The 137,065-nt window shown below is 45.4% G+C and overlaps 14 protein-coding genes and 1 long non-coding RNA gene across 33 annotated transcripts in view; 9 read left to right on the top strand and 6 right to left on the bottom strand.

Annotated features, from left to right (window-relative positions):
- Positions 1–1,969: 1,969 nt before the first annotated feature.
- On the top strand, positions 1,970–43,026 carry thrb (thyroid hormone receptor beta). 10 transcript variants are annotated; one of them, XM_067255515.1, is made up of 14 exons: positions 1,970–2,458; positions 3,204–3,338; positions 23,451–23,518; positions 28,726–28,778; positions 28,964–29,102; positions 29,323–29,513; positions 29,692–29,742; positions 36,123–36,223; positions 36,646–36,793; positions 37,099–37,304; positions 38,047–38,133; positions 38,779–38,925; positions 39,029–39,287; positions 40,422–43,026. In XM_067255515.1, the coding sequence occupies exons 6-14, from the start codon at positions 29,504–29,506 to the stop codon at positions 40,661–40,663; spliced, it is 1,251 nt and encodes a 416-aa protein (XP_067111616.1). In that variant the 5' UTR covers positions 1,970–2,458; positions 3,204–3,338; positions 23,451–23,518; positions 28,726–28,778; positions 28,964–29,102; positions 29,323–29,503; the 3' UTR covers positions 40,664–43,026. The 10 variants fall into 10 exon arrangements, with proteins under 10 accessions (XP_067111616.1, XP_067111612.1, XP_067111622.1 ...); XM_067255511.1 differs by having other exon boundaries at positions 29,034–29,102; XM_067255521.1 differs by having other exon boundaries at positions 29,034–29,102; positions 38,107–38,133.
- Positions 15,449–29,324, bottom strand: LOC136961980 (uncharacterized). The gene is made up of 3 exons (XR_010878882.1): positions 28,951–29,324; positions 17,563–17,779; positions 15,449–17,039 (listed from the first exon to the last, which is right to left on the bottom strand). It is a non-coding gene; the product is annotated as an uncharacterized lncRNA (long non-coding RNA).
- Positions 43,027–43,205: 179 nt separating the features above from the next.
- utp23 (UTP23 small subunit processome component) lies at positions 43,206–44,849 on the bottom strand. Its single transcript, XM_067255522.1, has 3 exons — positions 44,487–44,849; positions 44,185–44,359; positions 43,206–44,033 (listed from the first exon to the last, which is right to left on the bottom strand). Exons 1-3 carry the CDS (start codon positions 44,672–44,674, stop codon positions 43,632–43,634), a joined length of 765 nt encoding a protein of 254 aa, XP_067111623.1. The 5' UTR covers positions 44,675–44,849; the 3' UTR covers positions 43,206–43,631.
- A 594-nt stretch (positions 44,850–45,443) lies between these two features.
- Positions 45,444–52,209, top strand: rnf5 (ring finger protein 5). Its single transcript, XM_067255348.1, has 6 exons — positions 45,444–45,705; positions 48,292–48,310; positions 48,922–49,034; positions 49,209–49,263; positions 49,466–49,577; positions 49,767–52,209. The coding sequence occupies exons 1-6, from the start codon at positions 45,497–45,499 to the stop codon at positions 49,886–49,888; spliced, it is 630 nt and encodes a 209-aa protein (XP_067111449.1). The 5' UTR covers positions 45,444–45,496; the 3' UTR covers positions 49,889–52,209.
- A 130-nt stretch (positions 52,210–52,339) lies between these two features.
- slc44a4 (solute carrier family 44 member 4) lies at positions 52,340–64,374 on the bottom strand. 3 transcript variants are annotated; one of them, XR_010878876.1, is made up of 23 exons: positions 64,194–64,374; positions 60,853–60,901; positions 60,038–60,111; positions 59,090–59,168; positions 58,841–58,940; positions 58,321–58,446; positions 58,166–58,226; positions 57,702–57,822; positions 57,106–57,189; positions 56,762–56,874; positions 56,514–56,630; positions 56,204–56,303; positions 55,902–55,994; positions 55,613–55,715; positions 55,138–55,397; positions 54,887–54,981; positions 54,435–54,538; positions 54,270–54,343; positions 54,005–54,075; positions 53,698–53,792; positions 53,497–53,581; positions 53,160–53,326; positions 52,340–53,035 (listed from the first exon to the last, which is right to left on the bottom strand). XR_010878876.1 is itself a non-coding variant. In XM_067255345.1 (22 exons), exons 1-22 carry the CDS (start codon positions 64,225–64,227, stop codon positions 53,214–53,216), a joined length of 2,151 nt encoding a protein of 716 aa, XP_067111446.1. In that variant the 5' UTR covers positions 64,228–64,373; the 3' UTR covers positions 52,340–53,213. The 3 variants fall into 3 exon arrangements, 2 of the variants coding, with proteins under 2 accessions (XP_067111446.1, XP_067111447.1); XM_067255345.1 differs by having other exon boundaries at positions 52,340–53,326; positions 64,194–64,373; XM_067255346.1 differs by lacking the exons at positions 59,090–59,168; positions 60,853–60,901; positions 64,194–64,374 and having other exon boundaries at positions 52,340–53,326; positions 60,038–60,094.
- Positions 64,375–64,681: 307 nt separating this feature from the next.
- On the bottom strand, positions 64,682–73,921 carry ehmt2 (euchromatic histone-lysine N-methyltransferase 2). 2 transcript variants are annotated; one of them, XM_067255509.1, is made up of 28 exons: positions 73,880–73,921; positions 73,444–73,510; positions 73,156–73,323; positions 72,674–72,930; positions 72,502–72,580; positions 72,306–72,382; positions 72,073–72,213; positions 71,885–71,944; positions 71,622–71,772; positions 71,368–71,472; positions 71,019–71,155; positions 70,693–70,836; positions 70,119–70,441; positions 69,704–69,940; positions 69,448–69,530; positions 69,247–69,353; positions 68,950–69,072; positions 68,572–68,673; positions 68,052–68,156; positions 67,695–67,849; positions 67,216–67,383; positions 66,932–67,076; positions 66,724–66,801; positions 66,408–66,523; positions 66,086–66,172; positions 65,896–65,974; positions 65,583–65,758; positions 64,682–65,302 (listed from the first exon to the last, which is right to left on the bottom strand). In XM_067255509.1, the coding sequence occupies exons 1-28, from the start codon at positions 73,919–73,921 to the stop codon at positions 65,122–65,124; spliced, it is 3,693 nt and encodes a 1,230-aa protein (XP_067111610.1). In that variant the 3' UTR covers positions 64,682–65,121. The 2 variants fall into 2 exon arrangements, with proteins under 2 accessions (XP_067111610.1, XP_067111611.1); XM_067255510.1 differs by having other exon boundaries at positions 71,622–71,742; positions 73,880–73,914.
- Positions 73,922–74,111: 190 nt separating this feature from the next.
- On the top strand, positions 74,112–77,295 carry LOC136962479 (zinc finger and BTB domain-containing protein 12-like). Its single transcript, XM_067256266.1, has 5 exons — positions 74,112–74,222; positions 74,755–74,997; positions 75,415–75,609; positions 75,942–76,088; positions 76,216–77,295. The coding sequence occupies exons 2-5, from the start codon at positions 74,794–74,796 to the stop codon at positions 77,293–77,295; spliced, it is 1,626 nt and encodes a 541-aa protein (XP_067112367.1). The 5' UTR covers positions 74,112–74,222; positions 74,755–74,793.
- A 500-nt stretch (positions 77,296–77,795) lies between these two features.
- On the bottom strand, positions 77,796–80,664 carry nelfe (negative elongation factor complex member E). The gene is made up of 11 exons (XM_067255966.1): positions 80,626–80,664; positions 80,237–80,322; positions 80,021–80,090; positions 79,743–79,888; positions 79,569–79,643; positions 79,382–79,419; positions 79,011–79,270; positions 78,607–78,751; positions 78,434–78,488; positions 78,235–78,337; positions 77,796–78,105 (listed from the first exon to the last, which is right to left on the bottom strand). Exons 2-11 carry the CDS (start codon positions 80,309–80,311, stop codon positions 78,032–78,034), a joined length of 1,041 nt encoding a protein of 346 aa, XP_067112067.1. The 5' UTR covers positions 80,312–80,322; positions 80,626–80,664; the 3' UTR covers positions 77,796–78,031.
- Positions 80,665–80,910: 246 nt separating this feature from the next.
- Positions 80,911–92,015, top strand: skic2 (SKI2 subunit of superkiller complex). Its single transcript, XM_067255587.1, is given in 35 exon segments — positions 80,911–80,961; positions 81,367–81,488; positions 81,726–81,847; positions 82,105–82,222; positions 82,639–82,753; positions 82,930–83,004; positions 83,111–83,164; positions 83,278–83,435; positions 83,575–83,742; positions 83,998–84,143; positions 84,288–84,434; positions 84,644–84,728; positions 84,834–84,940; positions 85,140–85,286; positions 85,397–85,493; positions 85,748–85,960; positions 86,408–86,518; positions 86,628–86,739; positions 86,857–86,975; positions 87,218–87,349; positions 87,560–87,697; positions 87,814–87,918; positions 88,015–88,150; positions 88,249–88,375; positions 88,553–88,763; positions 89,323–89,349; positions 89,351–89,434; positions 89,769–89,810; positions 89,813–89,893; positions 89,895–89,990; positions 90,723–90,863; positions 91,487–91,495; positions 91,498–91,536; positions 91,538–91,615; positions 91,617–92,015. Coding segments are annotated over 35 exon segments (3,750 nt in total). The 5' UTR covers positions 80,911–80,948; the 3' UTR covers positions 91,692–92,015.
- Positions 92,016–92,242: 227 nt separating this feature from the next.
- On the top strand, positions 92,243–97,544 carry prrt1 (proline-rich transmembrane protein 1). Of its 2 annotated transcripts, none has more exons than XM_067256557.1 (4): positions 92,243–92,509; positions 94,508–94,869; positions 95,273–95,458; positions 96,445–97,544. In XM_067256557.1, the coding sequence occupies exons 1-4, from the start codon at positions 92,491–92,493 to the stop codon at positions 96,619–96,621; spliced, it is 744 nt and encodes a 247-aa protein (XP_067112658.1). In that variant the 5' UTR covers positions 92,243–92,490; the 3' UTR covers positions 96,622–97,544. The 2 variants fall into 2 exon arrangements, with proteins under 2 accessions (XP_067112658.1, XP_067112659.1); XM_067256558.1 differs by having other exon boundaries at positions 92,243–92,461.
- A 2,320-nt stretch (positions 97,545–99,864) lies between these two features.
- Positions 99,865–104,858, bottom strand: tmem268 (transmembrane protein 268). Of its 5 annotated transcripts, none has more exons than XM_067256502.1 (11): positions 104,840–104,858; positions 103,584–103,643; positions 103,020–103,130; positions 102,593–102,701; positions 102,237–102,331; positions 102,020–102,127; positions 101,665–101,817; positions 101,375–101,485; positions 101,002–101,094; positions 100,445–100,660; positions 99,865–100,202 (listed from the first exon to the last, which is right to left on the bottom strand). In XM_067256502.1, the coding sequence occupies exons 3-11, from the start codon at positions 103,044–103,046 to the stop codon at positions 100,032–100,034; spliced, it is 1,083 nt and encodes a 360-aa protein (XP_067112603.1). In that variant the 5' UTR covers positions 103,047–103,130; positions 103,584–103,643; positions 104,840–104,858; the 3' UTR covers positions 99,865–100,031. The 5 variants fall into 5 exon arrangements, with proteins under 5 accessions (XP_067112603.1, XP_067112602.1, XP_067112601.1 ...); XM_067256501.1 differs by lacking the exon at positions 104,840–104,858 and adding an exon at positions 104,411–104,511; XM_067256500.1 differs by lacking the exon at positions 104,840–104,858 and having other exon boundaries at positions 103,584–103,911.
- A 2,177-nt stretch (positions 104,859–107,035) lies between these two features.
- neu1 (neuraminidase 1) lies at positions 107,036–111,100 on the top strand. Its single transcript, XM_067255877.1, has 6 exons — positions 107,036–107,259; positions 107,829–108,018; positions 108,139–108,401; positions 108,748–108,930; positions 109,308–109,527; positions 109,693–111,100. The coding sequence occupies exons 1-6, from the start codon at positions 107,161–107,163 to the stop codon at positions 109,911–109,913; spliced, it is 1,176 nt and encodes a 391-aa protein (XP_067111978.1). The 5' UTR covers positions 107,036–107,160; the 3' UTR covers positions 109,914–111,100.
- Positions 111,101–111,359: 259 nt separating this feature from the next.
- prrc2a (proline-rich coiled-coil 2A) lies at positions 111,360–125,645 on the top strand. Of its 2 annotated transcripts, XM_067255444.1 has the most exons (17): positions 111,360–111,699; positions 113,736–113,887; positions 115,046–115,223; positions 115,849–115,948; positions 116,095–116,176; positions 116,333–116,476; positions 116,664–116,935; positions 117,416–117,501; positions 117,666–117,814; positions 118,448–118,550; positions 118,675–118,861; positions 119,078–119,170; positions 119,388–119,937; positions 120,071–120,327; positions 121,074–121,365; positions 121,502–121,715; positions 121,852–125,645. In XM_067255444.1, the coding sequence occupies exons 2-17, from the start codon at positions 113,773–113,775 to the stop codon at positions 124,910–124,912; spliced, it is 5,883 nt and encodes a 1,960-aa protein (XP_067111545.1). In that variant the 5' UTR covers positions 111,360–111,699; positions 113,736–113,772; the 3' UTR covers positions 124,913–125,645. The 2 variants fall into 2 exon arrangements, with proteins under 2 accessions (XP_067111545.1, XP_067111546.1); XM_067255445.1 differs by lacking the exon at positions 119,078–119,170.
- A 2,169-nt stretch (positions 125,646–127,814) lies between these two features.
- Positions 127,815–130,451, top strand: csnk2b (casein kinase 2, beta polypeptide). The gene is made up of 7 exons (XM_067256474.1): positions 127,815–127,954; positions 128,492–128,572; positions 128,797–128,899; positions 129,121–129,236; positions 129,322–129,397; positions 129,804–129,993; positions 130,211–130,451. The coding sequence occupies exons 2-7, from the start codon at positions 128,501–128,503 to the stop codon at positions 130,299–130,301; spliced, it is 648 nt and encodes a 215-aa protein (XP_067112575.1). The 5' UTR covers positions 127,815–127,954; positions 128,492–128,500; the 3' UTR covers positions 130,302–130,451.
- Positions 130,452–136,141: 5,690 nt separating this feature from the next.
- Positions 136,142–137,065, top strand: part of spaca4l (sperm acrosome associated 4 like) — a 6,087-nt gene continuing 5,163 nt past the window's right edge. Inside the window, exon 1 of the mRNA XM_067255837.1 lies at positions 136,142–136,282. Within this exon, the coding sequence (XP_067111938.1) occupies positions 136,231–136,282 (52 nt within the window). The 5' untranslated portion in view covers positions 136,142–136,230. The remainder of the gene's footprint in view (positions 136,283–137,065) is intronic.

Below are 137,065 nucleotides of genomic sequence, written 5' to 3' on the forward strand. Positions count from 1 at the left end.
ATATTTTATCATCACTAGGTTAACTGACATTGAAGCAAAATTAATTCCCACGTACATAAACTCGTCCCCAGAGATGTTCTGCCGTACACATTTGGGAGATATGAAAAGGCAACAGAACAATCAGGGATGGACAGAAAGTCCTCGAGCCACAGAACAATTACAAGGACACTTTAACCCTGACTTCATTACTTCCTCTTCTTTCCACACCTTTCCGTCCAGGCCACCAAGGCCCTGAACAATGCATAAAGAACCCAGTAACCTGTAGCTGTTGTCATGACAATAATTGACATTAGTGCACTTATGAAGAACAATGTGTTTGAGAGGATGTTTACGGATATAATTTTCACTGCCTTATGTGTGCATTTTGTTCTTAGAATGAAGTGGTTGGGTCTCCATGCTGATGTGTTATGGGGGTCGTAATCTTCAATATGACACTCAACCCATAGGAGTGTCAAGCAGAAATCATTCAATATTTTGTTTGTACGGTTGAATGGTAAGAAGGCAGTTAATCATTAGAAGTGCCCCAAATGCTTGATCCTTGCTCAAGCCAACATTATATTGACTGAGGCCTCTTTTCTCCGTCTATATCTGCATAAAACCTGATCAACTGTGACCAATAATTTCTCATGAAATTCCTGAAAGGAGTCGATTATGCAGCTCACCAAGACACAGAAAACCATAATTTCAGAGACATTCAGTTGATGTCAAGCGTATAAATCTTTAATGATGGGAGGCAGTGATGCATAATGAGTCATTTTTGTCAGCGCACTTAGCTAAGATCACATGACCTGCAAGACTGAAATGACCTGCTATGCCCGTAAAAATAGTTCATAGTGGATCAGGTGGTAAGTATGCAAAACATATTGTACAGCAATATCTGTAGTAGGAAAACAGGTAGGCTATGTTACTCGTATGGGAAATTATCGTGCACCCCCGCAAGAATAGAGTTTTTGTCTTTGGCCTGACTGCAGCCCTTGGGTTAACTTCAAAATCATTTTCCCTATTTCTGTTCCCTTTGAAACCCTGTTTTGTGTACTCCTTGGCAACCTTTGCACTACTAAGGCCGGACATACCGAGGAACTGACTGTCATGGTATTACACTACACAAGACATCCAAAGATTAGACTGATTAGTCAAATTAGGAGATGGAACTAAATACGAGTGAGGGGTAGCCATGCCAATGCAGCCCTGGTCTCTGGCCTTCTAGATATTCTTGGGCCAGCCTGAACAGAGGGGGGCGGGGCAAAGAGGTAGCAGCAGATGTGATTGGCTGTGTGGCAGAAGTTGCTAGTGATGGGTCGACCAGGAAGTTGACCCAGTTTGACCTCCAGGCATCTGATCTTCATGTGCATCTCCAGCTTCCTCCTTACTAGGGACACCTGAGTTTTAGGCTACTGCCTGGTCCAGTTGGATCCCGTTCATTAGCTTAATAGTACTGACCCAAGCACACAGTCTCTGCACATGGAACAGGCTTGCAATCCTTCTCACTCCTCTCCTGGGCTGAGAGAAGGCGGTGGAGGAAGAAGTTGATTGGTTGAAAACCCTGTGAGTTCAGGAGAGGTAAGCCAGTTTTGTATACCAGGAACATGGTCAAAGTGGTCATGATGAATAGGCTATATCATGATATAGGGTTAGGGGTGAGGTGGTCAAGGTGTGAGAGGAATGTGATTTGGGGCTTCTCCGAGTGACAGTTCCGACCTCTCACCTGTTAAGGAGGACTTGTTATGACCTTGCAAAATCTCCAGATTTGTCACTATAGGGAAGGTGAATCGCTAAATCGTCAACAACTAGACAATAACGAACGTTTTACGTTTAAATTGAAGCTGTAAAATCAATCAATCAGCCTGTGGGGCCTAATTGGTCTCGGCAGAAAAGCGTGAAAGGCTCAACTGCGGTGCATAAGCGACAAGTGCAGAAGAAACTTAAAATTATCAATTTTATCAACGGGGAAATATCACCAAGGGATCGGATTTAAAAAAACATTGTTATAGTTATTTATTACACTGAGGAAGCTTGTTTTTTTGTTGTTGTTTTTTTTTAAACTAAATCTTGGGTGAGACCCTTACATCTCTCTGGTCCCCCCGCCACCGCGGGGCTGCGGAGGCGTTTCTTAGGCGTCTCTTACTGCTTTCATGTGTTAAACTCAATACTTGGTCACATAGGCAGTCCCAACTAATTCACAAATAGGCCTACGCATTTTATTTCAAGTGCTCTCTGATTCCCCACAGCGATCAATACAGGGGCTGCAGTTCTGTGTTTTTTTTTCGAATCCATGTTGAAGTTTTTGCTCTCAGACTTGATCGCATTACCGCTGGTTGGGTCATTTCAGGCCAGTGCACGCGTTGCATCCAGAATCTCCGTGCTCCGAGGACCAAGCTGAGAGAATCCAACTGAAGACGGAATGCATTGGCATTGTGTGAGAAAATAATATTTGCGGACAAACTGCGTGGCCTATGTGGTATGTTGCCTTTTCTCATTTGAAACATGTGATAAAAGCACTCACGAACACTTGCAGTCGCCTACATGACGACGTATCAAGTCGACACTGACAGCAATTTACAGTCAATGAGGAATAGTATTCTACTGCTACTGTCTTTCTCAACTTTCTCACTGGTGTAGTTTGTCGAAATGAATTAATAAAACGCGAGCATACGTGGACACAATATTTTTGAGTCATTTCATGGCTTAAACTTGACGTCAGATTTGTAGGCTACATTAGGCTGTCTGGTTGATTTGTTACTTCATACCTAAGCTATCCACATTGTATGGATTTAGGCTACAGTAGTCAGTGTCAGCCAAATATTTCAAAGCGCTTAGGCTTTCTACTACGTCAATATTTACAAAAGGCTCGAAAATGTAGGTTATTTAGAATGCGTGTACACCTTTTGAAATAGGGTACACCACATCTGAAACCAAAAATAATAGGCTACACAGTCTCAAATACCATGCAAGGCAGGCTGGATGCATGACATGTCTGGTCAAGTATTTACATTATAAGCGGTGCATCCATGGAAATGGAAGCGGGAGTATTATGTGCATTGAGAGAATGTTCCCTGAAATGTTGTAGGCTACACATTGAAACCAATTGAAGCCATGATAACAACAACAAAAATCGGTACGATCTTAACGAGAAATGTAGGCTACTGTCCCTCGTGTGTTGCCGTAGATTGAATGTCTAATGTATCAGAATTTTCCGCGATCAGATTCTGCCGTTCTGGTGGGGGTATCTGAGGTCAATGCCTTCCTGCATGCCTGCCTGCCTGCCCAACGATGCCTTGTGAAAATTGAAGTCAATGTTTGCGATAATGTGGAAACACTACTGCAACTGATCTGATATTGTAAGTAAACAGAGTATTAGAAAACATATTTTTGTTGCTGTATAATTTACAAACGTAAAAACTTTACCAGCTTGCTGCGAAATAAACCTGTTTTAAAGCTTGGCTGTTTGCATTTTAGATAGCTGATGATTGCATAAATGATTCAAGTTTTTTTTCTTTCGAAATAATAACTGTTCGGTACAGTATCATGACTTATTTTTAGCTCAGTAGTTGCAGTCGTAGCCACAGAACACATGCAGCCACAATCGTGTGTGCCACGAAACCAAAGAGGATAGATAATGAACATTGATTGTATATATGCAATGATTACACCAGTCTCGTTCTGTGATGTAATTTATAATATTTTGTTGGACATTATTTGACGTAGGCTATTGACTAAATACATTTCCATGACATTTGATAAGAAGACTATATTTCCAAATCTGTGCATTCGATTCCGAGGTGGAGCCTGATCGTTTACAGAGTTTACGATTAGCCTGTTCTGATATCCCACATTCTGCAACATTTTAAAGGCAGGGTAGGCAATGTTTTTGAGAAGCACTTTTTGTCATATTCGCCAAAAGTAACTTCACTTCTTGATTGCAACCAATATATATAAAGGTTTGACGGTAATATGAAATATTTCATTCCGACATTTGTGGGCGTTGCAATACTGTAATAAACAAGACCAATCATTAAGGGGTACCCTGACTAGTGATTGGACTGGCTTAGCCTGGGACACACTGGTTGCGATCTGCTTCGAAGCGCCGCCTTTTTTCTTTCGGCGCCCATGTTACTAAATGGGACCGGCCACACTGGCTGCAAAGCCCATTGCCTGCCATCTGCAGCAATCGCGAGACGTTTGCGAAATCGCCTGCAGTATGATAAAATACACAATATTAGTTGATATATTTGAATAAAAAAACATGTTATTAAGATTGTACTTAATTAATAGTAGACTACAGTGAACATTTGTAAAGTTGTAGACTTTATAATTATTTGGTGGTTACCCTGGTGAAAACGAATGAAAATAAACTGATCTGTTGAGCCAACATGCCAGTAGTTGTTTTGTTTGTTTGAGAGAAATTAGTTGTTAGGCGTTGCACGCAACACACACGCGTGCAGATATAGCCTACCGAGAGAGAACCCCCAAGTCGATTTCTAAAATCATCGAGAAATTCAAGGAGATGGACGACATCAAATTAATTCTCGAAGTTGAAAAGCACAGGGAGTTGTATGACCCCCAGCACCAATTTGACAAGGACAACGTAGATAAGGATCAATGCTGGTATATAGCCAATGCCATGTTTATGTACCATATCAGCGTAAAGGAAAGCTCAGAGTAGCTGAAAGGATTGGTGACCGGTGCGGAGAAATCCGTGCCTGGTGTGAACAGCTTTGAGCCAGTCGTAGCCGATCGTGGCGCTGCACGGCGCTTCCAGGCAGGCGCTGCACTGCGCTTCCATGTGTGTCCGAGGCGTTACCTCTCTGTCTACCCACCCTACTTACCTGCGCGCACTCTGCCCTGCACTCAATGCGAGTCTGTAGTTTTGTGGGAGTGGTTTTGAAGGGAGGGGGTGGTATATTTTGTGTCAAATAGAAGCTAAAATAGTTAGCTTCGCAAAACTTCCTTACCCTGCCTTTAAGAAGGCATAGATTACTTTTCAGTTTGTTTTCATCTTTGGGGTCAAATATAGGCCATATTTCTATGAATGCCAATATTGTGCAGTAGGCTACTGTAAGACAACAAAATATAGGACAAAATGCTAAATATTCATGAACTTCATGTTGAGACAATGCATCAGTGTAAGACTTTGATTAGGTGGACCTACAGTGTTCATCACTATATTATGGTTCATTGCTCAAACTGCTAACTCAAATCTTAAGACTTAACTTACTATCTCAATGCAATAGTGCACATATCCAATTGGAGTTCCATAAAACAAAGTAGATTTTATCTTAGTTCATTTGTATCTTTAGAATTCCTTTGAAATTCACAAAAATTGCACTGACACAGTGGTTTTATTCATAATAGTAAGATGGTTGAGATCAAGGGTAAATTCCAGACAGGAATCTCATTAGGAAATATGTCCTCTATTTAACACTTGCCTTTCAACATAATATTATTGTATACAGCATACTGTAGGAGAGGAACAATGTTCCACACATAAGCCTAAAGGGGTTTTCCCAATTTCTAATGCTTACCAACGGTTTGCCTCCCAATTTAGTTAAATTTGAAAGGTTAAGTTTTGGGTAGGCCACTGGGAAGGGTTAACAGCACTACTTGCCTGATCGCAATATTATTATTATTAAAATACCTTAATATACTTTTTTGTTGTATGTATTATACAGAGGGAGGACCTATGATATAAATTTTTTGGTATACATACTAAATGGTATTAAATCAGTTGGTGTGATCTGCTTTGACTAGAAATGATCTACGCTGTTAATATTGGCACCAGGCAACGACACAGCTTAGAACAGTGGTCTCGGACTGTGTACATGCGGCCTAGATATTCATTTAGCAGACACTTTCATCCAAAAGTGTACAAACACTCAATCCATAAGTTATACAGCGATGCAGGAGTGGAACCTTCAGAGGGTGTGAGACTCGAACCCAAAACATATTGTACACAATGCGCTGCAAAATATAACAATTTCCTTGGGCTTAGTGCCATTATAATATAGTGCACTGTGGGATAACCCCTTATCTGAGCCACCCAGGAGACACCTTATCAAACTCTTTTAATTAGTTTAATTGGTTAATTCAGTCAACATCATCAGACTTTTTATGAGGCCGGGTGTAGTAAGCTTGCCTGAGGTATCAAACTTTGCCCTTTAAAACCGTGTGCATTATGTCAAGAGTCAGTTCAGTTTATGCTTCAGTGAGAAAATCAATAAGGAAACATTCATCTTTATGAATGTGTGACTAAAGGGTGGAGGATTATTGGATGATTTATGTTTACATGCAGGGTTTTAGTGGGTTGTCACTTGTTTAAGGTCTGGCGTGTCAGAGACCTGGTCCCTCGAAGCAGACAATAATTAGGCTATCTGTTTCTTTTACTTTCTGATTGTAGTTGTGGGGATGAAAGGAAGGGTTTGCAGGAGATGTTCATTTTCCTGTGAATTAATTTGTGCTTTTTCTGCTCCAGACTATATTATAAAAAATATATATAATTTACAAACCCAAAGAGTCCTTTTATTTCCCTGTGGGTGGTTTTTCTGTGAATCACGTGTTTCCTCAAGCAGCTGGCTTTCCCATAAAGCAAAGTAAAATATGGATAACAGTTCAAGGTTAAAATTATTCCACTAGTTTGAAGTTAAGAGTTTTGCCAAATAAGTATGCTTATTTAGATGTATCAAAGTAAAAATATCAAACTGCATTTACCTTAAGTTCGGGCAAATATACTGTGTGGGAAAGAGAAGAATGACTCTCTAGGCCTATGCTATACCCCTTGCAGTATTGCAGTAACCCATACTCACTCAATGGGTGCCCTTTCCAAACTAGTCGATGTCTAATGTTTGGATATCTGTCAATGATCTCTACATTTTGATCTACCAGGTCAGTTACTGAGTATCACTACAGTCTTCATAAGTCTGTCACAAACACACAGTTCATACTTGTTGATGACGTTAAACCATTTTCTAAAATGGCTGGATTGCCAGTGAAAGAAGGAGCTGATGTGTCACCTTTCTGGTCAAGAGTAACCGTGGTTGTTTTTTGAGACCAACAGCATGTTAACCTTTGACCTTTTAAAGTGTTACAAAGTCCATATAGAAACTCTTATGCCCCTACTCTTATTAAGATGCATACAGTTTATATTATGTCTTCTGATGGGTTCGGTTAGCCTGAGAACAATGTAAATGTTGCTGTAGCAGATTGGTCTGGTCACCCTCCCATTCAAAAAGATTTCCCTCTGTCATGAAAGTGCTAGAACAATCACCATCATTTAAATAAAGGGGGTGGGTTTTGATGCGATGACTGTACAGAGGAGCGTCGTAAGAGGGATTAAGTAAAGGAATTTAAGATGAACAAGATATAATCTTGAGCAGATTTGTAGTTGTGTCATATTGTTACTTCCTCAATAAGAAGACTACAGTACAGCAGCATTGGATAATGAAGGGTTTAAGAAAAAACACTTTGCTGTTTTTGTAAAACATTTAAGCCATATGTGAAGATAAGTGATGTGGCCTTTGCATTGAATATCTTAACACATTTTTAAAGTGGCTTGTATTATTCATGAAGTAGCCGATTCATTAGTATTGGGAAATAACATGTGGATCACTCCTGCCAGAATTGTATTAATTGTCCATTTCAGCAGAATTAAGACCTATTAGAACTGCAGTGTTTGCTGACGTAGCCCCCCCCCCTCCTGTTCTGAGAGTGGTTACTATTTTTTTTTAAAACATGCCTGTAGGGTAATTTATGAATGTTGTAGCAAAAAAATATTTTGTCCAGAAAGCAAACATGTTGTTACAGGTTGGATCTTATTGGCATGTGAAGATGAACCCACAGAATAGCCCAGAAGACTGTTCAGTCTTCTCTCTCCGAAAGGGGTTTGGATGCCATGCAACGAGCTTTGGTTTGGCAAAATATGATGCTAAAAGAATTGATGTTTGTGTTGTAAAGAAGAACGGCAATTTGACATGAATGAACAGGGGATATGGAAACATCTCTGTTTGTGTTCTTTCCAGAACTAAAGGGCAGCTTGTTAGAGGTCCCATCTACCCAACTGAAACAAAATAATTTGCAGTCATTTAACCCAACCTGTGTTCACAGAAGCTTGCTCTGTTGGGTTTAATAGATGTTTCAAGCCCATACCTGAAAAAAGGCAGAGATTCAGTAAATTTAGCGAAACTAAGACACAACCCTTCAAAACTTAATTCTTCTCGTGTAAACAAAAAGGGTAAAGGTCTTTTTTCTGCTGTAAAACTGTTGAAAACAAAACTGATTACTCATTCTTCTTCTCGTCTGTCTGTTTACTGTCCTCGTCCATTCTACGTGCCCTGTTTGGAGTTCTGCAGTTCAGTTTTCTGTTGTTGAAATCCTAAACCCCACGCTTCATTGAGTCAGAGCCATATCTCATCTGATCATAGCCCGGTGCACCACAGGATTCTCGAAGTTGTTTGACCAGCTAGGTATGCACCACGCAGCTGTCAGAAACAACTGCTCAGCACACTTGCTCTCACATTCACGTTTAGCGAGTGTAGCTCTCTACTTCGCCAATGTTCAATGTTGGAAGCAACTTCAGCAATATTTGGCTGTGCGCTCTATGAGATGAATGTATTGTTTGTCCCCAGTAAGAACATTTGTACTTTGGGAAACTTTTGTAGACCTAATGCTTTCAGGGTAGAGTTTAATACCTTCATGTGCTTGTAACTGAAGTAATCAAAGCTTACCTTTTCAGACCTAAGGAGTATAACTTTCAGGAAAACTGAAAATGTTACTTGCAACAGTGCCTACGACATGTTCAGCTTTAAATGGTTTGTGTGGCTGTGTAGAATGCTTGGATATTACATTATTTAATGTAGTACAGGCTTCCATTTGACAGTCAGTTTTTTCTACAATGCTAATCTGCTGTTTTCCATACACTCCCACACTCTTGCTTAGAAGAAAAACATTCAGCTCTTTTTTTCTCTCTGTATCTAGCCTCTGTCTTACTCTATCTTTCTTTACTCATTTTCCTTCTCAGCTTTTTTGCATAAAGCGCAAAGGATTGGTGTATTACCATATTTGAAATTTCTCTGAAATGAAAACAAAAGACTGTTTTGAAACAGATTTATTAACGTAGGACTTTGGAAACATTTGCAAACTAGCAGCATGCTGCTCTCCATTTAAAAGTCTCCATCAGTCTTTCACAGCCTTCACATTTTCAGACACACCATGACTGATGTATGGGAAGATGAGGAAAGGTTTTGTGTTGAGATCCCAACTACACTGGAGGCCCAGGGACTCCAGAGGCTTGTTTACCCAGAAGTTTGTTGCAGTCTCCCAGGGAGAAAGCAATGTTTGTGTGTCTGTAGATAGAAGGCCACATCAAGCTAATTTAATTTGAAGAGAATCCGAGCAATTAAATGATAAACCCAAATCTGATGAAAATGGCTCGGATGAAAACATGTTTTTGTTCGAAGCACAAGGGGTTAGACTGAAGCTTTTGGTGCCTCTGGCTCTTTCCCCAAACCCAAGCCTAAACTGTGTCCCTTGTGAGATCTTAGACTGACCACAAGCAGATATTAATATTTAGTTCTTCAGCTAATCTTTTTGAAAATAAAGTTTTGAACCCGTCCCGTAGTAGACGCTTCAGAGCCGAGCCCATTGTAATGTGAATGAATTATTTTCGGAATTTTTGTTGTTGTTGGAAAATAAAACATATGTCAGACATTACAGCAGAAGCTAGTGCTGTTGGAGAAAACAGCTTTTTGAGAGAACCTGTTAAGAGTGATCTTAACATGGTCTGGTCATGGTAACATTTGCTAGACAGTGTAAACCAAAACAGTAGGGTATCTCTTTAAAAAACGTAGTGATCAAAATCAATAGAAGTCAATTGTACATCACTCAGAGATTTCTGTTGGCCATTACTGATTAAACTTCACTGCTCTATGCTTTGGTCAAGCATTTGTCAGTGAATGTGGAGGTCAGTTTTTCCGTTTACATCTTAAATTGCTGCACAGCAATCATTGAAACATCAGCTTTGTGGGTTGCTGAAGTTTTCATTCAAACGCAACACCGGAATCACCCCATCTCCACGGGGATAATGACAGTCAGGCCTTGCAGTCCTGATAGATGATCAGAGCAGTCCAGATCAGAAGACAATGACAATGCAGAGATATCATTTGAATTTGTATGATTAATGGATTCTGCTTTGTGTGCTGTTCTTGCCAGAGGTCATTTATATCCCCAGTATTTGCAAAATGTTGTACATTTACGTCCACATACAGTACAGGAACGAAGACCCATTTGTGTTAAAAGAAGTTCTGTTTCTTGTTTACTCCACTCCCTCACTTTTCACCTGAGCCTGTTGAACGGCAGCTGTTTGGGTAGATGTTTGGCATGTTGTTGACAAGAGGTGGTAGGGCACGTAACTCCTCATTTGAAAGACATCTCTGTTCTTTAGGAGAGTCTGATAGTGGCTCTGTAATTAATGCACCTCCTCCTTTTGTACTCCCTGCTCAAGTTGCAAAGGTCACATCAAACAGCAGGTTAAAATGCCTATTAGCTGCTGTTTGTCAATCCTCAACTGTACAGCTGCAGTTTAACAATGCCATGTAAACAGATAAGCGTACTAATATGACTGAACATTCTGAAGTTCAATGTAATTGTTCTAGGTTATAGTCGACCCCTTTAGCTTTTGTTTGCACAGCTATCAGAGTTCAAAGTTCCCAGAAATAATTAAACCTACATGTTTTGACAAGACTTGCAGTTGTGCAAGTTTTTAGGAGTTATGTGCAATACCTTGAATAAGCAAAGCACTGTTTGTCAACATAATCAGATCCAACATCACCAGAGCTAAGCCTAGGACTACATGACAGTACAGAAGAAGTACACAGCCTTCCTCTGTTGAAGGATGTGAATGCCTTACCATCAACTTTCAGCAGCACCAATCTCTCATTATCACTCATAGACAAGAGGTTGCAGGCCGTTGGCATGCCCCAAGAGTACGTACATATAACTACAACTGCATGGCTGTATGTGTTCCAAGCTTCAGACAGGGACCCTGGTGTGGTGGTGGGACAGACTAATGCTACCTGCGAGGGGCTTAACAGCACACAGAGGCTGCTGTTGCACTGTGTTTACTGGAAGAGGGGAAGAGGGGACAAGGCTGAATTATTGAGAGAGAGAGAGAGAGAGAGAGAGATGTAAAAGCCTTCATCTTCACTTTTCTGCCCCTGCATCTCTATGGTGCACTCTTAGTGGGAGGTCAGTCAGGGTAAGGGAGCTATGATTGCCTCTGTTGAAATAAGATGAGAAATAAGATTGGCAAAAATAAACAAATGAAAGAACTTTGCACTAGATTTGTAAAAGTGGCACTGAATTGTATCATTCCAAAAGGCTATATTTGGACACATGCTACTGTAGTTATGCTATGGTTTCCCTAAACAGCGAGAATAGTGTTTTGGAATAAAATGTTTCAGTCAAGTTAAAATAGCCTGTGATAGGACTTACTTGGAGTTTGCCACAAAAGGATAGGTCTCTGAGCATTCAGGTGTCCTGTGCTGTGGTGTGCTGTTATCGGGAACATAGTGTCTGGCATTTTCACTTTTGGGACATTATAAATCTTGCTTACATCAGTGTGACATTTGTGTACCAGTGTGTTGAACTATGAGGGGTCCTTAGATTGAGTGGTTGCTGTAGTTACCCCGGCTGGCATCATGCCTTCACCTTTAAGAAAGGCTCGCAGCCCCTGGCTGGTGGTGTGTCTCATTACGTAAGAGCCTGGCTGATCGTCCAAAGCATTGTGGCCCCTGCCCTGTCCCCTGCCCTGTCCCCTGCCCTGTCCCCTGCCCTGTCCCCTGCCCTGTCCCCTGCCCTGTCCCCTGCCCTGTCCTCTGCCCTGTCCCCTGCCCTGTCCCCTGCCCTGTCCCCTGCCCTGTCCCCTGCCCTGTCCCCTGCCCTGTCCCCTGCCCTGTCCCCTGCCCTGTCCCCTGCCAACATGCACTGGACGTGTCTTCACCTCTTGCTTCACAGGGCCCTCTGGACATGGCTATGTTTGCAAAACACTCTCTCAGGCTCAATTTCTCTCTCAATTCCAGTTTATTGTCTTACAGGATACGCAAGTATACAAGTAAAATGAAAAGCTTTGTGCCGCTGAGCTACCTACAGTGCAGTTATAACAATAAAAGATAAAATATTAATAATTAAAATAAAACTATATTAGACACAATACTCACTGACCAATGTAATGAAACAGAGAGGGTAGGCAGTTGCAAGGTGGTAATAATAAGTGCAAATGTGCAAAAAGTCTATGCTGGGCAGTGCAGTACTCAGACTGTAAAGTCGTGATGTGCAGGAAGGAGGTGGGGGGGTAATAACAGTCTGTTTCAGAAGGGAGGTGGGGGGGGGGGTAGTTATCTGTTCAGGAGTCTGATGGCCTGGAGATAGAAGCTGTCCTGTAGTCGAATTGTTCTGGAACTAATGCTGCGGTGCCGCTTGCCAGATGGTAGCACTGTGAACAGTTCGTGGTTGGGGTGGTTGGGGTCGCCGATGATCTTCCTGGCCTTTGACAGGCACCGCCTGGTGTAGATGTCTTGTAGGGAGGGAAGTTCACCTCATGTGATGCGCTGCGCTGACCGCATCACCCTCTGAAGTGCTTTGCGGTTCAGCTCAGTGCAGTTTCCATACCAGGCAGGGATGCAACCAGTCAGGACGTTTTCTATGGTGCAGCTGTAGAAGGACTTTAGGATGCCGGGACTCATGCCGAACTTCGTGGAAGATGCCCCGTTGGGGCCTTTTTCACCACATGTTAGGTGTGTGTGTGGCCCATGTCAGGTCCTCTGCGTTGTGAACACCGAAGAACTGTAAGCTGGTTACCCTCTCCACTGCCGCTCTGTGGATGGTGATGGGGGCGTGCTCCCCCCTCTGCTTCCTGAAGCCCACGATCAGCTGCTTGGTTTTGCTGACGTTTAGGAAAGGTCGTTCTCCTGGCACCAGTGGGTCAGGGTGTCGAGCTCCCCTCTGTAGGCTGGCTCGTCGTCACTGGAGATCAGGCCTATCACCGTCGTATCGTCAGCAAACTTGATGACCATGTTGTTGGAGTGTTGCGTGGCCGTGCAGTGGTGGGTGTACAGGGAGTTCAGGAGGGGACTCAGCACACAGCCTTGTGGGGCCCCCGTATTTAGAGTCAGTGTGGTAGAGGTGGTGTTTCCTGTCGCACTCACACACAGTTCCCACCTCTACGTCTTTCTCTTAATCGCAGCCTCTCTCTCTCTCTCTCTTAGTCGAACGATGACCATCTGCTGTGCTCTCTGTAATATTGCCTCAGCAATTTCTGTCTGTCTCTATCCTCTCTATCCCTCTCTGTTCCTCTCCTTTTTGCTCTCCCACTTTCACAAATGTTTTCTCTCCCCTCCCTACTTTTTTTGACTGTTTCCTCTAATAGTGGAATGATCTGAAATAGCTGCTTCTCTACCATGTTTTTGTCTGCAACTTTGCTTTTAACCAACCAGCACCAACCCCGCCCCCCCCCTCCCCCCAACCCCCCGGGTCCAGAAATCCAGACGGACTGGCCCATACAAAAGGATTACTGGTCCTGTGAGTCTACTCAGAATGCATTTTGAAGGGCCTTGTTTCCTGTGTGACCAAATGTGTCTGGGTTTATGACAGACAATCTGCCTAGGTTTTTTTTTCTAAACCACGGGACTGGGGATTGGTCGGTTTGAAAGTAATCATTTAACTCGTGTTGGTTATTTTACTTGAATGGTATTAGTACGGAACAGCATAAGTCTTCTACCTTCTTTTAAGATTTGTGAATAATGACATACTGTGGTGTCCAGGCTGATTAGCAGACATAGCCTATGTTTTTGAATATAGCTGTTCCATGTGGGTACTATTTTTGTGACCTCAATCTACAGCATATTATACATGCAAATGGTTCCTGTGCTATCTCTTTGAAATGCCTGTTTTGCTTGGATCATTCCTTAGCAGGGCTCTCAAGACTCACGCATTTGCCGTGAGACTCTCGCATTTCAACCAGCTCACACGCTCTCACGCAACACCTTGTATTTCTCACGCTGAGAAATCCTTTCACTTGTTCCGCTATATACAATTAATGGATGAGGCACAGGCATACAGAGGTAAGTTTTCTGCCGAGTTAACAGCTGTCTTGAGTTATACAGAGTTAAATGCCACAGGCATGGTATTGGTGATGTAATGACAGGTATGATAATGTCACGCCAAACTTTTGATAAAACTTGAGAGCCCTTCCTTAGCTGTATAACCTTTTCAGCCAGATGAATGTGTAGTCCTGGCTTCCAAACGCAACAGCGTATACCATTTTAGGAGAATTATACAGATTGTTGAGAAAATTCTCATGACAGCTGATTCCTTTGTTTTTCTCTTATCTGCTAATGAAGTCCCTAAGGCAGGCATGCTGTACTACTGCTATGTTAGAGCGCTCCACTACTTAGTAGTCTTATCCAAAATGGGTTATAATGTTTCAATGCCTCAGTACTTTCTAAACCAATTAAAAAATGCAATGAAGCCATTTATGTCCATTTACAGTTTCTACTGTGATTAACAACCTGTTGTATTGCCACAATTTTGTTTTAGAGTCACCTATACTTGAGTTCTTTTAAATCCTGAGATAATTGTTAGTTCAAGAATTGGACAGCTCAACCTTAATAATATTGACCTTCGAAATGTCACAATACCCAGTGTGTATGTAATAAATGTAGTCACTGAGGGGGTAGTGTTATCTGACTCTTGTGGTGGGCCTCAAGGGGTACAGACGGCCAGAGGCCAGGAAACGAATGCACTGGCAAGATATATTAGTGGTTATTAACTTTGGTCACCCAGATTTCCTCTCAGGTGCACTATTGTATTCCGCAATTCTATAAGCAATTTTATAAGTAGATGCTACCACGAGTAGGATCTTCCCATGAGCGGGTACAGGTACTGCACAGAAAAGCAACACAGGAAAAGCAGTCCTGTCTGTACACAGAGACCACCTTCTTGTTCTCCAGCTGTGCATGCAGCTTCAGCTGGACCTGCCTCCCTGGTCTAGGTTCATGCAGACAGAGTGCACACACCTGAATGAGCACACCACAGGCTGCTATGGCCCACAGAAGGAAGGGGAGAGAGGGAGAGGGGCAGAGCACAGGGAACATGGGGCAAGGGGAGAGAGGGAGAGGGGCAGAGCACAGGGAACATGGGGCAAGGGGAGAGAGGGAGAGGGGCAGAGCACAGGGAACATGGGACAAGGGGAGAGAGGGAGAGGGGCAGAGCACAGGGAACATGGGACAAGGGGAGAGAGGGAGAGGGGCAGAGCACAGGGAACATGGGGCAAGGGGAGAGAGGGAGAGGGGCAGAGCACAGGGAACATGGGACAAGGGGAGAGAGGGAGAGGGGCAGAGCACAGGGAACATGGGGCAAGGGGACAGAGGGAGAGGGGCAGAGCACAGGGAACATGGGACAAGGGGAGAGAGGGAGAGGGGCAGAGCACAGGGAACATGGGACAAGGGGAGAGAGGGAGAGGGGCAGAGCACAGGGAACATGGGACAAGGGGAGAGAGGGAGAGGGGCAGAGCACAGGGAACATGGGACAAGGGGAGAGAGGGAGAGGGGCAGAGCACAGGGAACATGGGACATCAGCAGGCCCAACAACATGAGGCATCTCAGCACAGTGTGTCCTGGCTGGCTGAAAGTACCAATTGGGCCAGATGAAACCGAGCCCTGTCTGCAGCTGTTGTGGAAGCATGCTGCTCTCTTCCTCTATGGCATGGCCTAGATTCACCAAATTGGATGCACTCACTTAGACCAACTGCATGTTATTTTTAAGGTTGCCTTTTTTTTAAAGATTCCAACGTTTTGAACGATCGCTAAATCCCAAACATTTATTGAGATTTTCTCTGGGTTCCTCAGGGAGGGGTTAGGACTCATTATTTTTGAGGTTGCCGTCTCCGCTAGCGCTCTTCCGCAGGGACAGCACAGCACAGGGGGGAAATGACAGGCTGATGATTATCCTCACATATAATCTCAGTCTCATTTTACTGCATTAGAAGTTGCCCCGAACCAGAAACGCTCCTTGTAAATTCTGACCCTGAGATGTCTCTGAAGACATAACCCTGAACCATGATGGCAAACCCCCAGTAGGAGACTGCCTGGGTGCATGCCTTGTTTGCACAACTTATTTATTGATACATGTTTGTATATCTGGGGCCAGTAAAGGTTTACTTACTGCACATGTTCAACAAGTAAGAAGTGTTGTAGGATTTAATTATTGCCGGTGCGGTATTAATACGGGATTACATCTGAGATGTGGGTAAAGGTAAGTGTACATGAGCTGAAACATAAGCTCCTTAGTTAAATAAACGATAAAAAGAACTAGTCTCGCAGTACTGGCTCTGGAGTACTCTTAGTGGACAGGGAACATGTTCCTGATGTTAAAGGAACGTTTATTTGGATTCCTGTCCAGCTATGGTTGTACTCTGATTCGGCCTGTTTGAGATCACTGGAGTGGAATGTCAACAGTGACCCTGCTGGTCATTTCACATGTGATTATTGTTTGATTCTCCTTTTGTTTGCTTTGGAGAAAGGGGACTGGAAAATACTCAGCCCAGATATTTAGAGTCTTCTCTGACCTTGCAATGTTCTCTGACCTGCAGGGTATTGGGAAAACAACTGTGATCTTCAGTTTGAGTATAGCAAGTAAGACTATTATACATTTGATACAGTTTATCAAATGTATAATGTAATATGTGCCTGTTATCATACATATTGTCGAAATTAAAGCATATATGAGAGCAAAACACATTTTTACATATCTAGCTTCCAATTTAGGCTAGCATTGCACAATTTTCCTTATTAAACACACATTGTTCTAGATTTGAGTAGACAAAAAACTTCATCCACAAACTCCCCCCTCTTTTTTTCTCGTGCTGGCCAGTGCCAAGGGTTGTCTAAAAAACAAAAACTCAAGTAAAAAAGACTAGATTGTAGATACAGTACATGGAAAAAACATTTTGGCGTCGCCCAAAAAAATGTGTTCTGCTCCAAAAGTTGGATTTCCTTCAAGCACAAGAGAGACAGAGGAGAAGAGAGGGGGGGGAGTGAGGGCTGAGAAGGAGGGGTGAACGAAGTAGTGTGTGAATGAGGGAGATAGACAAGCATCTTGTTAAAGTGTTCTTCTGAACGCTTAGGTCCCGAAGGCGACAGTGTCACACTCCAACCACGCAGACCCGGGCCAGACAAGTCATTTGGCGGGCGAGAGGGTAAAATGGAACAGGCTGTCTTTTCCTTTAAGCTAAACCATGGCACAGGAAGCTTTCTAATAACATGGTAGAGTTCATTGCTTTTAACGTGAGTATTTCTATTCTGGTTTCATGGTCTTAATTTCTGCCTCTGGATTTTTGGGACCAGTTTCCACCATCTATTTTCCCTTGAGATGTAGCTGTAGAAATGCCTATAAATGTAGAACTTTCATGTTTTTATTGTTGTCTGACCTCAACAGCCTTGATGATGTCAACAATAGTGTGTGTAAACATGTTTGGGTTCTCTTCAAGAATATAATGTTTTGGAATAAAATACTCACTTGTCTTCCATGTACAGCATTGGTAAGTAAGCCTTTTTCACATTCATGGTGTCTGGTTTATGTTGTTCAAGTTGTCTGTTCTTGAACAAAAAGTACCAGAGGAAGCCACATGGTAAAAGTGTACAAGCCCCAGTGTTGATTGAGAGCCAGCGGCATGATGGGAATCAGCTTTGGATCTCTTTCCTACAGCTCAGAAGGCCCCTCTGTGTACAAAGAGCTGCAAAAAGAATGCAGAGTGAAAGACAGGCATTCAAAGTTAAACACAAAACACAATATTTATGCTTCTAATTGGTATGATTATTTTGTTTTATTTCATTTGGGTGTCTCCTAGCAGCTACAGGGACTCTCGGGAAAACAATGGATCTGTGTATTGGCATACAGGTTGGGGCTGTGTCTGGCTTGGGTTTCATGTCTGTCTGAGGCCAAGATTTAGAGTCGAACATGCTCTATCTCTTGTAACATATAATATAGAGATAGCGCTTCCATTCCTTTGCCTAGCTTCATGCTTACATACTTAACATCGTTAAAGTTTCTCAAACGTTAGTTAGGTTATATGTGTGACAGACCCCAGGTGTTGGTTTTTGTGGCATGTGGCAGTGTATTGCACTCTAAACGCCAGTGCTGTGTGGGTGGTTCCAAGTAGTAACAATTTGCTAGCTGCCATGAAGCCAAACCTCAGGATGCATCCATCACATCTGTGCTCATCTTGCTCTGGTGTGAAGTGAACAGTCCTCGGTGGATGCTAGAGTGCTCCTCAAGCAGAGTCAACACTGGAACAGAATTATTACCGAGCCGCAAATAGAATAATTTCCCTTTGTTGTCTGTTCATTTAGTTTGTTATTGGTCAGGCCAATTGGCCATCTCCAGCTCCCCTGTATTGATGTGCTGATCAGCTGGGCTTAACTGGGTTGACAGCTGCTTTGTTTGTGCTCTGTCCCATCCCATGAGCACCATGTGCCCTTCATGTTCCTGTGTTCCTGCTTCTTTTCCCTCCCATATCTTAGTCCCAGTTGAAACTATGGTCTCAACAGAATGTGTATGGCAGCACCAGTTTGTCCCTGGAGTCACAGGAATGCTGGCTTGACTATGATATTATAAAGGTTCATGACACGGGTCTGTCAAGCTGTCTGTACTTGCAAAACGCAAGGGTTCACGAGAGCGCAAAGTTACGCTTTTACTGTATCTCTACTGTCTGACTTGAGCTATCCCACTTCATTCATTTGTAATGTTACCAAGCTAGTGACAAACCTGTTAATCATTGGTAAATACTTTTCACACAAACATAATGGACTCATTGGTTAGACCTAGGTTCACTGTTTTGAGGTACACAGGCCTACTTGTGTTTCTCTACTTGGAAACCGTTTACTGAAAACTTGAAGTGGATCTAATCCAGCTCTTTCCTCTCTTGCATTGCTGGCCTTGTAGTCCAGGCTTGACTAATGTACTGTACTGAGGGACAGTGAAATCATTATCCAATGGGTTGGTGGGTCCAGCTGTGAGGAGGAGATGAATCTGGAACTCTCACTTGAATCATGAGCCAGAGACAGAACTGTCAGCTTGCCAAATCTTTATGGTTCCAGAATTCAAAGAATTCAGCCAGTGGTTTAGGACTGATGTGACATCAGATTGTTGATTAGTTTTTTCCATGTAGGTGGAACTCTGGCAGTCCAGAGAGAGAGAGAGATAGAGACAGTGTACTCTGTACTGTAGCTATGACTGTTGTTGTTGTTTTGCATAAGATTGGCAAGCTTCCAAGCCAGCTAGCGTTCAGCTAACATAGTGTCCAGTTTTTTCTTCAGTAGACAAATACGGGTTGGTTATAGAGAGAATCCTATGGTGCCAGATTTCGCTGACCTATTTGCAATTTGGCAGCTGGTTGCATTCTCTCTTTTGAGACTTATGTAAAGGAGCGGTTTTAAGTTCTCCGTTTTTCAGCATGTGACTTGTCTCAGCCATTGGAGTTGAAGTGAACCTCTCTAGCTCTGCAGGGCCATGCTTGCAATAGTAATTCTTTCATGTATAATGTTTCTGAGTGATAGTATGTTTTTATTTGGTTGCATTCTTAGTTTTTTCTCACTTAGGATCTGAGTACTTCCTGTGCATCTGCCAAGAAACGTCCCCTTCGCCACTGGCCCTGCCGCGGCCCGCCTTGGGGGCCTTGGCCTGCCCCTCTGACTGTCTGTCTGGCCTGCCGTTTGTCTGCCTGTCTGTCTGCTTAACTGGCTGGCTGTCAGCCCTGTCTGTCTGGCCTGCCGTTTGTCTGCCTGTCTGTCTGCTTAACTGGCTGGCTGTCAGCCCTGTCTGTATGCCGGTCTGTCTGTCTGCCTGTCTATCTGCTCAACTGGCTGGTTGTCTGCCCTGCTCATGTGGCTGTCTGCCTGTCTGTCAGTCCCACTGTCTGCCTGTCTGTCTTTCCAGGTGAACCTCTCCCTCATACTGTTCACAATTGTCTGTGGAGCTCAGGTGTGTGGTGTGTACCTAACGGAATTGAAAACACAGGCCGCCCATGGTCTTAGACTGTCTGAATTTTGTCACTGTTTATGTACTTGGCTGTTAGGCTGTAACCCTCAGAAAATCATGGAAAATCATACGCGTTGTGTATTTTTGGACTTGTTAAAATAGACTGGTTAGGTTTTTATTAGTTTTTATTACATTTTGATTGAAGGAATGTATGAATATTGAATCATTCAAAGAGTATCGGTTGCAACAATATCCGTAGTTTCACTGGTTGATTGCCCTTTAAACAAATGCTCTTAAATGAATGCTATTTAAACAATTCGCTCTCTGAAACTCCCCTTATTTGTATGACAGTGATGACACACCGGGCGGGGCTTAGTGTTGTGAGAGGCAGACGGGGCATCAAGGGGTTGTACTGTTCTGCTGTAGTTAGCAGCTTCGGATGTTGGGTAACTGCACCTTGCCAGTATGAGCCTGACACCTGGTGACATACGCTGTGTCTGAATACCTTCCCTACAGGGGTCCCTAGGTCTGGTGGACACTGGAGACAGGTCTTCAAAGACACACTTTCTCGGCGTTGCACAACCACACACACACACACCCATTCGAGAAACACACAGTGGCAGCTCCATCATTAGTAGTCTGTGTCAGTTGCATGCAAAGAACTGGCCCAGGCACAGAGGCGTTGGGTGCCAGACAGTGTTTTGAGAGGGGATTGTGTGGGGGGGAATAGTTGGCACAACAGACAAGGTCAACCACAACAATGCCGTGGGTCAGCCACATGTGACATGACCATGGCATTCGCGGTCACACCCCTGCAATGAAGAGGGCCAATATCTCAGGAGTACACTAGACAGTACACTAGGAACTAGTGACTAGCCTACAGAAAGGCTGATGTCTGAGTTGACCAAATAACTCATGTTGGCGTACACATAAATGTGGATAGGTCCCATGAAACCAAATGGGAAGCATGTGATTGGCCAGAATTAGCACTGTGTCAAACACAACCGGATGATACGGAGAACAGCCAGCCTTGACTTTTTCCTTCCAGTGCTGCTAGGACGGCACCATGTGAAGGCTAAATGCAGAACCACCTGCTTTGTTACAGATGTGCAAAGAGAGGATGTCGTGATGTACAAACCAAGAAACCTGCTGACGCTGGCAGATTTCATTTCTCTATCCCCCCCCCCCAACCCCCCTTTTTCCGGCAGTCCACCCCCCCCCCCCACACACACACACACACATTATTTTTACCACTCCAAACAGCTTACTGCAGTATCCTAAAAGGCCCTGCGCGTGTCCTGAGTTGTCCTCTACTACCCAGCATGCAGTGCAGTGATCTGATGTCAGAGCTGGATGGGTGCACAGTGGTGATGAGGGAGAGGGAGGGTTGGATTGGGGGTGGGCTGGCAGACGGTCTGATGAGGATGCTGCCCTTTTTTCTCGTCCTCCCCCCTCCCACCACCACCACCAACCTACCCTGTTGCCGCCGGTTTGAAAATTAATCTTTCTCCCCTTCTGTCTGAAATTGTGTTGATGTGGATGAAAAGGTAAAAAAAAAAAAAAGAAGACTATCCTAGATGTTGCAGAGCAGTGTTTCAGAGATTGTGTTGTCCTCATCTGACCCACTCTCACAGCACTGGCAAACAGAGTGGCATGGAAGGGAGGGGGAGAGGGAGGGTTGGAGCGAGGCGCGAGCGAGGGAGGGAGGGATGAGTGTGTGGGCGGGATGAGGGGAAAACGGGATCATGCCTTTTAGACGATTCTCTTCGCTTTCTTCTGTCCAATGCCCCCGTGTAGGGTGTACTCCACACATGACTGCTTCTCCCAGCACTTTCTCTTGAGATCATTTCTGGAGCTTAGTGTCATAGGTTCCTCGACATATACGCCTCGTCAACCTCCCCCTCCCACTGCACACACACACACACACACACACACACACATCGTCAATCAGGACAAACATCACTCATTTATCCAACTGCTTTACATTAGGTTAAATGCTACTTTATACCGTGCCAGCATATACACAGGGTAAAACACTACATCCCATGTTGTGAAATGTCACCCAATGGAAATTCAACTCGGAGGTAGAGAATCAATCAAAAATGAATTTAAAAAACGCAGCCCACCTCCTGTAAGTTAGCTGAAGTGTTGTAGTGTCTGCAGTGACTGGTTTGCCTTTTATTTTTTCTGGGTGTCATTTTTCAAGCAGCCATTTTGTATCGCATCAGACAAATGTAAGCATGCTCTGCTGTTGAGATCTGCGGGGTAACAAGGCAGAGACAGACTAGCTGTGTCTGATTTATATAACCATAACACCACTCACATCTGGGGCACAAAAAGGGACCAGCTCTCTGGATCAGACCTGCAGACACAAGGCATGTTTGGCATTCAATCACTGGCCTGAAGCATAGACACACCCTGCTCGACAAAGGCATAACTACATTAAGACATGAAATCCGGGAAGTTATTTCCCCCTGCCTGTTATGAGATAGGATCAGGACACTTACTTTGGTGTCCTTTCATGTTATATTTTACAAGTTTGTCCCTACTGGTGCCTTTTGCATGGGTTGGCATGACCAGAACCACAAAAGCTGGCTTTCTAGAGGATTTTTTGAATATGGGTCAAGATGTTCTCAGATTGTCCTCAGACTAGGACAAATTTGTTTTCCCTTTGTTTGGTCATTAGCTCCTTGAATTGGTGAATTTCACTGTTGCATTCATAAAGATTACTTGCTCTTTGAGAAATAAATGTTTCACTACAAACATGGCCTATATTCTTGACTAATAACAAATGTTTCTCTTTCTCTCTGTCACTTTGTCTTTCTTACCCATACATTTTTATCTGGCACTCCCTCTGCATATCTTATTTGCAATACTTTATACTTAAGTGAGGGAGAGAAGGAGGAAGAGATATACAGGGAAAGGGAGACATAAGGAAGAATGAACACCCCCATTAGTCTTGTTGTTTAGTCTCATTACAAGTAATTACTGTTTGTCCATGAGCAATTTACTAGTCTGACCTGCCTCAGAATTGATGGTTGAAACTAATACTTTCCTTTTCTCTCTGTTGTACTTGCTCACATATAAACATGGACGTTCATCATTAGGCTCGCCTTGTGCAGCAAGAAAAGGTTTAGACATAGCTGTAAAACAGAAGGAAACTGTTGAAAGGGCTATTAGATCCTCTTTTCTTATCTGGTGAAGTATTTATTTGTTGTTGCCAGAGGTCAACGTGAGTAGAGAAGCTGCTTTGAATGTCTTTTATATGAAAACTGCAAATTTTCCATCTATCTATCTATGTTTTGAGATTTTACAGCTTGATGACGTGCCGCATGCCACATGTTTTCACCCTGGGACTGACGCATTTCGAGATGCTGGTGTGACAGATTTGGTTCATTAATACTGACGGGAACCTCTTCTTGTTGCAGGTTTGCGTCCGGAGGGAGCTTTATGGCGCCTCGAACCTGCCTGCTGTGAGACTTCACAGCTCCCTCCAGTAAGAATGGCCCTTTGTTACTCAAATTCACACAGCCTGTGTCCAGCACCTCACATCATACCCTACTCTGCCAAAAAAAAAAATTGTTGAGGAGAGCAAAGCATATTAGAGTACAAATAGAACAGATCACAGTAGAGTAGACGGTAGTGGATTACACCATAGCACAGTAGAACAAGAGTAGAGCATCGTGGAGTAGAGCATAGTAGAGTATAGAAGAACATTGTAGAGTCATGCATTGTGGAGCAAAGCTGGACAGAGCATAGAGTAGAGTAGAGCTACTAAAATGTATCCCCTTTACTGGCCCCTGTACACACAAATACTTACACAGACACACAAACCGACGTGCCCAGGCATGCAGACTCACACAGACACTCCAGAAAAGAAAGTCCACAGAAACACACACCTTATTACTTACTGTCACACAACATTGATTACATATATTCATTTCTGCTAGTTAGTCTTCCTCTAAATGTAATTAGAGCCAGGCTTGGGTAATAGCAGAGCATAAATCTGTCTGTGGTTTATGCTGTTAGAAAGAAGAATGTTTTTTAGGTGATAGTGTTGAATTTGTGGAAGATCAGACGGGTCGATATAAACTAATGACAGAACTGGCTGGCTCCCTAGATTTGAGCCTCTAAAAAACTAGTCGAGCAGATTCCTTCTACAGACGTTGCTTTGGTAGCTTCATGGAAAACGTTCTCTTGGCTTGGGCAATAGCTTGGCTCCTAGTATGTTATTATTTTTTCTGGGTCATTTAGATAAGATTAGGTCATTTAGATAGCGGTCAGGTTCATCACAACTCATGATTCAAGGCCTAAATCTATCTCACAAGAGATATCATCTTATGAATTCTGCAAAGCACAACAGGAACATTGAATGTGGGCTTTTACAAAACAAAAAAGCACTGCCTCTATATCTCCAATGAGATTTTCGGATGCGGCTATGTCTAGATGTTGGCTGAGCAACTAAATGTAATGTGATAAGGGTAGGACAGTCTACTCTACAAAGTCAAATCGTTGATTCTTTCATCAGCTGAATTATTTTTGATGAAAACACCATCTGCCACCATACTGTGATCTCTGTTGCCATGATGATGTGTCCTTACTACACTGTGCGTTTGATCCAACTCTGTATATTAAGTGTCAGAGAACGATTTCAGCCCAGTAGATCATATTTGTAAGATGGAGCTCGACTCTTATCAAAAGGACATCTGAAAACAGGGTGCACAGAGGGCAGGCCTCCGAGAGTGAAAACATAACCACCGGTTGGCACGGTATCGTAGATGCGTCATGCACTGTGACATTTCCACAAGCTGAGTACGTTGGAGAGTGTGAAGGCTGTGAAAAGTGGGCAACCTCACCTAAAAATAACATGTTCACCCAGTGTGTCTTATTGACTTGTGAACGTAGTCCAGGGTGAGCATGTGTGAGTTCATGTGAGATCTGTGGCGTGTTTCCACTGTTTGCTAATTGGTTGATTTCCACAGCATTATGCATTCAACTTTCAGAAGTGTCGTATTTATTCATTGAGCCGGAATAGAGTACCACAAACAACCAGTGCATTGTCTTAAATGTGCTCCTGAAAAAAAGCTTTTGATTCTCGTGCTGTTCTATTGTCCTAAACATCCTTTGATGTTTGCAAAAGCCTTCCATAGGGTGGAAGCGATGGACAAATATTCCAGCTGACATCTAAAACTGCTCTGGGGAGGTTCTTAGTGTCTCTGCATCCTGATGGGTAGAGTTCATTGGTAGAGCATTGGACTGTAGATCAAGAGGTCCCAGGTTCAAATGTCACTATATTCCTTTGGATAGGGGCGTCTGCTAAATGATTACATTATTATTATTATTATTATTAATAATGATATAATTATCATTATTATTATTATCTGGAGATATTTATAGCCCAGTTTCCCAGGCGTGGATTAAGCCTAGTCCTAGCCTAAAACCGTTTTTCAATGGAAATCTTCATAGAATGTTTCTCTCGCTTTTAGGACCAGTTGTAATCCATGTCTGGGGAACTGGGTGTGTCTGGGTGGGCCTTAGTGTCTATAGTGTAATGTTAATCGAGCAAGTAAGAATATTCTGTCATCATTTTTAAACCCACTGTACTGAAGCTTCATCCTACGTAGGGTTACCAACAAGCTCACCAAGAAGAGCCCATGCACACACCATCTCAGTGGTGTGTGCTATCTCCAAACATCTTGTGACTTCTTGGATTTCTCATTTATAATGCATTAGCTAACCTGGCATAGACCTGGCACAGGAGAACCCTTGTGTTCTCTGCTGCGTTCCACGGGGACTGGGGAAGGTCAAGGTAAAGTTCTGGCCTGTAAATAATGCAGCAGTTCCATACTTTATCGTTCTATAGAGCTTCGCTGACATCTTTTTATAAAGTCAAGTTCTTTCCCCCTAAAGGTCTTCTCCATTAAGAGTTCAAACAAGACTGTGTGAGACAGTTAGTGCACTTTTCTACAGGCAAGAGTGAAAAAAGAGGGGCTTATTGGAGTGAGTGCAATTCAACCCATTATGTTGTGGGCTCTATTCTGAACATTAGGCTGTATTGTGGTCCAATAATGCTGTGTGTTTGGCAAATAGGTCAGATCTCTATGTAACGGCTTGTTTGTAGAACAGCTTCTCTAGTTGACTGGCACAAGGGATTGAGTGCCTAGTACGATTCTTAATTCCAGTAAAAAACGGTAATTGTCTGTATTAGGTTTTGCTGAACTGAATATGAAGGATGTGGTTAGTACTGTCTGGTAGAAGAGGAAATACACCTTGGCTGTCTTTCAGAGCACCCCTCCTCTTCTGAACCCAGCACACTGTGTGCTTTTCTGTGTGTGTGATATAGTATTGCCTTACGCAACTGGACCTTTCCTTGGTGTTAGAGGGTGGGGCGCAGTGGAACGTTTTGAAGTCAGCGTTGAACCAGGCAGCGGAACAGGAAGTTGGCTCTGGACAAAGGCAGGGGAAGTGTGTGTCTGAAGAGGGTTGGGGGGGGGCTGTCAGGAAGCAGGGGGTCTGAGAGGACGAGGGTAAGTATGGATGCGCTAACGAGAGCGTAGGCCTGAACGTGTCTGTACTCATAGGTAGCATCAGGACAGCCCGAGATGATTCGGCTGCTTTCCAGCGCCATTGTTTACTGTAGCTTGCTGTCGTCATCGAAGCTCTCCCCCCGTGAAGACATTTCCAAATGAGTTCATCTTTATTTGCCCCAGGCTCCTTCAGAAAAAAATCTTACATGAAAGTAATCTTGTATCTCAGCGAGGAGAGGAGCGTGACTACACACGGTACGTGATCTTGAACAGCCCTTTTCCCTCCCCCCAACGAGGCTGTGCCATTCAGCGGAGCAGACCCAAAGATACACAAAGCCTCTTGGTATATTACCTGCCCTCTTCCCGACTCCCTCAAAGTAAAACACGGATTTTGAAGTGTAGAATGACACACCAATCTGCCTAACCCTGTCCTTTGTTAAATGGAGTTTGACAACATTTCTGCACCCCCTCTCCCCTTTCCGCCTCCTCTCTCACTGTCTAGATCTGGATCAAGTGTATTTACTCTCCAGCCAACAGTTCTCTGATCTTATCTGTTACTCATACACGTGTAAAGGTTTTAAAACGGATTTACTTACAGGACACAGTCTTTAATAGTGTCATTCAGTAAAGAGTTTAATGGCGACTCCTGTATCAACAACTACTTGTATCATTCTAATTTGGACTATCATTTGAATTTTGGGATATGAACACCACATTTGTTTATCTATTGCATCAGGAACAGATTCTTAATTTTGTTAGCCATAAATTCCCATGATTAATGCCTTATGCAAGAGCAGCGTAACTGTTTGCTGGCTCGCCACTTTGAAGGAGCTCTGACATGAGCGTTGCACCCCAAAAAATGTATTACTCAATAACTGTCATTTAGGAATGGTGTAGGCCTATATCATGTGGAACAGATGCTGGGTCACATGGACAAGACGTCTCAAAAAAGAAGAGAAAGCACAGTTTAGAAATGAGGCTCTTTGTGTTAAGAGATGTTTTCAATGCTCCTCTCTTATTCCCTCTCTGGAACTGCAGGGTGACTTCAAGCATCACTAAGTGAATTTAGTTTGTTCCGTAATGTGCTGAGATGAAAAATGGAAATTCACCAAAGCGCTCAAACCAAGAGATTTCTCTCTAAAACAAAAATGTTGTGGACAGGGAGAACTTTGCACACTGGCCCAGATTGAACAGTGGTTGACATCAATCTGATTGTTGGAGATTTTAAAAAGTTACACAAAGTATATGTTGCAGTTGTGTGTGTAACCGACGACATCCCATATTGGTCTCGCTGTTCCCAAGGTTAAAATGAGTGAGATTGTTCATAGACCCTTTAAATATGACAGTGCAGTTCTAGGGATGCAAGCTCATTCATTTAGCAACCATTTTGGTGAGATTTTTAAACTTGTTTCTTTTTAACTCTGCGTCCTTGAGCTGCGGGGCTAGGATGTGGGCCTTCCCAGCTGTCAGTACTTAGCTGGCCAATATGCATTTATTCCCATCATATATTTCAAACAAGCTGTAGAGGGTAGTAAGTGGACGTTTCAAGGGCAGTAAGACAAGTCGGGATAAAGAGAGCTAAAAAACGTGGCATGGCTCCAGGTTATGCTGTTGAGAAACCAAAAACAAACATGGAGTCTTTAACCTGCTATGAGTTTGGATTTGATTGTTCCTGCCATTTGCTCAATTTTCAGCTTGGTGTGACACTTCTAGTGATCTCATTCGTTTAGGAATTATATAATTCTCCTGCAGGTAAATGTGATATATACATGATATAGGCCTACACCATTCCTAAATTACAGTTATTGAGTAATATATTTTTGTAAAGCACATTTCCTTGTGAGGCAAATACAGTGAACGAATTGTCACCCTGCAAAGTATCACAGATAACATAGAAATATACTGCCTTGTACAGTAACTATTGTAAGTTTAGAGCAAAATGGCTTTTTGGTTCTCTTTTTTGCCGTATGAAAGGCTATTCCATTCACGGCCACTAGGTGTCCTTGTCAACATATTTTATAGCCAAATCCTCAGAATTTACCCCATCCTGCTGGAGTGAACACAACATCATAAACTGTTACGTCATCTTCCCACTGATACTCACTACACAATCCACAAAAACATGTACATGGAAGGAAGTTGTGGAGATAATGAAAACATTCTCTATCTTTTCCAGGCTAACATGTTTTAAATATCCCCTCTCTGGACAGCGAAATTCAGCACACAGAGGTGAGGAAATTTGTCATATATTTACCTATGTGTAATTCTTCAGCATTACACATGGTGCTGTCCGCCTTTTATATCAACAAGCTTTAGTTTTCCTTTTATTTGTTATTGTCCTCTTTACACAGGCCATGTCAAAAGTGTATGTCAAAAAAGCTGTGCTATTAAAGTACTTTACATGATCGTTGCAGTGAACATCTCTTCTTGCTCCCTTCCGCTCCCTTCCTTGTTGAATCCTTCCCGTCTCCCGCGTCTCCACAGACCGGTATCCCCATGTCTGTGGATACTCAGAGGATGAAGCGTAGACCTTAAACCCCAGCAGTATGTCAGGTAAGCATCCTTTGGGGCCTTCATGTGTCACCTACTAACAGACCTGGCAGATTCATGAATAATATTAAAGATGGCTCAGGAAATAACACATTTACTTTCAAGTTGTTTTTAAGTTAATTCAATTGACTTGAGGTCTCTAAAGTCAAAAGAGTCCCAAAAAATGTATCTTTTGACAGTGACAAGTACTGTCAAGTCTTGATGTTTGGCATATATCCTTCAGCAGCTGACGGATACCAGACTGACTGTGACTGGAATGGGTTCAGTAATTGACACACAGCCAGCGCTTGTACAGTATTGTTTTACCCACAGCAGTTCTGTATGTACTGCATGCAGTAACGAAGTCAACAACAGCCCACAGTCAGAAACCCTGCTCTTCTATACCAGCTCTCTAACTCCATGTGATGTCTCCATGTGTGTATTATTATCAAAATGATCATTTTGTCCATGTGAGTTTAATTGCCTAGACAATTGCAATGATGACGTGTTGTTGTGAACATTGAAAGAGATTCAACTGATGTCATGTGATTCTATTATGAAGTATGTTACCCAGAAGAACGTTTTTTATTAAGTGCCTCTCTGTTCATTTTAGACCAAGCAGACAATTGCACCCAGCACTGGAAACATGAGGTCATGCAAAATGGTAATATTCACCCTTCCTCTTAATTTCACTGTTTCTTAACTCAGGTTTGGGCTTTACACTAAAAGTGTGTTGATGTGGGATGGAGGGAGGATTTCGCCTGTTTGAAATACACATTTTGGTCAGGATTATCATTATTCTCAGGGAGGGTGGCAATTCTGTTGAATGATTTGTCCAGACAGTTGAACGAGTTGTGACTTGGACATGTCAACTTTTGAACACATGATACTTGCTGCAAGCTATTTTTACCACCCTATTTGAATAACTCATATCTGTGTCACTTTATGAATGTGCAGGGTCGTGTCTCTATGCAGATATTAAAACCCTATCGTTCTCACACGCAATCATTGAGCCCCATCCTCTCTGTTTATCAGTATCTCTATGTAAATATATGGGCATGGTCACACAAGGTCCTTCTCTTTCTTTTTCTCTTTTTGTTGTTCTTAGTTTTGTTTGTCTTTACGCACACACACAATACTACAACTGTTTGCTTGCTTTTTTTACTGTAACTGCCAAATGTTGGACTTTTTTGGGGGCTTCATTCCCACATCCAGTCAGTCAATTTAGGTACAGAATAATGTCATTCCAACAGAGCTTTTACTCCCAATTATAAAGGTTGACCTGGGGGGATTTCACCACTAAAACAGATTTGACAGATGGGTCAGAGATAATTCCTCTCAATCAACAAGCTCAGTAGGCTAACACTCATACTTACGATTGCTAATTTGCTCCATCTCACAATATTTCAGATTTAAGAGGATTATGATGGCAGCACATTCCAAGAAATGTCATTATGTCTTAGTATCTTTAGTGTATGTTTTCCCAGATGTCTGCTTACATTTAGTCATTCCCGATTCCCTAACCGCTCAGCCACCTGACTCCACTTTAGGGGTACATTATTATGCGTCCGTATTGCTTCCAGTGGGGGTGGGGGGGGTGGGGGTGGGGGGGGGGGGTGGGGGGGGGGGGGTGGGGGGGGGGGGTCATGACCAAGGATGTCTCCTGGCCAACACAATCTGCATAGGGAGAATCGGACTGATTGTGGCCTAGGTCGAGGGCGCCAACCCAGACCTACTCACACATTAACTTTCACCTACTACAGATATCACCACCCCCCCACCCCCATCCAACGCCTTCACCTGCTTGTTTCCCCAGGGTGGCTGGCGGGTCTGTGTCCAGCGCCTACCATGGCTGCAGGTCCAGATGCTGCTTGTCTACCCCCCCCCCCACTCCCCATTGCAAGTCACGTGTTTTTGTAAATGTTGTTGTGCTTATGTGCTGAGGTTTTTGTCTGTTCCCACACTGTACTCCTCTAGGAGCATTGTCTGGGTGTTGCCTTTTTCTCTCCTCCTCTCTCCTCATGTTATGCTGTAACTTTCTAGTCTCGTCCTGTCGACCCCCTTGTCATGTTTGTGTATTAGAAACTGCAAGTGGCAGCTCGGATCTAAGATGGATTCGAGAGACCGCAGATAGAGTGCGGCTAGTTTGGTAAACGTCCTGTCTACCCCCTTGTCATGTTTGTGTATTAGAAACTACAAGTGGCAGCTCGGATCTAAGATGGATTCGAGAGACCGCAGATAGAGTGCGGCTAGTTTGGTTTGTTAAACGTTTTAGATCAACACTTGTATTATTGTTTTTGTTGATTTTATGTAAAGCACTTTGAGCTGCAATTCTTGTATGAAAAGTGCTATATAAATAAAGTCTTACTTACTTACTTACACCGCCGTTGTGTATGTAGTCCAAATATTGAGGGATCCTTAGGGGCGCGAAAATAAACAATAATAATAATAATATATGTGAGAGAACAAAGGTTGTGCTCTTGCCGAAGGCAAGCACACCCAATAAAGTATATTGCATATTACGCACTTTGGAATATTAATTCCTGTAACTACAGGATCAAAACATCTGATCACCGGAAAGTCACTGAAAACACAGTAATATACCTGTGATGGTATCAAAGACATTGACACAACCACTAAAAGCCATAATAAGATTGGTCTTTAAGTCACGGGTGTCTCCTGGTGACTATTATTTTCCCCTGAGATCACCCTGATCTTTAAGGGGAAGATGCCCCAAGCCACTGTCCTCCTCAGGTAACTCCTTGTAGCTGGGGACATCTGGCTCAGGCCATCATGTCATTCCAGGCCCTGTCCCAGGCTAGAGAGATTTCTGCCTTCTGAAAACTGAACATGACCGGCTTTGAACCCCCAAGACCTTAAGTGATCAATCAAGCAGGGAATAAATATGTGGCAAAAGCCTTCATCGGGTCTAAATGGGAGGGAATGGCTCAGAGTGAGGCAGAATGCTGTATTCTACACGGGGAAACTAGATAAAGGAGAGCCAGCAACTGATGCTTTGTTAAACGAGGGATGATTATAAGGGCCAGGCTAAAAGTCCATATAAGGAACCAATGTAGTATTACGGCATCGGATCCATTGACCTGCTTGATCGTAGACAAGATATTTCCCCATGGATCAAGATTGGAATTTTATTAGGGATTGGCACATTTGGTTAAAAACCTTTCAACATTGGAAATAATATTTTGAACATTGACAGAGTGACCTCAACAAAAAAGACCCCGCTTTGGGTGAGTTTACATTTATAGGGGTCAAGAGGGGGATGTTTGCTTTTTTGGATATAAGTGATTTTTGTGTTTAAGAACAAAGGCATAATTTTTGTTTTAAAGCATTGCATGAATTAATAGTACTGTGAGATAATTAGCAACTTGATATGTCGAGCATATCAAGTTGCATATCAAGATGGTGTTTGTAGACACTATTTAGAATCTAGTGGTAAGCCAGGCAGTAAAGACTGAGTTTGGCATCATTGTTTGAATTGGAAATAAGAGTTAAGTAATTAATTGACCTGTCAGGCACATTGACTCATAAATCTCCTGACACAAATATTATCTTGGATATACATTTGATCAAATTGGATGAAACATATTTGCGCAAAGGAGGGAGTTTGAGAATATATTTTCGTTCACAAAGACCTGGGGGGTATTCCAGAAAGCAGGTTATGCAACATAACCGGGTAAGTTAACCCACCAGCTGATTCACAATGTTGCAGCAACTTACTGGCAATGTTGCTACAACGCTGGGTGTCAGCTGGGGAGTCAACTTACCCGGGTATGTCACATAACCTGCTTTCTGGAATACCCCCCTGACCATCCTTAATGATTACTTGTATACAAATATAAAGGCAACGAGGGTTGAGAGAAGGAAGACACATCTGGACTCATCTTTTTAAATGTATTTTTTCATTGTAAGCAAAACAGTTGTAAAATATTACTTAGTTGTATTGAAAGGAAGTCAGAAATGCGCAAGTGGCTTAATGAATGTACAATACAATATAAAGATAAAGAAGGGAGGATGTGGCAACGCAGATATTCTAACACCAGGCCAATTTAAAAGAACAGATTGCACAGTATTATCTTTGAGATGTTGTGTCTGATGTATAGTAAGAGGCAGTTTGTCTCTTAAATCCTCCAAGGCTACAACAACCAGATTAGATTATGGTGAGGACATCACCTCATTTTAAAAGTTAAACTGGTATCAGGAGCCCTTTACAAGCAGATTTGCCTCAAACGGCCTTGCTATTAACAGCTGCTCCGTGTTGATCGTGTTACTGTCTTATCCACAGTGTCTGATCTTGTAGAATACTTTTGTGTGAGGCCACCTTTTGTTACCAAATTCCAAATACCCATTTGAAATTGACCGCAACATATTTATAAAAGCAATGCATCGCTCTGTGGTATATCTCAGTTTATTTGTCGAAACAGATGTTGGTACCTACACATATGTAAACCATGTTAGGTACAAGCTTCATAAAAGGCCCTGCATCTAGGTTTAGTATATACAGACTATTTGTACTTTAATCCTGAAACATAATAGATACATTTAAATTCGTTTTTTTTTGTTTAACTCTCCCATAAGGCTTATCCTATGAATCATCATCAATATGGCAGAAGAAAGATTAACAGAAAATGTTGAACATTTTAACAGATTAGACAATTTAGTCAAATGTATTCTAGTAGGCTAGTTGTACAATTTTAAGTGTTGTCAGTGTATTTTAAACTAATTTTAAACTTTTTAAACTAGTTCACACTTAGTTAACTATAGTATCACATGTTTAATACTTTAGTGTTGTTAACCAGTCTGATACAATAGTAGTTAGGTGCTGTTGCTGACATGGTGAGATATGTTGATATCAGGTTGAAAAAGGTATTCGTAATAGTAATTAGTTGTGTTGTCCAGGTGTAATGTATCATTTCTTTTAAATGTCCTTTTATTCACAATTAGGTTGGTAGTTTCATTAAAAACATCTGGTTATGCAGCTTACACAGACATTATACTTCACTCATGAAGTTGTAATAAAATATTGCATCTTACAAAAGATACATTTACATTTAAAGATACATACTTAGAATAATGCAAAAAGCTTTGAGTTTGAGAACTTGCTTGTTTTGTTTTTTGCTTGAATGGAGAGACCACAGGAAGTCTTACATTGTCATATCTTTCTTACATGGTGGTGGGATATTACTACAGTAAAGATCCATATTGTAATGTCAAATAAAAAGACCTTAAGGATCTAATTAGGTGCTTGGACTAGGTTCACAGCCAGACCGCCAAATATTGATTACTGCACTGTCCAGACTGTTGTAAGTACCTCAATCTTCCCCAAAATGTTTTAGGGATTGATTTTCTATTCTTTCCTCATTATATTTGCTTGGGCGACACTTTAGATGGCAGTAAGGTACATTACGCAAAAGCTTTAATCTATGACATCGCCTTTGTCTGTTCCACTTCTAGGATTGGCAGTGTCAGATTAGAACCTCACAGTACATCCTCATAAATCTCTTTCCTAATTCGACGGTGTGGTGGCGGGTGGAGCAGTAACTAGGGGTGGGCCGAGGACTCACTATATAAGGGTCCATTCTCCAACATAAGGGCTGCCTCTGTAAACCCAAGTTTCTTTGTATTGAACGTTTTATTTATATTTTACTTTGTGTTACAGCATCGATTTAGCCTTTTGTTAACGCCTAACCTTAATTCCAAAGTGTTGAAGATTTATTTGGGTTGAATAGTTCTGGAAGTCCCATTTTATTTAGCCTTTCTTTACCTTTTTTATGTGGGTGCCTTTCGCATAACTTTGCGTAATGAATTACTCCATGTCTGACATGTATGAGATGCCCCATGGCGGAGGGGGGGGATACTCGGTTCCCGGTGGGGGAGAGTACTGTATGTACGGAGGTGAGGGGCCAGGGTTCAGTCACTGTGAGCCCCAGACAATGCACCATCCACCCTGCATGGAGTCGGCTTGGCCACCTAGCCAGCCATACAGCTGCTCTTATCAAGGGGGGGGGGCTGTGTTCAAAAGTGAGTTCTGCAGCATGGAGATCCCCGTCAGTCACTACCACCAGCCTGACTACTTTTCTGAAAACAAGCCTGACTTCTCCCACATGCAATGGATTCAAGGGCCACACAAGAAAGGTATGGCTGGCCAATAGTTTGATATTCGAGGTCGAGATGCACTTAGATGCAATGTTTGATGGCATGTCTCATTTAGATTTTGTGTGATAGAAGAAAGTTATCGTTCAGTGTAAGGAATTTGTTCCTTGTGAACTGAATGAATGCCCATGGCTCCATTGCCTTTTTTTCAGTTCAATATCTTTAAAGCTGTTTAGTTATTTTGGGTTCTGTGTCACTTAATTTATATTCACTAAACCATTAATAGCCTGTGTAGTTTGACATTTAACTGTGTTTTTCTTCTTAAATGTTCACTGTCAGTTCCAATTATATCACTGACATATTTGACTTAATCTTAAAACCTTTAATCCGGTACTTAAGGTGTTTGTTGTGGCATGAATGAGGACCTAAAGACCTGTTGAATCTTCTTTTGCAAAGTTACATGTTGAGGCTGGGGAGGGGGCGGGGGGGAGGTATTGATTGATGGAGTTGGTGAAGCAGTCTACAGACAAGAGGAACAGAAGGCGGGTCAAGTGAGCACTTGTCTTGGACATGCTCTCGAATGATATTGATCATGTATTGACCCCATGGCCTAGAGGCCAAGGCCAGGACTCCCTCTCTGCACTTGTGTTCGTTCTTCCGCTCATTAATTCTATGAATTGTGACGTTCTCTTCTGCTGTAGTGGGGTCCATGTGTGAATGAAGTCAGCTGGAATTTATGAGTTTGTCTTGCTGAGGTAATGAATCCTAAAGGTATCTTGAGTCAACATTCCACACAGTGGAGACAATTCTAGTTCAAATTCAATCACTTATTTCCCCCCCCCAAATTTCGCCTGTTTTTTTAACCTGGTTTTTCTAATAACAAGTTATATTTTTTGGGCTAATTTACATTTTTATAAATGTCCTTTTGTTTAGGGTACATACCGAGTTATCTGGACAAGGATGAGCTTTGTGTAGTGTGTGGAGACAAAGCTACAGGATATCACTATCGCTGTATCACCTGTGAAGGTTGCAAGGTAAAGTTGACACTGGTCGTGAACTCTAATATCAGTGTTTCCCCTACAATTATATTAGGGGGGTGCCCCCCCAACGGCACCCCCCGCCCCCCCTGGAAAGTCAAGTAAAAAAATAAATATCTATATATATTTTTTAATATATATATATAGCGCTCGATCACAAAATAAGTCATTTAATGTTACCTTTCCTATAAAACAGGTATATAGCTTGCTCTTTTATTAAACAAACTACATGGCCTTATGTTATTTATCTTATTTACACGACAGCATGTAATTTCTGTCTCTACATGGTCTCCGTAACCCTAAAGCTGTTAACTTGGGGGAAACACTGGATATGTTTTACATGAGTTACAAAGGTCAAATGTAGTTGATAAAAATACATGAATAGAAAAATAAATGGTGATTGTGACAATTTGTCGCAGGGCTTCTTCCGACGGACAATCCAGAAGAATCTCAACCCTACATATGCATGTAAGTACGAGGGAAAATGCATAATCGACAAAGTGACCAGGAACCAGTGCCAGGAGTGTCGCTTCAAGAAGTGCATTGCAGTTGGCATGGCAACTGACTGTAAGTATTTTGCTGACTAAAAAAGCCTTTTCAGAGGAACACTGTAATTTTCCACAGCCAGGCTCCAGTTCCATTATGACATTACAGATTATCGTTATGTATTACTATATATAGTCCTTTTGTCTTTCTGAAGTGTGTGAAATTAGTTAACTTACTTTCTTGCAAATTATTTTTTTGAATACCCCTTGATGATACATTCCACCCCTCCCTTTTCTCATGCCTTTTCCCTCCCCCTCTGACTACGGATCCGTCAATTCCTGCCTCGTGCCCTCCCCTTCCCCTCCCCCTCTCCCTCCCCCCCCCAGTGGTGCTGGATGACGGTAAGCGACTGGCCAAGCGGAAGCTAATCGAGGAGAACAGGGAGCGTCGTCGGAAAGAGGAGCTGCAGAAGACAGTGTGGGACCGCCTTGAGCCCACGCAGGAGGAGTGGGACCTGATTCGCATGGTCACTGAGGCCCACATGGCAACAAATGCCCAGGGCAACCACTGGAAACAGAAGCGAAAATTTTTGGTGAGACGTCTCCTCCCTGACACGGCGTCCGAGTCTGTGCACATTCCCTGAATCCCACCCCTCCCCTCTGCCCGTCCATCCCTACCCACCCCAACCATATTCCCCAATGTTAATATCTCCATGTTTTTTGTATCTCCTTGTAGAGTGGGGAGAATTAGCTGGACGCTGGGAAAAGTGTGTTCGACGCAGCAGCACTAATTTAGAACGGAACATCTATTCTGTTACTTTCTTCCTTTAAGCAATGTCTTTAATCAGCAAAAGAAAACTACTAATAACTGCTTTTTTCATGTTCTGTTTGTGTCTGTAGACGTTTAGTTTCACATCTCACTCTTTACTAATTTTGTTTCTTTTTTACATCAAGTTTAATTAAAGTTTGTCTCAGCTTAACTATGCCGAGTTTTCATGGTGAGACGACAGATGAAACCAACTCAGTTCTCAAAAGCTGTTGAAAGCTTTGAAGTTACATACAAACGTTTTATAAACATGTATGACTATTTAATATAATTCTGTTATTAATTTAAACCTTGATGCAGAATAAAAACTGTTTATCTGCCAATGTAACCACTCTGAAAAAAGTTCAACTTGGGTTAAGTCTTGCCATGGAAACTCAACCTGCATTTCTGTTTTCATCTGGTTTCCTCTGCACCTCTTTCATCTGTCTTTAAACTTGTTTTGTTTTTTTTAGTTGGCTTGACATGGGTTCTTCATTGAAACTTCACAATTCCTGTTGATTGTCCAACAGGTCGAGGAAGCAATGCTACTTAATGAAATAACATGTAATTTATTCTATACCTCTGACCAGAGTGCAGTGGGGGTGAAGGAAACTAAGGTAAGAAACATACTGAGTTTATCATGTGATGCTAAAACCACACCTGCTATCTGTTAGTGATAGTGTAACATGCAGTATTGTATTATACTAAGTGTTGTGTTTTCGTAGCTCTCCGCCAGCTGGGACAGATTGACGGTGTACACAGGAGGAAAACTCCTAAGAAATTGCTATGCACAGTGTTTCACCTGCCTATTAATTCAAAGCCAAAGTGACACAAGTTGACAGGCTCTGTATAATTTTTTTCTCAATATTCTCAATATATTTCTCAATATTGGCTTCTTTGCTTTTAACACTCTAAGGTCTGTTTTAGCTTCTGTCTGATCAGAAGGGATCACATGAGTGTTTGACCCTAGATTTATGTAGCCGTCAACTGAAATGAGAAATTATGGCATAAATTCACTCACAATCATCCCACATTTAAGGATCCTCCTTCCCCGTCTCTCCCCTGAATCACATTCAGAGTGGCTGCCATACAGTTTGTTTTATGTCATGCTGTTACTTGTACCGTTTCACCGTTCTCACGCTTAGAGGAGGAGGAGAATGTGTTGTGTGTGTGTGTGCTGTCTTTTTTTGTTCATCATTTTACTGAATGTCACTATTGGACACCTGTTCACACACTGACCCAGTTCCTCCTTGTCGTTTCAGCCAGAGGACATTGGTCAAGGACCCATCATAAATGCACCTGAGGGAAGCAAAGTGGATATAGAAGCCTTCAGTCAGTTTACTAAAATTATCACCCCCGCCATCACCCGTGTGGTGGACTTTGCCAAAAAGCTGCCTATGTTCTGTGAGGTAAATATTTGTATATTTAGGTATAGGTATATACTTTTTCCGTGTACGGTACCAGTCCAGCCATTCAGCCTTAACTGTTGACTCTCTATGTTATGTGAATTAGCTGCCTTGTGAAGACCAGATCATCCTGTTAAAAGGCTGTTGCATGGAGATCATGTCGCTGCGGGCCGCCGTGCGCTACGACCCCGAGAGTGAGACGCTCACACTGAACGGAGAAATGGCCGTCACCCGTGGCCAGCTGAAGAACGGGGGCCTGGGAGTGGTCTCAGATGCCATCTTTGACCTTGGAGTGTCACTATCCTCCTTCAATCTGGATGACTCGGAGGTGGCTCTTCTGCAAGCTGTCATCCTCCTGTCATCCGGTAAGTCTCGGCCAAGAGCTCCATCAACTGTAATCTGGCAACCTTGCTTTTTTCTTTGCTGTGGAAAGTTTTATAGGTTTATACAGTAGGTCTCGAAAACACACCAATCACAGGATGTGTTATGGTCACAAAATTATCCCTAAAGGTACAATTGGTATGACTATTTCAGTGTATATAATGTACATAAACATGTTGTGTAAGCTAATGGGGTGCTGTTTCTCATATTTGAATCTATTTTATAATGTTACCAATTGGAGCTTTAAGCCTTTAACTTACTTACGTGGTAGTCAGGTGGCTGAGCGGTTAGGGAATCGGGCTAGTAATCAGAAGGTTGCTGGTTCGAGCAAAAATTAAGTTGTGTCCTTGGGCAAGGCACTTCACCCTACTTGCCTTGGGGGAATGTCCCTGTACTTACTGTAAGTCGCTCTGGATAAGAGCGACTGCTAAATGATTAAATGTAAATGGTAGTTGACAGTAGTTCTGCCTCATACATTTTTGTCTCAGATCACAAGGCATCCAAAAAGAAAAACATATTTCCCAAATTAAATGTTGAATTAAGGTGATTACAAATGGGGCTTGTCGTGCTGTGATGAGCAATTAAACCCTCTGGGGGCTTAATTGGTCTACTGGCCCATTTTTATGTGACAAATCAAAGCCAGTACCAGTCAATACTGCTAATCACTTCCATCCATAGTCGGTTTAAAGCACACTACACTAATATTTCAAACTATCATTGTACAGTATAGCTTTTCTAAAGACCAAGGAATTGAAATCACCAAAGGCCTGTTGTGAAGCCACTGTGAAAATCAATAACTTTATTCTGACCATATTAGCCTAGACATTGTCTGTGAAGACATTGATCTCTCCTCATGCCTCTTATGGCTTATTACTATCAAATCAATTGCAAATGTGATTACATCTGTTGGTCATTCTAATAAGCCAATCCAGTAGAGAGCATTTGGCCTTCATTTAGCTTGCTTTTACAACTATAATGTATTCAATATGGGATTTAGTCTCAGTTTAAATTATGATTATTGATATATTTCGTACATCTGTCTTCTGACAATGTTAGTTCAGTTTTAAAACCACAAACAGCCCAGTCAGACATTCTAACAATTGTCTGTCTGTCCTCAGATCGGCCAGGTCTGACAAGTGTGGAACGGATCGAGCGCTGTCAGGAGGAGTTCCTCCTGGCTTTTGAACATTACATCAACTACCGCAAACACAAGGTGGCCCACTTCTGGCCCAAGCTGCTGATGAAGGTGACAGACCTGAGGATGATCGGAGCATGCCACGCCAGCCGTTTCCTGCACATGAAGGTGGAATGTCCCACCGAGTTGTTCCCTCCACTCTTCCTGGAGGTGTTTGAGGACTGACCTGTGTGTGTGTGTGTGTGTGTGTGTGTCAATGTGTGTGTGTGTGCCTGTGAGAGCATGGATGGAGGGAACAGCTGCACGTCTCAATACAGTGAACTTCTATTAGCACTACTGAGTGTCACTTCATTCCATAGTTTAGGAGTACCTCTTGGCCTAATCTAGAATGGAACCATTCCTTACGATGCGGGTACATGTGAATAGAATTTGGGGTCTCTGTTTTTAAGATGTCCTCTCTCAGTTACAATTTGTGTTTGTTTTGTTTTAATTGTACAGTGGCTTATTGTTGATAATATTGACTCGATGTTGACAGCACTTATTTGGTCACAGGAACCATACAAATGTTGTTTCCTTTTGTATTCCGTTTAAAATGGACAGACTTCAACCTGACAGTCTAGTCTAGGACAGACAGGACATGTGGATTTGCCAGTTCACCTGTTTAGACCTGGTAGTAAGTAACACTACTCAAAAACTGTGCTTGCACTGTACCGAGCCTCAAGCATTTCTTTACAATTTGCCAGGCATGGAACAGATCATCCACTGACAATCACAACTCAAGGTTTGTTTCTCAGCTTGTCCCTCACACGGATGCAGGAATTAAGACAATCCTTTTAATGTTGTGTCTGTTTTGTGAGTGATGCCACACAGTGCCAAAACATTGTTCATCATACCTAATTATTGGGTCCTTAATTGGAAGGTCCCGGATGCATCTTTCAAACTGTCTCGTCTGTAGAAATGTGTTTTTCTGCCATTATAATACACTCACTATGTGACAAGAAATGTGTGTTTTAGTCCCACGAGCTGCAACACCTAGATGTGGTTTATGTCATGGAGCTAGTGTTGGGCTGGTGGGGGCCCAGGAACTCACTGACATGGGACATTTGCAAGTGGGATTCAAAAGCAATGTTGCCCAAATAAAATCACATGCAGTCAGCAGACTACAGTAAGGAAGCTATCGGGTAAAAACTAACCGTTTAGTTTGTGTTTCTTTTGTTGTTTTTCTATAAAACTTAGTATGATGTTATTTGCAAAATGACAAAAATGATAGGCTTTGTGTAAATGTATGTATTTGAACTCTTCTAGCTTCATACTACTCCTTAAAGCAGCTTGTGTTTTCTTTGAAGTGATGCCTTTAATTAAGCAATAGATTTGCTGCAGTTTTTGAATGACCAGGACCTCATACACCACACAAACCGTTTCTACTCAAAAGCAAATGCACAGACAATCAGAGAGCGAGAGAGAGAATAGCAGGGTCCAAGAGAACTCACTGGGCCAGTACTTTCAGTATAGATGAGTGTAACAGGTGACTTAACTCCTTCTGGAGGTTTGTTTTACAACAAAACACAGGGACAATCATGTGAATTTAGCACATATGTATGTGTATTCTAACAGTAAACAAGTTTTACCAAGCCTGCACATGTTCTATACATTAACTGAGGTAAAGGTCCATTTGTAGCAGAACATAACAGTTAAATATTGGATAACAATAAAGTTCAAGCAATTCCATTATGAACAACTGAACAAGGTGAGCTCCACAGCTTTACCTGGATTTAGGATCGTCTTTCAGAAAATGTCACCTATTTTGAAAAAATGCATCTTACTAATGTGACCATGTGGTACTTTCTCTCATAAGAAAGTTAAAGTTAGTTTGCATACACACCAATAACAAAGGTTGCACCATAGAAAAGCTATTTTACAGTACAAAGGAAAAAGGATGTATATTTTCAGACTACAGGATTTTTTACATATATTGTGCATATTATGATTATTTTATTGTTTTACATAAAAAAATAAAGATGTCTTTCTCTGAAATGAATTTTGAAACAACATTGTAGAGTCAGGCATACCAATCCATACCAATGTTTGTCCACAAGGGTATACTGAGCATAGAACTGTACTGTTAGTGCAAAACAGATACTACATCTGGATGGTTAGTGTTAATGAAGAGATTAATAAAACAAACTCCAATATGTAAGTATATACAAACAAAACAACACACCATAAAAATAACACAATCGTAAGTGTTGTCATGTCTGCCAGACCATTGTTTGTGATGTAGTAATTGTCCTTGATCATTATATTTGGATAACAGTCATGTAAAGAAAGGGGGTGTATGGGCATATGTTTTGAGGTTGAATCAGTGGCTGGAATTATGTGGTTTCCTAGCAAATATGTATTATTGCACATGGCTTTCATGCCAGAGCATTGCCTACATTTCATGTTTAGAAAGCGCTATAGCTTGGGTACCCTGGAAAAATAAGAAGTTGCACTTACAGAGATCATTTATTGATACTTTGGTCCTCATGAATATGTTTGCACTTAATGTGAATGGGCTCTTAAGAATAAAGATGGTTTGGGGAAATGTCTTCAGTTTTTGTCGTTGTTGCTGAAACCCCTCCCTTATTTTTTTTATCATGATGCATCGTCACCAGAGATCAATCTGGGACCAACATGACTTGTATGTAAATGTAACACCACACCCTGCTGGTTGAAAATGACAATGTCAGGACCCAACGTGACTTAACATACAGAGAAGAAACATAAGAATTTTACATTAGCTTACAGGGATGCTACTGACTCACATCTTTATTAACAATTGGTTACATTTCTGACTTGCTCTCATAGGCTCTCTTTTCCTTCAATGGATTACAGTCAAAATACTTATATTTCAATGTGAAAAATCACTGCTGCACATTTAAAGGTACAATACTTTAAATTCACATGGGTTTAATAGCAATAATCTAAGGATTTAAAATGAAAGGGAGGAAACCATCTAACACTTCTCCAGGTAGATACATGATACTGATGTCATGTTTATTTGAACAGCTTCACATATTTTCCTTCTAGTGAACATGAACCATATTTTGCAGAACAGGGGTTACACAACAGTATAATATGTATTTCTGTGGCTTGTGTACACACACACAACTGTGAAGTCTCGTTTTTTTTTTTTTTTTTACTTTCCAGACCACTAAGGATTTGGAACAGGGTTAACCGATAACCCCTCTCCTCCGGCTGACTTGCGTCTACGATTCCTGGTGCGTTTCTTCTCCTCGCCATCAGTCTTCCTCATATTCAGCGGCTGTGTGGGCAGCTTCTTCTTCTTCTTCTTCAGGCAGCTGAGAGGGTTAGGGTTCGAAATTTTCCTCTTCCTCTTCTTGCCACGCCGCTCCCCGTCCTGCCCGATGCCCACTTCCTCCTTCAGGCTGCGGATGCTCTGCTGCTGGGCTGGGGTGACCAGCTCCCCAAGCTGCACAGCCTGGACGTGGTTTAGGGATGCCTGGCTGGGCTTGTCAAGCACTATAGTGTTGAGGATAATATAGAGGAGAGGTACACCTGGGATCTTCTTTAAGCCTTCTGTTACTGCACGGTCCTAGAAATGAGATAGATGCTCGTAAGGGAAATCATCCAATGCACACATGCTTTATAGCTAGGTGGCACTATTGCCTACAAACAAGAAAACAAGAAATACCAAGCTGGTATACCAAATACCAGCTCTGGTGTGGTTAAACAACAGCACTTACCTGGGTGGCAACAAAGTAATGGTGAGGATTGGCCTCTTCCAGCATGGACAGCAGGCACTCTGAAGCTAGCACTGGGTTCTTGAAGTGCTTGCAGTTTCGGACCTGAAACCGTTGCAATATGAGTTTGGCTCCGTAAAGCTCTTTGCCGAGTGATTCCAGTTCCTTCATTGCGCAACTGTAGAGAAACATACAAATGCTCAATGCATACAACGTTGGACAGTACATTTAAAGCTAATCCTATGTAGTGAATGTATCTTTACTCTCCGTTTTGTTAGTGAGGATTTTGTAAACTAGCTACTTACTTCGTTGTACAAAGTTGCACTTCTCCCATTAAATACTTTGGCATTTGCTCTTTAATCTGAATCTTGTTTCTTAATGCTGCTTGACAGAATGTCCCATCGATGAGAATTTGAAAAGGCTCCCGAAAACTGAAGTTGAATTTATGGAAGCTAATTGTTTTCTTTGCTTGCTTTTGCCGTTTAATCTTCATTTTGATTTATTTAATAGTGTCCACCTCAGAATTGAAGATGTCCGTAAAATTACTAATGCAAGATGGAAATCTTGCATTCATATGTTTAATAACTTACAGTTTATTGTCCGTTTCTACACATTACGTGATAAATGTGAAATAAGGTAAGTACCAGCGTGGAGACAGGAGGATAAATAACACGAGAACGATATCGTGTTACATTAATCGTGACCGTGTAGAATGTTGTCGTTAGGAAGAAATGTTCCACGCAGCTTTACAAATTCAACCATCCTGGCCAGAATTAAAAGAATAAGAGAATATATTGACAACCAAGATAACGTTTAATTAAATAGTTACAGAAATATAATATTATTAACAATTGTACAGTTGAAAGGGAAACGTTTTTCAGCCTCCAAATTGGCCACATGGATATGAATGGGCCTACATGTTTAAACATTAAATATATAATATAATTGTGATTACTCAATTAAAGTGTTAGATTATCGTAAAAGTGTTTAGCACTAGCATTCCCTATGCATATCTAAAATCCAATATCAAGCTTAGAGTGTTTGTAATGATGTTGTATCATTATCAATGATACAACATTTAATGAACATGTGTGCGTTACATGCATGTATGTTTAATAGTTACATAAGTCATTACAATTATTAAGCTATATTATTTAATAAGAACGCTTTCTGTATAAACAGTCTGCTTCCTCCCCTCGCTCCAGCCTGATGTTTCTTCTACGGAAACGGAAGTGGTGGTTTTCAGGTACAGTCAGCAGTCAAGCTTCGAGCTCACGCCCGCCTGGTAGTGGCTTATTACTTTCAGTAAACAACTATGGCAGCCGCAGATCCCCGGTCCTCGAGTGACGGAGGACCTGCCAGCAGGGGAGGGTTCCCGGCCGAGGACAACAGTAATGAGGGCGACGGTCCCGGAGGTAGCGGTGGAGAGGGGGAACGCGAACGAGATCGTGCCACGTTTGAATGCAACATTTGTTTGGACACAGCAAGGGACGCTGTCATCAGTTTATGCGGCCACTTGTTCTGGTACGAGGCGGGGTAGACCTAGCTGACTAAATAACCATAAAATGTCATGTTTTGCAGAACGAGCCAGCGCTAACTACAGTGCACGGCGAAATGACGCCCTACCGAATTAGCTAGTTTGCGTGAATGTCAGGCACATATCAGTGTACTGTAACATGACTTTCCCATATGTCATAAATGATTAGCTAGGTCCCATACAGACAAACGTACTAGGTTAGCAACTAAGGCCAGTTCACACTGCCCATACAAACACCAACAACAGGGTTATATTGGTTTGGTGTGATATATCTGTTGGCGTTTGTTGAGGCAGTGTGAAAAGTATAGTGAGGAGGTCTTCTTTATTATCCCCGTGGGGAAATGTGTTAGCAATATTTCCAAACATTCACCCAACAACAGCCAACAGTACCAGAGTGTTTGTAATGTTTGGTGTTCATTTGGTGTTTGTTGGACATGACTAGCTTGCTTGGAGTGGGGGTTTGTTTACAGATTTGCTGCTGAGCTATTCGGGTGCTAGCTAGTGTGACATCCGTAATGAATTTGGCATTCATGCCTTTTTTTTTTACCGAATTTACCGATTCAGACCTTAACACAATCGTTATAGCATGGTTATACCTTATTGCCATTCGACCCAATATCGTTTTTACGAGATGTAGCCTATCATTGGACCCGCTCTCAAAGGATGTGTGTGTCTGTGTGCGCGCGCCCGTGCGTGCGTGCATGTCAATTCACGTTATGATGCGCGTCCAGTCCATAGTGGAAGAGTAAGAATAGAAGCAAAATATCCTCAATAGCAAAGTCGTTGTCTGCTCATCGCATATGATGATTCTCATCTGCTCCATGCAGTGTGATACTTAAACAGATGTTTATGTGCATCCAGTTGAATTGTAATTGTAAACTATATTTGGCATAAAACAAATAGAAAGTCAGTATTGGACTGTCTGGCATTGTCTGCTGTCTGTTTTGGTTCGATGTCAGCACAGTCCCTACATGAACTAGGCCTACCAATCCGACAAGCACCTGTCCAAACACCAAATTTGAACAACATAATGTGTAGGGGTGGGAATCGTTTGGTACCTCACAATTCGACTTGTATCGATTCTTGGGGTCACAAATCGATAAATCAATTCAATCAATTGCTAGAAGACTAAATCGCGATTCAAATGTGAATCGATTTTTTCCCCCACCCCTAATAATGTGTGAGGCAGGTGTCTCAGCCACCTGGAGTCAGGTGGCTGAGCGGTGAGGGAATCGGGCTAGTAATCTGAAGGTCGCCAGTTCGATTCCCGGTCATGCCAACTGACGTTGTGTCCTTGGGCAAGGCACTTCACCCTACTTGCCTCGGGGGAATGTCCCTGTACTTACTGTAAGTCGCTCTGGATAAGAGCGTCTGCTAAATGACTAAAATGTAAATGTAGTCATGTCACATGGTCCGGACAGGCTGTGCCAGTAGTGGAGGGTCCTCTTAGGCTGAATCTAATGGAAATCCTTTCTCTGTCCCATTATATTGTCTTGAATGTTTAAGACCTGCAGTTTGTCTTACATTCTGTTTTATTTTATATGCTAGAAACTTTTAACCATTCATGTCTTGATTGATAGGGTGTTTTTTTTTTATTTTACAGATAGTTTAACAGGTCACTGCTTCTATCTGTTTCATGTGTTGAAAGTGTACTCACTTTATAAAGCCATCTAAACATGCTAACAAGGAACTTTTGGAAGCCTTACCCTGTCCAAAACAGGGTTTTCCAGCTTATCAATGTGAAATATTTTCACTTTTGAGTCTAGATTTAGGTAATGTGAATGTTTGTTGATAACAAGTATGGGACATGTTTGAAAAGAGACTAATAATAACACTTTGCTGAGAACATACAGGGTAATGCATTATCTATTACTCATAGGTTACACGTAGAAATACATGATTAATGATTAAAACTTTTTAAAGCCTGCCTGTGTTGGCTTTTCCGTCTGCTTTCACCACAAAGTACCTAGTAGCTTTTCAGTTTGACAACATACTAATGGGAAGTCTGAGTAGGTGAAATTGAACTCCCTGTGCTGTAGTGAAAAAAGGCAACACTCGTATCTTCTCTTCTACTCACTACTAGCTAGCCTAACTTCACTACTGCTCCGTCTTCATGGCCTCATTTTCTAGATGGCCATAAACAAATTGATCCCCTCCAAAACGGAAAATAAAATTCAAATGCTTGATCTTTGATAACGAGATTGGATTACAGCCACCATTCTGCTCTCATGCACTCTGTGGTGGTAAGGTAACCATGGTTTTTGGAACCACCAATACAGTGGCAGGCGTTGCGTGTACCATCCTGCCCTCACACAAATCAGCAGGGCTAGCCGGCAGCAAAAGGCAATAGATACACTGACAGATGGAGGTAATTAATAGTAGCTGTGGGAAACAAAAATTCCTTTAGGTATGGGCTGTAGTATGGCAGTAATGTAGGGATACAATTAGGCCCAAATCAGATTTAAAGTATTTTAGAATTGCATGCTGAAAAATGTACAAGTTGGCAAGGTTTCTGGAAAATATGTTTTTACTGTTCCATTATTGATATCTCTCTGTTTTTCTGCTTTCAATAGCTGGCCCTGCCTCCACCAGGTAAGCCTATGTCCTCTGTGAAGTTCTATCTGGTTTCTTATCAGTGGTAAACGTCAGCAGTAGACACTACCTGGCTGAAACCATCTTTTCTTAATGTAACATGGCTTTCCTGTTACAGTTGACTGTAGCACTGCTTAAAGCTTACAATGTCCTCATGGTCTCTGAACCCCACTATTTACTATGGTGCTTCCTAACTTTGTTTTAGGTAATGTAGCATACCCTTAAAAAGCATTTCACTCCTACCTGGAGTACTGTTAATGCCTAAAATATCTTTATTTTAAGAATTAATTCAGCAGCAAGATTAATTCATTGGCTACAGTGAATTAATCTTTTTGTTTTTGTATCATCACCCAAAAAAACTGCAGCCTCCATGGCTAACACTAACATAGATTTAGTTGGCCCCTATGAACAAATTCTGACAGCCTTCTGTGGAAAAACCTCCCCAGTCATTTTAGGTACTGTGCGGATCATTGTTAATGGCCTGGTTGTTAATAACACATTGGCCAAGGTGTCTCTGTGTTTGTAGGGATGAAACCACATAGGATCATCTCACACGCTCACTATATTTGAACTCTGCACTCTCCCCTCTGCCTTCCTCTCCATCCTCTCAGTGGCTGGAAACACGGCCCAGCCGACAGCAGTGTCCTGTGTGTAAAGCTGGCATCAGCAGAGAGAAAGTCATCCCTCTCTATGGTAGAGGGAGCTCCAGTCAAGAGGATCCCAGGTACTATGTTTGTGTTTGTGTGTGTGTGTGTGTTTGTGTGTGTGTGTGTGAACCTGAGAAGGAGCTGAGAAGCTATTGGTTTCAGGTCATACGAACGAAAGTGAAAAGGAAATTTGCGTTCAGTCTGAGTGAGGACATGGAAGGAACGGATGTTGTTGTTTTGATTCCATCCAGGTTGAAAACTCCGCCCAGGCCTCAGGGTCAGAGAACAGAACCAGAAAGTAGAGGGGTGAGCATGTGTCTATGCGTGACATCATTTCCTCCTGAGCACTGACGTGTATAGGTACTTTGTAGACTATGTGTATGAGTGTTTGCTGGAGGTCTATGGGGCGCCCCAGGTAGGGACCTTGGTAGGCATCATCACTCCCTCTTCTGCCTCCTAGTCCCATCTGTCCTCTTTGACCTCCTCATCTTGTTTTTTCCTCCTCCAGCCCTTCCAGGGATTTGGGGACACTGGATTCCACATGTCGTTTGGGATCGGTGCTTTCCCATTCGGTTTCTTCACCACAGTCTTCAACACCAATGACACCTTCCACAGACCAGGTACAGTACACACGCATACATACATACATACATACATACATACATACATACATACATACATACATACATACATACATACATACATACATACATACATACATACATACATACACCCTCTCTCTTCTTCTCTTTCAAATGCACACACAGTTTATCATGCAGACTTACAAATGTATTTATATCTCTGAACAGATCCTCCATTTGCGGATGATCTCCAAGGCAACGGTAACCCCAACAACGGCAACAACAACTGGCAGGACTCCCTCTTCCTGTTTGTGGCCGTCTTCTTCTTCCTCTGGCTGCTGAGTGTGTGATGGAGGGAGGGAAAAGGAAGACAGCTGGAGGGATGGAACAACATAGGGATGGAGAAGTGGCAGAGGGAGGGATCACACATTCACTCACTCTCACACACACACACACATGCCTAGACAGACTTTGTGTCTGGGATTTATCAAATAAAGCTGTACCAGTATTTTGACAAGGGATAGGATAAGACTAGGACATTATTTTGCTCTCTCACAGGAGAAGAGATTCAGTACCAGAGACTATTTGGCACCCCCAAATGTGTGTTTGATCTCTTTCACTCACTATCAAAGTGAGTCTTAGTAGAGAAGAGTCCTGTCTAGATATATTGTCAGAGAGGGCACATCTCAGTCCACCTCCCCTTCCTTTTTTGGTGCACTTGCAGATGTATGCACACGCACTCCCGCACACACACACATTGTAGATGCACATTATAGGTGGTGGTGTTGAGGGGGGGGGGGGCTGGATTTAATAGATAAACTGGAATCTTTGTTAAGACAGTCATTGTAGTCAGTATTAAATGATTGGAATGTGTCCAGCTGAACATTAGGGAGTGTTCTACTGTTTGTGTGGCTATCTACTCTGAGTCTGACTTTTCAATAGAGACAAAGCCACAAGTCATAGTAAGATATAGCCCACATAATATCAAGACTCATAGCTCATTTGGCTTTTATTAATAAGTAAAATATTAATAACATGGTTTTAACCCCTTTAAGGGATTTTCGGGTTGAATTCTTGTATATTAGTGATATGAGAAAAAGACTGAAACCGTGCCAGAAAAAGACACTGTTGACTTCTAAAGGCCAAAGACTAGCAACACATTTGGGTAGTTCTGTTTATAATGTAACAAATTATGGGAATAATTCATTGTCCATAAATAACAAACTCTTAATTTAAGAACACTGTTGATCCTATTGTACTGATATATCCACATTTTATATATATTCTCTTAACAAACTGCCATTGCACTGTGAAGCTATGTGGACAGACTTAGTAATAATGATGAGATCAACTGAGACAATGGACTACACGTGGGTATTATATGTAGTTAATTCTCTCTTCAGTAGGTCATCCAGGCAGTTTAATGCTGTATAAACAGATAGGGCGGTGGGCTATGGGTGGAAAAGGCTGTGTACTGTACCTGTGTAGACAGCTGGCACTGTAGGAGCAGATTTCAACCCCAGACCCGCCAGTATTACTGTGCTGGTCGCTGTTTCAGGAGCTCTAGATAGAGGATGAGGACAAGAAGGGGTGAGACGGTACAGTGTTCATCTGCAGTTTGGTGTTGGTGAATGCGTTGTAATTCCAAGTCAGAAATATGTTGATTTTGAACGCCTGAATTTGAATGGTAATCATGAATTACAGTGAAATTGCCTGTGTGGCAAAACAAAAAAAACTCTAGATCTTATTGTAAAGAGTTTTCTCCTGATTGTATGTCTTGTGTGTCCGTGGGATGTGTGTGTATATATCTGTATTTGTACATATTAATATTGTAAATGCTGTTTCTATATGTTTTTGAACTACCAGCCATGGAAATTAAACAAGATAACGTTTCAGGGTGGGATCTCAAAAGTCTTTCTATGACTCCTCGTATGCCCTCTCTGATTTTAAGGAAGAGGAATGAATGGAGAGGCTTTTGAGATGCTTGATCCCAGCTGAGCCAATGGTCTGACAAGCTCCTGCAATGTTAGGTTGCACCCAAGACTCATTCTAACACTCTATGAAAGGCTAGTTACTCCTGTACTCATCCAGTGGACACTAACTAGCCTCACATCTATCGATGCAAAACATCTGATGCTTTTGAGCCAATCAGAGGCTAGTGAGTCGTGTATGGACAGAAAATTGTGATCCCTGTAAAAACCTTTTTTTTAACCACTATGAAGTACCTTAAAATGGCTCCAGAGCCATGGCCAGGTAGCCTGACAAAGATTGATCCTCAGCATCAGAAAATTATTCAACGAAAGTGCAGTTTAGTCTAGGCTGCTTGGCCTGAACTGTGTTAGAGAAGACTGGCTCCAATAATTAGTGGCATCTCTGTAGCACTTTACTGAACCAACATTCATGTGAGGATGGGGAATGGGTTTGCCCCTGACAAAGCACTGGCTATGATGCATAGGTGGGGGGGGGGGGGGGGGGGGGGGTAATAATTTCTTCCATATCACAATCTAATTCATTGATATTTGTATTAAGTCTTTTGTGACACTAAGAACCATGAGAAGACAAATGTATTGTGAGTCTTTGAGTCGGCTCACAGTGGAAGTGTGCAAAACCAAAAGGCCATGGAGATGGTTGTTTTCCTGAAAATCTGAATAAATAGTTGTTTATTACAGTTGTCATGTGGTGTGTCTGGTGTTGATGTTTAAGGCACATCCTGGCTTTCCAATTTGACATAACCTTTAAAGGAGAAATGTATTGCAATACAAAACAGGTAGGTGTCAAAATGTGAGACACACTTTAGCTGGACCATGAGAACAGTACATGGTTAGTTGTTTCATTCTAGTAGGTCATATGACCTGGCGCATGATTCCACAATTCTAAATGCATTCCTTTTGCAGCTCCAGATACAGCAGTTGGAGGGATGTGGAGTAGGCTGCATGAGTTCAGATGTTCAGTTACAAGTATTAGGACTAGGATATCTAGTTCCTAGGTCAGAGCACATCTAACACAAGTGGCCTGTTCATGCTTGTCAGATGCATAATGGAAAGGATACATTTATATATTATGTACAATAAATATCTTTATTACATAAAAAATAGGCACTTTTATAAATCTGTTAATTTACAGTTGGGGTTTTGATCAATCTGCTTAATTTTTGCATTATTGTTCACACTGCAAAAACTAAACCTTATTTTATAATCTTTAATAGTTATATTACAAGTACAAAAAGAAAATAGTCACTTGTACCAGCTAGTGAGTTTACCAGAATCAAAATGATACAGACTACATTCAATTAAAATAATTTACATGCTTAAAACCTTTCATGGCAACTTCTCACATAGACTTGATAAAATAATATTGACACCAGATGTGCAAATACGCACATGCATGCACAAATCCCCCCCCCCCTACATAAAATAAAAAGTGATTCAGTTTGTGTAAACTTTGGCACCTGAGACAATACAGCAGAAAGAGTGATGAGAATGTCGAGTGCTACAAACCTGTACAATGAGAGGAGTAGAGTTAGATCTGAGAGTCTGTGCAGTTACTAGACAGGTGATCTCTGTCTCAGTGTTTAAATCATAAGGCACTGGGTGGGAGGAGATGAAGAGTAATATTTCTTACAGATGGGGAGGGAGAAAGAGAGAGCTGATGTTTTGGAGGAGGTACTTTGCTTCATCAATCCTTTCCCTTCTTGGGCTGCTTGTTGGATTTGTTGAGGATTTTCATCAGGTTCTTGGACATGAAGTAGGGCTTTTGGATGCTTCCATCATGGCGCTCCAAGTCCTCCACTGAGAGAGTCGGACAGAGAGAGAGATCAAGGTCATTTGACTGAAACATTATTCACGTCATTGTTTTCATAGAAGTCCCAAATTAGTTTCTGTGTGAACGTGTGCAGTGCGTTTTGCACAAGGTCACGGATCAACATCTCATCATTCAAGATATGAGAAACACTACTCACAGAAGCAGAGGAAGAGAGTGTCCACACCCATGTTGTAGACGCTGAAGAAACCATGAGCGATAAGGTAGGATCCCACCACAACCGTCTGGCAACAACAACAACAACAGTTCACCAGCTTCCCTAGTTAGCCTACAAAGCCACACATACAGTCCTACCCTGTAAGGAGCCTTACAATGGTAACTGGGTCCCTTTCACACTTACGATAATGGGCATCCAGTAGTAGTTGAGTGTCTCGAAGCGGAAGGTGTCGTTTGGTAGAGGTATTCTACCTGAGAAAAAAAAGAAGGATAGGATCCCTAGGGAGAAGACAGATAGAGGTGGGGGGTTAGAGGTCAAGCCCTTCAAATGCCCTTAAAAATCTGCCATTCAGTGTTTAAGATTCGCTTTTTATTGGAACTGGAAGTGTGGCATTATAGCAATACAATGATATTGCTTGATGTGGGATGTGAATATTCATCCTGACCACCTCTGACAATTTTACCACATGATGATATTGTGATATCCTTACCGACTCCTCCGACCACTAACAGCTTCCCAAAGAACAGCAGAAGGTCTGTCACTTTGTCCAGCACCACCACCCTGAAGGGAACCAACATATCAGGACATAATCTCCCCACCTCGCAGCCATGGTGCCACATGGTGCCATTCAAATACATGCAAAAGGTCTTATGTAGATATTGTAAACCCATCTCGACAAACACGTGAATTCACAGACACACACTAGCACACACACACACACGTTAACACACACTGACATGACCTGAAGCTCTCACCTTATGATGTTCCTCATCAGGAGCTTGAATGCATTTTTGGCAGAGACGCAGAAGTTTTTACCGTATATGGCCACCTGAGAAGGAAGAGCAGGGCGGTGTGTGATGGAAGCACACAGAGGCTGTATATTCAACGGGATCAATGAAGACACCATGACTTGCACCCACCATGATGTAGGCATTCCTGTTGAGGAACTTGATGAACTTCTCCAGGCACCAGAAGCAGCACTTGAGACAGCACAGGAGGAACCTGGCACAGGGATTCTGGGCGGCTGGGGGAGGACACACGCAACTGTTAATACACGCATGAAAGAGATCACCAGGATTCCTTCTTATGATGCCTGACAGTGGGTCGAACAAGCCGACAGACAGATAGGTAGGTGTAGCCTGAAGTGATCTGCGGTCAGCTAGTAAAACAAGGATGCTTTTAAATCCATTTGAATTTGCCGAAATGATAAAGGCCAACTTGATTTATTGATAGTGAGACATTGCAAAGACGGGATGGAAGATGGCAGAGAAGCAGGCCAGTGTGATTATATCACTCTAGAGCAGCCTTTCTGAATCCTGGTCCCCCCTAGATCTGGGTAAAATGGGATATACAAATAAATAAACTAAAGTACCTCTGGTCTTGTGGTCCAGGTACTCCAGGATTATTCGGACGATCTGGACGAGGGTCAGAATCAGTGCGCCAAACGCCAAGGAGCCAACATGGTATCTGACATGACCAGAGGATGACAATAAGAGATCAATATCTCATCCATAACCATAAAAAAAAAGGATTCTGGGCCTACTAACTGGTCAAAATGTAAAACCAAATGTACAAAAAATGAATACATATTTATATATAAAAACCGAGAAGCTAATGATCTACCTCAGTGTGCGGATGAAGGCCTGGGAGAGAGGGAAGGTGGGGATGTCCGCAGGCTTGCTGAAGGCCCAGTAGTAAGAGGCAAACGCCCCAGCCAGGGTGCACTGTCCCAGGGCCAGCACAAAGTTGGCACACCAGAGGAAGGCCACCACGTTGTAGATTTGCAGGTTGAACAGGTTCCTCTGCAGCAGGCCCTCTGTGTTGTACTTAATAAAGATGCATCGCGCCGATGAACAGGACTGGTAGGTGGTGGAGTTGAAGGTCTGAGGGAGATGGAGAAAGAGGAAAGAGAGAGACTGAATACGATTCCTGACTCATTGAAACTGACACGTACATTTACGACACAATCAAAAACATGTTGCGTGTCATTTAAAACACACACCTGCTGCCAAGATAAGGCAAGTCCAATAAAGATTTTTACAACAACCTAATAAATACTTCAAGACACGCCACTTCCTCACACTGGAGCTCTACTCACCAGGGGGTCGCAGTCCTCAGTGCCATTGATGCTAGCACAGCCCCCCTGAGAGGAGTTGAGAGCCACCACTTTGTACATGGGCCCCCCTGATGTGGCAAGGTATCTACACAGACAGTTAAGTAAAATCCCTGACAGACTGACGAGGGGAGGAAGGACCAGAATGGATGGAGGACACAGAGGAGTACACAGGCAGTATTCAGAGAAGAGCAGAGACAGGGTGACTTCATCATGTATGCACACACACACACACACACACACACACACAGCCACAAACACGATGAAAGGATACAGGGCGGTAGTGCCCCAGTAAGCCACACAGACAACCAGGAGAATGAAGGTGACCAGAGGGTACAGTAGTGTGGACATCATGTGACTGACAGCCCTGAGGAGAAGAGACAGAGAATCAGTAAAAAACAATTAGAACACCATCTCACACAGTCTGGCTTGGTGTCAGATCACAAGTATACTCAAGTGACTGGCTACAGTGACCATGCTCTGATTGGATTGAATATGATTCACTGTGATGATAGGCCGTAGCTATGCTACGGTGTGAGGATTGGAGAGTGTGGCGGGCGGTCCCTCGTCACGTACTTGCTGGACTCCTGGATGAGAGCGATGGCGATGAGGATCCTGGTCCGCAGGAAGATGAGAGTCAACAGGATGACGGCCTCCGCCACAGACAGGATGATCACTGAAGGAGGGAGAGAGAGACAGAGAAAAGGAGAGGAGAGAGCGGGTGTGAGAGAGAGAGAGCGGGGAGGAGGAACCAGAATGGAGGAAGGATGGGGAGGATGATCCTAAATCCCACTCTACATGGTTCAGAGACTATCACTAAATGTCTAGAACAACAATGTCATCAATAAAAGACCCTTGACCTCAATACATATTAAACACTACTCACAGAAGGCCAGCCAGGTCTCCTTCACCTGCAGGTAGACGTTTAAGTTGGTAGTGAAGCCCACACTACTGATGGAGGCCGAGGCATAGTTGGTGTATTCCCAGTAGCAGTGCCAGATACCTACAGAGAGAAGTTCCCACACAGTTATAATACGTACTACACGACTAAACTGATCATTTCCAGTAAATAGGCTCACATTTCCTGTCGTAAGCTTTCGGATAAACTATTGACGGTATCTACTTTGGACCTACCGTAAGCCCCGGCTGCTAGCACTCCAAAGATCAGCACCCACACCATGACCGGAGCAGTGAACCTCAGCAGCAGCAGAAACAGCAGGCTCACCAGCATGGCTATCAGCAAGCCCCTGAGAGGAGAGGAGAGATGCATTTCAAATATGCTTTGGAAATGTCGTTCAACAGCTATTCAGGTTCATCCTGATTTAGTATGTTATCTCAAACTCAATCACACATTGTGATACGTGAGGAATTCAAGGAAGTTAAAGTACAAACTGTACAACACTGAAAGTGTCTCTGTCGTGCAGTTATGCATATCAGCCAATGGGGAGCAGTGAGGAATGAAGACTATGGATACTCACAGAAGGATCCATGGCCACGATGACGCAAAGTCCTCAAAGATCCTCACGCCGACCTCCCTGGCGTTGAAGCCATTCATCACATCCCTGACACAGACAGAAGCCACGTTAGAACAAAGTGCTCACTCATGACCCCAACTGCTACAGAAGCAGACTCAGAGTGACAGTTGACAAGGAACTGAACCGTCAAAAGTAAATAAAACTGTACTGTAGTCCAGGAAAAACATACAACACAGACATGCGTTCAGCAGGTAAAGAGCTTGAAGCAGTATGGGGTGAGCGCCTACCAGTTACACTAAAAGTAGGACCAGAAGGCATGTTCCAGAACAACAAGACACAGGTGTGCTACTACAACAAACTGGCTGGATGTCTACATCTATGGGCTGCCAGGTATGGCTACATAGCTGCCATGAGGAAGAAAGACACATGCGGGAAGAAAGTATATCTAAACAGTCAAGAGACTGGCCAGTACAGTAACTCACGCCAATGGTGAACCTGCACTGGAGGTCAAAAATACAAATAGATGAAGGGTTAGTTAGGGATTCAGAAACACGGACACAAACACAGGCAGACCGACAGACAGAGGCAGCCATCTTTACCCTGTGGCGTTCTTGATGCCGTTAGCGGTTTCATTGATACTGTTGGGCAGGCCAGGAACACCGCTGAAATCATTTGGGATATTTCCCAAAGCCGTGATGTTGGGTAAACATCTCCCCAGCACTACACATGGAAAGAGATCCAAACTTCAAGAGTTGGATGATGGAGAAGCAGAGCTTGTGTGTTCATTTCTCATGTGCTAATGTTAATCACAATCAGTACATCAGCTATTGCCTAACTATTCATGTATTCTATTATAGGTATTCTATCGTATATGTGATAGAAGACATGAACAGAACAGTATACAACCACAATATAAGTAACAGTTGGAACCTATATTGACAGTCACGGAAACCCCAAACCTGAACTGACGGTCACACTGAAGATGGACAAAACCTCCCAATCACATGAGCACTGAAATCTTTTTGGGAAATTAGAAACGCTGGATGTTTGGAACCTTCCTCACCTGAGGTCGTTGGACTGAAGAAGAACGGACAAAGTTCTCTATCCACTATTTCTTTCACCGTCTGTCGGCCAACAAGGAAAACATAGGCTTAACCTCACAGCAGACAAGTGGGAATCACCACGCATGTGTCCAGGACAGGGCAGACTTCCACTCACCAAGGTAGTGGTGTTAAGACTGAAGGAAGGCACACAGAGGGCCTGCTGGAACACTGCCTGTGGTTTTCTGCCATAGTCTAGAGGAGTCACAAGCCAGAATTTGTTGGGGCATTCTTTCACACACACCTGTGAGGGAAAGTCAAGTTAGCCTGCGATTGATTCCTTAAAGATGGTGTAGGCAATGTTGTTGAGAAGCACTTTTTGTCATATTTGCCAAAATAAACTTCACATCTTGATAGTAACCAATCCATCTGACGGTAATATGAAATCAATACGACATCTGTGGGCATCGCAGGACGGTAATAAACACGACAAATGATTAAGACCGTTCTGAGACTAATGATTGGACGGGCTACCTGTCTACCTACCTACCTACCTACCTGCGCGCACTCTGCCCCTGCACTCAATGTTCATTACTGTTGTTTTCAACCAGGCTATGCAGAGGTATTCTAAGCAACCGAGCTAGAGGCACAAGAATGGCAAAGAAAGAGCAGGCAATAAATCCAGTTCTTGGTTGTACCTGTACGGTGGGGCATTGCAGCCCGTTTAATGCGGCAGCCATTATGTTGGTGCTTGTGGCACATTTTAGGATGTCAAAGTAGAACACACTAGGCATATCCCTGAGAGAGAGAGAGAGAGAGAGAGACACACAGAGACAGAGACAAAAGGCCAAAATAACCGTTTTGATTAACACAACGTTTCAAACTATTTGCTTTGAGCACATTTGGGCCCAGTGTTTATGAGGTAGAGACACAAGGGCGTGGCTTACTTATTGGCGCCGATGCCACAGAACATTCCGGTGGAGTTCCGGGCGTATAAAACATGCCGAGGGTCCCCATAGAGCCAGGCTGAGGAGATATGAAAGTCAGACTGACAGGTCCATACCCTCCATACACAAACACATTTTTGATAACTCATTGCTGCGTGATATCATTACACAACCCTTTTTCCTCAGAGTTTTGCACTGAAAAGCCGCTGAGTAAACCTTTTTGGGGCTTTAATAGTTATCATTCAAATGTAAACACAAATCGAGTGGTGTATCAACTTTCATCGCAGCTTCCAAGCTGTTCACACTGGCCTTATACTCCTATGACCTTCTGCCATATTTGGTCGCTCTGTTGACTCTAGCTGAGCAGTGTTTGCTAGAATGTGCCTGGTGACAGGTCACATGGGAGGAAGTGCAGGAGAGCCACAGGGAGAAGGAGACAGGCTCCCTGACTTCATGTTCAGAGGGGGAAAGACAAGAGTCCTCTCATGAGCGAAGGAGAACAGCGGGATGGAGGGGGACAGTAAGAGAATGAGTGATATCAGGGGGAAGAGAGAGGGTGTAGACAGGGGGGGGGAGTGGGTTGGGAGGATGGGGAGGTGAGGGTAGTGGGGTGTGCCGTTTGCAACTGTTTGCCACCTCACTGCTGTTTGAGGTGGGAGGGACTATGTGTTTCATGGCTTAGATTTGAATATGACATTCTGATGAGAGGAGCTGCTTGGAGTCATAAAGAGATACTGACAGTCAGGGAGAGATAATGCCAGGAATCTGATGTTGATACAGAAAGCAAACCGACACTAAAGAGAGTGAGAAAAAGGAAGAGTAAGACAAATACAGGCAGAGGGCATAGACAGAGAGAGAAAGAGTAAGACTGAAATAAAGACAGAAAGATAGAGAGGGTGTACAGAGAAAAGAGCAAGGCAAAGTGTATGTGGAGGTGGCCCGTCTTACCCAGAATTCCAACGACCATGTAGCCCAGAATGACAGCCATGAAGAGAACACAGCAGATGATATCCGTGCAGCCTCTGAGGAAGAGCAGAGAAAACAGACATTCCCTCAGGGCCCCTTCTCAAAGCATGGCCCTGGGCTCACAAATATCCCCACACACTGTGTTTTTGCACAAAGACTGTCAGAGACAAAACAGACCCAGTAAAGCCATTACACACACAGCAACACACACACACTAGGGGACGCCTCAGTGGCTCACCAGGTAAGAATGTGTGCCCTGTAGACCAGGGGTCCCCAAACTACGGCCCGCGGGCCGTATTCGGCGTACAACGCATTGGTACCGGCCCTCTGAACAATGCCAGAGACTTTTTTATAAACTGATTAATATGCATAAGTAAGTAAATGTTTTGATTTCAAATGCAATGAATATGAAAAAAGGTCATTACGATATTAATAATGCTCTTTTAATAGGCTATATATCCCTTGATATGTACGGATGTACAGTGCATAACAAAATAATAAACTAATCTAGCATAATAAATACATTTAAAATCAGAATAACATCTAATTTTCTGTTACAGACCGACCCGGCCCCACATTAAAGAAAGGATATATACAGAAATGATCTGGCCCTCACAGAAAAAGGTTTGGGGACCCCTGCTGTAGACTAAGGCCTTACCGCAAGGGCACAAGTTCAATTCCAACATGGGCCCTTTCCTGTATGTCCTCCCCTCCATCTCCCCTGTATTTCCCATCCCTATCTCTCAATAAAAGCTGAATGGCTGTAAAAACCATATAAATAAAAGAAACACACTGACCTTTTCCGTATGGGCCCATTGAAGGTGGGGTCAAACTGGGCAGGCTCTCCTAAAGGGGAAAGGCAAGGAAGTAATGACATCTACTGAAGGTTTGTCTACAGAGTAAATTACATTTTCAAGCTGCAGTTTCAACAATAACATTAAGCATTTGATCTGGAGGAGATGCTGTCAACATTCTGAAAGTGTTGTGCCAAACATTAAGTATCTTCCCACAAGCCCTATCCCTGAGAACTTGTCACTGATGAGTGAGGCTTTGACGATGAAAGATGAAATATATACACCGATAGCCCTAGAACCTACAGTTTACACAACTAAGAAGGATCATGTATTTCAGTTCAGTTTGCTTTGGCCAAGGAACGGGAAATGTGCGTCTAGCATTAGCCAATTACATTTATACTTTTTTTACTTTGTAGAGCTAAAACAAGCTGACAATTAAAAGTATTCCAGGCCAGGGTGTGCACGTCTGTGAGTGGAAAATATGGTTTGCTTGTGAATTTGAAGGACCAATAAATAAAAAAAAGTAGGTGGCGACTTTTAGACCTGCACTAGCAACCATCACAAGTCAGAACATGAGGAAGCAGTAATTCCAGCTTAAATGTTTAATGAAGATCCACACGGACAAAACCACTTTATCCGATATTAATTGTGGTTATTTAGTTGCACACAATAATACAGAGACAGAGAGAAAGAATTTTGCAGGTGTGCACCTTGTAAGTTAAAAGTACAGGAAAGAGAACACGAGTGAGAGCAAAAAGAGCTGAATGGATCATTAATGAGCACTTTTGTTGAGCTCCAAATGCCAACATGAATCACTTGTCATTACAAAACATGATCTGATTGTGGCTCATAGTAAAGTGAATAACTGGAAGCCACCTAATCAAGGTTGATAAAGAAACGCCATGATTCACATTGCGCCATATATATATATATAAATATATATACCGTCATTGTTACACCTTTGAGAAATGTTTAACAGAGTGTACTTTTCTTTGGAAGTAACAACTTCCTGGAGGGAGAGGAGAGGGAGGGTGTTTGAGTAGAGATACGTAAAACCAAATATACCGTATGCGTTATACTAAGTAACGCATACAAACATTGTATTAGCACTGTATTTGCTTTGCCAGTGATGTTGATATTGGAGGAAATATAACCTCTGTAGAGTCTGGGGATTGACCGAAAGCACATCCCTAGCAAGATGTAAAAGACCATTGACATCTCTGATGTCAACATAAGCTACCCAAGGTTTGAAATTCAGAGAAGGAGTATCTAAGGTATGGTCCCCAAACAGACGAACCAGTTTCTCTGCTAACTGTAGTATGAGTATCAGATTACAATGGGACACAGACTGACTCACACTCAGTTTAGAGAAAACTGTGAATAGAAATGTGAAACTCCTTTACGTGACCTCCTTCTGAATCAGGCATTTATATTGTTCCCACGACTGCTCAGTGCATATAATGGCACCATAAAAAACAGACTGTTGAACCCTACAAAACTTTGAACACCAGAAAATAAAGACAGAACATGGAACAGGCCAGGTTTAGTGAGAAGGGCTGAGCAGGAGGAAGTCATTGTGGATTATGGGTCCAGCATGGGAGGAGTCATGTGATGCAAGTTACAGCAGGTTTTTCACATTAAATTTAGGCAACTTCTCTGACGCATATCTCTTATCTTTGCAGGTATCTGTATGTATGGATGTGTGTGTGTGTGTGTGTGTGTGTGTGTGTGTTACCCATGCATGTCTGTGAGCCAAGGAAATAGTCAAGGTAAACTACGGGTCATAAGGAAGGTCAAATTGATTTAAACTTATGAGTCTCTGGCTAAAGATTATACACACCACACCCTCATCCACAAGGACAGAGAGGAAGATGGTACACTTGTTAAAAATAAATCAAAAGGCCAGTGTACTCTGGTCCACCAGCATGGGCTGTAGCTGAGGTGTTCCTTCATTAACACCCCGTAACATTAAGGGGTTATTCATACCCCAATTCCTAGCATCTTCTCCACCTTAATTCACATCTGTGGAAAATGTATACAAATCTGTTAAGGGTAAAAGTTTAGTCGACTGTGTCCTGCTTGTGGACTGGTGACTTATTCACAAGCTCACACAGACTCCAGAGCTTTGGGTCACCACGGATACTTGTTGCTAACAGCATCACACAGGCTAAGGAACACACTATAGTCATTATAGTCACACAAACATAGCGACCCTGGGGGAAGAGGACAATGTAATACACCTCATTGTCTCTTCAGTGTCAAGGCTAATTCCATTCATCTTTAGCCTTGGTTTGAATTTGTTTGTTAGTTAGGCATGCAAGTCACTTGCTAGTCAATAATTTGCCTAGGATGGCAGCCAGTAAGTCTTGGTTGAATGAACAACACCTGTGGCCTTAAGTATAAAAGTCTTAATGCAGAGACTGGTGATGTGGACAAACCCAGATGACCAGGAAAAAGCCCTTGTAATACTTGACCTTAAGGGAGTGACCTTATTTGGACAGGAATGCAGTGTCCAGTGAATACACAACATCAACTCTTGATAACAGTAATGCATTACAGGCTATTACACTAACAATTTCCTGTTTCTGACTAAGCAGGGATGGGCCTACCTGTGGCATACAAACAGGTAGTACAGAATTTACATGAGATTTATTGTTGAGTAAAGCCCATTCAGAGCCGTTTAAAGCATCCAACTTGACTATTTGCAAAGCAAAGCAATTTTTTTGGCAGGCACACAATCAATGCAAACCCAAAAACCCTCTAAGTGACATGAGTCCTCTTAGACACCACCGTGCCAACATCATATTCAGGATGCGACCTGTGTAAATTCACACTGAGAATAGCCCAGCAATCTATTGCTGGGCTATCTACTAAATGTCCTAATTTCATTCAAATTTGTCTCTAACCAACTGAACTCACGCCAATGTTGCCATTGTGTCTACCTACTGGACTAGCACCACTGTGTTTCATACTGTGTAAACTGGTGTGTAACCTATTGTGCATGTGCTGGTTGTTTGTTGTTGTTTGTAGACTTATTGATTATCGAACTTTGAGTAGCATAGCAAACTTGCTGAAATCATGATTAGCAATTCTAAAATTGATCCAACATCATAAATACATTTTAATATGATTATTTAACCGTTGAGAGCCTAATTGCAAGTAAGAATTTAATTTTTCTGTGTATACATGTAGGCATACAATAAAAAAGAGTGAGTCACGAGGTAACGTGTCGGAGAGGTAATAATTCAAGTGTCCCATGTCCGCATCTTAATTGATCAAGGTTAACCGCTAATATAGCACAAAACAACGGCTTGTGATGTCAAACAATGATATGATATACTCACCATACTCCGAGCTATCCTCTTGTTTTTTGCCCATGTTTTCGCCTGTTCTCTTCCTCCCTTAACCAAGAAAAGAAATAGGCCTACCTGAAAAACGAAATCTCCTAACTACTAATCGATAATAGAATGTAAAAGTAGGCTACTTGCTAACCCTGTTTGGGGACGCAACTAAAGTTGTTCTGTAGAAAATCTCTCCTCCTCCCTCCTGTAACTAGGTAGTGACATCACAAATGCACCTGTTGAGGATGTGCACCTGTAGCGCTGGCTGGAGCTTCCCCGCCCAGTATTATCCCGTATTGCCATGTATCCCATTATTGCCCTCTACCGTGGGATACAGAAACTGACAGAAATATATGAACCACCTTACTGCCATCCTCTATCAGTAAAAAAATATATCGTGCCTTTCTATTCTAGTGAAGGTTTGCCAAGGCAACAAAACCAAGTCTGTGTTTTATAGAAAATGTATAGAACAAAGATCATCCCATTCCACAGCCAATTTATACTCAAATTTATTACATATTGAACAAAACAAATGCATGTATATATAAAAAAAAAACATGAAGCAGACATACTGAATATTGCCTTAATGCAACCCTTAGTTCCATAATGTAATGAGTTTCACAGCAGTGGACTGATGTGTTCCTGTATAGTTCCATAAAATATACTGCGCTATTTGGCACAGCAAAAACCTTAGCACAACTGGTATTTCATAGTATAGCTGTGCAACTTAATGATTTTTCTTGCAAAAGAGCAGAGCACCATTACAGTAAAGATATACTGTATTTATTGTCCTAGTCTTTCACGTCCCGTACAAAGGTATGAAGGCCTCACTTGTGCGATTCATCTAAACAGTAACTGCACACACTGACAGAGAATTTAAAGTAACATGACAAAATAGCTAACAGAACATGCTACAGGCCACAAGCGATGCCTAGGAGTTTCCTAGCATTGTAACCCCAAGGTCAGATCCTGATTCTGGGCAAGCCTCCAGCCGTGCAAGCCTGCTTTGCTCCAAGGCGATGGCCTCTGCAGAGTGTTTGCATTTTTCTGATCCACACTGGCAGGTGAAGTATTTGCTCTTAATATCCCAAAATCGGTCTCCATAGTCGAACCTATAAAACACAAGGGTAAAAATATTAACATGCAAAGAAAGTTCTAGTCCTGGCTTCAAACTTTTTAAAACGCAGTACTGAAGACTGTCCTTAATTATATGAATTTGGATAGGATAAATATAAGGAGGATGCAAAGAAGCTATAAAAAATACAACAAAAGTTCTTATCCCTGATTGAGCCTTGGAGCCTGGACTTTTGGGGTCATGGGCATCGGTTCCGTTTGTTGGAAACTTGGGGAACATATACTCCACCTATGTTGGGTGTACTGGGCCAGCCTTACCCTAACTCCTGCCCTGTGAGGATGTCCCGCGAGCTGAAGAAGGCGATGCGGGGGAAGCGCAGGTCCTGGTGCAGCATGAACACTCGCACCGGGATGATGTTGGGGTCGCACAGGTGGTTGATAAAACGGCTGATGTTGCCATAGTAACGAGCGTCAATGCAGTACACCTCCCCGTCCTGTGGAGGGAGGCAGAGGGTTGGTGAGAGAAAAAAATATGCCGCTAAATGTCTTATTTCAACGTCTCTGTGTGAAAACATGTGTGTTAGGTCTTGTTTGTGTTGGAAAACACACCGACTAGGACATAAAGCCTTACCTTGTTGTCCAGGTCGAAGAGATACGAGTCGTCTTCCCTTACATCAGCCTCTGCATCAGAGATCAGCTCCCCAACATATCTATGGAGAGACGGATGAGAGACCATAAATAAAACAGCTATTCCCAAGGATCAACAAAAAGTACATATGCTGGGATAACAAACACACATGCGCGCACGCACACACACTTACTCGCAGATGAAGCTTCCCTGGGGGATGTCTTGTAAAGCCCGTACCCCCCAGCCCATCTTCTCTGTCCGGTATAACTGCAGACGCACTCTGAGATAGAGATATATATGAATATTTATAAATATGAGAGAGAGAGAGAGAGAGAGAGAGAGAGAGAGAGAGAGAGAGAGAGAGAGAGAGATAAGATTGAGCATGTGTCATAATGGGTGTGTGAGTTTATCATACAGAGAGCGCTAAGTGGATAGGTGAGAGAGTAAAAGGAAAGAAGAGAGAGAGCCTGCATGCGTGCATGTGTCATACAGGGCATTAACAGCCCAGCTCTTACTTAATGCCAGCCTGCACCACCCTGTTCTTGCAGGTGCGGTAGCAGGAGCAGGCCAGGTTACACTCAAATATGAGAGGAGGCTCGATCTTGTTAAACTCCTGCAACAACCGCTGGTCCTAGAGAATAGAGTCATAACAAAGCCCACATTAGATAAGACAGACAAATAGATGCATACATAAGGACGTTCCCATACGTCACACAGCAGAAAATGACACACAGCAGTTAATCAAAACAAACCATACAACAAATGATACACAACGTAGGCACAGAAGGACGAGCATAACACGTGAACCAATCACTGACGAGCGACACTCACCTTGTCATACCAGCAGCGGATGCTGAGCTGTCCACACAGGCAGTTACTGGAGGAGCAGTCATCTGTGCAGCTGCAGTGCTGCGAGGACAGGACCAAGGGAAGCACGTGTCATGCATTCATTCTGCCATTTTCCCTTTGGGGATGGGTCAAGTACCTATCTATCGATGTCCTTGATAAAAGGATTCAAAGAGAGAAGCGTGCGTTCCACCTGCAAGTGTGTAATGTTGCGGTCGATGTTCATGGCTGAGGTCTCACAGTTCTCCGAGACGTATTTGTAATCGGAGGGGCAGCCCTCGTCATCCACGGCGTTCACACAGGGGATGGGCACGTTCTCATAGCCCTGGGCCACGTCACTATGGGGACAGGAGAAAGGGAGGGACCGTTAAAACTGCCATTATTGGAAGAGAGGGAAAAAAAGGTTATCTTTTGGTTCCCCGGCTGTCTGTTTTGGATTGGCTCGGCAGCACCGGCTTAGAGGAAAAAACAACCGACCTGCAGATGATCTTCTCCGTTCGAAGCATGCGATTGGCTATCCCCCTCCGCAGCTTCCTGTTAATCTGGAGCGACACCCAAACTGGCGAATCAGGACGCGCCAAGGTGAGAGGCGTGTCCCCTTCCCTGTTCATAATGTCGATGTCGGCCCCCCTGGACAGAAAGAGCCTGAGAGGCAGGAGACAGGAAGTCAGACAGCAGCTTACAGACCAGACCTGAGAGAAAAAATAAATACGCAGGCACATAGCTCTGAACCCTACATTCACAACACATGCTGGATGAATCAGTTGGACCCGTTGTGTGCCACCCTAGTCCACCCTCAGTGAGAACGAACCGACAGTCTGATCAACTGACGGCACCGAGGGGAATGCTCGCGTCACGTGGCACTACCAACTGAGCCCGGCTAAACCGCAGCGCTCCCTCTCCATTAGACGTGTGGGACCATATGGACGTGATTGACGTGCGCGAGGGCCACTCACGTGACACACTCGAGGAAGCCCTCCCTGGCGGCGATGTGGAGGGGCGTGTCCCCGTGCATGTTGACGGAGGTGAGCGGACACCCAGCGTTCAGCACCAGCTCAGCGATCTCCACGCTGCCCGCGAACGACGCCCAGTGGAGACACACGTTCGTCTCCTGCCCAGGGATGGATGGAAGGAGGGGGAGAGAGAGAGGCACACACACAGACAATGAAATCGTACATCTTCAAATTAGTAAGCACCTTCTCTGCCGTCCTCACCCATGATTAACACAGAACGGCCTTGTGAATGAGAGCAGAGTTTGTCTTCTGCCCATTCATCACACAGTTGCCTTTCAGTCAGGCCAGACAGAGACTGACCTTGTCCTTGATGGTGACGTCAGCTCCTCTGTTGAGCAGGGCTCGGATGACCTCCACGTGTTTGTGCTCTGCAGCCCAGATGATGGGGGTCCAGCCTCCACTGTCCTGGAGGGGGGAAGAGGGGGGGGGGGCATAGAGGGCAACACTGAGCTTATTAAGTCTATGACACGTTGTTGCTATAGCAATCAATATTAAGACCCAACAGAGAGGAAGAAGGGAACTTGTTGCAGGTAGTCAGGAAAGCATCATATCTACGTCTGATTTACTGACAGAGGAATACGTATAGCACTTTTTATAGTCTGATTCAAGAGGATAACAGAATTAAATTACTTATATATTCTATTATAAAATATACATTTATAACATCACATTGCACGGAGACACATGAAGCACAGTGCAGGCGACACTGACAAACACATTGAGACAGAGTGATAAAACAAACACACACATACACACTGACTTGTTTGACGCTGCCACCCTGTCTAGAGCCCAAGACCGTTCCCCACTCGCTCTCCCCCACCTGTGCGTTTATATCCACCTGTCCCGTCTCCAGCAGCAGGGTTACGATGTCCAGACTGCCCCGCTTGGCCGCATGGTGCAGCCCAGTGTAGCCATCCTCCTCCTGGACAACAGGGGGAGGGAGAGAGGAGAGGAAGGAGAAGAGATGGGGAGAGATGAGAGGGGGGGGGGGGGGGGATATAATGCCAGAATGGAAGAAAGGATACAAAGAAGAAAAGAAGTAAAGCAGAATGAGAGAGAGTAGGGTGAGGGTGTTATTTCAGGTAGCAAAATCTCCTGACTCCCCCTGTGTAGCATTACAGCAGTGCTAGCGGGAGTTCGCTTTTGAACTTAAGTAGCGGTCCCCCAGGTGTGTGTGTGTGTGTGTCAGAGGACTCACCGTGTGATAGACAGAGGCTCCACTCTGCACCAGGTACCTGGCCACATCCACGTGGTCGTTGACTATGGCCTCCAAGAGTGGCGTCCTCATGGCTTTGTCCTGGGCGTCTACTTTAGCGCCCGCCTGGAAGCACAGACAACAAACACAGACGTTACTGTGGTTCGGCACCTCACACACCATCGGGCAACACAGGAAGTGGCAGAAATACTCCCATACAGGTTCCCATTTTTGTTTTGTTTTTCATTTTGTGTCTGTCATAGGATGATAATACAGGGTGTAGATGAGGAGGCCCCAGACCTGCACGAGCATGTAGCAGACCTCCAGCAAGCCTCTCTGGGCTGCGGCGTGGAGAGCACAGCGCCTGTTCTGCGAGTCAGCCTGGTAGGCTGGGTCTATCCCGTCCACTGGCACACACACACACACATAATGGATGAGTTAGTATCACACTGAAACCTAGGCTGGTGATCATGATCAGGAAGGGATTTGGAAGGCACTCACTGAGCATGAGCAGAACTCTCTGCACCTCCCCCTGCTTGGCGGCTGGATAGAGCTGGCGGGGGTGGAACCTCAGTTTCTTCCTCCTGGCCAATCACAGAGAAGAGCAGCAGCACATGAATTTAGAACTCCATCCGAAATATCGACAGCAGTGAGGCATTAATATAGGGGGGGGGGGGGGGGGACATCATCCCAAAGTTCCTAGAAGTCAAGTCTTTGAGCGACCAAATAATTCCAACAAATCCAAATAATCTCCTACCGTTCTGTGTCCTGGGTGAGAAACGCCTTCTGTAGCGCCGCCCTGCTGGGCCCTGGCGGAAGAGCGCTGGGGCAGACAGGCTTGCCGTTGGGCAGGCAGAGGGAGGGTCCCACACTGTCTACTCCCCCCACCACTGGGAGGGGCGCCCCCTCTGGAGAGGCTGATCCTGGAGGCGGCTGGGGGTTCGGCTGCAGCTCAGAGTCCTGCTTCACCACCCCACGCCCACGCATCCGGGCACTGAGGTTGGAGAGTCGGGGGAAGGGGTTGGGAGGTAGGGGCGGAGGAGAGGGAGAGTTAGGATGGCGAGACAGGGTATAGTACGGGAAACCCAAACTAAACCTGCCCCGTCAGGAACCACACCTGAAATCGAAACCCCTCATCCCCTCTTTCATCCCTCCGTCGACCACTCACTCACCTGACGGGGCCCTCGGGCCTCTTCCCGTTCTTCACGGCCCCCGTGGACGCAGCCAGGGAGAGGGCGGAGGGGACGGCGGGCGGGATGGACGGCGTTGTGGTCGAGGAGGCCGAGGTGGTCACCACCGATGCGGCGGCGGCTGTTGCCGAGGCGGAGGGAGGGATGGTGACCTCCTGGGCCTCGGAGGCGTCCTCGCCACAGTGGGGGCAGAAGAGCATGCCCGTGCCCATGCCCCTGGCACGCCCACCCCCCAGCACAGACACACACCCCCTGTGGAAGCGATGGGCAATGCGCTGGTCTGGACAGCACTCCAGGAAGGTGCCCTAAAAGGGGATGGTACAGGGGATGTCATGGTTAGGATTTCAACATGTTGTTGTGAATCCCTTTGGATAAAAGCACCTGCTCAACATGCACACATGTTCACATGTAAATGTAAACATGACAACCCCAGAACGCCTCATGGATAAATGATGGCGACTCATTCTTGAATTTAGAGAAGTCTATACCTGTTTAGTGACAGAGTGGACAGAGTGTTTTTGCATAGTAAAGAGCAGCAAGCTGTGACAGGTCTTACCGCTATGCAGAAGTATCCACAGCCAGGGCAGCAGTGGTGTTTGACCATGTGCGACCGGTGACTCTCACACAAAACCAGGAGGGACACTCGACTGGACGGACGCATGGTCTCCCTCTTCATGATGACGTTGGTACAGCCCACCAACTAAGAGACACAGAGGGAGACCAAATGTAACCACTTTAAAGGGGGACGCGTAGGTCGAGTGAGTTTTCCCTGTTACCCGGTGTTTTTCTACACATAACACCACACAAACACACCTTCATAAGACCCACGCTGTGTTTTCGGACACAAAGGACGGAGCTTCACACACAGACCCTCGCGCGTACCTCTCCATTGATGCTCTCCGTGGCCATGCACTGTCTGTTGGCCTGTTGGTTGGCCCCGTCCACACGAGGCGCTTCCATCCTGCAGCTACACAACGGGAGCTCCTCCAGCCGCTCTGTCTCCCCACCATCACTGCCCTCTACACACACACACACACACACACACTTCAGAATCACTGCCCTCGACACACTTTTTACACACATACAGTACAGTCTCCGCAACCACTTATCTGAGAGTATTCCCTTCATCCTATATCACAACTGAAGGCCTTTTCTCAAACAGCGATACACACACAGGCTGACAGACTTGGAAAGCTAACGGCACAGGCAGGTTCATGTAGAATGTACCCACCGTGGTGTGGTGAGAGGGGGAGACTGTCCGCAGCAGAGATGTCCAGAGCCCCTAGGGGAACCTCTGTGTAGTCACTGTTCCCTCCTGGAGTGGCAGCTGCAGAACCTGCAGTCACACAAGGAGAACCATCACACTGAGTAGAGTAACGTGGGGATATTTATGACACACACATTTGCAAACATGTTTTCTTTGGAGTTTCCTTGGCAAACACAAACACACACACAGGCTGCTTAGAAGTCCCATCTGTCACTCACCTCCCACTGTCTCCACCCCTTCAGTTCTCTCTCTCCCTTTGCCCCGCCCTGGGTGTGTCCATGGCGACTCACTCCGCCCCTTGCTGCCCTGGCCCCTCCTCTTAGGATCACAATCTGCAGGCTGTTGCAGAGAGGTGGCTCGTGTGTCACACTTACGATATTGGAAGCAAAAACATTTATATATGTAGAAATGTCTCTCATTATGCTTTCCCAAACGGATAATTTTTGAAAAATTGCCATGAACTGCTAGTTCTACTACTCACAAGGTCTGATTCCTCCAAACCACCTTCATGGAGCCTTTTAACCACCGCCCCATTTTCGGACTGCCGAACACAGAAGAAGAAACATGAAACACAGGCTACACACTGTGTTCTGAGTCATTAAAAAACACTTCGTAATAGGTGTATAGGATTTGAAGAAGTTGGCGATGAGTGTGGATGAAGTGCCAGACCTTGTTTCCTGTGTCATCTCTGGTATGACGTTTGTAGGAGAGAAGCTCTTCCTCATCTGCACCTTCCAACCAGTTGCGTCGTTGACCAGATGTAGCCGTGGCAACCAGCTCCATCCCTTTTCCATGGGCCACATGGTTTGTCTGAGGTGTAAAAAAAAAAATATGCACTGCAGGTAATTCCATTTAAATACATTAATTACTAGTCCTCTACTAATTTGCATGCTTAGATTTACCTTCTTCTCTTTCTCCAGAACATTCTCTGCTTTCTCAGGTGTGGTCTCCGAGGCCAGGCCCAGCCTTCTCCTTTTGGCTGCGGAGAGCGAGACAAAAAAATATATACTTACACACACCAGACTCAAGAGTGGTGTCGTCTACCCACACAGTAGACCTTCAACACCCCCCCAAATGTTTAAAAGATATGGGTCTGACCAGTATCATTGTCTGTGGTGAAGCTGATGGTGGGCTCTGAAGGTTGGACTGGCACAATTGGCGACTCAATGCACCTCATCTGAAAATCAAACAGTCAGGTCATCAGGGTGTAGACAGTTGTTGTCTATAAAATGTGTCAGCGTTCTAGGTTTTAAACATTTTTGAAACTTACTTGTGACATGGGTGGTCTGTTCATGGTCTTGCGAGCACGGTGGACCTTGGTTGGCGGAGCAGAGACGAGAGGTGGAGAGGATGAAGGAGGTAGTAGGAGAGCTTTACTACTGCCCGGACCAGAAACACTCATTTTGGCTCTAACAAGAGGGGAGGATGAGGTTGAGGACAAAGGAGAGGAGGAGAGAAGAGAGGAGGCTGAGGATGACGAAGAGAGAGCGAGCAGAGAGGGACAGGTGGATGTCTTGGCTGCTTGACCTGTAAGAGGGGAGATGAGCAAAGACACGTCAAGGAGAGGGATGATGGATGTAAGTGATAGAGATAGAGAGAGAGAGAGAGAGAGAGAGAGAGAGAGAGAGAGAGAGAGAGAGAGAGAGAGAGAGAGAGAGAGAGAGAGAGAGAGAGAGAGAGAGAGAGAGAGAGAGAGAGAGAAGAGGGACACACAGACCCTATGCAGTTACTCTGCTGTTATCGGTACTCTACCTGTGGCTTCCCTGACAGACGTGCAGGAAGAAGGGGAGGCTAGTCTTTCGCTCTCCTCCACAGCTTTGGTTCCAACCTTGTCCAGCTGCTGCAAAGGCAACAAAGATGCCAACTCGCCCATGGTCCCCGTCTTATCGGTAGATACAGCTGCAGTGTCACCTGCATCACCTTGGAGACAGACACACAGTATGCTTTAATTGTTAATTTAAACGGTCGCCAATAAACTTAACTTCCAACGGCCGTAACGAAATTACAAAGGTTGCAAAGCACTTATCGCAGCCCACAAACCTTTATCCGTTGTGGTTGGACGTTTTACCTCACATTTATTTACAACATCATCGCTCTCTGTCGACTCCTAGTATAAAGGGAATGAACCACAAGTTAGTGTTTTGATATTGCCCGCACGATGCAATTGTAATGCACCAACTCTTGTCAACTAAACGGCTAACTCGCAAAAAACATGAATGCATAGAAATACATTAGCCGAAGTTAGGTGACCTGAACCCAATTGCAAACCCAGAACTAGCCAGCTTCACAATTGTTCAAGCATCCGTTTTGAATGGCTTTAGCTGGTACAAAGAAGGGTTTCCACGCGAGCAAATGGCAAACTACTCTGACCTTAAGTGGTTGTGCATTTCCTACATTCGAGGAAACACGTTGGTAGTTTATTAACAGTGAGCGTAGCTAGATCTCAACTAGAGTTCACGAATGATGATCTTTATACCTTTATCGATTCCTCGGATGCCGACATGTTTTCACTTTGCATTCAGACGTAGTTCACGTAGAGTTGCGTTCATTGCACGCAGGGAAGGAGGTTGCACGTTGTCGACGTGACACGCCCCGCCTGTAACTGCCGTGCCCTGTTAACCGTAGTTGCTGGTCCTGCATCAGTCTCATTCCGCTGAAGTCATAAAAGGAAACGGGGAAATCAAATTAAGAACTGAATCACAGTCAGCCCATAGTAAAATAAGGGAAGTGAAATGTCCTTTCAGACCAAACGTAAACACAGCCAGCTAACTTAGCTCCTAACACATCAACAAGTTATCGAACGAAATTTGTATGTACTGGTAAGTAGATTGAAATGAGCGAGACATCTAAAAAATGTATAAAAAACTGATGAAAGCTAGACAACAGTTATTAACAGTTTAACGCCAGTCAGAAGCATGACAAGAGAACCCCCTTGTGTGTTAGCTTGCTAGCTAGCTTGCTAACGTAGCTGGTTACTGATTCTGCCTAACAATACATGTCTTTTAAACCTAGGTTGTCTAGCCAACCAACTAGCTCTACAGTACATAGACAATGTAATGCTAAGGAACGACTGCTTAGTTTAATCTTAAAATTGGGATACAAGGAAGGCCTAGCATTAGACTGGCACTATATTTCAAAACAATAAAGCAAGTCCTTTTGGGAAATTACAAGGAAACATATAGCCTAGAAATGTTTTCAGTTGTTTCATATGTTAAGTGATTCTTCTACAAAGTAGGTTGCCATTATTTGATTTGAGTTGTTTCGCTAAAACTTTGCTGTCACCCCCTTTCTTTCATCCCTCCCTTTCTTTCTTTTCTTTCCCTCCCTATTTTTCTATCTGACCTCTTCCAGGATTTTACACACACACATATTCTGTCAAGGACTGTGAAGATGGGGATGCTGTGTTTCCGGTTACCCGGTCACGGTGACACCACCCTGAAGCACATGAACTCGCTGAGGTCCAAGCAACACTTCTGTGATATCACCATTGTAGCGAGCGGCAGCCAAACGTTTCGGGGACACAAGGTGGTGCTGGCTGCCTGCTCTCCATTCCTCAGAGATCAGTTCTTGCTCAACCCTTCCTCAAAACTACAGGTACAACACATGGTCTAAAACAAGACTCAATATGTTGCCTTCCTAATACAGTATAGGGAAACATCAACCACTAATAGCATATTCCAGTCATTCTGTAAAGGCTGATTTCATATCTGAGGCAGCTAGACAGGAGTACACAGTGTTTGGGTTGTTTGGGCTAATCCATCCGATTTCCTGGTAGGGGATGCCAACTTAATACTTTCACTTCTCCACCCAGATGTCCATAAGGTCATAACGGCCCGGGATGGTGCTATAGTTTTTGGCTCTGTTCTTATCAGTGTTACACAGACATAGTTTGAGGCATATTACAGCAGCAAAACATTATGATAGAATATTTGAACACATTTAGTACTGTGACCAACAGACATATTTAGCATACTACTTGACAGATTCCCCCTCCCCCCCCCCCTCTCCCAGGTATCAGTGCTTCACAGTTCCAGTGTGCTATGGGACCTGCTCCTGTCCTGTTACACTGGGGTGCTGCAGTTCAGCCACAAGGAGATCGTGAACTACCTGACGGCCGCTAGCTACCTGCAGATGGAGCACGTTGTGGAGAGATGTCGAGGAGCCCTGAACAAATACATGCAGCCTAGGAACCCCAGTCCACCCCAGGTGAACTGTATTTTTCAACATGATCATCTTATGGAAGGGTTCACTGGCCTCGTAGGTTGTTTGAAGTCAACAGCTGACTGAATGCAGTTTACTATCCCGATTATGATTGCCTTCAGATGTGGAAATTAAATGAAAAGTATTTAGATTACTGATTATACTGTACCTTTTTGATATGACTATTAATTAAGGGTTCCTATGTGGTCAGGCCATTTCTCAAAATGTTTAAGTGCACCTCATGTTCAAATCTTAACTTGACAGCAGAACTGTGAAAGTACCTAAATATTGAAAAATTATCTTTACATCTTTCTTTTTTTATCCTTGCCTCTTTTCAGAGCATAAAAACAGAGGAGGGCTATTCGCTTCCCTCTATGTCACCAGTAGACCATTCCTCTTCTGCACAGTCCCCGGGTGATACCACTGACACACACACCCAGACACCCAACGATACCTGCGGCTCACTGGATGATTCCCTGATAAAGGTGTGGGCGTGTTCACCTACAAGACTATGCAATGGGTGCATCTGTCTGGCTGGTGCCAGTGCATTGTTTAGCAGTAAACATGATGGTCAAATTTGCACCACTTATTCCCAGTGTCCTGTTCTTTCAGGTGAATATCTTAGACGATGAGGAGTCCAGAGAAGACTATGGAGTCGACCAGGTGTACATTCAGGAGACCGGGCAGGTGATTGTCACCAAAAGAGAGGGTGACGAAGCAGACCCCACGGAGGGGCATGTTTACCTGGGGACGGACAGCATCATGGTGGAGGGTGACAGGGCAGAGGGGGAAGGGGAAGACGCCGCCTCACAAGCAACAGATCTGTGTATTAGCGGATTCATGAGGGAGGGGCTCAACGCTCTGAGACGCCGTTTGTCTGAGCCTAAAGTGGGTCGGGGGAGGGGTCGGGGGAGGGGGTTTAAGAAGAGGAAATGGAGCTCCTACAACGAGAGGAGGTCTGTAGGGGTTTCCTTTCCAGAAGAGTGGCCCTTTCCTACCGCAGGGGACATCACGGGGCAGGGCTTCGGCCTGGACTTCAGCCAGGAGGCACTGAGGGCGGCCTACCTGGCTGGCGAGCTCCCACAGCTGGACTTCAGGGTCGGGGAGACTCAAGGAGAGGAGGCCACCCCTGGAGATGCTGGTGGTACAGCCCATTATAGCTTGGATGAGGAAGGTCGACTGGAGATGGGGGCCGTACCAACGGACGAAGGGGGTGACGAGTCCGTGGCAGTGGTAGGGTCCACTTCCAGCGGGGCGGGTCCTGTGGCATGTGAGCACTGTGGACTAACGTTCCCCTCGGCCCACTCGCTGGCCGTCCACTCCCGCTCCACCCACCTGCTGTACGTGTGCCCTTGCTGTGGGAAGCACTTCCACCACTCCACCAACCTGGACCGTCACATGAGCGTCCACCGGGGGGCCAAGTCCCACAGCTGCCCGCTGTGCTTCAAGACCTTCACCCAGAAGTCCACGCTGTGCGACCACATGAACCTTCACAGCGGCGAGCGGCCGCACCACTGTGCCTACTGTCACGCTCGCTTCGCCCACAAGCCCGCCCTGCGGCGCCACCTGAAGGAGCAGCACGGGAAGACAACGGGGCAGAACTCTCTCCACGAGCAGGCGGAGAAGCAGAGGGAGCAGGGGGAAGGAGGGGGGGGGGGCGGCCTCTCAATGAGGCGGAGAGGTCTGGCATGACGACGTGAGACAGAGACAGGCAGACCAGCTAGCCCTTGTTGGTGTGTGGGGGGGGATGAAATGTTTTAAGTGTGATTTTGGAACAGGATGAGTGTGTGTGTGTGTGTGTGTGTGTGTGTGTGTGTGTCATGAAGGGAATACTACTGTTTTATTTTTAGACCCTAGAAACCTCCTTTAGACTCCTAGTATTCACTGGCTTACCAATAACATATTCTGTATTTATTATTAAATGATTTTAAACAATGTGAGTTTCTTGTTATGAACTGAAAAACCCAAGTGCTTATTGTGCACACATCCAATTGTGTCTAGCTGTATTACTTTGCTTGAATATTGTACAAATGCCCAGTGTTACTTAAAAAGAAAGACGGTTGAATGAGATTAAACCATCTGCTAAATGAATAAGATGGAAGTGTTAGTATAGACACCATCACATTATTGGCAGACTGCCAAGTGTAATTGACTCTTATGCAAAGCAAGGACCCATCAAACTACTCGACGGAAAAAGGTATTGATGTGATTTATTGACCGTCACAAAACAACTGAGTACAAAAGCAGACCTATTGTTGACCTCGTCCTCATCTATTAGCACACAGAAGAAAAAGCATACAATATGAGACTGACACACAGTGCAGTTCATAGCTAACACAATTGACAACAAAAACTAAAATGCAGAAGAGAAACAAAAACAAAATGCTCTGTTCTTCTCTGGTCCACAGTGTGGTAAGACTCCTCTGGTTCACAAGAAATCTTCACTGTAGACAACTTGATTCCTCTTGTCCCTGTACGAGCCTTTGGCGCTGTTCTGAACAGCTGGGAGAAGGAGAAAACACAAGATATATTGACAATTAGCACACAGATCAGTTGCCATATTAAGGGAAGGATTTCCATTTTTGCTGGGTAATTTAACAACCTTATGGTGTATGACCTAGTGATACTTACCCAGCGAGGCCCAGACAGATTTGCCAGTAGCTGCATCCAGCATTGGTTGCTTTCTGGCAATACTGACTTTAATAGGGATCTCTCCTACTGTACTTCCATTCAGCTAAGAGACAGGAGAGACAGCAGCACATCCAGGTCAGATGAATACCGTGTGGGACACAGTGATGTCAGGATCCTAAACCAGCCGACAGTGCCTCACCTCAGCAACCACCTGATCCGCTGACTCCATCTTCTCAAAGGTGATGAACGCGCAACTTAAGGTAAAAGTGAGAAGGGATATGAGTAGAAGAAAAAACGACAACATACAAGTTCAATTCTTGAAAACCGCGTGTTTGCACTGTAATCAAGTATTTTGTCACTGTGCTGTCTTACTTGTGCGGGTTGTCCATGGTGAGGTCTATGATGTTGCCATGCAGTGAGAAGGCGGAGCGCAGGCTGTCCTCCACCAGGCCAGAGCCATACACGTACACCGTGTTCCCCTTCCTCACCCCCCGCCGCTCCGGGTACGAGTCCGATCCTGGCACAGGACAATTGAAAGGAAGAAGAAGAAAGAAAAACTGAAGTCTTAATTTTATTCATTTAGCAGACGCTTTTATCCAAAGTGGCATACAAATAGTGCATGTACTAAGTAGAGCTGATCATCAAGGACAAAACCATGGAAGGAGAGTAAGAAATAAATACAATGTTTTATGGCCAGTGATTAAAATCAATTTGTGTATAGGATTACGAATATGACAGTATAAAATATGGGCAGCCAATAAGGGGCGACTACTCACGTCTGAACGGCCCGTCTCTGTCTCTCTCCCGGTCTCGCTCTCGTTCCCTGCTCCTGTCTCTCTCTCTGTCGTGCTCCCTATCCCTGTCCCTTCCTCTGTCGCGATCTCTCTCCCTGTCCCTCTCTCTCTCTCTGTCTTTCTCTCTGTCCACCTCCCGTTCCCGCTCTCTGTCCCGGTCCACGTCCCTGCTGGTGGACATGACACCGGGGTCCTCGTCGTCACGAGAACGTTCCCGCTCCCGCTCGCCTGGGCTGACAAAGCTGACACAGAGGGAGAGATGTTAGAAGGAGGGATGTTTGACTTCCAAGCAGAGGAAACAGAGAGTAGAAAACATCATGCCGTCAATTATTCATGAGAGCTTTTAGGGTTACCTCTCATACAGAGATTTTCTGCTGGCTCTCTTGCCGGACTAGACGGAAAAAAAAAAATATTTAAAAGAGAACAGATTCTGTTATCTTCTCAAAATTGTTTCACGGCCATGTTGAAGTACTACGGAAATTTGAATCCTAACGGAGGATTATATTCAGTTATTAGGGGTTTCCCCTGTAATCTCAGTACCTCAGGTAGCTCTTCATCAATGGAGACGCTCCTTTGGAATGGTAGGAAGGCTGGAATTGGGCCTTTTTCTGGGTCCTTGAGGAAGAACAGATTTTAACCGATAAGTGCTGGTTCATAAGGGAAATACCCGTAAGACAGTTATGTACTATTTATGTTTGTACATAATGTATCCACCTTTAGTTTGATCTCTAGTGTTCTGGAGCGTTTAAAGCCAGAGTTTTTGTTTTCTGACTTGATTGCACTTATGGCTCCGGACTTGATCAACATTTTAGCCTGCTCCGTAGCTGTCGCTGTGTCGACTACAGGCTGGTCTGACAGGGCTAGGAAAAGTAAGGAGAGAGAGCATAGTGAAGGATCAATCTAATGTGCAGGGATTCCTTGTAAATAGGCATAACATTTCAAATCAATATTTGTATTGAAGAAAAAACTATGGCCAGTGAAAACACACATACTCCGTTTTAATCCACTCTGATTCGTCTGGCTTGTTGAACTCTGCTTTTTCAAAGCCATGAGGGCTTTTTTCTTGAGGAGTGAGAAAATAAATTGTAAATAGGGAAAATAGGCTGGTTATTGGTCTACTGAATACCACACCCATACTTTTTTTTACAATTATTAATGGTATCGCAGTTCTTTCTTGAAAAATGTGATGTTTGTTTCTATGTAGATACCTTCTTTTTGAGTTTGGCATATTTTTTCTGCAACGACTCCTCTTCCTCTGTCAGAGAGCTAGGGAAGACCACCATGGCAAACCTTTCTGTGAACACAGAGATTAATTCATAATATCAGTAAACAGTAGCTAGCCAACAACTAAATGTTTAAGAGCAATACATGTTTGCAGCTAGTTAATTATCTAGTTAGCTAGCATAAGTTAGCCAGTCTAGTATAGTGCCTAGTCTATCTCGATGACCACTCATTCACAATGAAAACAACCTCTTGCAAATCTGCCCTTTAGCTAGCAGGTATGATCAAGTAAAACCATAGGATACATTAATTTAACTACACAACTGCACAACAACCAAAACACAAATCATGAATTGTAATGATATTGATATAGTACCAGTGTATCCGTCTCTAAGTCTGTTTTCTCCCGATTCCAAGCTTGACAAAACACTTGCGCATGAATATGACGTGCTGTGTCTTTGTTGTCGGGTGAGGGGATTGTAAGAAATGTTTATACGAGTAAATCGATAAATTATGTAATATTTAGAAATACGAATAGATGCATTTCACTAAGTATAATATTATGTTGTCTACAAGTATTTATTTTTATTTGATCGTTTCAAACACACTTCCGCTAATCACAACTGTAACTTCCGCCGCGACGCGACACAGTAGTGACAGTGTTGCAGCTGCACAGAAACTTATACTTGCGGAGGAGACATGGAAAGAATAGGTAGATATATCTATTGAAATGGTTAATGCAGGCATACTGTAACATCCTCTAGACTTTGTAGTTTCCTATACGGATGTTTGACAAATTACCTAGAGATTTACATGACAAATGTGTTAGCCAGGGCTAGCAAGAGACTGTTTTCTCTCTATCTTAACTTAGGTTAGCTAGCTACCTACAGTACCTAGGTATTATCAAAATGTATATCAAAATGTTCTATAGACTTCGTTTTGTTAGCCAATAAAGTATTTTGAAATGGCATCAAGTAAGATGTTGAGTTCCAGAGAGGACACATCTAGACTTGACTTTAGTTCTATTGTCATTGACACTGATCATTGAACCTATTCATCATACAAAGTCGTCTATTCACCCCCGTTTTTAAACTATAGTATGCCTCTCCCTCTACAGTTCTGCCCCCCGTGGGGCCCACAGACCTGCCCATGTCCTTGCTGGAGATGGGCTGCTCTGGCAGGTTCGAGCTCATCACAGACCCACTGCCAAAGAACCAGCCTTTACCTCCTCTGAGCACGGTCAGTATGGCGATTTGTGGCTTAGGTGACATGTTTTCCTTCTTGAAATAACAAGGACCAGATAACTACACGTGGATAAAAAGTGATACAAATAACCATGTTGACATAGTTTGGATACACTATCTATGGCTTGACCCCATCAGTCGGCATTAACCAGCAGCACATATTCATTTGAACCAGTCCTATCCCATCTCTCTCCCCTATTTCCCCCACATTATCTCGTTCATCTCTCCTCAGCTCCCCCATGGCCTCCCCCCCACCAGTGTGGACCTAAAGACGGAGGTAGAGAAGCGCTTCCTACGCGACCCTGCCTGGCTCCCCTTACATGACACAGATGCCGCCTTCCAGAAGTTTCTGAAGTGAGTGGCTTAAATTGCATCTTGATGCTTGACCGTCTACAATTACAAATTGTAGAAATTATCCTATAAATGGTCTTTAGTATGTCAAATAGTATGATGCACTGATAGAAATACAATTCATTATAATATTAATACAGTACAGGGGCACTTTCCCTTGACTGTATTGGGTTGGGATTGTTACCAATTTCATTCGGGATTAAAAAAGTGAATGAAACTGAGATTAACTGACTGCCAGTTGTGTTGTTGTTTTTCCTTAGGGTGGCCCACAGGGAGATGGACGTGGACTCACTGCTCCTCTGCTCCTCCGCTCCCCTCCACTCTGGGCTGTCTGTGGTCAGAGACCCCACCACAGGAATGCTTCTGGACTTCACTGAGGTAGCTCACACAATCGCATTGAAAACGTTTATTCCACATATTTTTCCTAGATAGACTCAATTGCTTTTGTTTCATTGTTACTATATTGTATGTCTTTTTTTGACCTATTTTAAAAGTAATCTACATGTTTGTTATTTATGTCAAACAAAAAAGTACTTTGTGTTATATGAATGCTTGACATTCCTTGATGATAAAGGGAATTGTACTGAATCAAACTTCATTCAACCATAAGTAGACAAGTGTTAAAGGCTGTGTTAAGTGTCTGAAGTGATCAGTCTTTGGTTGGAAGTAATGTATAAATTGCATGTAATGTATAAATCATTTTAGCAGATGCATTCATGTCTTACAATTAAATACAATTCCCCTCCTTCACTTCAATTCCCCTCCTTCACTTTTGCTATGTGGTTCTCCTTCAGGTGCTGCTGGAGAACACAGGTCTTTCATCAAAGAATTCTCTTTCTCTGCAACGGCAGCCTGGACCCCCATCTGAAAGCTTGAGAGGAAGCAACACCAACTACCCCTTCCTTCCCGGTGAGGGCCGCTCAGCATCACTCTTCTGATCTGAACACTAGAGAACCGTTTGTGTCAGTGTCTGTGATGCATAGCTGTAGTGGCGTGCCACTTAGTAAGGTCATATTGACCTTTTCCTCTCTCTCACACTCTCTCTCTTTCGGCTTTTCTTTCTGTCTTTCTTTCCTTTCTTCTAGGTGGGATGGATGAGCTCACACTGGAGCAGATCAAGACGAAGTCTGACCTGGAGGAGGACATAGACTTTGAGAACAGTGAGATAAACAAGGATAAAGGAAATACGGATCTTAGGAGCTTCTTGGCTGAGCCAGAACAGTGTCTCCTGTTGGGTTGTTAAAGATGCCTTTCCTTTGTCCTCAGATTTACTCACTGTGGCCCCTGGACTTAAAGCTGATATGGACTTCAGTGATAAAAGTGGGTATGAAGTACACGTTTTGCTGCATACGTACAACATATATTGTCCCTCTGGCATGTGTATTTGTTACTCTTCTATTCTAATGTCCCTCTTTTATTGAACCAATCCAAAGATGCCAAAACTGCGAAGGCACCAGTCAACCTCTTGTCCCTCCTGTCCACCTTTGATGACATCATTGACGTGCACCCAGAGGGGCAGGAGACAGGCCAGGAAGGTGGAGATGCTCCTAAACTACCCAGAACCAACAGCCTGGAGGACCTGGGGATCAAGGTATGGAGAACGGTGTCCAACATCTGAAGCGTCAGAGAAGTATCTCAGTCTTTCACTCCAGAGGTCGTTATTTCATTCGAACACTGTGCTTCCATCTCCAGATGCTGCTCAGTAGTAACAAGCCTCCTTCCTGTTTCAGGACTCTGTTTCCACCCCCACGCCAGCCGCAGCTGTCGCCACCCCGTGTCATGAGGGGGTGTCCAAGCCAGCAGCGGCCCAGGAGGAGACCAAGAAATGGGCCATTCCGGTCGACATCACCTCCCCCTGTGAAGACTTTTACAAACGCATCCCCAACCCAGCCTTCAAGGTACTGACTCACCAGACGCCGGGAATAACGTCTGATAGAACCACTGATTCCTTGATGACATTATTGAATGATTACGTAGCAACAAGAGTGCTCCATAATTTACCATGGGTTGTAATGTCATGTTGAGGGGTTATGATGATTAGCATTGTGTTTTTTAGATCAATATGTGTTTCATAAAAAGGATGTATTTTTGACGAGTCACTGTTTGGCTCGGTACTTCCCTAAACCCCCACCCCCCCCCCCTCTCTCTCCCAGTGGCCTTTTGAGTTGGACGTGTTCCAGAAGCAGGCGGTGCTGAAGCTGGAGGCCCACGAGTCTGTGTTTGTGGCTGCTCACACATCTGCAGGCAAAACAGTGGTGGCAGAATATGCCATTGCATTATCCCAGAAACACATGACCAGGTTGGTAGGCATGGAATTATACCCAGCAGAGATTGACCCCCACCCTTTCTTTTCAACCCCGATATTCCCAACACTGTACTTTGTTGTTTGCTATTGCGGGGCGTGACTATACCCTAACCCGACGTACGGTCTGTGCTCTGATAGGACCATCTACACCTCCCCCATCAAGGCTCTGTCCAATCAGAAGTTCCGGGACTTTAAGGCCACGTTCAGTGACGTGGGTCTGCTGACGGGGGATGTTCAGCTGAGCCCTGAGGCCTCCTGCCTCATCATGACCACGGAGATACTGAGGTGCTGACAGAACACAGCCAACCACCCACACAGCCCACTGCCCCTCTGACAGAACACAGCCAACCACCCACACAGCCCACTGCCCCTCTGACAGAACACAGCCAACCACCCACACAGCCCACTGCTCCTCACTAACATGACATCAGACTATATTAAACACTTTGACTTTGTGTGTCTCTCTCACACACACTCTTTTTCCCCTGTCTCAGGTCTATGCTCTATAACGGCTCTGAGGTGATCAGAGATCTAGAGTGGGTGATCTTTGACGAGGTTCACTACATTAATGACGCTGAGGTAAGCGGTCTCCTCCCTTCATTATGTACCAGTACAAATCAACAAATGGATCTTGTTCCTTTTTTTCTTATCCACTCTATGTCGTCCCCCCCTCCATCCCTTTAGAGGGGAGTGGTGTGGGAGGAAGTACTGATCATGTTGCCTGAACACGTCAGCATCATTCTCCTGAGCGCCACCGTGCCCAACGCTATCGAGTTCAGCGAGTGGATTGGGTAGGTCATGCACTTTGACCTCTTGGTCTCAGGTTTGCCCCACCAACCAACAACCACATAGGATATTCAGAAGATAATCTCTCTGCTCCCCCCCCCCCCCGACCACCGCCTCCCATTCCTCCCCCTCTCCTCCCCCTCTCCTCCCCCTCTCCTCCCCCTCTCCTCCCCCTCTCCTCCCCCTCTCCTCCCCCCTCCCCAGGCGTATTAAGAAGAAGCACATCTATGTGATCAGCACAGTGAAGAGGCCAGTGCCCCTGGAACACAACCTCTACACAGGCAACAGCACCAAGACCCAGAAAGAGATGTTTCTCCTGCTAGATGCCACAGGCAACTTCATCACCAAAGGGTAGAAACCTGCTTCTTCTCAGTCCGACAATAACCCCTTTTTATTACAGTTGTCATGTGAGGTTCGTACAGAGGATGACTTGGATGTGGTCTGTTTCCTTTCCTTTCCAGATACTATGCTGCAGTGGATGCCAAGAAGGAAAGAACTAGTAAACATGCCCAGTCCTTCGGCTCGAAAAACACGTCTCAGAACACCTCAGCCAACCAAGTCAGTTTCTCCCTCTTGCCAACACTCTCTTTCTCTCCCACTGTCATTCCTTTTATCTTGGCCTTCGCTGCTATACCCATCCCCCCCCCCCCCTCTCTCTCTCTCTCTCTCTCTCTCTCTCTCTCTCTCTCTCTCTCTCTCTCTCTCTCTCTCTCTCTCTCTCACTTCCTGCATCCCCTCATCTTGCATCTTGTCTATTTTCACCGTTACTCCACTCTCACCCCTGTCTTCACCTTGTCGTCCCTCCACCCCAGGACCGTTCAGTGTGGCTCTCCCTCCTCCACTTCCTGTCCCAGCGACAGCAGACGCCCGTGGTGGCGTTCACCTTCTCCCGGACACGCTGCGACGACAACGCACGCTCGCTGTCCTCCATGGACCTGACCAGCTCTGTGGAGAAGGCAGAGATCCATTCCTTCTTCCAGAAGAGCCTGAGTCGCCTCAGGGGACTTGATCGCCAGCTACCTCAGGTAACTCCAGAGTCAGCTGCTCCAGGAAGGGGCCTAACTCCAGGGTTAGCTACCCCAGGTTAGGGGCCTGTCCCCAGGGTTAGCTACCCCAGGTTAGGGGCCTGTCCCCAGGGTTAGCTACCCCAGGTTAGGGGCCTGTCCCCAGGGTTAGCTACCCCAGGTTAGGGGCCTGTCCCCAGGGTTAGCTACCCCAGGTTAGGGGCCTGTCCCCAGGGTTAGCTACCCCAGGTTAGGGGCCTGTCCCCAGGGTTAGCTACCCCAGGTTAGGGGCCTGTCCCCAGGGTTAGCTACCCCAGGTTAGGGGCCTGTCCCCGGGGTTAGCTACCCCAGGTTAGGGGCCTGTCCCCAGGGTTAGCTACCCCAGGTTAGGGGCCTGTCCCCAGGGTTAGCTCAGTGGGACACAGGTGATCACATTGCTTCCTTCCTCCTATCCTGCACCCATCTCAGATCCTGCTGATGAGGGACCTGTTGAAGAGGGGGATAGGCTTGCATCACAGTGGAATCCTGCCAATCCTGAAGGAGGTCATTGAGATGCTCTTCTCTCGCGGGCTTGTAAAGGTGAGTATGAGGGGACTCTCTTGGGCCTGTGATTTGGTCTCCTGTACCTCATCTCCTCCTTGCTCTCTCTAGTCATCTGTCAAGCCGTTGCTCTCTCTCTCCCTCCCAGGTTCTGTTTGCCACAGAGACGTTTGCCATGGGGGTCAACATGCCCGCCAGAACCGTGGTGTTTGACAGTATCAGGAAACACGACGGAACTGGCTTCAGGAACCTGCTGCCTGGTATTTACATTTGACACCTCTTACTTTTCATTCATTTACCAGACGCTTTCACCCGAAGCGACCTGCTAAACTCTTTGTGCCGTGTATGTCCGTTTCCCTCCCCTCTCCCACTCTCAGGAGAGTACATCCAGATGGCAGGTCGAGCTGGCAGGAGAGGCCTGGACGCCACTGGGACCGTGATCATCCTGTGTAAGACCGGGGTTCACGACATGGGAGAACTCCACTCCATGATGCTGGTGAGAACCTCCCCCCTCCTCCTCCACCATATCCCTATACGTACACCTGCCCTCACAAGGGACCACCACCAGCTGATCTCACCGCCAGTCTGGTCAAGCTGTGTGAGGGGGTTCTCTCCCAGCCCGTCTGCAGCCCGTGTGACTGGATAGGAGGAGAGGACAGCTCTACAGTACATAGTACTGTCTGAGTGCTGGATCCTGCCTGTGTATTGGACTGGAGTGGTGCTTGTGTGTGTGTGCAGGGCAAGCCCACTGTGCTGCAGTCCCAGTTCAGGCTGACCTACACCATGATCCTCAACCTGCTCCGAGTGGAGGCCCTCAGGGTCACCGACATGATGAGGCGGAGCTTCTCCGAGAGCCACCGAGACACCCAGGTACTACACCACCCAGCATGCACCGGGAGGGAACAGACGCCGAGCGGCCGCTTTCGGCCTTTTTCTCACCGTCCGGTTGTCAATTGTTCTGCTCTGCGCTCCTTTCCCGCTCTCCATCTGTTCTTCCTTTTCTCTCTCCTGTCCTTTGCCTCCCCTCCTTTCCTCTCTACTCTCCTCCTCTTCCTGTCCTCTTCCTCTCCTCCTCTCAAGGCCAATGAGAAGCAGATAGTCCAGCTCAGGCGGACCCTGGCGTCTCTTCCTCCCCTGGACATCGAGGGGCATCTGTCTGACCTGGTGCCTTACTACCACACAGTCACTGAGCTGCACATCTCTGCTCAGGCCCTGCAGGTACACACACACACACAGACGCATGCACACACTGAAATGGAGATATTGCGCACATGTCTGGACAGCACATTTATATGTTCTTGTATGCGTGTTCCTCCTTGTCCGGTCTGTTTCAGAAAGCCGTGATGGAATCTTCTAGCGGCTTGAAAGCTCTGTCTGTGGGACGAGTCATACTGGTCAACAATAAACAGCACCTGAACGCTCTGGGAGTCATCTTACAGGTGTGTGTGTGTGTGTGTGCGTGTGTGTGTGTGACAACAAGGACTTCCCCTGCACCAACCCTCTCACATTTCTACTTTTCTGCTTGTGTGTTCCAGGTGTCCAACGACTCCATGAATCGTATGTTCACGTCTCTGGTGATCTGTGAGAAGGGCAACGAGGAGGGGGCAGGGACCGCTCCAGACACGAGCTCCACCCCTCACCTCTACAACACCAGCCTCTTCATACCAGACGGTCAGCGCTCACTCACACACACACACACACACACGTCCAGAGTCTCCCTCCCTCCGTGTGACTGCTGCAGTGACCCTCTGTGCTGTGCTCGGTCCCAGGCCCCTGCAGTCACACGGTCCAGAAGCTCAAGCAGCAGGACATCTCAGCCATCACAGTGAAGACCCTGAAGGTGATACCTGAGAGGATCATCGACAACTACAGCAAGAGGCAGCAGCTACGCTTCCGGTATGTGTGTGGGGGGCACGCGCTCGCTCGTGCTCGCTCGCTCTTAATTGAATATTATGTGTTTTTTCCTCCATTATATTGTCACCATTAAAAACTGGTGAGTTTGTGTAGGCGACTCGACATCGAATCATTTTACAACTCTCTCACTGTTTTTCTCCCCTCCCCATCTCTCCGAAGGCTTGATCCTCCCGGCCAGGCCATCTCCACGGCGACCCAGGAGCTCCTGCGGTTAGCGGAGGCTAACCCGGACGGGCTGGCGACCCTTGACCCCGTGAAGGACCTCCACCTGAAGAGTGTGGAGGTGGTGGAGGACGTGATGAGGCTGCGCTCGCTGCAGGACTGCCTCCGAGACTTCACGTGCATACACTCCCCCACCTTCACAGAGCATGTGAGCCAGGGTCTGCTGGGGGGGCCGGGGGGGGGGGGGGGGGGATACTGCAGGGGGCGTCCAGTATGAGCGACTCCTCGTCTCCGATGAATGTGGAAGGACAGGGCGCATCGCTCTCTATTAGCAGGGAGAGGGAGAGAGGAGGGAGCGAAAGAATGAGAGAGAGAGAGAGAGAGAGGGGGGGGGGGGGGGGGGGGGGGAGAGAGAGAGAAGTAGAGAGGGAGAGGGAGAGAGAGAGATAACACAGCATATCATTAGATCCATCACTCACCCACTGCAAGATTGCTAATTAGGTTGTGTGACAGGATATCTAACACACACTCAGACACTCTCTATTCTCACTGTTTTCTCTCAAATATGTGTGTGAAAGTGGTGGTGTGGCTAGATAGGATGCTTTATGATGTTTACTGTACATCTGGGAATATTGCTAGTGTGGGGGAAATGTTTTGTACTGTAAACTTGAATATCCCCAACTGTCTCTTCCCTTCCTTTTGTCTCTATCTCTTTCTTCCACCTTTTACCCCTCCATCTTCCTCTCCCTCTCTCTCCCATGTGTCAGTTCACCCGGGTGCAAGAGAGGATGAAGGGTGCAGGAGGATCTGGACAAGCTCCTCTTCCTCACCTCCGACCAGTCTCTGTCTCTGCTGCCAGAGTACCACCAGAGGATCGAGGTCTGTCCCCCCTCACCAACCTCACCGCCCATCCTCCTGTCCCTCCGGCCCCCCCTGTCCCCATCCCTTCTGGCCCCCCTGCCTCCCATCCCTGGCCCACTCACCGCCTGCTAGCAGAGCCACGCCTCGTTCCCTTCACACTGTCCTTCCCGCTGAACCTCCCGGCATCCACCGCTCGACACAAACACAGCAGCATTACCTGTCATATCTCTGTATCAACTCCACAAATACGCGCCATGACTCTGTCATCGGCACGTTCTAACTGTAGAACAGGGAGGTAGGGACAGCGTGACAGCAGAGTGACCCGGATGCGTCCCCTCTCCCCCGCCGCCAGGTGCTCAAGTCCCTGGACTACGTGGACAAGGGCGGGGCGGTGGCAAGCTGAAGGGCCGCGTGGCGTGCCAGGTCTCCTGCCACGAGCTGCTGCTGACCGAGCTGCTGTTTGAGAACGCCCTGAGCCCCCCTGGCCCCAGAGGAGAGCGCCGCCCTGCTGTCCTGCCTGGTGTTCACGCAGAAGACCCAGGTGGAGCCCCACCTCACCAGCACCCTGCAGGAGGTGAGGAGCACGCTCGTTCACCCGCAGCAGCACCAGGAAGTACATTTGGCGTGTTCGTTTGAATACATTTGAATGGATGCTCGTCGCTGTGTGTTTTCCACCGAGCCTTGTATGCCATGCGTAAGGATGGCGAGAGGAGGAGATACGTTTGTCATGTGAGCCAGGTTCCATTTGACCTACTGTACAACTGTTTAATCGAGGGCTAGTCTGACTTTACTGGTGACGCATACGCACAGGACAGGACACACTCAACTGGCTTTCCCGTGGCAAGGGCACCTTACCTGAAGCAACACACATACAGACCCCCACACACACACTCACACACAGTGTCTGTGTGGGTTGTCAAGCAGCCCAGGGACATGGAAGTGCTTTCTAGAAGCCTGAATTAGTGATGACTCGCCGTCGCATACAGAGCTGTTTTTACAGGAAGGCTGTAACATTGAGTGGACACTGAACGGGCTCCCTGAACACGTGTAGTGGGCTTCCTGCACGTCGGGGAGGAAACGCCGGCCGAGGTCTCGGAGCCTCGGCGGGAGAGCTGAGGGAATGTTTCATGTTCAAGAGCTCCTCGTGGGACTAATCTGTTAGCATGCGCGAGCGAGCGAGCCTCTTCGTTTGACCTTTCCTTCTCTCCTTCTGTCTCTCCTTCTCTCTCTCTTTTATCCAACTCCCTTTCCCCCCCCTCCCTCTCTTCCCTCCCCCCCCCCCCCCCCCCCCACCCCCCTCCCTCAGGGTATTGCGCGCGTGCTGTCTGTGGCCCAGCGTATCGGCGAGCTGCAGAGGAGTTTTGGGATAGCCCAGACGGCTGAGGACTTTGTGTCCCAGTTGAAGTTTGGTTTGACCGAGGTGGTTTACTGCTGGGCCAGGGGCATGGTGAGACTAAATGCACCACTCACCCTCCGCATCTCATCACACAGGCGCCATGATTTCTTACAACGGAATGGCCAAGCAGGATGACATGTTTCTGTCACTGCAAAAAAAAGTGTCTGTCCTGAGGTTTTCCTCTCCTATAATTATTTCACCTGCTGTCCTCTCTTCCTGTTTGTCATCTTGGTCCTGCCCTGCCTTTTCCTCCCGCTGCCTCTCCTTTGGTCTCCTTTCCTTCTCCTGTTCAACCCCTGTCTCGTCTCCTTGTGTCTCGTCTTCTCCTCTCCTCCTATCTCCTCTCCTTCTCTCCTCCCATTTACTCTCTTTGTCTCGCCTTCTCCTGTCTCCTCTCCCCCTCGCCACCTCTCCCCCTCTCTCCTGTCCTTTACCCCTCCTCTCCCCCTCTCCTGTCTCCTCTCCCTCTCCCCTCCCCCTCTCTCCTGTCTCCACCCCTCCCTCTCTCCTGTCTCCTCTCCCCCCTCCCCCTCCTCTCCCCCTCTCTCCTCCACTCCCCTCCCCCTCTCTCCTGTCTCCACCCCTCCTCTCCCCCTCTCTCCTGTCTCCCCCTCCTCTCCCCCTCTCTCATGTCTCCTCCACTCCCTCTGTCTCCTTGCCTCCTCCCCTCTCAGCCGTTTTGCGGAGGATCGCCCAGCTGACTGACGTCCAGGAGGGCACGGTGCGTGCGCTGTATCCAGCGCCTGGACGAGGTGCTGAAGGAGGTGCGCCAGGCAGCCCGCATCGTAGGAGACTCAGTCTTGGGGCAGCAAAATGGAGAAGGCCTCCCTGGCCATCCGCAGAGACATCGTCTTCACCGCTTCACTCTACACACACTGAGGGAAAGGAGGGATGATAGAAAGAGGTGGGGGGGGGGGGGGGGGGGGGGAGTGTTGTGTGTGCGTGTGAAGGTGCCTACTGCCAAGCATGTTATGGTTCTCGATTTGGTGTGTGAGCATGTGCCAAAGAGGTACAATGAAAGAGAGAGAAAGGGAGAGAGAAAGATAGAGAGTATGTGTGTGTGTGTGTTATGCGTACATTTATGTGTGCACGCAAGAATAAAGACAGGGAAAGAATATGAACATACTCATTTGTTTGTGTATGTTGGAATGAGAGTCAAATGGTTTGTAATTTACTGTACAGAAATAAAATCCACTGCATTGCTTACTGTCATATACATTTTGATCTTGTCTGTGAAGTCGGTTCCTATAAAATGTTGTGTTTAATAGTTTTCAATTTCAGGCTCCATACCAGTGGCCTATGAAGCTTACAGTATTTTCAACCTCGGCTGTCTCTTTAAGACAGCGATAGCTGTGTGTCTGATTAATTCAATGTAACGCGATGCGTTAGTGGAGAAACCTGTTTTCTGCTGTTGCGGTGGATGTACCAGCTGCAGACTGGGGGAAATCAGATTTTTTTTACATTGGGACATTATAACAGTTAAAGTACCTATACACAAAGTTATTTGCTCTAAAAGCCATTACGTTTGGATCGTAAAATGAAAATAATTTAAGAGATGGGTTATAATTAGAAGGAAAAGTCTCCACCATTGTGAGGATTAAAATCAAGTCACACGAATTGGAATAATAGTGCTTGTACTACATATTTGGGTGAGAGGAGAGCATTATCTCTGCACAAAATGTCATCAGAAAAACACGGTAAATGTTTTGTTTATAATTTGTTTTTATCTGAGGTTGTGTTTTGTTGCGTCTTTTCTCTGTCACCGCTGTAATTGACAATTGAACCAATTCCCCCATCCCCCACAGTCCTCTGTATTTCTAATTCGTTTTTATTAGCTATTTAAGAACAAAGGATTGGCTTTACTCGTGTTTAGCTTTTGCGAAGAAAAATCGATAGGTTTCATCGGTGACACGGTGACTCTCTTATCTTTTCATCCAGCTAATTTCGGCCCCTCTTAACGTGTTCGCCAAACCCTTCCTAGCTGTCCATCTTATTGCGCGTATGCATCTCTCTGTTTATGCTCTTCGCTTCTCCTATTCATCGTGTTCGCACGTATTTATTCATTGTAACAACCATTTAATAATGATGTGCGTGCGGGTGTGTGTGTGCGCAGTGTGTCATGTGTGTCTGTGAAAGTGCGCGGGCGTGCGTAATGTTCACATAAAAAATGCAGCACAATAATCTGCTTCATTTCTCCCGTTAACCCCCGCGGTTTCATTGTATCCTAGGATGGTACCAAGGTAAGCGCCATGTTTCTGAGAGGTATCCCTCCGTAGTGAATGAGACATTTCACAGCTGATAGGTTTAGATCAGGGAAGCCCTGGCTATTTAGTCGCTGTAGGCCACGCACACACAAACCATATCTGTGAACAGACACACGTGTGAACACACAGATACAGAAGGCCCGCTTATCTGTGGTTAGTTTAATGTATGACATGTCACTATGTTCTTTTATAGATGTGAGATATCATTCCCCACCCAATCTTGTCTTGTAATTAGCATAGCGATTTACTTAACTATGGAAGTGACAGTGTTAGTTTCTTATGTAATCACTGTCCCCAAGCTCAAGTCATCGAGCTTCATCTCATCGACCCTCATCACCCACCTCTCTCTCTCTCTTCCATTCCCCACCTCTCTCTTACATCATGCCTTTCAACCTCTCCATCTTTCTCATCCTTTCTTCCCTTTCCATCTAAATCTTTTTTACCTCCCTCTCTTCACTCACTCTTTTTTCACCCCCCACCTTTTTTGTGCTTAGCAGGTGAGTGAGCATGGATTACTGATTGCTGTACACAGTCAACCTTGCCTCATAGCATATGACACAATGGGTGTCATAGTTATTGTTTACGTGATAAGTTAAACTCGATAAGCCTCTTGGTCTTTCCAGGAATGGCCAGGAAAAAATGCTGCATCTGAATACGGTAATAAAATGTGTCAGGGAATAGTTCCAGAGTGTTCTCGATCTGAACTGTTATCATGTAAGACCGCAAGACATCCAGTTTCAGCGTTCACTAGAGCATGGTCCAGTGGCTAGGGGCCTTCATCCAGACAGCTGCTGCTGCCCCTCCTGAAGGCAGCCCTGCTGCATGCCCTCTTTGCTGCCTTCGGGTCATTGTGACCCACCGTCGTGGTGCAAAAGGTGGGTCACAATGACCCGAAGGCAGCGCAACCGTAGTCCAGCGTCCACCTCGTCATGCTCCCCTGCAGCTAGGTTCTTCCTGTGTTCAGCATCATACATCAACTATAGTGAGAAGGGGATTAGTATGTCATCAAAAATAGAACATGGGTGTTTTTTCTGGTCTACACCACACTTTTCCCTCCTGGACGTCCTCTAATTAAACTCCAGCTTAAAGAATCGTTGAAAAGGCTTGAAATGAATACACTCGCTAATACATTTTCTCCAATGTAAAAGCAGTTGTAGCGAGATGCTTCTATGTGCTTTGGCCCTGGCGCATATCAACAGGAAAATAAATCTATTGTGTTTATATTGCATAAGCGGGCACCAAAATGTCAGAGGAGAGAATGATGGCTGGTTAGATAACGGTCTGCCTGCTCTCCTCCCCTATTCACTCCCTATGTCTCTCTCTCTGTCTCTCTCTTTGTCTCTCTCTTCACTGCCTCTCTCTCTCTGTCTCTCTTTCTGTCTCTCTTTCTGTCTCTCTTTCTCTCTCTCTCTCTCTGTCTCTCTCTCTCAGGTCTGGATGACTCTGGACGTCAGTCCATGTCCCAGCCCATGACCCAGATGCAGCCCCCTCCCTACCTCCCAAACCAGGCTCCAAACATGCCTCAGCACCCGGGCATGGCCCCCCAACAGGGCTGTGGCCCCCAACCCAACTACCCCCCTCCACCTCCACCTCCAGGCTCTGACGGCTACCTCCAGGAGACCCAGTTCCACTGCGGCCCCCTCGGACCCCCAGGTGCTCCCCATGGCTACACAGTACAGACCCAGGGGGCTGGAGGGACAGTGCCCCACCCCCCAGTGGGGTACCTCCACCCAGGCTACCCCCTCCAACTGCAGCCTTGCACAGCCTATGTGCCCATCTACCCCATGGCGTCGGTGAGTGGTCATTAACACACAGGCAGTGATTTGAATAGGTTTATAATGAGGTGCTAAGCTTGTGCAATATATTAAGATTTGTCTTTAGCCCTTAGTTGCCATATGGACCCTCTATTGTGTTTGAATGAATAAAATAATGTGTTTTTAACACATACAATCTGAGCATGCAGAGCTCCAGTAGATGTAACAGGACAGTGATTTCCTAATGGTTGTGCTGCGGCCGGCCCGTTTCTGCTGGTTCATCATTTTGAGAGACACCACAGCAGGAAACATTGTTTTTGTTCCTTTTGCTTGCCACAAGCAATGGAAAATGCAGACAACAGCAACCAACCCAACCGCTGATGCAGAATACCCATAACTGCCCGCGTAACCACCCCCCCCCCCTCCTCCCTCCCTCCCCCAGGGCCAGCCCTACATGCCAGGAGGCGGTGGGGGAATGCCCCAGGGGCAGATGGCCATGCAGATGCCCCCTGGCATCGCCCTGATGGAACCGCGTAGGCCGCCACACGACTACCTGCCCATCGCCGTCCTGACCACTGTCTGCTGCTTCTGGCCCACCGGAATCATCGCCATCATCAAGGCTGTGCAGGTCGGTCAACACACGGAAAAGATACTGGTTATGTTACTGTTCTGGATATGGCTTGATCTGTAGGTTGAGAAGGTCTCTCTAGTGAGGAGGGTAACAGGTGTGTGTCATCCGGTCAAACAATGTGGTTACACTGGTGGCTGGTTGACAAGCTAAAGCATGTTTGTTACAACTGGGATTTGAGTAAGAACCTGGAGAGGGGTCAATCTCCTGGTGCAGGGTTGAACCGCCCTTGTACCGCCTACAATTACCTCCCAGTCTAACCCAGTCTGCGCTTGTGTTGGAGGAGAGGCAATGTGAATAATGCACAGCTCCACTGGGTAGACACTGGCCTTGATACCAGCCACCGTCTTTTGATGTTGATGTCCCGGTACATTCCAAGTGTACCGCTAAATCACACAGGTCGATTAAAAGCAAGCTCTAATCCTAATCAACCCCAACTTTAATGTAGCACACTTCACTCTAATAGTTAGCTGGTTGATAAGAGGATTCCGTTTCAATTACAACTGGGGTCGGTGGTAAAGACCTACCGGAGGCTAGCTCTCCAGGAACTGCCACAGAGAGCCCTGGACTAAAGCAGCAGTAACAGGTCATCGTTTGGGGCTGGTGTGCAGGGAGGATGGGGGGGGGGGGGGGGGTACTATGACAACGAGCTGCTATTATGTAATGTGGCATTGTTTACAACCAAGCTAGTATGGATTTTAGCTGTGGGCTGGGCTGGCTCAGATGGGTTTGAGCTGATCTGAGCAGACAAGGCACGGAGACCCAGGTTTGGGTTCTTTCAGTGGAAGCAGCTGATGTTGTGTCGGCTCCATGTGGGGTTGTGTTTCTGGTAGGTCAGCCCCTCTGTTGTTGATCTGTATTAGTGCCTGTGCCAAGGTAATCTGTCCCCTCACTCTCTCTCTCTCTCTTTCTTTCTTTTTTCTCCAGCACCCTGTAGCCATTTTTCTCTCCACCTTTTTAATGTGTCGTTCCCCACTCTCCCCCAGGTGCGTACGGCGGTTGCCAGGGGGGACATGGTGACGGCGGAGATAGCGTCTCGAGAGGCGCGGAACTTCTCCTTCATCAGTCTGGCGGTGGGCATAGCCTCCATCGTCCTCTGCACCATCCTCACAGTGGTGGTCATCATCGCCTCACAGCACCACGACGACGACTGGGATCCTTAGACACACACGCCACGCGCTCACACACAGGAACATACAGTACAGCATAGGTAGAGACACTGACTGACTTACTCATACTGGTATTCTGGGGTGTGCTTGACTGTACGTATGTGTTCTACCTACAGTTCTGACCCTACCAACTGACTATGCCATCTGACCTGGCTAATAACCAATCATTTCCAATCTTCAAACGCTAATGGGACTTGGGAACCTATAGAGGCCAGTATTAATGTTACCGTGGCAACTATCTTTCCATTCAGATATCGCTTATTAGGGATTAAAACGAAGCACATATCTGACATAACATTAATTTGATACTAGTCTAATCTTGATTTGATATTAACTATTCATTTTATGTTAATCACTGATAGATGGATTTATTGATGGTCCCATCAAATCCACTGTAGCTGCGAGACCAAAACATGAGTCACACACTGTATTTAAAGTGCTTCAGCCTTCTCATGACTGCCAAATGGAGGACAAACCATAGTGGCTATTTCTGTACACAATGAGGTATTTTGAATTACTGACTGTATGTTTTACTTACACACAGAAGTCGAGTATTATAATTTTTTGCTTCAAACAGTAAATCAATTACTTTTTTTGTAATTGATTTACAACATATTATTAGAAACAATTACAAAACAAATTGCCAAATTAACAAATAGTTTAGACACATAAGATCGATAATGAATTACACACCTACTGGCAAGTAAACTGATATTATAACAAGGTCTAACATAACCAAACATGAAATATTTATCAGAGGCTGAACTTTGTGTCATGGTTGGATAATACTGTATTGGTTCACTTTACTAAATTTGTTTATTTATTAAGATATACTATTTATGTATTTATCTATTTGTTAATTTATTCAGTTCCTACCGTTGTGTGTTTTTAATTCAGTAGATAAGCTGTTCTTTTTATCTGCCCCTATATCAATAGATTTTTGTAGCTAGCTATATTACACTTTGCGGCTAGCAAAAATTTGAAATTTCTGTAATGATTTGCACATTCCAACACTAAAATGGCACAGCATCAAATGTTTTGTAGTTTATAATACTTAATAGATATCAGTTGTCTTAGAGGTAGTCTCTCTGCACTTAACAACAGAGTAGACATCTTGAGTTAAAAAAATGCAGATGGCTTGAAGTGGTTGAAACGTCTCATAAATGTTCTATATAGAACAGGAAATAGTGAATGAAAAACCAACAATTTAGAAGAAACTATTTATAGCCTCTCAATATTATTCACAGCGACCCTGATGATGCTCAGAACTGAACTGTATTCAGACAGGACTGTTCATCACAGCTGTAAAAGCTGGGCCACAAAAACATGACTGCTATCTGAAGCAGCCCACCACTTGGTTTTATTAGTTGTGCTGTTTCCTGTGTTTGGCCACAGAAGCAGGGTAAATAGTGTAAACTGGATGTCCAGAACAGTGGAATTGAAAATGAATGTTTCTGTAGAGAACAAAAGTCAATGCCTATATTCTGTATATTGTAGCACTTTCCTCTCTACAATCTGTTTGTTTTGTTAACCCTATCCTCTCCCCTCTCTCACTGTCTTTCTCCCTGCCATGCAGGTTGAACATGTCTTACCTGTATTGACAACATATCTTTCTTGCTTCACTCTTTCCTCTGTTCTAGATTATTATGATGCTATTTTTTGAGAGAATCCTGAATCTGCTTAGAGATATTGAACATGTATTGTGTGTTGTGAGGGACCATGATAACAATGTAAATATTGTATTAGGCTGTATAAGGTTATCTTCAGTAAGTCTGATTCTAATTATGATTATTGTTACTTAGTGATGATGGCTTTGATGATCACTACCATAGGCTATGGCATTTCATCTAATCTGTCCTTATTTCAAAGACACAGTATTTTAGAGATGATAAATTCAGAAAAATCTAAGTGAGCTCAGTGCTGTATCCTTTAATGCTGTCACTCTCCCCTTTGTACAAGAGAGCTATTCTGGGATGTGTGCGTGTGTGTTTGTATGCTTTAGACTCACCCCCTGACATATCTAGTTTAGCTAGCTCTACGCTAAACCCCACCTATGTGTACTTTCTTTCCTAGGTGATGGTTCTACGTCGTTACAGATGCCCTTGGCTAGGCAGACGAAACTCTAAACTGCTTTTATGGTTTAGAGATGCTGTACACCTCCTCTCCTAGCCTGTAAATGCGAGGGATTGCTTGTTCAAAGAGGCTGCTGTGTACACGTGCTTTCTCTCTGGGGGATATTCTGTTCGTGGATGTTACACATGCATTTGTTGTGTATGAATTCAGTCGTTTGAATAAAGGAATCCTTTTTGGTTGTGAAAGACTTGGGTCGCAGTTATCGACTGTACCAGTCTCTCGCTTGCTCCTCGGTATCTGTCTCTCTGTATCTGTCTCTCCTCCTCTCTTTCCTTTCCTGTCATTCTCTCCCTGTATCTCTCTCTCCCTCTCCCTTCATCTCTGAGGTGCTATTTATAGTTGCCCCGGTTTTCTCCATCGCCACCCCCCCTCTCCCTCCCTGTCAGAACATGAAGTATATCTCTCTATTAGCGGGTCCATCACTAAGAGATGCTAGTTGTTTCTATGTTTGTGTTTGTGATTGTTTTATGACACAATTTACAGGCCTCTGTGCAAATGCAGCATGTGTACCGTTTGCTTTCATCTTTGCTTTAAAGGAATGCCAGCGCATTCCTTGTGTAAGCATTACTGACATCCGTTAAACTCAAGCACAGGCTTGGTGCACAAGCTCTGCTCATCTCTCTCTGCTACGCATGCAGAGAGAGATGAAGATAGGTTGGGAGGAGCGATTGTGTGTGATTGTGGAGAGAGAAGAGGAGAGGAGAGGGGAGGGGTGGAGGGGGTGGGGGACCAGGCCAGACTGTGTCTACAGGATCACAGATGGTCATTTAGCCTCCCAAAGAGACCCAGCGTCTCTGAGATCATTTAACTTGGACTGCCGCCGCATGATTCTGTGCTCAGTCCCACCTTTCTGGGTCTGCCCGCCGCCGCCCCCCCACCTGAGTGTTAGTGTCGGCACGCAGCGAGGTGCCAGGTTTGTGAGTACCTGGCACCTCGGCTGCATCCACAGGCATGATTAATAACCACTGATGATCCCTATCCTTCAACACACAAACACACACACACACCACATGCACACACCCACCCAATACAGGACGGCAGGGGAAGCAGGCATCCTTTACACGTGCACGTGTCCAGCGGGCCACAACAACCATGCCGACCGTCGAAAATAAAAATATATATTTATTGTTTTTTACAAATCATCAACAGAAACAGGGCGTGATCATTAGTGAAAATATGCAGGGTTGTCCTACAGTGTTCTGGGATGTAGTATAGTGACAGTGGTTGATAAAGGAGGATATATAATCCAGGGTGTCCCCTCCAGAGAGGCTCTAGCAGCGAAGCACCCTGACCTGGATGTACTGACAGAGGCAGAGGGTGGCGTTGGGGCAGTGGCTCCTCCTGGACAGCCGGCTCCCACGGCTCTGGACCGGCAGACTCTCTGAGACCAGCAGCTTGACGTACGCTGCACTGTATGTGAGGAGGAGCTGCTGAGCCACGGCCTAGGACACACGGGAAAAAGACACGGGAAGTGAGACGGTGGCGACTGGGATGGCTGCCGTTTTTTCGAGGCCTTCTCAACTTACGTCTGCACTGTCGTGGAAGGGCCTGGTTTCATGAGAAATAACGTTTGTGTTTGTGTGCATTTGACAATCTTGAGCTGCATGCTGAGGTGGACGTGGTTACATAAGGCCTGGGAGGTGTGTTTGACATAGTTTTCTCTCTCCCTCTCTCTCTTTCTGACCTGGGATGGGAGTCTGAGTTCTGGTACGAGGCTGTAGTTGGTGGTGAGTTTGGTGTCCTCCCGGTGGCTGTTGGAGGTATTGTGGTCCGCCTTCTGCTCCGGAATCAAAGGCCTCTCTTCATCAGAGCCCTCCTCGACCCGTGAACCCACCTCAGGGTCAGGGTTCATGACCTCTGACACCAAGAGGAGATGGGACATCCTTTTCTTCAGTTTCTTCTGATTTAAAGAAGACACAGTTGAGGCAAAGTTGACTTGATTGGTTGGTTATGGAACTGCGCTCCATTTCTCTTTACAGAATGACACCAGACACTCCCAAGCCACCAATCTAAAGAATGTACTTTACACAAGATGAAATACTCTGTTAGTGTGAAATTTACGAGTGTCATAAATGCTTGTCCTCATGTCAATTAGCGAGGAGAATCCTTTCAAACAACAGAAGGCGTATTGATTTATGCATATTGCTTCCTAATGTCCTTCAAAACAGTGTGTACGTGTAGAGCGCTGTACCTGAGGTAATACACACAGATCAATAAACCGGGGGGGAGGGGGAGGGGTACCTGGGCCTTGTTCTCTCCCACAGCCTTCAGATCCTCCACGGTTTCAGTCAGGGCCCTCAAACAGCGGGTCATGTCCCAGTATACACAGAACAGCTGGCAGATGGAGAGATATAGGGAGAGACAGGGAGGGAGGCAGGGAAGGAAAGAAATAGCAAGTAGAGAGAGAGAGAGCAGGATGGAGTGAAAAAGACAGAGAGGCAGAGTAGAAAGAGTACAGAGAAAGTGTGAGAGAGAGAGAGAGAGAGAGAGAGAGAGAGAGAGAGAGAGAGAGAGAGAGAGAGAGAGAGAGAGAGAGAGGCAGTGGGTTGCAATGTTGTTGTTGTGATCTGGCACTTGGTCATGGCACACATTCCCACCACTAGACAACACCTACCTGTAATTTCCCAGTGCAGTTCTGCACCCAGTCGGCCACGCCCACTATCAGATTGTGTGCGCTCATCATTTCGTTTACCTGGATCAGACGCACATCCACGTTCATGTTGATCTGGAAGGGCACCATGTCCAGGATTCAGACAGAGATGACAAATCCATCCCAAAATAACCATCTATCCACACTAGGTTTGCAAATGCCCGACCTCCATCATGCTTATGAATAGGGCTCTACTTGACACATCAAGGTAGACATGCTCTCTGCACAGTGCAGCAGCTAGAAGGAACACCTACCTTCTTGTTGCTGTTGTGCAGTCTAAGGACTATGGCAGTGGTGAGTAATATGGAGACTAGGCTGACAGACAGGTAGAGCACCCAGTAGTCTGTGATGGAGAGGTACAGATGGAGGGTGGAGTACACTGCGCACCAGAACACAATATAGATCACCTGGAGAGGAGATTGACAGGCTAGCTTCATACAGGAGATTCTGACAAAGCAACAGAGAATGTTTCGACATAATGTTAGGCACTAGAACGGGGACACTGATTCAGGTGCTTCTTATGTGTGAGCACAGTGATAGTTGAATAATAAAATAATTAAACACAGTAAACTGGAGCCTGAGTGAGAGTGTGGGAAGGAGAAGGTATACTGGAGCCAAGATTAAGTGGAAGAAGGAGGAGTTGAAGAGCAGATATCTCCTGACTGACGCGTGGTCAAGAGCAGTCTTTAAAGGGCTCTCAAAGTCTCTCACTGGAATCTGCAATGACGCAACCAAGAATCACATGATAGATTATACAAAATCTGCATTATAGTGTGTGTGCATGTACAGTATGTATGTGTGTGTGTGTGTTTATGTGTTCAGTGACCTGGAAGCCCTCTTTCTCCAGCAGCGCCCTGCAAATCGTCAGATCAAAGCCGGGGACCAGCATGGATGAGCTCGGCACTGACAGCACACACTGACCTGGAGGAGAGGACAGGGGGAAGAAGAGAGGGTGAATGAGTGTTTAGGCTGACAGTAACATATTGTGACAGACACTAAGTGAACAGAGCGTACCAAAAAACAAGAAGGGAGATTCCGAAAAGAGAAAGAAAGCAAGAGAGAAAACAGAAGAAGGTAAGGCTTATAGGGTTCAGCTAGAGACACGCTGGCAAGACAAACCTGGAACATGCAAGGTTTGACCTCGATACATATCTGTGCCACATCTGTTCTTTAACTACCAACCGTTGGTATATCTGGAAGATCTGGTGGTTTCAGTTTCAGTCTGGGCCTTGGCGTGTCTGGGCTGCATGTCAACATCGCTCTCTGTGTCGCCCTCCATCGTTACAAAATCCTTCGGGACCAAAAGAATAAACATAATGGTTGTTCATGAGCATGCTGCCACTTACTCTTAAACAACAACTACCCTTAATGAGTTCACATGCACGGTTCACACTAGAGTCAAGATCCCTGCAGTGTGGGTGAGAAGAAGTCGATAAGAATGAAAATAAACTCAGAGAGCATGGTGAATGCTGCGGAATCTGTGAGCACTGTTGCTTGGTCTGTTTACTTGTCTGTTTCCTGTGTGGGATTCTGTAGCTTATCTGCTAGTATACGATAACATCCCTGATGTGTGATGGAGGGTGTGAGAACACTGAAGGAAGAGATCTACCTTTTCAACGTTTGAATACATTTGCATCACTATTTACGGTATGTCAGTGTATGAACTGCAGCTTTATCTGAGAATCCATGTCCAATCTTTAGCTCTGTGACAACTCTGGGCCTGTAAAAGCAAGTGAAGAATTGTCTCATGATTCAAAAGTAACAAGAAACCATGTTGCTTCTGCTTTTCAGTCACTGTTACTGTGCTAACACTTTCAGTCACTGCCTTACATACTTGTAAGTTGTAAGTTGTAAAGCAGTCTTGCGTTATAGTTCAAACGTTTTATGGCAGCCTTTAACAGCTTTACCACCACTGACAGTTGTAGATCTTGATCAGATTGATGTAGATTAACCAAGGACAATTATTTTAAGCACCATAGCAACTGTATCTTGTTTTTGTGTTGTCAAAGATAAACATGCCAAACATAGGTAGTACTCACAAGTATCCAGGACAACTCTATTTATATCACATATTTACTATAGATAACTCCTGACCTATATTTTCAACCTTAGGTAACACTTTACATGGTTTCGCAGACGAAAAGTACACAACAACCGTATGAAACAAACTTACGGTGACGCCAGTCCACGGCTGTCTTCAACAGTTCTCCTTTCCCTTCGACAGCTCAACAGTCTGAAAAAAGGATGAAAGAGAAACTGAGAGAGAATAGTTACACTCAGACACAGCTGTAACTTTTCAGTTCCTATTTTTTCCTCCCTCCCTCTCTCTCTCCCTCTCTCTCTCTCTCTCTCTCTCTCTCTCTCTCGTTATTCTTAGTTAGCTTGCTAGAAAGTGAGACACATTTCAGCAGACAAGTGTGAAGCCCTGATGTCAACTCCCAGCCCTTCACGCAACTCTAACTATTTTTCCCTCCCCCCTTCCTTACTAGTCTTCGTTACACTCTCTCTCTCTTTCTAATTCTCACATCCTCTGAAGAGTGGAGAAGACATGTCTTGAGACTGACAGAAACTATTGCCTACTACCTGTTCCCAACAATAATGTGCATGTGCTGCGTGTGTTTGCATGACGTGTGTGTGTGTTTATCTACTACCAACTGATGTGTGTCTGCATGTGAGTTCTGTGATGAGAAACACACAAACCATGTCTTGGGGTAACAAACACATGCCCATTTCCTCTCCAACTCCACCTCTTTGCCCTACATTATAGGGACCTCACAGTATTTAACAATTTTTTACATTCAATATGTGGAATAGTTAGCTCTAGCTTTTGAAATTCTAATTGTATGCCTAAACTCAGAATTCCAAGTTACAAACAGGTTGATCAAGTTGAAGCATCTCATTAGCTTCCTGCTAAATCCCTTTAACTATTCCCTTGAGACACTTATATTATCATAATCCAATAGAGATAAGTAAAATGATAAATGACATATCATGACATACCATAATTGCATGCTGTATTTTACCAGTGTAGATCCTACTGGCCTTACGAACCATATACTTTTATATCAACCCTCTCTCTCCCTTCCTCTCTCTCTCTCTCTCTCTCTCTCTCTCTCTCTCTTTCAGCGTGTGACTCAGATCAGCAAGGCCACATGACTGAAGGAATGCAGTCTGTGCTTCTCAGCCTAGAGTGAATAAAAGAATGAATGAATAAGTCTACTTAATGTGTGGTCTATGTATGCAAGAATCTTTGACATCTCTTCTGAATGTTTTTTTAGACAGTAACACATTCCGACAAACATTTATCTGTACTAGCTTCAGAGGCTCTTCATGGTTGTTTAAACAAGCTTTAGCTAGTTATACTTTGTGTATTACAATTCCTATATTATCACATAAACTACACATGACTGAATACCCTAGTTGTCTTACCTGGTTAGGTTGCTGTCACTTTGTTGCCAGGGACCTCAGCTGTTGGTGTTCTGGGAGTCATGTTTCTGGTCTGGTGGGTCTGTCTCTCACACAAACACATGCATACATACCCCCACACACAAAAAAATTTACACACATTCTTAGAAACTTTTTTAAAGAAACTTAACCCAGTGCACCACGCCTTTGCATCCAGATATTTTGGATAAACAAATAAAATAATGTTATGTTTATTCAAACAACATGCTGTGGACCTTATGCGCTCACGTTCAATCTGGGCCAGAAGCACAGAGAATGACACGAACATACTATACAGTACTGTGCAAAACTCTGGCACAATTAAGTCACAAGTAAAAAAAAAAAATGCTTTAAGAAATAATGAAATGAAGTAGCCTATGCTGCCGCACACATACCAAAGAAAAAAAAAGACAAATTGTGCCTTAGATGTAAGCACACTGCTAAAGACAACCCTATTTCCATTGCAATAAATGGTTAAATAAATACGTGAGTATCTTGACAGAAAGGCGTTAGCAGTACAGTGCAAAAGTCTTACCCAGCTTTTTCATCGAAGCCAGTGCGCCCCCTTGTGGAATACTAGAGTAAGTGGGCCTATGTTTTATGGCTGCATATGTATTTAAAAAACCTAATATGTCAGTTGAATTATATTGTATAGCCCAACAGAGAAGAGAAAAACAAAACGATGTATTACATTTACATTTATGCATTTAGCAGACGCTTTTATCCAGAGCGACTTCCAAGAGAGAGCTTTACAAAAGAGCAAAGGTCTCTGATCATAACAACGAGATAGCCCCAAACATTGCGAGCAGCCAAAACATGATACCTACATGGTGGAAAACCAAATAAGTGCCAAAGGGAAGAACCATAAGAGCCTGCAGTTAAACAAGTTACAATAGAACAACATGAAATTTCCCACAAGAGTGCAAGAGTGTACCTGTAGAAAAAAACAATCAACAGTTGAATATTTCACAGCGAGTACAAGAGTTTGAAACCGTTACAACTAACCAACAAGAGCAACAAGTTTCTCAATACGAGTCATTGTGATCCTGGAGGAAACTAACATCAGGTCCAGCCAAGGATTCCTACTCCCGGAACAAGTGCGTCTTGAGCCTTTTCTTGAAGGTGGGGAGACAGTCAGTGTCCCTGATGGAGGTGGGGAGTTGATTCCACCATTGGGGGGCCAGACAGGAGAAGACCTTGTGTTGGGACCGGGCGCTCTTAAGCGGTGGGACCACCAAACGGTTGTCAGAAGAAGACAGTAGGTGGCGGGTGGGGGTGTAAGGCTGGAGGAGAGACTTGACGTAGTCGGGTGCAGTACCGTTCACCGCTCGGAAGGTCAGGACCAGAGTCTTGAATCTGATACGGGCCGTGATGGGAAGCCAGTGGAGGGAGATGAGGAGCGGGGTACCATGGGAGCGTCTGGGTAGATTGAAGACCAGAAGGGCCGCCGCGTTCTGAATCCTCTGGAGAGGGCGGGTTGCGCATGCTGGGAGACCGGCGAGCAGCGAGTTGCAGTAGTCCAACTTTGAGAGGACATGTGCTTGGACTAGCAGCTGGGTGGAATGCTCAAGACAGGTATCTCCTGATCTTCCGGATGTTGAGGGTGAATCTACACGACCGGGAGACCGCAGCAATGTGGGCCGTGAGCTTGTCATCCATGGTCACCCCGAGGTTCCTGACAGAGGATGAAGGGGTCACCGTCGCCAATCCCAGGGTGATTGAGAGATCGTGGGAGATGGAGGGTTTGGCCGGGATGATGAGGAGTTCTGTTTTGGCGAGGTTCAGCTGGAGGTGGTGCTCGGTCATCCAGGCGGAGATATCTGTGAGGCAGGCCTCGATCCTAGCTGAGATCTCCGGTATATGTGGATAAGAGCGTCATTTAGCGTCTGCTAAATGAGTAAATGTAAATATGTATAATCATTTTACCAATTTTATCAGTGATGGATTTCTTGTCGACCAACCAACTTTGGCCTATGAACGGTTATTTTCATATTTAAGTGTGATTATGTGAATATGCTGCCTTGGCCATATTCAGTTTTAAGGCTATTTTGACTTTTTCTCCATTTTATTTGGTTTCGATCATGTGACTTATTTTTTTATTTCTTCTAGTGCCATATGACCAAAAAAGGTCACGTGACCCAACCTCTGTCATATGATGTAACCGAAGTGTTTAGATCAGGATGTGAATATGGTCACTGTTAACTAGCTAGCAGGCTGGGGTAGTGTTACTTCTTGTAGCTTTATCTGTGTCGATTTTCTGACATTTACAAGACAACAGTAAACCGTAAAGGAACATACCAAACAACATGTTTGCAAGACCGTCTTCTATGCGCGTGAGATGTGGAATCGCTGTTCTTTTTTCCTTTGTGTTAAGTTACTGTGAATGCACAGTAAATGGCCTGGAGGTATGTCAACGAGCAAACTGCATAGCTATCTTTCATTAATTAAAAAAAGATATTGGGTAGAATACCCAAATTACAAGGGTAGCCAACATTGTACGATGTTTTCTGGAATTCCATGGCATTCAAAACCTGTGTTAGGTAATTCCATAAGTAGGCTTTATGTTTTGGTGTCTATAGCAGTCACAATATGTTGTACGGTCATAGGACTTTTCGTAAACATTCTTCCTGTATCGAACTTGCATGAACTGATCTTTTCATGCTGGGTGATGTGCAACGCATTTAAGAGTTTTAAAGAGTCAGTGACATTTTTAACAATGCAAGAAGAAACTTCACCTGAGGAACTTTACTGACACTGGCACTCCTTGCTGATTGCTCTGTCACATGCTGTTTTTTTCAGTCAATTTTCTCCTTTAACAGTCAAGGAAGCCGAAGTCTGTTTCACTGTTTCGATTCACTCACCGCTACCTCAAGCTAACAGTCAGCGTTCTTAGAACGTGGATTTCTTTAATGAACAAATCTCTCTCACTGCCCCCCCCCGTTCCCCATCCCATCCCAACCCCCATTTCTTCCAGATTGACCCTTTGGTTTATGACGAGCAGTTGTTGTGGGTGGCCAGAGGGGCTGGGGAGGTGAACACCTACCGTATCCCCTTGCTCAGCTTCACCCCAAGGGGCAGTCTGCTTGCCTTTGCAGAGGCTAGGAAGGCATCACAAAATGACTTAGGAGCCAAGTTTATTGCCCTGCGTCGCTCAACAGACAGAGGTATGGTACCCACCCTTCAGCATACAGACAGACAGACAGAATATCATTCAGTAAACAACCTTTTTCTCCTAAATATAGAGACACATAAGTCATATACCTCTCCATCTCTCCATCTTCTAGGGGCCACCTGGTCTCCCACCTCGTTCATAGTGGATGACGGTTCTCTGGAGGATGGTCTTAACCTGGGCTCAGTGGTGGCAGATGAGGAGCAGGGCTCCATCATGCTGATCTACTCTATCTGTTTCCACCGCTACCACTGCAGCCCCTCAAGCACCATGATGGTGGAGAGTTTGGATGATGGCCTGAGCTGGAGTCCCCCACGCAACCTCTCTGTCCAGCTGGGGGTGAAGAGCTTCGCCCCCGGGCCTGGTTTCGGCATCCAGGTTGGTGGAAGCCTTATACTCACGTTATAAGGCTTGTCTTCTGGTCAACTCTCAGTGGATGGTTACATTCAGGATTTGTTTTTACAATCATTAAGTTTGGTCCAAACCAAGTGATTGGTTGTGTTTATTACAGTCCTGCAACACCCACAGATACTGGATTCATTCAATTGTACTATCAAACGTTTTAGATGTATGGGTTGCTATCAGGATGTGAAGTTTATTTCAGCAAATATGACAAAAAATGCATCTCAACAACATTACCGACCCTGCCTTTAAGCCCGGCACCTCCTGACAGTGGACTGTGTGCTGAGTCTGTCCATCCTCCTGTCCATGTCCATCCTCACAGAAGCGCTACCCCCCAGCTAAAGGCCGCTTGGTGGTGTGTGGTCACGGCAGCATTGAGGGGGATGGGGTTTTCTGCATCCTGAGTGACGACCATGGACGGAACTGGAACAATGGCGCCGCGCTAAAGAGCATCCCCTACAACCAGCCCAAACAATCCGGAGACTTCAACCCAGACGAGTGCCAGGTTAGACCAGGGAAGGACTGGAGAAACTTTGGGATGATCAGAGTTTCTTATCCACTGTTGTGCCAGTGAGCTAACTCTGGGAATTAATTACATTTTATGAATAATCATTGACTAAGGGACCCATAAAAGTCTATACACAATTTGGTGATTTTGAAACATTTCTGTGGAGGAATTGATGAGTAAAGCTGAGTCTTTGTACCATTATTTACTTTATTTACCAGACTCAGTTTTCCAGCTCAGTCACTCTTTATCCCTCCCTCCATCCCTCTTGCCTGCCTCTTTCCCACCATCTATCCTGCCTCCCTGTCTGTATCCGTAAACCCATCCATCCCTCTTGCCTCCCACCCTCCCTCCCTCCATCCATCCATTCTCCTCAGCCTGTAGAGATGGAGGACGGCAGCATTGTCATCAACGTGCGCAACCAGTACAACTACCACTGCCGGTGCCGTGTGGTGGTGCGCAGCCTGGACGGAGGGGAATCTCTGCCCTTGGAGGAGCTGATTTTTGACTCCACCCTGGTGGACCCTGCGGTGGCAGCGGGGGCTCTGCAGAAGGAGGGCGTGCTCTACTTCACCAATCCTGCCAGCAGCCAACAGAGTAAGGACCAAGGGGGTGGGGGCTCTGTGGATGGGCAAAGTAGTGGTATAACATTGACTGCAGATTAAGAGGGGCCTCCCCTAAATTGGTTTGTCTGCTAAGTCACATGGTTTTAAATGATCATTTGTTTTTTATTTTTCCGTCCCTCCCAATTTGTCTGCCCAGGGGTAAACCTTACCCTCCGCTGGTCTCTGACAAATGGCACGTCTTGGGAGAAGAACGCTGTTCAGATATGGGCCGGGCCAAGTGGCTACTCGTCTATGACATCACTGAGGAGTGACTACCCTGAGGACAGGAAGTACATATTTGTCATATACGAGAAAGGCCACAAGGACTATGACGAGACCATCTCATTTGCCAAGATCCATCTCTATGGAGGACGGTAGAGCCGGACTGGGGCAGGAGTGTCTTAATGTGGGCAGTTGGATCATTCATTTCTTATATTGGCCAATAATGGGCAACATTAGATTTGATATTTTCTCAGGAACTATCTGAATCTGTTTTAATTGACACTATTTACTTAAAATGTCCTGGGTGTGGGAAGTAGGAGAGGCGAAGGAAATGGGGGGCGTGGATGTGGATGTCCAAGGTTTTTAAAGAAAGAAAGAGCCAAGCAAGTTTAAGGCCCAGTTTCACAGACAGGGATAAAGCCTAGTCCTAAAGTAAAAGAAAAAGGTAATGAAGATCTCCATTGAAAACTTTTTTTAGTCTAGGACAAGGGTTAATCCATGTCTAGGAAACTGGGCCTAAAAGTTTAAGTGTATCACAGTCCCATCCCATCCATCCAGGTGAAGGACTGAAGATTACTGTTGGAATGAAGTTGGATCAGTCTGCCTTAATCTAAAAATACCAGTCCTCTTGCTGAAGCTAGAGTGATGTGATACACACGGAGCTGGTGTCAACTTCCTGCCGGCTGTGAATGTGGAAGTGGGAAGGAAGGAGGGAATGACGATGGGGATTGACACATTAGTGTCCCTAAGACCAGAAAGATAGGAATTGTTTGTGTCAGTTCAGCTTTTAGCTCTTATTACATAAACTGTGTAAATTAAATAACACAGAATCAACGCTTTGTTCTGATTGATCTGGCATGCAATAACTCTCCATTTAGAGTGAGTTCACTTACTGCACTTTGATTGAGTTAGTATCAGTTAAATTGCCATATGTTATGGCCCAAAGGTTTTCCCAGATTTTTTCAAATCTGTTTATGTAATGATGTGAAAATCTCAAAATGTTTATGAATTTTTCTGATAAATCAGTGTGTTCCTTAAATATGAGTTTAATAAATGCACACCATTTCAATATTCACTATTTTTATATAGAAATGTATCCCTTCCCACACTTCTTTTGATTATGAAATCAACAATTATGACAAAGGGAGCTATTCATGTATTGTGTCTGAATTTATTTATGGAAATTGTTAATATTTTCTTTAATAACATTCAGAGGGAATGGAAACATTTCTTTTAGTTATAGTTATTTAATGAAGCAGACCACATTAAAAGCATCATATTTGTGACCCAAATGATTTGGTCTGATCAGGTTGTGATCAGTGTATGAATAAACTATGTGTTTACACACGTTTTACTGTTATCTTTACTAATTCAAGTGTCGGTAACTAAATTATAAGTATTGATATGATGCCGCAAACAATGCGTTACATAAAAGAACAGGGCGTGATTTAAAGAGAAACTATTGGGAGAAAAAAAATCTGAATATTTGGGCTGATTGGACGAAAATCGGAATCGGAACTCCTTATGATAATTCTGCTCCGCCTTCTTTGCGTGCCCTCCACCCCCCTCTGCACTGCCGTCGCTAGTAGCCGTTGACGGCTCTTGTAGTGACGGATCAAGCCCTCTGTAATATTTTTCTTTTTCCTTTTTCATTTGTTTTTTGGAAAAAGAAAAGGAGTACAAGTAAGCCGATTTACACACATTAGTCTCCAGCATTCTCTACCTAAATTTACATCATAATTATATCGTAGTTTGGGCTGGCTAGCCGACGAACTAGCAACTCGTAGCTAGTAGTAGCTAACCTGCTAGTAAGGCATTGCTAGTAGTAGCTAACTAGCTCGCTGACCCAGCGTGAGCTGTAGCTAGCCAGAAAGCTAACGTGAGTGCTAAGCTAATATATAATTCTGCGATACAACCTCGAGACAAGTCGGGACGAGACCAGGTTAGTAGCTACCAATATTTTGCATTTTTATGTAACTTTAAGCAAAATGCATAATTTGGCCACGGTTAGAAATCAACATATAGCTAGCTTGGTGGTGAACTAACGTTAGCCTTAACATACGTGTTCTAGTGCACGGTTCGCTAATGTTAGCAAGCAAATTGTATTAATAGTTAGCTGAGCAGTGAACATTAGGGTATGTTTTGGTTAGCTATATATCTAGGCCCACTAAAAGGCATGTTGTTAACATATGAGCTTGGCTTGCATTACATCGAAGCGATAGTTAACGCTAGTATAAGTCGGTGCAAATTGTGAATTTCACATGTCAGACGTTGAGCGTCTTTAGCTACCGTTCAAGCTAAGCTAGCCGGTTTGTTCTAGCTTCGAATTCGGACAGGCCTACCAACCACACCGCCATTTTGTTTTGTTCTTTCCATATAATTCCTTTCTAAATTACACTGTTCTTGTTTATTTTGTTCCACAATTACCAACTGAGTATACACCTGCTCAATCCAAATTAAAATGGCTATATACACAGTGATTCTATAAGAAATGTGTAGCGTCTAATATAATCATTGCATGATATTGGAAACGCATTATGAAACAACGCAGTGAGTCCCCCTCCCAACGTGAATATGGAGGCCGTATTAGCTAGCTAGTTGAGCTAGCCGTCTGATGCCGATACTAAATTGATGAGGGGTAATCACAGTAGTTATATTGTGGCACCGAAACGCGTGTGTGGTATGTTTAACTGATGTAGTGGTACAACACCGGTAACCATAGTGATCTGGTGCTGTGCAATGTTTACTGTATGGCCATGAAGTTCTCTTGTAGCAAGCTAGCCACAAGGCCCTAATGATGGTGTATTGTACTGATGGCTTGTTACTAGCTGTCCTTGTTAATCCCTAAACAACACGTAGCGTAGCTGCTGTAGTTGGCCAGCCACGCCACGGCCTAATTATTTAATCTCTTATGATATTGAGAACTGCTACTGGTCAGTTAATGTAGGAAATAGTGATTCGAATTCAATTTGTTCTGTCTGACATTTTATATAATTACCTATCTTACGTCTTCTCTACTGTGGTTCCAAATTATGTCTTGTTCTTTTGTTGCTTAGACAGGTTAGACAAGGTTTAAAGCTACCAAACATTGCGGATGTCTCTACCAAATGGTATAGGCTACCACATGTAAACAGGCCTGATATCATTGTTGATGGAGATAATGACTTGACATTCGTCTCAATACTTAACTGCCATATTTTTGGGACAGCAGTAAGAATGAATTTTGCCAAATAGATTTGTATTGATTCAACTCCTGGGAGAGATGGATAGATAGATAGATACAGAAGTACTTCCTTCATCCGGTTGGGAACATTGTGTGTTACCCATTGTCATGCTAGCGAAAGTTGATCATAATGAAAATGACTAATTGATCACAAACTGAATTACGAAGAGAAGGTATTAAAATGTGTGTATGGAGGGAGGGGGAGGGGGGGGTCGTCATCTCTTGTAATAGCAGTCGACAGGGTTTTGCTAAACAGTGCAGCGGACCTTAAGGCCAGCCAAATCTTTATGAATTGGACAGATGTCAGTGGATTTTATTGGTGAGCAGTAAAACAAGATCCACACTGGTGTTGCCATGGTGGCACTCCCTTTCAAGGCATACATGGAGGAATATCATTTATAATGTATCTCCATGGCAACCGTGGTTCTTTGCCTTTTCTATAAGTACAGAATTTCCTGCTGGAAGTGCTGGCTGGGGTTAGGATCTCTGATGTAGACCTAGCAGCAGCCATGCATCCAGTCAGAGGACTGGGCCTCCTCCAGGGGCATCAGATTTAGAGCAAAGTCAACTTGCACTAACGTACACTGTTGGGTGCTGCACAGCAAATGCAAAGTTACAGGCTGGAAGAGCGAGAATCCTGTCGCTGTGTAGAACCCTTTGTCAACTCAACACCACTATTTAGTTGCCTCTCACTTTCACCGTACGTCTGGTGTCTAATGTCTCTTTCTCTCACTACTTCTTCTCGGTCTCCTCAGTCTCAGGGCTCACCATACTCAATGAGCGGACAGCGCAATGTCAGAGCGCTCTGGGCAAACTGCAAAGGGGAAGGATGGCAAAACCAAGTATGCATCTCTCAACCTGTTTGAAACCTACAAAGGAAAGAGCCTTGAAGCACAAAAGCCTGTTGGTGAGTATCTGTTGTAGTTTGGAGGGAACTGGAATGATGAAGCTCATTGCCATTTCATTGGTTTTGGAGGTTTTTCTCAGTATTTGTCTCAATGATTTGAATGTGTGTCGTATTTGCAGACATGGTATCGAATAAAGACAGTAGATTCTAACTCTGTATTTTTAAAGGGTTCCATTCCATAGGCCATAGTTGAAGTAGATGAGTTAAGGTTATGTCATACTAGCTAGTAACATGGATAACCTCAATTGTACTGAACAACCACATTGGTTGGTAGATTTTGCATTGCTCTGATTATCTTTATTTCCCCCCGCAAGATTAATGCACATAAAGGATACGCGTCAGTACATTTGAGTTTGCAGACCTAGGCTCAAATGACAGAGAGCCATAGAGGCCATAGGCTTATATCAAGAGTGGACAACACAAAGGCTGGCTGGCTAGTTGGCCCTGGCCTCGGTGTGACACAGAGGTCTGCTTGTAATAGCAGTTTGACTGGCGCAAGATCTCACCCCCCCATGTTTAATTCAGCAGCTCCCCACCATGTCTAAGCAGCAGCCCCTGTTTCCAAACTGCACCCAACCCACACAGACACACACAGCAGGAGCACCCAACTCTTGTGTGGTTTAGGTCTCTCAGACCATAGGAACAAATGAGGGATTGATATTCAACACAGATAGGCCTACCCTGTTCAGACCGCCACCCAAACACTGGAGACTCTACCCTATGAGTCAAGCAGCATCCTCCCATCAGAGTAGAGCAATACATTTACTCACAGCGTTATTTTAGTCTGGGAAACCTCTCAGATACGTATTCAAAGGAAACGGTGGATATGAGGGTGTCTTTGGGCTATTCTCTTCCAATTGTATGGAGTTGTTGAAGCATCTCATTGTGTAGGGTAGCAGCCTGTTAGCGAGCACTGCTGTGGCTGGCATGCCCCTCCTCTCTGTTCTGTCCCCCCCCCCCCCCCCCCCCCCCCAGGGTGTCAAGTTACACTGGGCTCCCTGCTAATGACTTCCCCTCCGGTCTCTTTCTCTACCCAACCCCCTGCTTTCCCCCCGCTCTCTATCTCTCTCCTCCTTCCTTTTCTATCTCGGTCTCTCCCTTTATCTCTGTGGTGTCTCTGCCCTCCCTTTTCTACCCCTTCCTTGCTCTCCACACCAGTTCCCCCCCGCCATGGCCTGCAGTCTCTTGGTAAAGTTGCCTCCGCGCGGCGCATGCCCCCCCCTGCCAACCTGCCCAGTCTGAAGGCGGAGAACAAAGGCAACGACCCCAACGTCTCCCTCGTTCCCAGAGACGGCACAGGATGGGCAAGCAAGCAGGAACCAGCAGACCCAAAGAGGTGAGGTCCCGCACTGCCCCCCGACAAACAGCACCGCATTCTCCAGTCAGCTAAAAATGTCTTCGCGAAGCAATGCGTCTTATGTACAGAAGCCTCCGTTTTAATGTAAAATGTGTCGTGCGCCACTCGAGAACAATCCCGCCTTCCAGATGTCCTGTTCGTCGGAGATGTGGCAGCTAAGGTGTGATAGAGAGAAGGAACACGTTTCAGCTCAGTAATTAGCCATGGTGTCAGAATGACTCCGGCCCATCTGTTGTGGTCCTCTCTCTCATGATCACTCTCTCTCTCCTGATTTCACTGTCTCTCCTGATCACTCTCTCCTGATGTCACTCTCTCCTGATGTCACTCTCTCCTGATGTCACTCTCTCCTGATGTCACTCTCTCCTGATGTCACTCTCTCCTGATGTCACTCTCTCTCTCGATCACTCTCTCTCTCCTGATCACTCTCTCTCTCCTGATCACTCTCTCTCTCCTGATCACTCTCTCTCTCCTGATCACTCTCTCTCTCCTGATCACTCTCTCTCTCCTGATCACTCTCTCTCTCCTGATCACTCTCTCTCTCCTGATCACTCTCTCTCTCCTGATCACTCTCTCTCCTGATCACCATCTCTCTCTCTCTCTTCAGTACCGATGTATTGTCAGCACCGCAGCCGGAGTCGCAGCAGCCTGTGGTTTCACAGACGCCTGCAGAACCGACTCGTCCGAGAACCCCCCCAGCTCCAGAGGTATCGACGATGTACACGCACACAGACACTCTTACCGCAGGCGCATCTATTTCAACTTGTATAGATGGCGGAGCTATGTACCACAATCCTCCACATCCTATCCCGTATGATGGTTTTCTCCTTGTCGTTCTGTGTGTCCCTCTCAGGCGCCGGCCCCGGCTTCAGCCCAGGCCGCAGGGGCAAGGTCCTGGCCTCAGGCCAATGTTACACTTGGAGCACAAGGAGATGGTGAGTGGTGTCTCTCTTCCTTCCCTCCTGTCTCTCTCTGTGGCCATGTCTTCACAGCAGAGGGACCTGCCACATTGGCGTCTGGCGATAGCAGACCGTAAACCAGACCTGCACATGGCCCCCCGCTAACCACCTCCCCCTGTTCCCCGGGCTCAGGTGGAAAGGGATCAAACCAACAGTCGCCATTCTCTCGCGAGGAATTTCCCACCCTGCAGGCGGCTGGCGACCAGGACAGGGTTGGCAGAGAACAGGGCACTGCAGATCAGTGGTATGGGCCCGGACCAAGCCTCCGCCCCCCGAGTGAGTAATAACCCTCATCGTCATCCCATTCCGAATGTAGACCTAGGATACATTAATCAGGGCATCCTTGGCAAACAAGCCAGAAAGGGCTTTTGTGTCTTTTGTTGTCACACAGCACAGACCTCACATGGTTACTGACCTCTGTCTTCCTCTTTCGTTACTCCCATCTCCCCCCCCCTCTCCTCAGACGTTACAAGCTGGCGGGACGGTGGGGGCCGCGCCCTGGCGCCCGCCCTGGCGGGGGAGGGGGTAGCGGAGGGTGGTGCTGGAGGGGCCTTGGTGATGGAGGGGGCGGCGGTCGGAGGGGTTGGCCAGGTTCCGCCTTCTCTCCAGCAGCAGCAGAATCCCTCGTCCCACGTGCCACCTAGGAACCCGCCCGCGGGCAGCCCCTCCCTGCCCCTCCCTCAGCCGGCGGTGGGTCCCGGCTTCCCTGCCTACCGAGGGATCATGCCCCCCTTCGTAAGTCTGTCCGCCCCGCTTTTACCCGCGCTCCACGTCAGCTCGTACTTCTGTTCTCACACGTCGACTAGAGTTTGAGCAAGCCACCTGTAATGCACTGTGAAGCTTTTCATATCTGGAGGCGTTGGCTCGAAAGGAAACATCTGAGTCATCTTAGTATGAGAAAAGTCCTACACTGTAATACTGCACCACATCTGTATATGATACCATACCACATATTGTTGCACAGATGGTGTTTGACTCTTTTTGATATATATATATATTTTTTTTTTTTAAGCAATGGGTTAGGGTCAGTCAATGTTTTTTGTAAAGTAATTCCTCTGTGAGAGGAGAGAACAGCAGCGTTGCTGGGTGACAGGCCTGTCTGCTTCAGCCTTTCACTCACTGCTCTGCTCTCTGCCTTCACATCTACACAGCCTTACCCTGACTGTTCCTGAGCTTGTTGCTATCTAAACCTGTGTTCCTTTCTCCCTTTCTCAGATGTACCCTCCCTACCTGCCCTTCCCGCCTCCCTACGGCCCCCAGGGGCCCTACAGGTTCCCCCCACCGGGAGAGGCAGCCCCCAGGTGAACAGAGCCCCCCCTTTTTACACTCACACATTTATATATTTGTAAAATAAATGACACCAGGTGAAGGCTTTTAACTGAACACACAGAGCCATTATGTAGAACACAGCCTAACTTGCCATATTTGCCATCCTCCTGTCTCCCCGCTCCCCTTACCCCTCCAGGTTCGCTCGTTCCCAGGGCGGCCCAGACGGGAGGCCCCAGGGTGGGCCACGTGGTGGGGGAGAGGTGGTGAAGCGTCCCTCCATCCTGAAGCAGGATGACCTGAAGGAGCTGGACGAGCTGGACCATGATGGAGACGAGGGCTGGGCAGGTGGGTGACCTCCTGGGATACCTCCTGGGATCTGGGCTTTAGCTCAACTGTTGTTGCACGTGATGAGCTCCATCAGTCAACGTTGATGAGTCCAAAAGTTGAAATGGCCTTCACTTTATGGTTCTATATCATATAAGGGAAAGCTAAACAGATGCCAAAAAAGCTACAGCTTACATATAGAAACCCTCCTATCCTATTGTATTTGAGATACTGTCAGAAAACCCCATCTATTTTCGATGAGAGGGAGGTTGATTAAAGTTGATCTGTTAATCGTACTGGTGCTGTTTTAGTGCTGCTGCGCCTGAATGATTCAGTAGATGATGGATGTAGAGGAGAGTGAGAGTGATGTTTGCCAACAAGCGCCTCCTGTATGCAGCCTAGCTCTCAGATTTCCTGCTGCCAAGCCAAAGAGCTTCCACTGCATCGTCTACATGCAGCTCTGGGGGAGGGGGGGAGGGGACAAGGATCAGGTTTGTTACAGTGGGGAGGGGGGGGGGGAGAGAGAGATGAAGAGCATGCATTGTTTAATGTCCTCCTGGTGCCGCTCGCGTTGCGTGAGCGTGTCGCCATGGTACGATGGCACGTTGTGCTCGCTTGTGGCGTAACGTGCCCCAACTCTCGCCCCGTCCACAGGAGCTCACGAGGAGATCGACTACTCGGCCAAGCTGAAGTTCAGCGACGACGAAGGGGAGGACGAGGGGGACGAGGAGAGGAGCGAGAGCAAGAACGGAGCGCGGTAAGGAGGCGCCGTCGGGTCAGAGGCATGTTGGGATGTGTGCTTGTGGAGAATGACTATCTAGTAATGGCTGTTATATTGACACGTGCCCCTCCCTCCTCCTCCTTGCTGTCCCCGCCCACAGGGACCACCAGAGGCCCCAGGACGGCCCTCCTCCAGGCACCCGCTCGCGAGCCTCCGACAGCGGGGGCGACAGTCGCCGCACCCCTCCCACCACCGACGGCCCCCCGCCCCCCTCCAGCAAGCCAGGCTGGGCCGAGGAGGGGGGCAGCGGCTGGGGGGGCCAGGGAGGTGCCCCCACCTCCTACCAGGTACACCTCTCCACTGACACAGGGCCTTTTTTGAGAGGCAGCTTAAACGCGCTCAGGAAAGATGGAACACTCGATAGGGTAAAAACAAAACAAACAACAAACAAAAAAAACCCAGGTCAGGGTGAGGAGAGGAGAAGCGGGGTAGTAATGAGGTATGTGTGGTGTGGAAACTGCATATTTAGCCTGGCTAACTGCTGTGTGCCTGCCTGTATACAGGGACGTAGGCTTGGGCTGGGTGGTCCCCGGGAGCAGCCCTCCCCCCCACCAGGGCCTCTCCTCGGACAGGGGCCCTACTCCTACTACCGACAGGTATCTGGGGGCTAGGGCCTGGTAGACATGCACCCATCCATACGGTGTTCATTCGTGATGCATTCCTCCCATGACATGACGTCCGTTGCTTTACGTTTCTCGTTGCCCACTTGCTGTTGTCTCAGTCGTCGTCACACAAAGAGAGGGATTGATGCTAGTGCAGCTCGGTGTTTCCGTTTTGCCTTTCCTGACGTGTGTGTGTGTGTGTGTGTCTCAGGACCGCCCTCATAACCAGGCTGGCCCAGTTGCAGGCTCCGGCCCTGCCGCCCTGCCCGCAGGGAAGTCCGCCCCTCCCCAGCAACAAGCCCCGCCCCAGGCCGGAGGCCCCACCCCTCCCCCCCAGGCAGGCCTGCTGGCCCCGCCCCCGGGCGAGGACGAGGACGAGACGTGGCGCCAGAGGAGGAAGCAGTCCTCCACGGAGATCTCCGCCGCCGTGGAGCGAGCCCGCCGCCGCCGGGAGGAGGAGGAGCGCCGGATGGAGGAGGAGAGGCGCGCGGCGTGTGCCGAGAAACTCAAGAGGCTGGACGAGAAGCAGCACCTGGGGGGCGGCAGCAAGCCCCCCAGCCTGGACGGCAGCTCCACCGCAGCCACGGCGGGCAGCCCCAGCCCCTCCCTGTCGGCCTCCGCCTCCTCCCCCAACATCAGCCAGCCCCCGTCCCCCTGCGTGGACCCAGAGGAGCCCCTCTTGCTGTCCGTTCAGCCAGGAGCAGGGCCCGGCGGGGATAGGCAGAGGGCGAACAGCAACAGCAGCTATGACTCCAACACTGGTGAGCCCTGACAGAGTGCACCCCCGTGACTGACCTCATACCCTCCGCATTGACCATGTGATCTCTTGTTTGACAACCCCTTGTATTTTGAGCGTTGCTGTTAATGACCATTGTCCTGCGCCGCCTTTTCCAGACACCCAGCCTTGTCCCCAGCCCCCAGTGCCCCAGCAACAGCAGCCCCTGTTGGAGGCCCCTATCGCTGGGGAGTGCAAGGAAGAAGCCCCGGGTGGCACTCACCCACGTAGCGGAGGAGGAGGAGCAGGGGGAGGAGACCCAGTGAAGGTGGAGAGTATTGGTGGAGGAGCTGGTCGCCAAGCCAGCGGGCTTCCTGCCCAGGGATACTCCAAGTACCAGAAGTCCTTGCCCCCTCGCTTCCAGAGGCAGCAGCAGGTGAGGAGGATGTTCTCATTCCATCTGGATTCCTTAGCAGTTCAGCTGTCTTCTTCTGGTCATTTCACACCCACCCCCTTTACCTTCATTGGCTTTACTGAGTCATTGTGAGCACAGCTTGGTGGGTTTTTCAGATGTCTAAGCAGTCCTTGTTTGGGATATTTTCCCCACTCATTGACTGTGTTGTCGTTCTTCAGAGCCTCCTGGCGTTCATACTCTGTCCCAGACTGGAATGGCTTCATGCTCTGATCAATAACGACAAATCAATGTTTTACCAGAACAGTCCCCACACAACCGCACTGCATTGCAGGCTTTGTGGTATTTGTGTGATTCAAAATAGTCAAAGATGAGTCAAATGTATTTATACAGTTCCACACTCAATCAAAGGAATCATGTCATATTTTAGCAGACACCTATAGCCATATGCATCTAGAGCAGATGTATTTCTAGGTCCAGTCCATCAGTCCGCCCAGTGTTTGTGTGCCATCAGCTTCCTGAGCCTCGTGTAGTAGTCTTATTTATTCACCATACATTGATCAGCTAGCTACCTTAATGGAGAGATAATTTTTTGTTCCCCACACCTGGCAACTGAGAAGCAGCCGCTGTACGACGTAGCTCAGAACATAACCTCCGAGAGACTGTGGAAGCATACAGCTGCTGCTTCATATGCACTGTTTGTACGTTACTTTGGAAAGAAGCGTCTGCTAAATGAATAATAATGTGATGTGTGTGTGATGTGCGTGCAGGAGCAGCTCCTGAAGCAGCAGCAGCAGTGGCAGCAGCAGCAGCACAGCCAGGTGAGCCAGCAGGGCCCGCTGCCTCCCCAGCCCCCGGCCCCCCAGGGGCCCTCCCCAGGCTCCACGCCCCAGCCCTGCCCCAAGCAGTCCCCCCTCTACCAGCCAGGCTCCATGGGGCGCCCCCCACCGCTGGCCATGAACTTTGACCCCCGCTGGATGATGATGCCCTACATGGACCCCCGTATGATGCAGGGCCGCCCCCCACCCATGGACTACTACTCCACTAACATGCACCCCTCAGGTGGGTCTACTGGGGTCATCTCTGTGGCCAGCTTACACCACCAGGAAGCGCGTTAAATAGGCCTTACTGATGACAAGACAATTGGTGACAGTGTGTACCTGTTTTCCTAGCATTGTAACCTGTTTCTGCGTTGCAGGTATGATGGGGCGGGAGAGGTCTGATTCAGGGGGCTCTGGTTCAGATCCCTTCGACAGGCAGCAGCACCCTGGACACCCGCACCGCGGGACTCCCCCCATAGACCCGAAGCTGGCCTGGGGCCCAGAGGTGTTCCCTGGGGGTGTGGAGGGTCGTGGACTCGGCTCCCCCCTCAGGCAGAAGCAGGAGGATGAGGATATGAGCAAGGGGCCCAGGTATGGATATATCATGTGTCATTCTGTAAATATATATATTCATTTTTTTCAGTCCAATATAATCTTTTTGATATGGTTTTATAATTAGCATCCACATCACGGTTTCCCTCCAACTCCCTCCCGTTCCCCTTACTAGGAGTGACACCCCTCCAGTGCGCATGCGAGAAGGAGGCCCAGGGCCCATCCAGCAGCCCAGCTCAGCCTCCGGCTCCTCCAACCAGACCCCACCCCCGGTGGGCAACCAGGTGGGCGGGCAGGGTGGCAGCCACCACCCCCATCCCCACCAGTCCTTCATGGGTGGCCGGGGCAACTACAGCAACTTTCCTGACAGTGGCACCCGGATGCCCCCCCACCAGCAGCAAAGAGGCAGTGGGGGGGGCTTCAGCCACCAGGACGAGGGCCCCCCTAGGGGAGGAGGCCAGCAGGGCCAGATCTGGGGCACCCCCCACTACGACCGCAACGGGCGCGCCGACCTCTCCCCCCTGGAGAGCAGCTCCCACCTTCACCACCACCACGGCCACCACCCCCACAACCCCTCCCACTTCCACCTCCAAACACACAAGCCCGAGAACGGCCGCGAGCCCAAGAAGGGGGACCCCTCCCCCCCGCTTCACCAGCCGTCCCTGTCCTCCTCCTGCTCCTCCTCCTCCTCCTCTTCATCCTCGGCCAGGGAGGATGGCAGCGGCAAGGCGGCCCTGCATCACCTGCCCACCCAGAGGGAGCACGAGACTCACGGCGGAAGTGGAGGCGGCGTGAAGCAGGACAAAACCACCCCCGGGCACGCTCACTCGTCCTCCCAGTCGTCCGCTCCACCCCCCTCCCAGCACCCGCTCCACCCCCAGGCCCAGCCCCAGCAGCAGGGCTCCCAGCAGCAGCAGCACCACCACCCCAAGCCCAGAGAGGGCCTGAGAGGACGGGAGCAGAAGACTGAGACCCAGTGGGGGCCGAGGCCCGGCTCCAGCAACACACCCGGGGCCTCATCTCACAGCAGGAGGGCCAACGCCGCAGTGGGTGGGAGCGCACGAGGGGAGGATTCAGCCAATCCCTCGTCCGACCACAAACCTTCCAGCCAGTCAGGGGGCAGCAATGCCAACAAGAGGGCGGGGCCCATTAAGAGGCCCGTACTGAAGGAGATGAAGAGGGAGGGCGGAGAGGGCGAAGGAGGAGAGAAGCCCAACGCGGGGGGATCCGGGAAGGACAAAGAGCCGGACAGCAGCCAGCCACCGTCGGCTAAGCAAGACGCCTCCTCTGGCCCACAATCCTCTGCTCTGTCTGGTAAAGACGACGCGGCGCAGACCGCCAAGCCACGCAACGGCGGGAAGGACCGGCCCGCAGGAGGCGGAGGTCCAGGAAGAGGGCCCAAAGACGGGGACAACCCTGCCCCCTCCTCTGGGTACTCTGGCCCCCCCTCCAGGAGGGAGAGGGAGCGTTCCTTCGAGAGTGGCGGGGCGGCGTCCTACTCCGCCAGGGGCAGCCGAGCCAGCCGGGGACGCGGGGGCGAGTTTTACGGCCGTGGGCGAGGTTACCGCGGGACGTACGCGGCCGGCGCGCCCAGCGGGAGCATCAGCGCCCGAGGCAGGGGCGGCGGCGGCGGCCGTAGCAGCCGGGACTACCGGCCCTCCGTGGGTACCGGCTACCACCAGGAGTTCAAAGGTGAGACTTCGGGGGGGCGGCACGGCCAGGAGAGGTCGCAGCCCAACCCGGCGCGCGCCAGGAACCGCAGCGAGACGCGCAGCGAGGGCTCCGAGTACGAAGAGATCCCCAAAAGGAGGAGGCAGAGGGGCTCGGAGACGGGCAGCGAGAGTGCAGCCAGCGACCTCGCCCAGTCTGACAAGGAGGACCGCAAGCCCAGCACCAAGAACGGCTCCGACGGTATCCCCGGTGGCGGCGGCTCCTCCGGCCCAGCCAGAGGCTCCCAGGCCAGGGTGTTCACCCCCAGGGGAGTGCCCTCCAGGAGGGGCCGGGGCGGAGGTGGTGGAGGAGGAGGGATCTATAGGAGCGGGGGAGGGGGAGGTGGTATGGCCGGCGCTCACAGGTCAGGGTCAGGCTCCGCCTCCCAGGGCTGGTCCTCGAAGCCGTCGGCCTCTGTGCGAAAGCAGCAGGCACCATCTCAGTCGTCCGCCCCCAAGGAGCCGGGCCGAGGGAGTAGCGGGGACAAGAAGGAGAAGGCAGCTGATGGTAGCCAGGCCCAGAGCCAGGGAGCCAACCCTCCACAGTCCCAGTCCGCCCCTGCTGCCACTGCTCCAGCCCCACAGGGCTCCGCTGAGAACGGGGGCATTGGGACCCAGCAGTCCTCAACCAACTCCACCTCTACTTCCAGCGGCCCCCTTCCGCTTCCTCTGTCGGGCTCAGAGGGGCGTGGGTTTCCTCCCAGGGGCTTTGAGCGCCCGCCTCGTCGCCGGCGCCACGGCCGCTCCCAGCATCAGCAGGATAAGCCGCCGCGCTTCCGCCGGCTGAAGGAACGAGAGAACGCCGCTCGCATCAACGGGGGCGTTGGGGTCATTGGTGGAGGGAGACCCTCCTCACCTTCCCAGAATTCTGTTCAGGATACAGACTGTGTCCCCAACACAGCTCCCACAACTGGGAACGCCCAGAACGCTAACCACAACGCCACAACGACTACAAACAACAACAGCGCCAGTGGCCATCTTGGCAGTGCTAATGTGAATTTGAACAGCCATCACCACCATCACTACAACCAGGGCAATGCTGGACAGTCTCAATCTCAGCACCACCACAACCATAATCCTGTAGGGGGCGCCAAATCCCCGGACTTCTCCAACCATAACTCGGACCAGGCCAACGAAGAGTGGGAGACGGCCTCGGAGAGCAGCGACTTCACCGAGTTCCGAGAGAGAGAGGCAGGAGGAGGGAAGTCGTACTCTTCTCACCATCACCACCACCCGACAGGCAGAGGAGGGGGAGGGGGCGTTGGCGAACGAGAGATGACGGCGAAGGAGTCTGCGGCGAACAAGAGAAGCTTCTCTAGCCAGCGCCCCGGGATGGAGCGTCAGAACCGCAGGGTGAACACAGGAGGAGGAGGAGGAGGTGGAGGAGGAGGAGGAGGAGGTGGTGGTGGTGGAGGAAGGGGTCCGCGAGGCCCGCCTGGTGGGGGCGGAGGAGGAGGAGCAGGCAACGGAGGAGGCAACCGGGGAGAGAGGCGTGGCAACTGGCCTTCCCCCAAGAACAGGAAGTGATGGAAGATCTGGAAACATTTAGCATCCAACCCAACCCCCAACTTCTTTTAACGTTTTCTTTATCATCTTTCATCTCTTATCTCATACCCTCCTAACCATTAGCACGTTATTGTACGACACCTAGTGAGGGAGACAGTGTACACATTCACGTTAGCCCCCCCACTCCCCCCCTCCTATCTGCTGTCTACCGTCCGTTTATGTAAACCCTTTCTTTGCTCCGTTAGCCTCCTCCATTCAGTCACCCCCACCCCCTACATCTCACTCCTAGATTCTGCAGGCACCAGGGTTTCTTTGAACCTTTTTTCGGGACTGACAGCATTTGAGAACACGTACGCATTTACATCTACAAGCACAAAATGACGTAGACATCCACCAGTCAACGTTTTTGCAGACAGTGTGACATGAAAATTTGTTGGTTGAATTGGCAAACTAAGAGATGGCAGATTTTTATATTTGTGTGTGTGTGTGTGTGTACCACGCTTTGGGCTGGGGTGGTATCAGGTGGGCTGTTCTGCAGCAGCTTGCTCCTGTGGCTGGTTAGGAGTGCAGGTTCTTTCAATGAGAACAATTGTACCATACTATATATTTTTCTTTATCTTTTCTTGCAGTTTTTTTTTCTTTTTTTTCTCATTTGTCTGTTTTGGTTCAGCCTCCTTCCCTTATAAAAAAGTTAGGGGTGTGTATTTTTTTTTCTTCTGCAACGCAGGTCATTAAAATCCCTTTTTATACAATCTCCCCACCTCCCTCTGAGTTTTTTGCTCCTGACAAGAAGTACATCTGATTACTGTGACAAGATCCTTTTGAAGTACTACTGCTCACTCACACTCATCAATCTCATCTCTATCAATGTCTTTGCTGCTTGTTCAGAAATAGTGTGATTCTTATTTTCCATTTTGTTGACTAGACTTCCTCTGCTAAGTCTTTTGGTTGCGTTGGGTCCTGTTATACAAAGTCTCTCTTAGCCTCATCGTAGCATCCTCTCAACCTGCAGCAGGATCCTCACACTGCAAATGGAGAGGTTCTTTCCCCTGAAAGACATGTTTTCCCTCTTGTTCACTTTCAAGTTTGTTGTTTACCCTTATCAAGACTGAATTGATAGCTTGAATGCTTTATTTTAGAAACCATTGCCTCTTTTGACTACCATTTCAAAGTTTTTTTTCCCCCCACCAATTGAAGCAAAATAAGTTTGACATGATGTCATGGCGAAAGAAGTAAATACAAAAGGTTTGGCTTAACTATTTACTGTTTAGGAAATGTTTTATTGCTTCGGTAGAGAAGTGTCCACTTTAAGCACTCCTATATAGTATAAAGACCTGGTTGGTGTTTGTTTATTTAATGAGCCAAGTTACACACGATGCAGCAGCAGAATCTGCTGCCTGAGTATTGTACTTCTGTTGTACTATTCGATCTGCTCTGCTGTTCCACTAGCAGGAATGTTCACTTCTCAGACACATCCACATTGTGCTGTGTGTGACTCCTCAGAGAAAGAGGGACAGGCAAGCTCCACATTTGGGGGAAGTATTTTCAAAGCGCACATTACACCGTTTAAGTGCTGAGTCGACACAAAAGCTCTCTATTGAACTGAATACTGAACTTGGAAGGAGGGGTGGCATAGAGGAGCTAATGGGGCCACCCACCCAACATGAACCATATTTCCAAACATCATCTGCAAGGAACAAAAGCTATCAGAGTATTACAGGAAATCCTTTTGTATCCAAGCTTGATGCACACAGGTGTTGTCACACACAACTCACAAGATGGCACACCGCTTGATTTGAGATAGTGACAGGACAACATCAGTTGAACTAGATCAATTTTAAATGTTTTCTTTTTTCATCTGCATACATTTCACTGCTGTAAGTTGGGGTTTGTTTGTTAAACGACGGCCACAGTTTTAAAGACTAGCTTTGGGATGTGAATAGGGCTTTTGATTGAGTATGATCTGTGTGTGCGTGCTTTTTCTGGTGTCTACAAAAACTTGAGGGGTGGAGAGAGGGCAATGTGGATGGCAAACACTCTTGCCTTGTTTGCGCACACTTGGTTTTAACAGATATTAGGACTATTCTACATTTTCTTACATGCATTCAAGAATATTTAAATGTGTGTATGTGTTTATCCAAATGAAGTACACGCAGGGGACAACTTCCTGTTTTCCATCTCAGTGCATTTACATTTCTAGCATATGCAAAAAGAAAGCAAATTAAGTGTTTTTTTTTCTTTTTCTTTCCCTTAAAACTTCCACTAAGCATGAACACGTAAGGGTGCAGCCTGCCTTGCCTGCAATACATTGGTAGCCATACACCTGACACGGGCTCTGAAAAGCCCTCCATTTTTTCTGAACTTCAACAGTGGTGTACTCATATTATATGTACCCATGTTTAATGAAAAAAATGAAGTGTATTCCTGAAATATTCAAAGATTGTACTATATTTCCAGCATTACCAAGGTACCTGGAGTGGTTCAAGCTGATTAGCATTTATGGTTTATTAATGGAACCGTAATATACACACATGTATGTATATTGGTATGTATCTAAGTTTTGTCTACCCCAACTTACATTCCCACCAACAAATGTTGCCATTTTTTAAGTTCAAGGGAGCAATGTACAAGCAGAGAAGTGTCTTATTATAATAAAATTATACAGAGGAAAAAAAAAGTTAAATAAACTTCTTTTGTTTTAATGGAGATATCTCATGTCTGAATTTATGATCAAATAAATAAATCGATAGTTGAAGCAAACGTTTTTCAATTTTACTCACTGACTCATAGCCCAGGCACAAGGCCATTGAAGTTGCATTGGTACTGTAGCTCATCATACAAACTACAAAACCCATAACTCCCTTTCCCATGTCTACTGTAGTTTGTCTCTGAATTTGAACGTCATCACTTTACTAGTTCGCTAACTGGCTGCTAGCAGCGAAACGCCTATCTGCAGAGTAATCGTAGAGGGGCTGTGTCAATTTCGTTTACGATTTTGGCTACCTATAACTTAACACACTTGAATTTTTATATTGTATTGGATTGAAAAACGTTTAGGAGGGGGTAAGCTGTTTAATTCACTCGTGTTTTTGTATCAAGATAAGGAAACTGGTGCGACAACAAAATAGATCGAATTTCATGCGGCCTAGTTCAACGATGCGCCATATTGAATTTCACATCGGGGCTTAGCAGCGTTAGCTTAGCTAAAGATATTCTATGTGCATTTAGATTCATGCTTTAAAAAAAATATTATATCAACACTTTCGCTTTGAGATGGGTTTGTAAGGTTATTAGAAGGTAATAACCACAACGTTCTTTGTCATTTGGAAGACATTCTGTTGGCAGTTATTATTTTGCTAACATTAGCCTAGCTTGCCTATTACTGTTAGCTTATTTTGAAAGCTAGCAAAGAACTATGGCAAGCTTTCTGATATAGCCGGCATTAGGCAATCAATAGGTTAACTTTCACTAGATGTAAGTGTAATTAATTTCTTGCATTAGCTACCCAATCCCGACACGAAATGCTACAGATAAAATTGTACCAGTGTACTAGTTAAAATATAGTCTAGCTCATCGACTTGTCTCCTGTTCGTCCCGCAGTGTTTCGAGATGAGTAGCTCCGAGGAAGTGTCATGGATCTCCTGGTTCTGTGGATTAAGGGGAAACGAGTTTTTTTGTGAGGTATGTCATAGAAAACACTACTGGACAACGCATTTAGCATGCCTTTCTCTCCACTCCACGACCTTAGCCAGGGACAGCCAAAAATGTTGAGGGTTTTGTCTCTTGTGCTATTGATTGGTAGCTTGATTGATTGGAAACACACGTCTCAGAAACAGCTCGTTTCTGGTTAATGTACGTACTTCAGCTCTGAAACAGCAGTGATCTTACCTTTACTTCCGTGACAGGTGGACGAGGACTACATTCAAGATAAGTTCAACCTGACTGGACTCAATGAGCAGGTTCCTCACTACCGCCAGGCCCTGGACATGATCCTGGACTTGGAGCCAGGTCAGTGGCCACACCAAGTGCTGCTTTAGTGTTTGTATACTACTATAACTGACTATAGCACACCTAAGGAAGGAATACCTTTTTGAGTACCTTGTAGTATAAATCCATGAAACGAAATGTGGATGTGTTCATGCATCCTACAGTATTTGTTCTGTTGTGTTTATTCATACAAGTTGCCAGACATTTCCTCTCTCCCTCGATCTGTCCTTTGCCTCTCACAGACGAGGAGTTGGAGGACAACCCGAACCAAAGTGACTTGATTGAGCAGGCAGCTGAGATGCTGTACGGTCTGATCCATGCTCGCTACATCCTCACCAACAGAGGCATCGCTCAGATGGTCAGATTTTTGTTTGATAACATTCCCTATTAATTTCATAACCCGTACCGGGAATGTGGATTTAAGTGGAATCTCACTCTTTCAGCTGGAGAAGTACCAACAGGGGGACTTTGGCTATTGCCCACGTGTGTATTGTGAGAACCAGCCCATGCTGCCCATAGGTGTGTATTAGTACATTTACATTTACATTTAGTCATTTAGCAGACGCTCTTATCCAGAGCGACTTACAGTAAGTACAGGGACATTCCCCCGAGGCAAGTAGGGTGAAGTGCCTTGCCCAAGGACACAACGTCAGTTGGCATGACCGGGAATCGAACTGGCCACCTTCGGATTACTAGCCCTAACCCTCACCGCTCAGCCACCTGACTCTCATTAGTAGCGGTGTGTGGTGCACTTTGGTGGCGTTACTTTGATTTGATGCACATTTGCATACTGTTTTGAATAACCAAAGTAATAAGGTTTTATGCAAATCTGACCCTGTGGTCTTCGTCTTTCATCTTCCTGTTATTCAAGTAGAAGTATAAACTGGTGTTCTAGTACAATCCTATTTTCATCCTCACTCTCCAGGCCTGTCAGACATTCCAGGGGAGGCTATGGTAAAGCTCTACTGTCCTAAGTGCATGGATGTATACACTCCCAAGTCCTCCAGGCACCATCACACAGACGGGGCCTACTTTGGCACCGGCTTCCCCCACATGCTGTTTATGGTGCATCCTGAGTACCGCCCCAAGAGGCCCGCCAACCAGTTTGTGCCCAGGTACGGTGCTGCCATCTTAAACACAGATGGCGCTCTTAGACAGCTCTTATTAAGGGGCACTACTTGTTCCTAAATTTAGATTAATGTAACATTAACCTTTCAATATGTGAATACATGAGAACCCCCACATTTTTATTTTTTATCTCCTCGGTAGACGATCTGTTCACCTTTCATCCTCCTCCTATTGACTGAATGACTTCTCTGATATCCGCTTTAGGTTGTATGGATTCAAGATCCACCCCATGGCCTACCAGTTGCAGCTGCAGGCTGCCTCCAGCTTCAAGAGTCCAGTCAAGGCCATCCGCTGAAGCCAAGAGAGGAGGGGAATGGGGAGAGAGAGGGTTGGGGGGATAGAAAGGAGAGGAGGGGTCATCTTAACGTAGCTCCACATGGATGCCCCTCCGACTCAATCAGAAGACTGTATTATTTTGGTTTAGATTAGGACGTTTGAGAACAATGTCTATAAGAGTTCAGTGTGAGCAAAGCGGGACGCACAGCTGTTATTTCTCCCACTAACACACACACACACGCATGCACACACACACACACACACACTAGTACATACATAAGAACTCCATGCATCTACCTTACCAAACTCAACAGTGCCAAAAACAGGAAGAGGCGATATAGAGGAAGTATATGATGATTGGCCTTTGCACTGCTGCTAGTCTCTGTCCATTCTGGGCCACATTAGCCAGCCAGACCAGCCAATTTTTCCACCCTCCTTTCTGAGTTGTACTGATGTCCTGTCTTTGGCACAGTTTGGTAAAGGGTCATGGTAAGGCTTCACCACTGGTTGATAAACCTTTGTCCCCTTCCCTATGCCCAAACACTGGCTGGCATGCGCAGAAGCAACCTGCTTGGTGTTGATGATTGTGATGAGCATCACTACAGTGGTCATCACACTACTGGTACAGACTAGACATGTCCCAGACATTCACAAGGTGTTTTATTCTTGTGTGACATTCAGGCTTGTTTTTTTTGTATCAGTGGTAGCTACTTACATCAGAAATGAAAATCTAATTTACAGAAATTCTACATGTCTTTACAGGGCTGTGCAATTGTACCAGTTAGACAAAGCATGATTGGAACTGATAAATGAACTTTTTTGTTTGTTACACTTAGTAGAAACTCCTGCTCTGTGTGTGTCAGCTAGTGTTAACATCATCCTAAAAATACTGCTGTCAGCCCTGGGAGAATGTCAACTGTACCATGTTCTAATGGGCTGATGCTACAATAACAGAACAATTTGTTCTCCATAACTGCACTGATTTTAACAGTGTCCCTCCACATTTTAGGATTATTTATGTGAAGACTTAGATGACTGAAAGTCAGCTTCTGGATTGGTAGGAACTTTTTGTTTGTGACACTGCGGGGGTCCGTCCCCTAAATGTGTCCCCCACCTGTACTTATGTGTCTGCAAAAGTTGAACGCTTGAGATATTTTGATTTTCAGTAAACTTAACAGGATTCATCAAGAGTATAATTGCTGTTTGTCTGGGTATATTCGCAACTGTGGCAGTGTCACCAGGATTCAGAATTCTCAATAAATATTTTCTTTTCATAGATTTGTGTTGATCTAATTATGTTCACTCGTTTTGTTTGCCATATGGTCTGTCTCTTCGTCACACCACAAAACCAGAAGTATGTCCGTTGCTCCAAAGATGCCTGATTGGTGTCCATTTATACCATTCAGAAAAAAAAGGTATACCGTATATGGAAACGATTAGAATATTCTACACAATCTTTCAGAAATGTACTCAAATGCTGCTGTTCTGCCTCATGGCCACATTGTGTCAGTGGAGAGCTTAAAACCATAAACGTAAAAAGGACTTTACTTCAGCAACAAGCTAGATATAGTACCAAAATGTGTAGTTTTTTTTGCTATTGTGACTAGACTAGGCTATGAAGGTTCAAATTCCCCCTTTACACCACTCTGCTTGAACACACACATTAGGCTACAAGGAACCCTAGATGTCTTCAGTGGCTCTTTACTGAAAATTGTAAAGTTACTTAACTTTTTAAGTAACTTGTTTTCCCAGTTATTTTCCACGTTCTCTATTGTTCCTCAAATCTATTGAGCTCGCTTCCAGTTCTTCTTTTATTTCTCAAAGAAATAGACCAGGCTCAGAGCAAACTGCCTTTGTTTGCTGTGAAATGTATATTATAACTCACAAACACCAGGTAGGACATGTGCTGTTTGCTAAGTTATGGAAGTACGACATACACTGTCTAGGAATTGATCCTTAAATTCTCAGAGAAGTTGTTTTATAACACTGACATTTCTCATAATTGGTTACAACACTTGGTAGAGATGTTCTGTAACGAACATTCCAGTAGATGAAGCTAGAACAACAACAGAGCCAATAGTACAACTGCAATGATATTCTGAAAAGATTGTTACCATCTATTTCTTAAGAAAAAATGCTTGGGGATTTTCTTCAATATTACAATATTTCAACATGATGGTATGGACATGAACAGAACCAGACAGTCAGTCTCTGGTCGAAAGTATTGTCTGGGAACTAAAAACACAACAGACAGATGAAACTGCAGTGTCCTAAAGGTGAGGAAGCCGGGTAACATGATCTGTTAAGACACCAAACGGTTAAGAGGTTAAACCATGGAGCTACTGGGAAAAGAACCAGTTTCTTGGAGGGAGAGAGAGGAGTCAACGGCAGTTGTTCAGGGTGGGGCCACAGTGGCATTCCACGTGATACTGCCAAATGGCCCAAAGAATAAATATTGTACACAAAATATGCCCTATTTGAACATTTAAACACGTTCAAAGAATGACATCATTGTATACATTTATCATGTGATAAAGAGAAAAGTCAACCCCCCCGCCTCATGTTTTCATCTCCATAATTATAATTGTTATGTGATGACAAAAAAAAACTGACTCACATATCCTTGTTCTAAATTCAACTTGTTTTTCAAGGGAGCAGTAACCGTATTACTTTCCATAGAGTACAGGAGGAGAGGCAGGGAGGAGCGAGTGGGTGAGGAGTCCTTTTCTGTCTCATAACTTCAAGCCCCAACATTAAGACTAGATTCTGTTCCTCCTTTAATCCCTCTTTCCCTCCTTTGAAACATCTCTACCCCAATCGAATCCCAGATCTCACAGGAAAACTCAAGTTTGATCTTAGTTTCCCGTTAACAAACACCAAAAAATTGTGTTTGTGCAGAAGTGTATACTTTCTGGGTGATGCCCTCTTAAATAATCTTTGAACTAATATGTGGCTTTGGATATGGTATCGTTCTTTCACTGTATTGTTTTATTCAAATAATGGGAATGTACACTATGTGCTTTTGCGTTTGTGTCTATATGTATATGTAAAATTATTGAAGGGTGGTTGTACACTACCTGGGGAATGGAAAACCCTAATGCCGTACAATGAGTAAGAAACAGTAAGTGTCAGACTGTGCTAGTCTCAATTACAAAATGCCTGTTACTCATAGTCATGTGAAATGTTTTCAGCCACACCCCTAGGAGCAGCAAACAACATCGTTCTCTTGGCTACACACCACACTCAACAACCCAACCATTCCAGCCAATGTCACCCCATTTTAGTGACTTCCTTATATTTAATCTCTATCGAGGAGAGACAGTGGGTTTCCATCCTCATCCATTTGTCCTAGAAAGGTAATCTTACACAGCGCAGTTATTCATGTGATGCTTTATCTGCTGAATGCAAAGTCACAGGTGATTTGATTAGGAGATAACTGAATAAATTCAACTGACTTACACAGAGAACTATTGATTAGGCAGAAAGTAATTTCAGACCTCATGATTTAAATATGATAGATAACAAGTTTCCTATTATCTGTGCATTTCATACTAAAGCATATAAATATCAATTACGGACTAGATTTTGATCATGAACACATACATCTTAATTACTTGCAAGGTTATTTTATAGGCTGCTCAAGGAATCATTGGAGGATAGGTTCCAGAACCATTTAAATGTCAGATATCATATTTTTACAAGGTTCCATGTCTTCCTTTGTCAGAGAGACATGGATAAACCCTCAATGGTTAGTTTCTACATGCAAGAAATAGTACAAAGCCTAAAAAAAAGATTGATATAACAATACATTTTAATGGTATGTAGAAATGGGTACAGATTTCATTGAGAGCTATCCAATTCATGGCTGTACAATGAGCCTGTGGAAACTGTTCCTTGTATTGTTTTGGGAGATACTTCCTTGGTAGTCAGAAACAGAAAAAAGATGTGGTGTGTGCATGTGTGTGTTTGGAATGCATCTCACATATTGCCTTATGACTAGTTAATTTATGTCTTTGCAGTGGCTGATCTAGACACATTTTACTGGGGGGGCCAAGGTGGGGGGGGGGGGGGGGCCTTCCTTGTTTCATGATGACTACTAGAAGAAGAAAAACAACGTAAAAAAAAAAGCTCAGGGGGGCCACAGGGGTGGCCAGGGAAATTTTTACAGGGGCACTGGCCCCTGTAGGCCCCCTTGTAGAGCCGCCCCTGAGTCTTTGTAGTTGTGACTTTGTCTCATCTTTACATAGTGGGAAAGTGAACAGAACAGAGTTGAGAGTTACAATGTCAATAGTTGACAAAAGCATAAAAATGTGTCAGAGACTTCAGTGGGTATCTAAAACACATACTCAAGGCATCTGTTTGAAGATAAGCTTTGCATATTTGCTTTTCATAAGCGCAGCTACTTCAGGCAGGGCAATCGGGCAGATTGCCCTGCCTGAAGTAGCTGCGCTTATGTGTCATCCGCTCATTACCACACGTGTGTTAGCAGCACAAGCCCATTCGGCCACGTCCGATAAGACAGCATTTAAAGGCCGAGTGGATACGCACACACACGCACACACTCACAACGGTTGTTGTATGATCAGTGCTGCTGCCGCCCTCCACCGACCTCCATCTCTATTGCTCCCTGCCTCATATGTCATGTATGTATGTGTTGCATCGAGGAGGCAGGGAGTGCTTCCCTTAGATCATCCACTCCGCCCAAAGTCAAACCTACATGTCCATGTCATGTAACAATAAATGCTCAAATCTAATATGTGATTGTCTATAGGGAGTCAGGTGGCTGAGCGGTTAGAGAATCGGGCTAGTAATCAGAAGGTCGCTGGTTCGATTCCTGGCTGTGCAAAAATGACGTTGTGTCCTTGGGCAAGGCACTTCAACCTTCTTATCTCGGGGGCAATGTCCCTGTACTTACTGTAAGTTTTTTGCTAAATGACTAAATTTAATGTAATGTAAATGTCTTGACTGAACTCTCTATACTCTCTCATACAAGTTCACTTGTTTTGTATTTTGTCTTGAAGGTCAACTTGCAGGCCTGACAACAGAGTCTCTTGCCATAGTTACAGATATATACTTAATACTGCAAGACTATACTTGTCTGAAAACAAGACACTGCAACATCTGATTTCAGCTCAAGCCTTTCCTAGTATTGGAACCATTGTGCTTGCCTTCTGGCACTGAGAGATCTGTTCTGACAAGTCTCAGGTTCAGCACTATGCAACTCCTTTTTAAGCTATGTGTATTTGTTTGAGTGACGCTCTTCTCACCCTTTACAAAATGGTGATGAATATTTTGCTAACCTTTGTTAAGGGAACATACAATTTCAAAACTCAGTCCAGAACATACAGCTCTGTTTTAAATATCAGGGAAATTACTGTATAGATTTTACTCAAACACGTGATAATTTAAGGACACAATCAGAACAGCTTTAATTTATTTAAGGTAAAGATTTTACAGGGTATCATGGAAAATCTAGTCCAAATATGGAAATTCTGGGGCACCCTGGTAGCTCATTTGGTAAGGGCTTGTTCCATTAAGACCCTATTCCTTATGCAGGTGTCTGAATTTTAATGAGGCCATTTTCTTGCGGGTCTTCCCCCTCTCTCTCCCTGCATTCCTGTCAAAAAGGCCAAATCAAAAAATGTGTACAAATATTTTTTTATTTGGTCTTTTTGACAGTATTCAACCAGGTATTTTAATCAATCAGGTATTTTAATCAATCAGGTATTTTAATCTCTGTATCTCTAATTTGCTACACCTGCGAGAACAGGTGGGCGAGAAAAAGGGCGTGGGATTTTTGTTGACTATTGAATCACGGTGACGTTGGGAGAGAACGATGGGAAGGGAGATAATAAATAGCGGGTCGGTTGACAAAACTCGCTCAGTCTAACGGTTTGCTTAAACACTAACGAAACTTTTTGAGTTGACGAGACATATCGCATTTCATAATGAACAAAATTCTTCTCAACATTTTCGCAGCCGGACTATTGTTTTCCATCGGTAAGATGAAGAAACTTTTTTTCATATTGAATTAGCCTACTGCTTTCAGGGATAGGCGAGATAGGCTAAATTGAATTTGTGTCACCATCTTAAATGAGGGGTTAATTATATTATCCATACAGGCAAGCCTACATAAGGCAGTAAGTTTTTAGGCAGTAATGCATGCACATTTCTAATCAGGGTTTTGACTGTTCGCCCGACTGGTTTTTAAGCGTTGAACCGCTACGATTATCAGTTACCCATTGTAGTTTTGGGATAGGCTACTAAGAATAGGGTGAAATTTATAAAGTAAACATTTACTGACATTCATTACATTGGATGCCACATCGATATGCCAAAACTGTTTTTGGAAAGCCAGCACAAATTCACCCCTCTTCACAAGCTTGCATACAGACCACACCTGCAAATCATGTCACAACCTGACCTACATTGCTTAACCTTTGATTAGATGTCTTCGAGTTGAGTGGGTAAAACCTAAAACGGGCTCGATGACCTTTGAATATTATTGTTGCGAATAAAGCCTTGTAGTTCTGCAGAGAATATTTTCTTAGGCGGAAAACTAACGAGTCTCAGACACTCAAAACACAACTGCCTCACCCCGAGAGTTAGGAGTCAAACCCCATGAACCTCAACCCAGTAAAATTACCGTCATTTTATTATTCAACTGCCCTATGTGCTAAGGCTCACTTTGTTGCCAGTAGGGGAAAAAAGGGGCTTTGCGCAAAATGGAACAACCGATCACATCCAATAGCCTACCTCTACACGGACCAGACAAAATGTCTC

The sequence above is a fragment of the Osmerus mordax genome, chromosome 18, assembly GCF_038355195.1.
Source record: "Osmerus mordax isolate fOsmMor3 chromosome 18, fOsmMor3.pri, whole genome shotgun sequence".
Classification (NCBI taxonomy): domain Eukaryota; kingdom Metazoa; phylum Chordata; class Actinopteri; order Osmeriformes; family Osmeridae; genus Osmerus; species Osmerus mordax.

Coding starts and splice junctions, on each gene's coding strand:
- utp23 (XM_067255522.1), bottom strand. CDS start 44,674: ATGAAGATTAAACGGCAAAAGCAAGCAAAGAAAACAATTAGCTTCCAT. Junction 44,360..44,486: donor GTGCAACTTTGTACAACGAA/GTAAGTAGCTAG, acceptor GTTTCTCTACAG/TTGCGCAATGAAGGAACTGG. Junction 44,034..44,184: donor ATTACTTTGTTGCCACCCAG/GTAAGTGCTGTT, acceptor TCTCATTTCTAG/GACCGTGCAGTAACAGAAGG.
- prrt1 (XM_067256557.1), top strand. Junction 94,870..95,272: donor CCATCTACCCCATGGCGTCG/GTGAGTGGTCAT, acceptor TCCCTCCCCCAG/GGCCAGCCCTACATGCCAGG. Junction 95,459..96,444: donor CCATCATCAAGGCTGTGCAG/GTCGGTCAACAC, acceptor ACTCTCCCCCAG/GTGCGTACGGCGGTTGCCAG.
- tmem268 (XM_067256502.1), bottom strand. CDS start 103,046: ATGCAAATGTATTCAAACGTTGAAAAG. Junction 101,095..101,374: donor ACTGCACTGGGAAATTACAG/GTAGGTGTTGTC, acceptor TCCATCTGCCAG/CTGTTCTGTGTATACTGGGA. Junction 100,203..100,444: donor AACTCAGACTCCCATCCCAG/GTCAGAAAGAGA, acceptor CGTGTGTCCTAG/GCCGTGGCTCAGCAGCTCCT.
- thrb (XM_067255515.1), top strand. Junction 37,305..38,046: donor AACAGAAGCGAAAATTTTTG/GTGAGACGTCTC, acceptor ATTGTCCAACAG/GTCGAGGAAGCAATGCTACT. Junction 39,288..40,421: donor TGTCATCCTCCTGTCATCCG/GTAAGTCTCGGC, acceptor GTCTGTCCTCAG/ATCGGCCAGGTCTGACAAGT.
- LOC136962479 (XM_067256266.1), top strand. CDS start 74,794: ATGGGGATGCTGTGTTTCCGGTTACCCGGTCACGGTGACACCACCCTG. Junction 74,998..75,414: donor ACCCTTCCTCAAAACTACAG/GTACAACACATG, acceptor CCCCTCTCCCAG/GTATCAGTGCTTCACAGTTC. Junction 75,610..75,941: donor GGAACCCCAGTCCACCCCAG/GTGAACTGTATT, acceptor GCCTCTTTTCAG/AGCATAAAAACAGAGGAGGG.
- ehmt2 (XM_067255509.1), bottom strand. CDS start 73,921: ATGCAAAGTGAAAACATGTCGGCATCCGAGGAATCGATAAAG. Junction 71,156..71,367: donor CCCCCTCTCACCACACCACG/GTGGGTACATTC, acceptor GTGTGTGTGTAG/AGGGCAGTGATGGTGGGGAG. Junction 70,837..71,018: donor CGGAGAGCATCAATGGAGAG/GTACGCGCGAGG, acceptor TGTGTCTCTTAG/TTGGTGGGCTGTACCAACGT.
- csnk2b (XM_067256474.1), top strand. CDS start 128,501: ATGAGTAGCTCCGAGGAAGTGTCATGGATCTCCTGGTTCTGTGGATTA. Junction 128,573..128,796: donor GAAACGAGTTTTTTTGTGAG/GTATGTCATAGA, acceptor CTTCCGTGACAG/GTGGACGAGGACTACATTCA. Junction 129,994..130,210: donor GCCAACCAGTTTGTGCCCAG/GTACGGTGCTGC, acceptor TATCCGCTTTAG/GTTGTATGGATTCAAGATCC.
- neu1 (XM_067255877.1), top strand. CDS start 107,161: ATGTTTGCAAGACCGTCTTCTATGCGCGTGAGATGTGGAATCGCTGTT. Junction 108,931..109,307: donor TCAACCCAGACGAGTGCCAG/GTTAGACCAGGG, acceptor CATTCTCCTCAG/CCTGTAGAGATGGAGGACGG. Junction 109,528..109,692: donor TCCTGCCAGCAGCCAACAGA/GTAAGGACCAAG, acceptor TTGTCTGCCCAG/GGGTAAACCTTACCCTCCGC.
- nelfe (XM_067255966.1), bottom strand. CDS start 80,311: ATGGTGGTCTTCCCTAGCTCTCTGACAGAGGAAGAGGAGTCGTTGCAG. Junction 79,271..79,381: donor AGAAAATCTCTGTATGAGAG/GTAACCCTAAAA, acceptor CCTCTGTGTCAG/CTTTGTCAGCCCAGGCGAGC. Junction 78,338..78,433: donor CGGATCAGGTGGTTGCTGAG/GTGAGGCACTGT, acceptor CCTGTCTCTTAG/CTGAATGGAAGTACAGTAGG.
- rnf5 (XM_067255348.1), top strand. CDS start 45,497: ATGGCAGCCGCAGATCCCCGGTCCTCGAGTGACGGAGGACCTGCCAGC. Junction 49,264..49,465: donor CAGAACCAGAAAGTAGAGGG/GTGAGCATGTGT, acceptor TTCCTCCTCCAG/CCCTTCCAGGGATTTGGGGA. Junction 49,578..49,766: donor TGACACCTTCCACAGACCAG/GTACAGTACACA, acceptor ATCTCTGAACAG/ATCCTCCATTTGCGGATGAT.
- prrc2a (XM_067255444.1), top strand. CDS start 113,773: ATGTCAGAGCGCTCTGGGCAAACTGCAAAGGGGAAGGATGGCAAAACC. Junction 118,551..118,674: donor GAGAGCAAGAACGGAGCGCG/GTAAGGAGGCGC, acceptor CCCCGCCCACAG/GGACCACCAGAGGCCCCAGG. Junction 120,328..121,073: donor GCTTCCAGAGGCAGCAGCAG/GTGAGGAGGATG, acceptor ATGTGCGTGCAG/GAGCAGCTCCTGAAGCAGCA.
- slc44a4 (XM_067255345.1), bottom strand. CDS start 64,227: ATGGGCAAAAAACAAGAGGATAGCTCGGAGTATG. Junction 58,447..58,840: donor TGCAATGCCCCACCGTACAG/GTACAACCAAGA, acceptor TTTCCCTCACAG/GTGTGTGTGAAAGAATGCCC. Junction 56,631..56,761: donor GCTAGCAGCCGGGGCTTACG/GTAGGTCCAAAG, acceptor TTCTCTCTGTAG/GTATCTGGCACTGCTACTGG.